The sequence below is a fragment of the Onychostoma macrolepis genome, chromosome 23 (assembly GCF_012432095.1).
Source record: "Onychostoma macrolepis isolate SWU-2019 chromosome 23, ASM1243209v1, whole genome shotgun sequence".
Lineage (NCBI taxonomy): Eukaryota > Metazoa > Chordata > Actinopteri > Cypriniformes > Cyprinidae > Onychostoma > Onychostoma macrolepis.
The window spans coordinates 5,667,603-5,811,781 of record NC_081177.1 but is presented as its reverse complement, the minus strand read 5'-3'; the positions used below and the strand labels follow the sequence as shown (position 1 = coordinate 5,811,781).

At 36.7% G+C, this 144,179-nt stretch overlaps 1 protein-coding gene across 1 annotated transcript; it reads left to right on the top strand.

Annotated features, from left to right (window-relative positions):
- Positions 1-39,276: 39,276 nt before the first annotated feature.
- Positions 39,277-95,367, top strand: LOC131531930 (teashirt homolog 2). The gene is made up of 2 exons (XM_058763120.1): positions 39,277-39,896; positions 92,202-95,367. The coding sequence occupies exons 1-2, from the start codon at positions 39,857-39,859 to the stop codon at positions 95,228-95,230; spliced, it is 3,069 nt and encodes a 1,022-aa protein (XP_058619103.1). The 5' UTR covers positions 39,277-39,856; the 3' UTR covers positions 95,231-95,367.
- Positions 95,368-144,179: the final 48,812 nt, after the last annotated feature.

Sequence of the window (144,179 nt, the reverse complement as noted above, 5' to 3'; positions counted from 1 at the left end):
CTCCACAATTAACGGCGTGCCACGCTGAACCACCCACTCCACTGAGGACCACTGGAAGTGACGGCTCACTGTGAAATATTCACACGTCTCTCCCCCACTCGCTCGTTCATATACCTGTGTGAAGATCTGGGGGTTACGCCACTTTGAGAAGTAAATCCATTCACTGAGTAAATGCGAGGATTTAAATAGAACTCGATTGTGACATTTTCTGAAGGAAATTTGAGAGGCGTTTGCTCGTGCAGTGATACAGTGTTGTGGGTGCTTGGCGTGCGGTTGCTAAGGTACTCTGAGTGGTTGCTAGAGTGTCGCTATGTGGTTGCTAGGGTGTGCTGAGTGGTTGTTTGGTTTCTAGGGTGTTCTAGGTCCACTTTTAGAGTGGTTGCTATTTGTGCTATTGCTATTTTTTTTCACCCATTCCCATATGGCAAAAAATAAACATAAAATATATTATATTATAGGACTATTATAGAAACAAGATGATGCATCTCAAGGAGTTTATCCCAAAGAATATATTTGTTGCAATATTATATTATATGATACAATTTTTTTATATTTTATATATTCTGAAGGATACAAAATGGCCAATTTTAAAACACAATAATATATTTCATATATAAATATTTAAAAAATGCTAATATAGATTAAATATTTACAAGAATATATTTGTTTTATTTACTTTTTATATATGTTTTATTCTAAATACTTTTAGATTTATTATTTACGTTTTAATTCATGGAAATATATTTTCTTAACAATAATACATTGTTTATATATTTCACAATACACAAATATCAGTCAAAATTTACTGATAATATGGATTTTAAGAGTATTTTTTGTCTTTTATTTTATATATTATATTATTTTATTTTATATACTTATTTTAAATATTTACAAGAATATATTTTTGTGTTTATTTACTTGCATTTTCTCATATATTTTGGACATGATTTTATAGATACATTTGAGTTATTTTTTATGTATGGATGTAAATATATTTTCTTGCCAATAATAATAATAAAAAATCATAAAATTAGTAATGTTTTCATATATTTCACAAATATAAAAAAACATGCCAAAAATATACTATATAGATTTTAAATATATTTAAAATAATATATATTTTCGTTTTTATCTACTTTTACTGCATTTCCCCATATTTTGGCCATGATATATTTTCAGTCTATATATATATATATATATATATATATATATATATATGGCATGTTCTCCTTCATTGTAAGTCTATGCAATTTTTAAAAAGTAATTTTAAAAAAGTAATAACACAACCATTCATTTGATTTGAGGTATGCAGCATGAGTTAGATGGCAAAGTTTAGTAAAGTTTAGCAGGCGCCCCTACAGAGTCAGTTATGGATTTTAAACCAAATCAAACTTACTAAGAAGAAGCCGTTGTGATAGAATTAATATTTGTATGTACAAAAAGTTGATTATTTTTTAAAAACTTCATAGGTTTCAGATGAATGAATTTTAAAGAACAGCGGGTTTCTTTATGAAAAAAATATAAGACAAAGGAAAAGAAAACAGAAGAAATTCATAAGAAGCTTGTGCTTTCTTGAGGGCCCTGTTTGCTTTAGCTTTGTCCTGTCACTGCAATAAGTCTTGAGGGGTGAGGAGCCCCGGAAGACATAAAACTTTTTGCAGCTTGTGTATTCTGTTTCATGAGCAGAACTTCAGAGAGCAAATGAGCTGCACATGTCTGACACGCTCATGTAAATTAGATAAGAACTTCAACCTTGCCCCAGCGCTATGCAAACTTCATTTGGTTTTATATATTAATCATAAACATTCAATATATGCAGTATTAATTGCCCTACATATTACGCAGCTGTCATTTAAGATGGCCTGAGCTCGACTCAGAGATCACATGAATCTGTGGTCTTAAATCAAAACCGGCAGGAGTCCTTGTTCGCTCATTGTTATGGCTAAAGCTGCATCTGGACTAGACAGAGCTGCTGAAAATGAGAGAGATGTGCAGTAAACTACTATGATGTACATTGCAGGTACTTTTGTCCAAACTTTTATCCTTTTATCCATATCAAGGTATATGTTTTATAATATGCATCTTGACTTAGGTGATGGTAAGAAAGTGCTTTACCAATTAAGCTACAAGAACTTGCTAAGGTGTTCCAAGTGGTTGTTAGTGGCTTACTATGCAGTTGCTATGATAAAATCTGGGATTTTATTTCACCCTTCCCCATATGACCAAAAAGAAGGGAAAAAAAGGCAAAAGAACCAAAAAGAAAACATATAGTTTTGGATATTACAAAAGTAATACAAATACAAAAGTAGATAAAACTGATCAAAAATATGTTGGGCTTTTTTGTAAAAATTATTTTAACAAATGTCTTTTTGTTTTTAATGCATGTATATGTATTTTCTTATATATTGTATATTGTAGTCTTTGGGATTTTTTTATACTTTCCTATATGATGACCAATTTGTTTTTATATAGATTTATAAATAAATTCACACACACACACACACACACACATATATATATATATATATATATATATATTAAACTGATCAAAAAAATGGCGATGTTTTTATATATTTTCATTCTAAATCGTTTTTAAAATGATTTTAACAAATATATAGTTATATATATATATATATATATATATATATATATATATATATTTATTTTTAATATTACCAAAAATTAGTCTAAAAAGATTAGATTAGGATCAAATGATTGGCCAAAAATATGTATGCAAATATATGAAGAAATATAATTAAAAAAACTAATCAATTATTTTAAATCAATTATATTTATGACCATGTTTTCAAATATATTTATGTTCTAAATATTTTAGAATTATTTTAATAATAGTAATATTTTAATAATTTTACAATTTGTATTATTGTATTTTTTTTAAATGCATGTATGTATATTTTATTTGCTGTTGAAGTGTATTTAGTAACATTTTAACGTTTAATACATACGATTAGGGATGCTTTATTTTTAAGTATATAGGCAATAGTTCCGCCTCTACATTACATTTTACCTCATTATATGAAACTTATAATGAACCAATTAAGTAAATCATGGCTGAAAATCTAAACATTAGCATGCAGTGATCTAAAAGTGTGTTTTACCTGAAAGGACAATATTTTTTATTGAGTAAATAATACATCTATATTAAATCTGAACTTGACCTCTCCGTGCCCTCAATTAAAAAAGCCCCTCCTCCTTTTTTTCATATTCAAATGATGGAATTACAAGCCCAGGACCGGATATAATTGTATTTTGTATGTGTTGACTAAACGCAGGTTCCGACGAGAAGAAAAAAGCTGGCTCCAACTATTTATTGCAGCAATGCTTTGTTCGTCTCCACCCCAAAAGGCTTCAAATCATCGGGGAGATTGTTAAGCTTCTGTGGAAATTACGGAAATGCGGGGGAAATGGACGAGCTGCGCTTCATAACAATTAATCAGGGACTGCTGATTAATAAAGTTCATTTTTTATTCTCGATGATTCAGGGTATTATCAAAAGGACACTGTCCTTGTCATTTTGATTAACACACCCATCCTCCTCCTGCGGTGGGACGCGGCGAAGGGAGACGCTCTCTTGTGCCCATAAAATAAATATTGAATGAGAATATTAACTCGTTAACCTTGACAACTATTTGTAATTTTCATAAGGGCTAAACTCGCAAATTCAGCACAAAAAAATAAAAAAATAAAATAAAACCTGCTGTGGGGGTTGAAGAAAAGCCTCGGCGAAGGGGGGCAATAACAACACACAACAAATTAGAGCGAATGAAGAATGCTACTGCATGAATCCTGTCATTTTTATGGGCTGCAATGATTAATTTGTTTGTTCAAATTCTCAATTAAGCCGGGAGGAGGAGAATTAGAAAGCCAGAGAGATGCAATGCGCCGTTGTCTCGCCTTTGCCTGCGGCATCAGGGGAGAAGCGGCGCTCGTATACCTGCGGTGCCTCCCGGTCGAGCCCCCGACTCGAACAGCACGCAAATCAATATCAATTCCCGGATTGTTTCAATAATGTTTAGTCACAGTATTCCTCAAGTCCTTTGTCACATAATTATGTAGACACCGGAACGGTGTTTCGCAGGCTGATGTGATTGAACGGCCCACATCATGTGTGTCTCTTAGCTTAGCAGTCACACAGAAGATGATGTATGGGGCTCTCTGCTTGTCCTCTCAGGGGCCCTGTGCTTTTATTGTGTGCCGGAGTGACAGATGTTTCTCAAATGACCATGTCCCTCATGCGCTTTGCACCTTACAAAACCCTGTCTTATGTGACATGAATGGAAACGCTCCCTTACTGCACACCACTATTATAGACTCCTGAAATCCTGAAAGGCGTTTGTCAGAGACTCAGAGAAGCATGCCTGTGGATGACCGATAGTGCCAGTTCGGGACGAAATAGTATGTTTTAGAAGCATGTACGGCAATCTGGAGAGAAATACAGACAGCTTGTTTTGGCATTCATGCATAAATGCACGAATGTAAATTCAACCTGAATTTACATCTTTTTACAACTTTTTGACATCTGTGTATACTTAAAAAGAAAATAAGCATGGTTTTACATTTTAGGAAGAAAGCGTGAGTGCTGCCTGCGAGTGCAAAACTCACTGCTACGCTATGGCGTTCTGGGTGGTTGCCAGGGTGTTGCTAGGGTGTTCTGGGCAGTTACTTGTGTTGCTATGTGTTTGCCAGGGTGTTGCTATGTGGTTACTAGGGTGATTTGGCTGATTTATTGCTTGTTCAAAACTCCCTGCTATGACAGGGTGTTTATTGGAGGTTGCCAAGGTGTTGCTAGGGTCTTCTGAGCAGTTGCTTGTGTTGCTGTGTGTTTGCCAGAGTGTTGTTATGTGGTTGCTAGGGAATTTATGCTGGTTTCTTGTGCAAAACTCCCTGCTATGCTAGGGTGTTTATTTGAGGTTGTCAAGGTGTTGCTAGGGTCTTCTGAGCAGTTGCTTGTGTTGCTGTGTGTTTGCCAGGGTGTTGCTATGTGGTTGCTAGGGTGTTTTGGCTGGTTTCTTGCTTGTGCAAATCTCCCTGCTATTATCTGGGTGCTGTGTTGTTGTCAGGAAGTTGCTGTGGGTGGTTCCTGGTGTTGCTATGTGGTTGCAGGGGCATTTGGGGTATTTTTAGTGTTGATGTATGGCTTCCAGGGTGTTGCTATGTGGTTGTTAGGGCATTCTGGGTGCTTACCAGGGTGTTCTGGGTTGTTGGTTGTGTTGCTGTATGGTTGCTAGGTTGTAGTGGATGGTTGCTAGTGTTGCTATGAAGTTAGTACTTGACGTATGATTCATGAAGCACAAACGGTGTGCTGAAGTTTGATACTTAGGATTAGGGACATAAAGTATAAATAACAGTAATAACCAATGTTGCCGTAATATTACCTATAATATACAATGCAAATGGTAAAGAATGGAAATTAATCTCAAAGGTTCGTATATTCTTTGCCCTTTAAAGAGTTGGCTGATTTTTCCAGTAAAACTGTAGTGCATTTAACAGATGAGTCACTTTAGTTAATGCTTTCCACTGGCTCCCCATGAACAAGGTGTCCTTTACAAGACCAGGACAACATTGACTGGAGCCTGTGCTTGTGCAGTGAAAATGCTTATTAGTCAAACAATCCCCATCGGAATAATGCCTCCGTCAGCCTACGGTAAAGGATAACCATGTCGGTGACAGTACAGCGCCCAGGTCCTGCTGGAGATCAGGTACGAGGAAGAAAGCACTTGAATCAAGTCAAGCTTGTGTTGGCATCCAGGTAGAAAGAAAATAAAGAACATCAGTCAAGCATCACTACTATTATTGCTCACATTTAGAGCTCCTTAGCCATTTAGACTTATTATTTTCATCTTGTGAATAATCAAATGGTCACAAAAATGGGATCAGTACATTTTAGGGGGCACTCAAACCAGAATATCATAATGAGATGAGGGCTGACTTGGTAAACAGTAAGCAACCACTCAGAACCATTCATATATTCTTCTAAAAATCTACTTTGGTGTTTCTGTACCAAATCTAGGCCTGATGATTTGGGTGTTCGGCATGGTTTCTACTGTTGCAAATAGGTTGCTAGGGCATTTTGGGTGGTTTATAGTGTTGCTGTGTAACTGCCGGGGTGTTGCTATGTGGTAAACAAAAGAAAATGTCAGCCAAGCATTGCAACTATTATTGCTCGTATTTAGGGTTACTTGGTCACTTGGAATGATAATTTTAATCTTGAAAACAATCAAAAGGCCATAAAAATGAAGTGCCTTTTAGGAGGAACTTAAGCCACATCTAGAAACCATAATATCATAATGACTTGAGGGTTGACTTGGTAAACAGTAAGCAACCACTCAGAACACCCTACAGTAGCAACACCTTAGCAATTCCCTGGTAACCACTCCCTCCTGCAACTACTCAAAACACCCTAGCAACTCCCTAACAATGCCCTTGTAACCACTCCTTCCTGTAATCACCCCTTCCTGCAACCACTCAGAACACCCTAGCAACACCCTGGTAACCACTCGCTCCTCCAACCACTCAGAACACCCAGCAACACCTTAGCAACCACCAAAAACACCATACAGTAGCAACACTCTGGTAATCACTTGCTCCTGCAACCACTCAGAACACCCTAGCAACACCTTAGCAACCACCAAAAACACCCTAGCAATAACCAGTCCCTCCTGGTAACTCCCTAGAATTTGCACAAGCCAGAACTATTCATATTTTCTTCTAAAAATGTAAAAATCTACTTTAAAAATGTAAAACGGACATTGGAAAGTTGTTACTGGTGTTCCTGTGTCAAATCTAGAGCTAATGGTTTTTTGTACAATAACAGGCAGCAGGCATGTCCTGAAATGAGAGAAGTATTTAAATACAGGAAGTGGTGCTCTTGTACCCAATTGCCTGAGCAGAATTCCAGCTGATTTTCCTAGGCCCATTCTGTTGTCTGGATGTGACTGATGGATGGTTAATGATAAAAACATTTCCATACCTGGCCTTCGTGGCCTTATTGTTCACACGAAACTGGAACATCCTGGCCTGTCTGCTGCAATCACACAGTCCGCAGCTGAGGAGCTCACTGTATCTGGCAGCTGCGCGCTGTGACATGTGGAAATATGGGCCACAAACTGTCAGTGAACCTTGCGGTAAATCTTATGCTTAATCATGCCATATGCCCCATTGTGCATGCCTAAGTAATATTTTGTTATGTTTAAGCTCAACACAAAAGACTGTATAATCTCATACATTTGTGTTTAACTGAATGGTATTTCTACATAATGTCTATTCATACATCTTTACATTTCGGAAAGACAGTGAAGCACTTTTATAGTACTAATGCTTTTAAGTACAACTTTATGTAGAAACATATGCATGTCTATGAATCCTCAATACTCAATAGAGTACTTAGAAACAATAGTCAGAGTCTCATTAATGATTAACAGATGGAGAAAATGTGTTAGAAAAAGATCTGATTCTTAAAGGCATTATTAAGTTCTTAAACTTATTAAGAAATGAAATCCAGGTGGGACTAATAAAAAGTGGTCGTGTCGCAGCATTTAATTATCATCAAAGCTAAACAAGCATAAAATATAAATGAAACACATTGTCAATGTTACGATGCAACTTTTAAAAAGTATTTTTTCAGTCAACATCTCACTTTTATATCATATATATATATATATATATATATATATATATTTTTTTTTTTTTTTTAATTATAGTTTTTAATTAAAATTATTTTTTTGTTTCTGTTTTATTAAAAATAATACTTTTGTTGCTTAAAAACCTTAACCGAAATAAAATATAATAAAAAAACCTTTTATATTTCAGCTAACCACAAAACTACAAAAAAACAAAACAAAAAAAACATAAGACTAAAATGAATTAGTGGCCAGTTTTAGAGTCGTGAAAATGTATTCTTGCTTAGTTTAACTTTTTCTTAATGCTAGGTTGTGTTGTTTGTATTTCAGTTAATGAAGATGTTTTCGTATAGTGTTAAGTCATATGATATCTTTGTGTTAACTATATGCTGATAATATTCACCTCTGCTAAAACACACTTTTTAAGTTCAACACGTGAAGTGCTGAGCTTTGGGAGAGAGCTAAAATATCACTGAAATTAAAATTTAAATTGAAATTGTCAAATACATTAACTGTATCAAATTTAATGGTGTCTCCTTTATAAATATTTTTTTTCCTCCCTTTGTTTAATTTTTTTAATTCAATATTCTATGATCAATTTGTGATTATTAGTACGTCTCTAAAGTTGTTTACATTTTAAACTGTCAAATATGTTGATTGACATTTGTACCTATCGATGTGAATCAAAATGCAAAAAAGTGTGCATGCTAGAACACAGTTTACATACGACTGCACTAATGAGACCATGTTAATTCATCTGCTCATCAATTAGCATATCTCGAGTTGCTTCAAAATGCAGATAACTTTGTAATCAATTAAAGTATTCAAAAATAGGTTGACGGTCAGGCTGTGAACGTTAGTCTTAACGCTGCTCTTTTCGCCGGCGCTTGAATGCCTTGCGGCTCCCGGATCCTGACAGCACAGAGCAGGGAAAGAGTTAACCAGCCGGGCGCTTAATTGCACGTGACATGTGTTGGAGTGTGACAGATGTGACAGATGATGGAGATGGGGACGAAGAGGGCGGAATCTGGCCCTCGGAGCCGCGTCTTCTCCTTCTGTTAGACCTCCAGAAGCGCTTCCCCGGTGAAGACCTGAAGGTAGTAAATAACAGCTCGCCTCTCCGGCCATTATTTAAGCATCTGCTGATGGAAGGAGAGCCCTCGTGCCTCACAGAGATCCTGTCAAAATCAGCCAGCCTCAAAACTCTTCAGCAGGCCCCAAACTGCATTGCGTCGACTTCATTACTCTAGATTGGGCTGACAGATTCAACATGACAGGAAATGTAACTTTACATTGGGAGAATAAAACCGTCCAAAAAAAAAAAAAATCTATCACACTGGTTCTCAACTGGTTTTGCTTCAGGATCCAGGTTTCACATTGGATATCAAATGACGGCTACCAAAATTGTTTATTGAATTTCAATGTTTTCATGATTTTGGTAAAACTTATATTAAAAGCAGGGTTTTAACTAAAACTAAAACTAAAACCATAATATAAAACAACACTTTTTTTATTTCAACATTATATTATATATTTTTTATTTCAACATTATTTTAGTTTAATTTAAGTTAAAGTGCTAAAATATAAAACTAAAATAAATAAAAATGAATAAATATTGCATTTAAAATAAAATTACAAATTACAATAAAATAAAAACGACAAAAACACAGCAAAATTATGAAACTTAAAATTAAAGTGAAAACAGAAAATATAAAAATAAAACCTAAATACTTCAGAATATTAACAAAACTAATATTGTATCACTGTAAAAAAAAATCTTGTAATTTCAACTGTAAAAGGCTAAAAATGCTACAGTAAAAACTTAAGTGGCTATTTAGTTTAACGTCAAGTACTAAAATATCTCAAATTTTATCTAAAAATTAATACAAAAATGCTGCTCTTTTCTGCTAACTCAACAGAAAAAAAAACAGTTTGATTTACTGGTTTAATTTCTTTTTTAAGATACAGTTTTAAACTGTAAAATTATTGGTTGTTTTGTAAATATGTTTTCATATTTGCTATATTTTTGCAGAATTATTGTGGCAACCACAGCTGCCTTTTCTTCTGTAAAACCGACAGGATTGTTTTTACAGTATACTAAAATAACTGATTTAAAGTAGGCTGTTGTTTTCTATTGTTTTTGATGACAGGAAGTCACATATCCTTGTATCCAAATGCATTTGCACCAAAATACAATTTTGAGTTTTATTGCACTTTCAATCTTTAATGTCAACAACAAAAGATATGGAAAATATATTTCTTTCCTTTAAAAAAAAAAAAGTCGATAAGCCTATTTATTTAGCTATCCAGCTACGCTCATGCGTTTAGTTGTTCGTTTTCCCTCCTCCTGTCCAATTTTTGGGTCACGACCCATCAGTTGAGAACCACAAGTCTATCATAATTCTGATAAATGAGTAGGTTTCCTTTCCCATGAAAGCCGAGCTCTTGTTTGTTTTGATGGGAGAGTACCTACTAAAGATTAACATTAAGTCAATAATTACCTCATTATTTTAGACTGGAAAAAAGTGCGATGCATGTGTGGAATCAATTTAAAACAATGGCAAAGCTATAAGTCGGGAGCACAAAGGTATATTTGTCTCATGGAACTGATTTACAGCCCTGTTGATAAAAATCAAACTTCCTGGAATGGTTTCAGATGTTTGGAGAGGCTTATGAGACAGCTGTCAAACAGATTAAAAAATGGCTGATTTAGCATTATCCGCCTTCACCAAAACACGACTGGGACAATATTAGTCTAGAAATAGCAACAATGTGTGTCTTTGAACGCAGTGTGCACTGCATCTATCCATTGTCAAAAAGATGAGTTATGAAACTCAGCTGCTCAAGGAAACAGCCAGGTGGGAAAAACAAAACTGTGATTGAAATTCTCTTGGGGGGCGTTAGCGTGATACATATTTGCTCTAGCATTCCTTTTGTTCTTAGGAATACCGCAGTTCAAATGCAATGACCGGTTGCATCAGTTCTAGTCAATGACTCGTTACACTTCCGCTTTTTTATATCCGTGCAATAAAACCATCTGTTCATATCACAGAAGACATGAGTAACACGTTCCAGATTTCAGACGGTGGGATTTTCCGTGCTTAGATGACTCGTTGGAATGAAATCTGAATCCTGTTTGTCTTCAGGCTGCAGTATTTTATTTAGACCTCTTGAAGAGCAGGGCTGTGGTCATTCACAATTGATCTGAGTGTGTTTTATAGAGCCTACGAAATCAAAATGGGAGGTTTGTGGCTTTTAGTGCATGTCTGTTGGCTTGAAGGTCATTGATAATATGACAGTGGAAAATTGTATATATATATATATATATATATATATATATATATATATATATTATAATTTTTAAATTTATAATTTTTTTTTTTTATTGCGCATTCCAAGTAATATCAATCAAACCGCAGTTAGGTTGTTTTGATTAAGTAATAATAACGTAAACAAATACAGGTAATTTACAAAATTAAAAACAAAGTTCATTGAAAGGATGTTTTTTTTTTTACATATTAAAAGTTTGTTTTATTGCAAAAGCACATAACTCCAACAGTCAGTTTTTTGGCAAAAACAGATAACTCCACATGTCATGTTTTAGAGTTAAAAAAACACTCATTTAATCTTTGTAATCTCCTCTGACAATGTAGATGCCTGACAAACGTTGTTGTTGTTGTGATCATAAACTGTATGGATGTGATTACATGCAATACATGGAGCTTTTCCCTCACCATTGTAACGCGCTGCTTTTGCAAGGTTCTGTGAAAACGTTTCAGCTTTTATTTTCCTTTACGTCCTGAAGAAGATATCACAGGTTCATCAAGTTCGTCGAAAGTCAGTTTTGACGAAACTCCTCTCAGCTAGCAAGTCTTTTCAAAGTGAAAGTAGCCTTGTCACCTGACCAGAATACAGCACGCCGATTCGCTAAAATGGACTTATCGGCTTCTGTTCAAAAACAACAAAGGCGCTTGTCGGCTTCTACAGTAAAACGTGAACTCGCGATGCCTTGAAAGTGGACAATACCGGCTTTTTTGACAAAATCAGTTTAGGGTTCAGATCGTGCTATATGTGGAGAATAATGCACGGCAATCTGCTCATTTTTTTTTTTTTTTTTTAAAGTGACCTTTACCGGTTTTTGCAAATGAACTCTTTTTATATATATATATATATATATATATATATATATACAGTGGTGTGAAAAAGTGTTGGCCCCCTTCCTGATTTTTACATTTTTTGCATATTTGTCACACTTAAAAGATTCAGATCATCAAACAAATTTTAATATTATACAAAGATAATGCAAGTAAATACAAAATGCAGTTTTTAAATGATGATTCCATTTATTAAGGGAAAAAAGCTGTCCAAACCTACCTGGCCCTACGTGAAAAATTAATTGCCCCCTCCTTTTAAATCATGAAAGAACTGTGATTAACCAAATTATTTTAGAAAGCTGAGTTAAATTTCACTAGCCAAACCCAGGCCTGATTACTGCCAGACCTGTTGAATCAAGAAATCACTTAAATAGGACCTGTCTAACAAAGTGAAGCATGTTTAAAGAGCAACACATCATTCTGCGATCTTAAGAAATTCATAAACAGATGAGAAACAAAATAGTTTACAGTCTGGAAAGGGTTATAAAGCCATTTCTAAGGCTTTGGGACTCCAGTGAACCACGGTCAGAGCCATTATCCACAAATGGAGAAAGCTTGTAACAGTGGTGAACCTTCCCAGGAGTGGCCGACCTACCAAAATTACTCCAAGAGCACAAAGACGACTCATCCAGGAGGTCATAAAATAACCCAGAACAACATCTAAAGAACTGCAGGCCTCACTTGCCTCAATTAAGGTCAGTGTTCATGATTCAACAATAAGAAAAAGACTGGACAAAAACAGCATCCATGGGAGAGTTCCAAGGCAAAAGATATTGCTGACCAAAAAGAACACAAAGGCTCGTCTCATATTTGGCAAAAAATATCTTGATTACCCCCAAGACTTTTGGGCAAATATTCTGTGGACTGATGCGACAAAACTTGAACTTTTTGGAAGGTGTGTGTCCCGTTACATCTGGCGTAAAACCAACAGTATTTCATAAAAAGAACATCATACCAACAGTCAAACATGGTGGTGGTAGTGTGATGGTCTGGGGCTGCTCTCTATCAGAAAATCCTGAAGGAGAATGTCCGGCCATCTGTTCGTGACCTCAAGCTCAAGCGCACTTGGGTTCTGCAGCAGGACAATGATCCAAAACACAGCAGCAAGTCCACCTCTGAATGGCTGAAGTAAAACAAAATGAAGACTTTGGAGTGGCCCTCCTGACCTGAATCCTATTGAGATGCTGTGGGATGACCTTAAAAAGGCGGTTCATGCTCGAAAACCCTCCAATGTAGCTGAATTACAACAATTCTGCAAAGAAGAGTGGGCCAAAATTCCTCCACAGCGCTGTAACAGACTCATTGCAAGTTATCGCAAACGCTTGATTGCAGTTGTTGCTGCTAAGGGTGGCCCAACCAGTTATTAGATTTAGGGGGCAAGCACTTTTTCACACAGGGCCATGTGGGTTTGGATTTTGTTTTCCCTTCATAATAAAAACTGCATGTTGTGTTTACTTGTGTTATCTTTGATTAATATTTAAATTTGTTTGATGATCTGAAACATTAAAGTGTGACAAACATGCAAAAAAAATTAAAAATCAGGAAGGGGGCCAACAGTTTTTCACACCACTGTATATATATATATATATATAGTTCCCCATAAATGTTAATTAAATTTTGTCAATTAAAGTATTACATTTTTTTTAAATGTTTAAAATCACTTTTATATCACTTCCCAAAATGTTTGATGTAAATAAGAATGTATTGATTATGTAATATTTCAAGTAGATACCAATGATATGAATGTTTATTTGTATAGACTGAAACTTTTTAAAAACAGCGATGAACAATTTGTGGTGCTGAATGACAATTGAAATCTGTTCTGTTGCTGTTTTAATTATACAATTTGCCACAAAACATTTGAAATTCTTACTGTTACTGTTGAATTTCTTTGAAAGTCTTCTTATTCCTGTCATTATAATTGCACTTCCTTTGGGGCTTGTTTGATTCAAATTCACACTCATTATATAAAAGGATGCCATTGCTGAATTGTTTCCAACCCTGTTACAGAACGAGCCAGGAAGCAAATTGAAGATGATAACTTGATATTTTTGCGTGATCCGGTAGGATTTATTTGTATACGGATACACCCTCACGGATCAATGTGGGGACAGATCGATAGGAAACGGAACTGATGGGCCTATCAATTAAAGCCCTCAATGTAAAACTGATCCAGAACTGTGTTTGGGGCTCAAAATCACCCTGCTTTGGCTTAAATACCCTAGGTTTTTTTCCTGCCAAGTTAATAAAAGGAGCTATGTCCCATCACTGCATATTTATGGGGAACATTTGCAGGGTACAGAGAGGGAGAATCAATTTCCCGCTCTCCCGTGATAATTTATGGCTTTTCTGAGGCTGCTCTAGCCGGGAAAATGACACGTCAGGTCTATCATATTTGGAGCAGCAGTAAACCTGCCAAAGTGTAATCTCTTCAAGGCTTCTGACCCTTCCAGCACCCCCTCCAACCAACCATCATTAATAAATGAGCCCTGGAATCGCTCCAGAATGTCAATATTATTATGACAGATTTTAATATTATTATGTCTGTCTTTAATAACACTTAATCTTCCAGTACATTGAGACATCCCGGCTGTCCAGGTGGAACTGGCTTTGGAACAACATATTGGGCAAAAAAATGGCTTTAGACAGAGTTATAGCTAAACAAAAGATACATCAACACTGATATATAACGTGCTGGAGGAGATACACTTTTTTTTTTTTTTTTTCTCCAGAAGAGTCAAGTAACACTTAAATGAACTTTTTCATGGGTAACTTTTTCAATTGCTTTTTCGTTTTCTTTTTATTGCGTGTTTAAAGTGTGCAAGCATTATATGATGTGCATCACAGTTCTAGACAGATTTTTGATTGACCATAAGAGTTTTCTTTCAGTCCACCTCTAGATTTACATTCGGAAAGTGAAAATAAAGTGTTGATTCAAAGCAGTGGTGGATTTAACATGTTATTTTCTATAATAATCAAGTCAATTTTATTTGTATTGCGCTTTTCGCAAAAAATCATGATGTTAATGGTTTTAATATCTTAATATCTGCATGCCTTATAGTCACATTTATTACACTATAGTTTATATTTTGCAAAGATATTAAAAAAATCAAGCAGTTGAGATGTGTTTGAAGGCCCATTTTTGTCACGGAATAAAAAAATTAAAGTAAATACGACATAAACAATTTTTTAATCTCACAATTCTGACTTTTTTCTGTCAATTGCAAGTTTATCTCATGAACTCAGATAAACTCAGAGTTGAGAGATGTAAACTCTGAATTATGGTAATCTCTCACAAATCAGAGTTTATTTTCCCAATTCTGATTTTTTTTATTTTTTTTCCCATGCAGAATTGTGACAAACAGTCCAAACTCAGATATTAACTCAGAATTGCAAGAAACAAATCTGAACTGAAATAATAAATCGGAATTGCAAGATAAAAAGACACAATTTTTGTTTTTTTATTCATGGCAAAAAAATAAAATAAAATAAAAAATATATATACAGTGGTGTGAAAAAGTGTTGGTCCCCTTCCTGATTTTTTTTTTTTTTTTTGCATGTTTGTCACACTTTAATGTTTCAGATCATCAAACAAATGTAAATATTAATCAAAGATAACACAAGTAAACACAACATGCAGTTTTTAAATGAAGTTTTTTATTATGAAGAGAAAACAAAATCCAAACCCACATGGCCCTGTGTAAAAAAGTGCTTGCCCCCTAAACCTAATAACTGGTTGGGCCACCCTTAGCAGCAACAACTGCAATCAAGCATTTGCAATAACTTGCAATGAGTCTTTCACACCGCTGTGGAGGAATTTTGGCCCACTCATCTTTGCAGAATTGTTTTAATTCAGCCACATTGGAGGGTTTTCGAGCATGAATGGACTGTTTAAGGTCATGCCACAGCATCTCAATTGGATTTAAGTTCAATTTGATTTGGCCACTCCAAAACCTTAATTTTGTTTTTCTTGAGACATTCAGAGGTGGACTTGCTGCTGTGTTTGGGATCATTGTCCTGCTGCATAACCCAAGTGCGCTTGAGCTTGAGGTCACAAACTGATGGCCGGACATTCTCCTTCAGGATTTTCTGATAGAGCGTAGAATTCATGGTTCCATCAATTATGGCAAGTCATCCAGGTTCCTGAAGCTGCAAAGCAGCCCCAGACCATCACACTACCACCACCATGTTTGACTGTTGGTATGATGTTCTTTTTATGAAATGCTGTGTTGGTTTTACGCCAGATGTAACGGGACACACACCTTCCAAAAAGTTCAACTTTTGTCGCATCAGTCCACAGAATATTTGCCCAGAAGTCTTGGGGATAATCAAGATATTTTTTGGCAAATGTGAGACGAGCCTTTGTGTTCTTTTTGGTCAGCAATATCTTTTGCCTTGGAACTCTCCCATGGATGCTGTTTTTGTCCAGTCTCTTTCTTATTGTTGAATCATGAACACTGACCTTAATTGAGGCAAGTGAGGCCTGCAGTTCTTTAGATGTTGTTCTGGGTTATTTTATGACCTCCTGGATGAGTCGTCTTTGTGCTCTTGGAGTAATTTTGGTAGGCCGGCCACTCCTGGGAAGGTTCACCACTGTTCCAAGTTTTCTTCATTTGTGGATAATGGCTCTGACCGTGGTTTGCTGGAGTCCCAAAGCCTTAGAAATGGCTTTATAACCCTTTCCAGACTGATACATGTAAACTATTTTGTTTCTCATCTGTTTATGAATTTCTTAAGATCGTGGAATGATGTGTTGCTCTTTAAACATGCTTTACTTTGTCAGACAGGTTCTATTTAAGTGATTTCTTGATTCAACAGGTCTGGCAGTAATCAGGCCTGGGTTTGGCTAGTGAAATTTAACTCAGCTTTCTAAAATAATGTAGTTAATCACAGTTCTTTCATGATTTAATAGGAGGGGGCAAGCACTTTTTCACACAGGGCCATGTGGGTTTGGATTTTGTTTTCCCTTCATAATAAAAAACTTCATTTAAAAACTGCATGTTGTGTTTACTTGTATTATCTTTGATTAATATTTAAATTTGTTTGATGATCTGAAACATTAAAGTGTGACAAACATGCAAAAAATTTAAAAATCAGGAAGGGGCCAACACTTTTCACACCACTGTATATATATATATATATATATATATATATATATATATATATATATATATATATATATGTAAAAACAGAATTGTAGCATATAAATTCGCAATTTTGTGAAAAAGGAATTGTGAGATATAAAATTAGAATTTTGAGTTGTAGACTCATAATTGTGAGGAAAAAGTCAAAATTCTTGTTTGTATATTGCAATTCTGAGTTTATATCTCATAATTCTTCATATTTGTTTGCAGAATTGTGAGAAATAAAGTCTGAACTGACATTGAAACTCAGAACTGCAAAAAAGGTTATAATCTTAAGATAAAAAGTAAATTATCTTTTAATTTTTTTATTCATGGCAGAAAAACAAATTGCGATGTAAAAACTCAAAATTCTGAGAAAAAAGTACAAATTGTGAGAGATAAACTCAGAATGGCAAGATACATACATAATTCAGACTTTTTTATTGCAAGATATAAACATCAAATATAAAAAAGTCAGAAGTGCGAGAAAAAAAGGAGGAGATATAAACTGTGAGATAAATTTATTATTGTGAGAAAGGAAGATTTGATTCCATAGACTTGCTATACAATATTGCTTTACATGAATCTACTGTATGCATGTGGGTATCAAGCTTATCAGATTTGTTATATTTTATATATCGCTGTAATGAGCATACTCACACACTTAGTTACAGTATAGTAATTGTAAGTTGGAGTTTTATAATAATGTCATGTCATTTGCTACTTTTTTTTTTTTGATACTTTTAAGGATTGACGCAATATTGTAACTTTTTCTTTCCTTAAAGAGTAACAATTAGTAACCAATTTAAAATGAGACGCACTATATTTTAATGCAGTACTTTTAAAAATAATGTTGTCAAACACTGAGAGCGACAGTCATCTTCAGAATCTGATACTTCCAACGCCTTAAAATCTGACCTTGGGATGTATTTTTATCATGCCAAAAACTGTCTCCCCCAGCAACATGAAATGTGTCCGTCCAGATGGTTTTGTGCAGCATCATCTTGCTAATTGCCTGTGATGCCATCAGAAAGATGTAGTCGACCTGACAGGCAGATGAAACGAGAAGAGAGCGAGACTGAGACATGATGGACCAAGAGAGCAGAGCGAGCAGTAAGAGCCAGAACAACAGCGGCTTTATCTTCTTAATCATTAGCTCAGATGGCATCATGATCATGTTGCTGTCACTCCTCATTCTTTCTTCCTTTTTTTTTTTTTTTTTTTTTTACGTGTTTTTTTGTTGTGACGACACCAACCTTTCACAAGGCAGCAAAGCAAGAACCAGTGTTGCAGTTCATTCATTTTTAGTGTATCTGTTAAGTATTATTAGGCCAGTTTCACACCACAAACGAAAGCATATTGAATGGTCACAGTACTGACATGGAAAGTTGCTTCACTGCAGAAGTGTCTTTACAGAACTTTCTGTAAGTGTGACTTTGCTACATTTTTAGGTTTGGGTTCCATTACAGGTTAATTAATTACCATTTGGATGTACAGTAAATGTGATTCCTCCTCATGTACATCTCATTTAATATTGATCAGGTAAATTAAATGCTCAGAGTCCTTTAAAGTCATTTATTTTGATTAAAAATGTTAAATTAAACAATTTTTTAAAACGTAATTTAATTAGAAAATTGTTGCTTTTTATTAATTTTTGTTAGATATTTTACAGTAACTTTGTATTTTTAAGTAGAACGTAAACAATTATTGCTCAGTCTTGGATTTACAACTATCAAAACTTATCATTTTATTATTTGTTTATAGTATTATTAATTTTTTTGTTAATATTTTGAATTAGTTTTTATTTTTATATTTAGTTTGCTTTTTAATTTTTAAGTTTTAGTCATTTTGTTATATCTATTTTGTCATTTTTATTAATTAATTTATTTTTATAAATATGCATAGTTTTCATTTAGTTTACCTTTAGGTATTTTAATATTTAAACTTAAAATGAATGAAAATGAGAAACATTGCCTTGGCAAACAGCTAAATGAAATGAAATGAATAGTTTAAGGGGTTTTTATGTTGTATTTGAAAAAAAAAATTTAATGGTTTTAGTTAATGATAACCCTGACAAACACTGATATTTGCTACACTGAAAAAAAGTAATGAATTTCACCAAAAATGCAAAGAATCGGCAATTAACATTAAATTAAACCTGAAATTAAACATTAAATTAAATATGATTGTATAAATATGACAGGAAGTCTGTTTCCGCCACTAAAAAAAAAAAAAAAAAAAAAGGTTATTGCGACTTTTTAATCTAACAATTCTGACTTTTTTCACAGAATTGTGAAGGGGGGAGGGGGTAGACTGATATGAATTCAGAATTGTGAGTTTATATCTCACAATTATGACTTTTTAACTCGCAATTGTGAATTTATCTCACGCAAAGTCAGAATTGTGAGAAAAAAAGTTTACATTTTTTATTCAGTAGCGGAAACGGGCTTCCATAGCATTTCCTTGTAAAATACACTCTAATAATCTTTTTATTTCTAACTTTGTAAAATCCTTTATTTAGTGTATGCAAATCTAATCAACCATTAGTCTGCCATCGCATCGTCAAGATCTCTCTCACCATCTTTACCAAACGGTTGAGTTGCTATAAAGAACGAGCTGTAACTCCCCGCAGATCCAGCAGTCGTTTAAGGTTAAGAGACACAAAATGGCACTGAGAACTGAGCTTCCTGGAAGGTTTGACGTGTGAAGAGACTCCTCGTCTCGTCTCTGCGGCTGAATTCAGCTGAAGACCCAACATATGACACAAGCGGCGGCGGCGGGCCGCGAGTGGCATGTGCTAAAGCGCATTATGGTTATTGCCGGAATAAAGGTCACATTGTTGCGTGTTATAAACGAGAGAGGACAGCTCCGGCAGTCATGCGGTGTCAAGTGTGAGTCGCAGCGAAGGAAAATCCCAGCAGATCTTTCAGGACATGCAGGACTTCTCTCATTCCCGCTGATTAGGACAAACTTCATCGTCAGACGTGCATCTCGCTACATCAGATAATGCTGGAGTGAAATGTGACACTGATGAACACGAATGCTTGTTTAATCAACACGACATCAAAACTGACCCGGTTTGCCGCCTTCATTTTATTCCAGAGAACTCAAAATGTCTTGTTGACTTTAAAAGATTTAGACTTTTGTCCATCCACAGACAGAAGTCCTCGTCTGACTGTTCGAATTACAAAGAAAGAGGAGTTTATATATAAACCCTGTTGAATTAATGTGGTTTCTACAGTATCTACAAAATCAAAGATTGTGACATTAAACAAGATGTTTCTGAAAAGCAGAAGGCAAAGGATAAGCAAAGGCAGTTTGAAACAACCTGCTTTGTTGGTCTTTGTGTAATGTCAAGGGTTAAGTATCTCAGTTATGTATAGCCTTAGTCATGATGAATAATCACCCTATAGATTGTAATTTCCTTTAGATGACATTTCGCAATGCATCAGTGTAACAAACAAATCAATTTCATGGTCACATAATGAATGGAAAATTAAGTTTCATTTGGTTTGTTAAAAAAAAACATTTACTTTGTCTGGGGGGAAAAGAAACAAATAATTCATTATTAATTATATGTAATAATAATATTAATATACAATATATTAATATAAATTAATGTTAATAAGAAAATAATAATACATATAATTTATAATGAATGATATTTATTATTTATTTATAAAGTTATTCATTATAATTATAATGTTTATAATAATAATACAAAGATTTTAATGTGTTTTAGATTTACAGACAGTAAACATTTATGGAGTATATATGTGTTTTGGAAACAGTAAGCTTTACTTGTACAGTTCAATTATATTATATTATTGTTTCAGAAACATTTGTTGTACAGTTAAAAAATAGATAATATTTTTGTGTTTGACACATTTTTGCCACTAGACCCAATATACGATTTTTATTTATTTATTTTGGACCGGGCAGATAGTTTTTAGTTAGCATTTTTTTTTTTTTTACATTTACATTTACATTTAGTCATTTAGCAGATGCTTTTATCCAAAGCGACTTACAAATGAATACTAGTACAAATATTTTTTAATAGTAGAATTAACGTATCTCAATAGATCAAGGAGCATGTGATCTAAAAAATCTGTGAAATTATATTAATAAGCACTGAAACGGGATTATAAATTGCAGGGCTGTAACAAAAAGCAAGGGCAGCTGAAATATGTTGCTTTGCCAGTCTTTTTTTGAGTGTCTCTATTAAGTAGTTTAGTAATTTTGAGTAATCATCTTAGCATATACATAGCAATTATTTTGTAGATTAAACTCTTCTCCACCTTATATATGAGTAAGTCCTGCTGTTGTGAGTGAATCAGTGAAACACGTGTATATGATATATATGAAATCCACGTAGAGGATAGACACGTACATATTAAAATATTGTATAAAATATTGATTCCTCCACATCTGAGAAAAGAAAATGTGAACTCCAAAGAAGGGCTTCAATGGCACATGGTAGTACCATAGTAGTTTTGGTGGTTGTATTGTTAGTGATTTGTTGTTGTTTTTATTTAGTAATGGCAGGAAGTATCATAGTTAAACTGTGCAGTCTGAAAGCATTTCTCTCTCATCAGACTCGCATCGATTACACAAACCATAAGAGTTCATCTAAACATATGTGACAGACATAAGGGTGTGTTTTTGTATGGAGAGGTGCATGTTATGAAGGCAAAACTGTGTTTAAAAAAAACTGTAACACCTGTATTGCTTATACTGGTTGTTAAGCATTGGAATAAGATTTTGTGCAATATGCATAACCAAATGCTGGAATAATGAGCCATCTGCATGTGTGGTCCCCTCCTCGGAGATGCCAAGAACAGCACCATCTGTGATACAGCTACCAGCTGTTTTCTTTCTTATTACATGTTTATTAAAAGCCAGAGTCGTCCTCCTAAAAAAGGAGGGAAAAGAGACTGTGAATATGGGTGGCAATCCACTCCATCACCTTTAAAAGGAAGTGGCTGTCAGACTTTTTCCAACTGCTGTTGAATGAATGTATGTGTGTCAAGCAATGGATTTTCCAATTGAAATATTGTGATTTATGCTATTAGAAGATTACAGGAATAGTTCACCCAGAAATTCAAACTCTCTTAAAAATGATGTAGATGAGTTTGTTTGTTCATCTGAACAGATTTGGAGAAATGTTGCATTACATCACTTGCTCACCAATAGATCCTCTGTAGTGAATGGGTGCCGTCAGAATGAGAGTCCAAACAGCTGATAAAAACAACAGTAATCCACACCACTCCAGTCAATCAGTTAACGCCAGTTAATCAATCAATTCCAGTGAAGTGGATAACTGCATGTTTGTAAGAAACAAATCCATAAAGGCGATTTAAGACTTCTGGCCAAATTATGAGTCTGCAATCCAAAATAATGCTTGCTCCAGTGAAAAAGTTCATCTCCCATTGTTCTCTCGCATCAAAATCCACCCACATATTTTGTTTAGAACTGTTCTGCACTGTTTTCGCTAGTGAATGGTGCTTGATCTGTGCATATTTCTCTCCTGATTCAGACCAGATTACTTTTTTCACTGGAGAAGTAATATTATGGATTGAGGACTTGTATTTTAGCCGAAAGCAGCGGTTTGAAGTTAAAAACGTCTTAATGATGGATTTGTTTCTTATAAACATGCAGTTTTCCGCTTCTCAAGACGTTAACTGATTGACTGGAGTGGTGTGGATTACTGTGATGTTTTTATCAGCTGTTTGGACTCTCATTCTGACGGCACCCATTGGTTAGCAAGTGATGTAATGCTACATTTCTCCAAATCTGATGAAGAAACAAACTCATCTACAACTTGGATGGCCTGAGGGTGAGTGCATTTTCAGCAAATTTTAGTTTTTAAGTGAACTATCCCTTTAAGGGGGGATAAAACAGAGTCAAAAACCAGATTGAGCAAGAGTGTTGTGACACATAACCGCAAAAATGGTTTTGTTAACTTTTTGAAAACTTAGTTGGAAAAATCATTAAGCGGATTCTTTGGCCTTTAACCTGATCGGAAACGTCCTTTTCTATGTCTAAGGATGACTGTTAGGCTCGTAAGGTTATTTTAAGTTATAAATTATAGCAGATATTACAGTCAACATGAAATGATGTTTACTTCTGTACTGTGACACATTTCAGAGGATATTCAGTTAGAAAAATATGTATTGGCTCATGAGAAGTGTCTATATGACAGGCGGTTGAAAATTAAGAGGGATTTATTATGTCAGTTGAAAGAGGCCAAGCACGTTACATTTCGATGAACATAAAGACAAACGTTTTTTTCTTTAGAATAACGTGCAGCAATGACTCATTTAAAACAATTAGTCAAATGTATTAATGAAGTAAATAGTGTCCGTTTTGTTCTCATGTTGACATTATCATTGTGGAGGCTGCTTTTAATTTAAAGCTGTAAAACTTTATATCAATATATATCAATGGTACAATGAGCTAAAATAAAAAAAATAAAAACAATAAATAAAAAAACTGATGATAAAAAAGATAAAAAAATTATATATTTTTATTTTTTATTTAATTTTATATATATATATTTTTATTTTTAAATTTTGTTTAAATTTTGGGCAATCTTTTTCCTGATATATTTGGCACAGAACAGTTGACTAATTTATTTTTCTTAATCATCATTAGTGGCATTAGCCATGTTGTTTTCACTGTTCTAGTCATTTAGCTCACATTTTCACCTTACAGTTTTCGTTTCCACTAACAAAAGCCTATGCAAGTTTTAATTTGACATTGTATTTTTTATTATTTTTTAAATGTATTTTTAATCAATTATTATTATGGTTATTATTATCTAATTATTTATTCATTTATTTATTACATTTTATAATTTTCTTTAAATTTCGCACAATTATTTCCCTTATATATTTGGCACAGAACAGTTGATTGTTTCTTCTTATTATCCTCATTAGCAGCATTAGTCATGTTGTCTTTCCATTCGTCAAGTTGTTTCACGTTCCCCCCCAACAAGAGTACCTTTAAGATGTTTTGCTTCCAGCCAAAGCGTAAAACTTTAATCGGCATGCAATCGAGTGAACACAAAGCGACCCTCTTTGCGCAGCGAGTGTTCTGAACACTCGCTGTCAGACCAGAACCCCTCTGATCTGGTTTGGCAGAACTGCAGACCACCCTCTGCAGCTGTCAACAAATTTCAAAAGCTCCGAGCTCGGACTCTGAAGTGGCACTGACACATTCCAGCTTTTGATGGACACAGTGGAGCAGTTCTGGAAACATCCATCAGCGTTCTCATCCGTACGCGGAAGCTGACAGGTCAGGTCTGGACAGACAGTGACAAACCTGGCTTGGACGCGCTGTCGCCGTGGACCACGGCCATCCCAGGGAGGAAGTGACAGGTCGGGCTTGGGCCTTACCTTTCTGCATGGGTCGACACTCAAATGTGTGTGTCCACCTTCCAATAAATACGCAAACAAGCATCTATCATTCTCAGATGATGAGCAGTCAGATGACAGGAGCAGAACCCTGGTCTGAATGTCGTCTGTTTTCAATCATTTGACACTTCACACTTAGTCTTGCTCGGCCCAGATCATATTCGATTTGTCAAAACATTGCAAGACGATGTCTTTATGAGATGGCAGTTCTGTTTTATTGCTTACAGTAGTTCTTTTGCAGTTTGAGTACTGCTTCTGTTGTTATGTTTTAAAGGGGTAGTTCATCCAAAAAAAATGAAAGTCAGTCATTATTTACTCGCCTTTGTTTAGTTTTGAACCTGCATGATTTCATTTCTTCTGAGAAGGCAGAATATTTATATTGTTATGTTTTTAAAAAGGGCGTGTGTAACAGGTTTGATATCAGTAATGCCAAACTGCATTGCTTCTCATGTATTGTAATTGTAAAAATTGTGTAAACTCACAAATACACAGAATTTAAATATGTAAAAGTGTGAATGAGATTTGACTGAGTTTTGTGGAATATTCTGCCGGTTTCTCACGCAAAGTTATCATGTCTCTAAAGAACATTTGGAATATAGCACACAAGTCACTTTACTTTTATGATAGTTTATGGAGCTTGTATTTTTGGAGCTCAGTAGCATCCGTTATCCAATTAATGGATAAAATCAAGTCTGCCTGTTTTCTCATCTGTTATCTTGTTTTTACATGACCACATTGCACAATTTTATTTTACCTTTTTTTTTTTTTTTTTTTTTTATGAATCATGTATTATACAGTATATACTACCATTCAGAAGTTTGGTGTTTTATAATTAATTAATTATTTTATTCAGCATGGATGTGTTAAATTGATCCAAAGTGACCTTAAAGACATTTACAATGATACAAAGATTCCTATTTCAAATAAATGCCATTCTTTTTCATTTTCTACTCATCAAAGTATCCGGAAAAATTAAATGTATCCAAAAAATATAAAGCAGCACAACTTTTTTTCAACACTGATTATTCCAATAATAATCAGAAATGTTTCTTGAGCAGCAAATCAGCATATTATGAATGATTTCTGAAGGATAATGTGACATTGAAGACTGGAGTAATGATGCTGAAAATTCAAATTTCTTCACAGAAATAAATAATATTTTAAAATACATTACAATAGAAAAAGTTATTTTAAATTGTAATAATATTTCATGATATTATTGTTTTTACTATACAATAAGACACATATATATGTGTGTATCTATATAATATAATATACGTTTCAGAATATGATGCCATTGATATGGTTGATGAAAAATGAAGAGAAAATTAAGAAAAAAAGTCTTAGACACTATCTGGATGTCAAACCTCGTTGGACATGTTTATAGTTAAAATGACTGACTTTACTAGTAGATATTCTGTGAACTTAAGGGGAAGCGACTTCTGCAAAAAAACCTCAAGACCAAATAATTCAAAAAGTGTGTGAAATGTAAAATGAAGCTCTAGCATGATTCGTTTGCTGATGATATTGTGTATGCATAGACATTTTAGTGTGCTTTAAGTGTCCAAATACTTTTGAGGTCACTGTTTTTTTGTACAATATGACTTTTGGGAAATCAGAAGGGTAATATGGAAAATATTCTTCCTTCAAACAGATTACTCAAAGATCACTCAGTCTTCCTCAAATGTGCTTCAGATGTGTGTCACTTCACACTATATCAAATTTTCCAGTTCTGTTTGCATAATGCCTGGTGTATGTCAGCCATAGACCGAGACGGTGTGTGTGTGTGTGTGTGTGACATGGACATTTATCTTCGGAGCAGCGCTAATACCTTAATGCCGACTACAGTCTGAACACAGCGGCGGTTGTGTCGGTGAACAGGCCGTCCGCGTGGCGCTCAGTATGTGTGCTTGTAGGAACAGCGTCGCGTGTGTCAGTCCTCCCGCGGAGCCGCGTTGCTTAAGCACCATACTTTGAAATCAAGCATGAATAATTAAGTCATTTCACAAGGCTGCTTTAACGATACATTACATGAGAGGAAATAGGTCAAGTGCTAGTGTTGGAAACACCGCCAGCATGGATCCTTATTGAGGTGAAAAAACGCCTTATGTTGGGTCGCAGTAACTACTTTGACTCAACCCCCCACTGGCAGGAAGTTAAATTATTATTATTAGCATTATTATCTCTCATAAGATAAACAATGATAAATGAGGCTATCCTGAAGCACTTTGTTTTGTTGCAGATCGTGTTTATCTTTTATCTACGGAGGCCTGTTTCCACTAAGGTAATTGAAAAGATTAGGTAAATAAAAAAAGGTAATTAAGACTTTTTGTCTCGCAAAAGACAGAATTGCTTGTTTATAAATCACAATTGTGAGATATAAACGTGCAGTTCTGAGAAGAAAAGTCTGAATTGTGAGATACAAATTTAGGACAGAAATGAGGAAAAAGTCAGAATTTTGAGTTTGTATATCACAATTCTGATGATTTTTCTTAGAATTATGAGTCAGATAAAAAGTTGCAGTTAACTTTTTTCATTTGTTTTTTCATTTTTTTTTTTTTTAATTCTGTGGTAAAAGTGAATGAATTCTATGCAAATTTTCTATGCATTATATTGGGTAAAGGTAAATTTTTTGATGATTACCCTAATTTTATCTGCATTTAAACAGTTACATATTCGGTGTGTCCATGTTTTGATGTTAAAACCGAAAGAAAAAAAAGAAAAAAAACCCCTCCAGTCTCATTATTTTTTGTTAATAATCCACATCCTATAACTATTTAAAAGCAGACAATCATAAAAATTTAAGGGCAATTTAAAAAAGGGTTATATTAGTGTTCACAATGCAAATCATTAAGCTGACAAAGTCAACTTTTTTTTTGTTTTTTTGTTAATATATTTTTAAATATAATTTATATTTGTGATACCTCAAGAATCATTTACTAGTAGCAATTATGAAAACAATTGTGTTGCTCCATATTTTTGTGGAAACTGATACATTTTTTTTTTTCCCCAGGAGTCTTCCACGAGTAAGTTCAAAAGAAAAAAACATTTATTAGAAATAGAAATCTTTCATAACATTATAAATGTATTTATTATTACAATTTAATGCTGAAAAAAGTAATAATTTCTCAAAAAATCTTACTGACCCTAAACATTTGAACTTGTGTATAGGTTTGGACACTATTAATTTTCTTTCTTTCTTTTTTTTCTTTTTTTTTTTTTTAATATTTATTCTTTCATTATTTATTTATTCTTTTATCTGATAAAGGTTCATCATGCATGTTTACATTATTAGCCATAAGGCATAAGCTCGTGCATTTAAAGGTACTAATTGTCTTTAGCTACAGTTTGTTTTGCTAAACCGAACATGTCATTTGGTCAGAATAGAGCAGATTCCAGCTTCACCCCCCACCATTCTGTTGATCTGTTTTTCTCTTCATCTCAAGGCAGGAAAATATGTGATTGTAGCCTCTGCTACTGGAAACACACGATTGTTCGCCTCAGCTAATTCAACATCCTGTGAAAACACACATCTTTACATACACAAACAATATGTTTGCATACGCACAGGAAAAGGTCACGTTCTCTGTTATGCAGCCTTGACAAACAGAGGCCTATTAGTTCATCAGGAGCAGTTATGGGTTTGAGTTTGATTTGTGCTGTTTTACCTCCCCTGCATTTCAGCTTAAAGGAACTCAAACATATCTATCTATCTATCTATCTATCTATCTATCTATCTATCTATCTATCTATCTATCTATCTATCTATCTATCTATCTATCTATCTATCTATCTATCTATCTATCTATCCATCCATCCATCCATCCATCCATCCATCGTTCTATCTATCTATCATTCTATCTATCTATCATTCTGTCATTCTATTTATTGTTTCTTCATGCTAACATTTTTATTGTTTCTTCATGCTAACATCGTTTTATCATTTAGCAGTTATTATGGGTTTGAGTTTGAGTTGTGCTGTTTTACCTCTCCTGCATTTCAGCAAATATTTGCTGCACTGGTCTTCTGCTTAAAGGAACTCAAACATTCTATCTATCTATCTATCTATCTATCTATCTATCTATCTATCTATCTATCTATCTATCTATCTATCTATCTATCTATCTATCTATCTATCGTTCTATTTATCATTTTATCATTCTGTTTTATCGTTCTGTCATTCTATTTATTGTTTATTCATGCTAACATTTTTTATCTATTGATCCATCTCTTTATCATACTGTTATAGGACCAGCCTCACCCAAGGCAGGTACACGTGGAGACATAACCAGGTTCTCAGGTGTTTAGCCGATAAGCTTGAGTGCAGGAGGGTATCCAGCAATTGTTTTCAGGTCTAACTCCTGCCAGCTTGCTTACATTATCGAACTTACAGTACCCTGGGAGGATGCTGTTGAGGAAGCTTTTGAGCGGAAGAAGCTACGATATTCCAACCTAGCATCTGAGGCAGAGAACAGAGGCTGGAAGATAAAGGTGCGCCCGGTGGAGGTGGGATGTAGGGGCTTTGTAGCTAAGTCAACATCAAAGACCCTTAGGGAGATTGGAGGCAGGGGACAGGCTCATAGATGAACAATCAAAGAGCTGGCCGACACTGCCGAGAGGACCAATCATTGGCTGTGGATGAAAAGGAGTGACACCAGGAATGCTAAGGCGAACAGCTAACCATGTGACACACACCCAGGCCTGATCAACCTGTGGTGGGCCTGCCTCTGCACAACTGATGATGTGTCCTGGTGGTAAAGCCTTATAGAAGCCATTTTTCTTCAAGAACTCACCAGGGAATCAGTATCAACACTAGGGACTGTAACACCTACTCCTTTTTATTGAATCTTGAATTCTGGAGCGATCCAGTGACCGCTGAGAAAGGGCAGCTGACAATCAGGGAAAGACCAGTCGACGGCCTGGAAAGACTGCTGACAGGAGGGAAGAGACCCCAACGGGGCTGGTATGAGTTAGCGACCCATACTGGCAGGATCCAGCGCTGGCTAGCGTTTCTGGACCCACCCATTATTGCTACAAAAACTTCAAGGAAGAAGATGCCCTTAGAGTCTGTGAGAGCAGGGGTGCAAGATGACTCATCAAGGACCAATCTTACGATAACAGACCATGGAATGGAACTAACAATGAATCGAACGAAGGGCACCGCAACTGATGGATCATCAGCACTGGGAGGACAAAAACTGCAGAGCTGTAGTTGTGGCTGGTCAAAATTAACATCAGTGAAAAATCCATCAAGGCAAAAAGAAATGCCTTAGCGAGCTCAGCAAGGGGTCTCGCATTGACCAATACTTCTTAAGAAGTAGGCCAAATCGAGTGAAGCCTGGAGGCAGGAAAACCCCACAGTCCTCAGGATATCAGCACCTCAGTTTAAACTCAACTTCGAATAGACCCTCCACCGGTCTCCAGCCCGAAGTCCAGCCAGCTACAGCCAGTAGCAGTTCTCAGCCTGCAGCCCAACCAGCCACAGCCAGCAGCAGTTTCCAGCCCAGAGCCCAGCCAGCCACACTCAATATCAGTCTCCAGCCTGGAGCCCAACCAGCTACATCCAACATTAGCCTCCAGCTTGGAGCCCAGCCAGTTACAGGCAATACCAGCCTCCAGTCCAGAACCCAGCCAGCCACACCCAGCAACAGTCTCCAACACAGAGCCAAGCTGGCTGCTGCCAGCAACAGAGAGGAAGATGGAAGGAAGGAAACCTCAGATTCTGTGGCCCAAATCCAATCAGAAGAGCGAGTGGGAGACCATCGACTCAGACCTTGTCCTCCTACAAGCCCAGAACAACAGAAGGGTCCTGTTGAAAGGAAACTGGAGAGCATGGGTGCCATCATTTACAGCTATGGGGCCAAGAGGTTCGGAGAGGCAGCAGAAAGGCCAGCTAATCCAGCCTAAGTCCAGGAGGCAGGGGAAATTGACAGGCTGGTGAAAGAAAGAAGACAATTGAGAAAGCAGTGGAGGAGGGCCACAGAGATGGAAAGAGTGGGACTTGATGATCTGGAGGCTGAAATAAAGCAGCAGTTGACAAAGCTCAGAGAAGAGCACCTCAGATGGAAATGCAAGAGGAAAGAACGGACAAGGACCAACTTCTACAGCAATCCTCACAGCTTTGTCAAAAGCCTTTTTGACAATAAGAAGAGTGGGAGCCTCAAAGTGCCTATAAAAGATCTGGAAGAGCCCCTGAGGAAGTCTTATTCTGATGACCGGAGGCATGAGTCAGTCACCATCCCGAACGATATGCCACCAATTCATGCACCTGAATACCAAATGGACACAAGGCCCCCCACATGGAGTGAGGTGGAGAAAGCCATAAAGCAGGCAAGATCGTTATCAGCTCCAGGGCCTAATGGTATCCAGTATAGGCTCTATAAGAACACCCCTGGAATCCTTAAATATCTCTGGAAGCTGATGAAGGTAGCATGGCAGAAGGGAGTGATACCGAAGGCATGGCAAAGAGCAGGAGGCATCCTGATACCCAAAGAGAAGAACTCTTCATCCATCAGCCAGTTTCGCCAGATCTGCCTTCTGAATGTAGAGGGGAAGATCTTCTTTAGGGTGTTGGCCCAAAGGCTCTCTACATTCCTGCGAAGAAACAACTTTATTGATACCTCAGTGCAGAGGGCGGGATCCAGGACTTCTCAGGATGACTGGAGCATGCCAATATCATCTGGCACCAGATTCAAACTGCCAAGAAAGAACAGAGCGACCTCCACGTGATTTTCTTAGACCTCGCCAATGCGTTCGGGTCGGTCCCTCACAAGGTCTTGTGGACGGCCTTCAACTACTTCGGTGTACCAAACCACATCACAGAATTAGTCAAGAACTATTTTCAGGATCTCCAGTTCTGTGTAACAGTAGAGAACAACACTACCGCCTGGCAGCATCTGGAAATAGGCAGGCTGCACCATTTCACTCCTTGCATTTGTCATGGCAATGGAGCTGATCATACATGTGTCTCGCTGGGTTGTGGGAGGTGAGAGAATTAAGAATGGTATGTGGCTTCCGCCAATTAGAGCATCAAGAGCCTCGGACGATGGTATAATGCAGACCTCAGAGACACCCATCTGCTGGAACAACTCTGGCAGGACACTGCTAACGGCCTCAGGCAGATTAACAACATGGAACTCCCAGGCTCTGGTGTTTCCAGTTCGGGTTGCTACCCAGACTCCTGTGGCAGTTGACCATGTACGAGGTCTCGCTAACTCATGCCAATCGACTGGAAAGGCTAGTGAACTCTCATGTAAGGAAGTGGCTTGGACTTCCAAAATGCCTCAGTAGTGTTGGACTTTACAGCAAAGGAGCCCTGTCACTCCCAATTTCTAGCCTGGTTGAAGAGCTCAAATGTGCCAAGGCGAGACTGGTCATGTCCCTCAATGACTCCAGAGACCCCGTAGTGGGAGGTGCCGCTCCTGCCCTAGCAAAAGGGAAGAAGTTGACCCCAGCCACATCTGTGCAACAGGCCAAATCTGCTCTTCGCCATCATGACATAATGGGTCACGTTCAACAAGGCTTCTACAACAGAACACGAACCATGGTGGTAGAGGAGGTGCGAAGACAGGAGGAGGCAGCTAGACGTTCCAGAGCAGTAGCACAAGCTAAACAGGGCAGCTGGATGGGCTGGGAGGATGGCGAACAGAGGAATTTCACATGGCGCGATCTCTGGACCATGGAATCCAACAGGCTGAGCTTCATTGTCTGAGCCACATACGATGTTCTGCCCTCTCCTACAAATTTACAAATTTATGGTTCGGAAAGGATCCATCTTGCCCCCTGTGTACAGCCCCATCAACTCTCAAGCACAACCAGGTTCTCAGGTGTTTAGGCGATAAGTTTGAGTGCAGGAGGGTATCCAGAAATGCCCAACCCCTCAACAACCAGGGTGCGCACCAACACCTACCATCATTTGTTTGAGAGGGGGACAAGCTCAGAATTCATCCATCAATACCTGATTTAGGCCCACTAAACATGGCCAGGGATTGGCAGATGAAAGTGGACTTGGATCAAAAGCTCACTTTCCCCTCAGAGATCGCAATGATCACTCTGAAACCAGACCTTGTTGTCTGGTCTAACTGGCCAGCTTGCTTACATTATTGAACTTACAGTACCCTGGGAGGATGCTGTTGAGGAAGCTTTTGAGCAGAAGAAGCTGTGATATTCCAACCTAGCAGCTGAGGCAGAGAACAGAGGCTGGAAGATAAAGGTCCACCCGGTGGAGGTGGGATGTAGGGGCTTTGTAGCTAAGTCAACATCAAAGACCCTTAGGGAGATTGGAGTCAGGGGACAGGCTCATAGACGGGCAATCAAAGAGCTGGCCGACACTGCCGAGAGGACCAGTCATTGGCTGTGGATGAAAAGGAGTGACACTAGCAGGACTGCTAAGGCGAACAGCTAACCATGTGACACACACCCAGGCCTGATCAAGCTGTGGTGGGCCTACCTCTGCAGAGGGTGTCTTGTGATAAATGGCCGAAACACCCCGTGATGCTGAGGTACACGACTGATGATGTGTCCTGGTGGTAAAGCCTTATAGCAGCCATTTTTCTTCAAGAACTCACCAGGGAATCAGTATCGGTGCAACACAAGGGACTGTAACACTAGTCCTTTTTATTGAATATTATCTTTCTATCCTCTATCATTCTATAATTCTGTTGTTTATCTAGATATTTTTAGATTGTTTTATCATGTTTATCATTCTATCTATCGTTCAATCTTTCTATCATTCTGTCATTCTATGCATCATTTTATCATTATGTTGTTTTGTCATTGTATCATTCTATCATTGTATTTATCGTTTTATCGTTTTATTGTTTTATCGTTCTATTGGTTCATCACTCTTTGTCAGACTGTTGTTTTATCATTATATCCTCGTTTTATCATTCTGTTTTTGTCATTCTATCTACCTTTCTATCTTTTTTCACGCTATTGTTTTATTGTTCAATCTATTGTTCTATGTATCATTTTATCATTCTGTTGTTTTATCATTCTATCATTCTGTCTTCTATTGTTCAATCATTCTGATGTTCTATCACTGTATCATTTTTATTTTATTGTTCTATCTACTGTATATCTATCTATCTATCTATCTATCTATCTATCTATCTATCTATCTATCTATCTATCTATCTATCTACTGTATATCTATATCTATCTATCTATCTATCTATCTATCTATCTATCTATCTATCTATCTATCTATCTATCTATCTGTCTGTCTGTCTATCTATCTATCTATCTATCTATCTATCTATCTATCTATCTATCTATCTATCTATCTATCTATCTATCTATCATCTATCTATCTGTCTGTCTGTCTGTCTGTCTATATATCATTCTATTGTTCAATCGATCTATCATTCGTTCTGTCGTTCGTTCATTCTATCAATATCGTTCTGTCTATTGTTGTATTATCTATCATTGTACTGTACTCTACATTTCATGAAATATTTGCTGCATTGTCCTTCTTTCATAAAAAACAATTCCTCAAGTTGAAAACCGCTTAAGGGAACCAAAATATAGAACGTGGCACAACATTTCTATCCTACATGTGTCAGCCGGGTGTTAATTATCTCGTACAAATATTGATCGCTCAGCTGAGATCCTCGATGAAAATATCAGGCAAAATATTCTGGTCTTGAAAGACTCGTCTTGAAAGGTTTCAAGCAGCACGGCAGCCTATTTAATTTCACTTGTGGTTCTTTTCCTCGTCTTTTAATTGGGTTATATGCATTAGATTTTCAAATTAAGCATCTGCTGTTAACAGTATGCATATGTTGTTGTTCTACTTTGAAAATTACAGCTCTCAAGACTTCAATCACCGCCTGTCCGTATCACATGAAATTTCAGCTTTGAATCAGAAGCAGGTTTGGAATCCCCAGGCCTTGACTCTTTCATCATGGGGAGTGCATTTTAATTAGCTCGCCTCGGCTCAGCGCAGAACTGACGATTTGCACCAGGGCTGCGGAACAAAACATTGAAAACCCCTACCATGCAAATTAACACTGTGTCGCATTCATTGGCAACAGTTGCAAATATTTTGCTATGTCAGTCAGCTTCAAACTAAAACTTACAAGGGCTTTTTTTTTGACTGCACAATTAAGTTTACGGCGTGTTATGAAGGCTTGTATACTGATATGACCGGAACTATCTGCAGTGTCAATGCTTTGAGATTTTAATGTGAAAATCTTAAATTTGATTGTTTGCATTAGTCTTTTATTATTGTATCATTCTGTCTTCTATCTATAATTCTATCATTCTGTTGTTATCTATCCATCCATCCATCCATCCATCCACTAGTCCTATATACCTTCAAGACTTTTTAAACCTATGCCTTAACAAATTTTCAGTTTCTTGTCAAATAAATAAATAAATAATACAGTTTTAGGAATTTCACTTTATTTGAATTTTACTTCCTAACATTCAAGTTCAAATAGCAGTTCTGCAACCTGTTTGGATCTTCAGTTCAAATTGAATTTGAATATGAAAGACATTCTGAATTCCAGTCTGAACCACACTAAACACACCTGTGGACTGTTAACTGATCTTAACGTCATATTGGCCTATAGGCATCGCACATGACAAAATACCCCTATATGTTACAGCTTATAAACCGTGTGCACTTTAGTGAATGGCACATAACGCTGGTCAAGAGATGGCTGGTGTATGTTGTAGGCAGCGTGCCAGCAGTACAATACATGCAGGTAGAGCTATAGTGCCGTGTGTGTGTGTGTGTTAGCGTTTAAACACAGAGGGTGTTAAAAACTGTCAGACAGGTATGGTCAGAGTGGAGTATCAACACTGATTGATCGGCGGAGTTCATGTCAAGTTCACAGGAGGTCTCTGCCATCAGCGCTCGGTGACTGGCATCCGCACATCAGCGTGGGGAGAGGGAGAAAAGCGGGCTAGAAAACAGGAGGATCGAGTAACGTCACCACATAACAGATTAACAAAGGCAGCATCATCTCTCTGTATGACAGCGGGATCATTTATCACACAGCAATGGTGGGAGGGGGCGTGTGCGCTGAGGTCATCTGTAGTCTGTGAGTAATGGCCACTCATTTGTTTATCGGTGACCTCAATAATCAGAGATGGTGAGAGGTCGGGACACAAATGGTGAGACACTGGAGAGCTTCAGAAAGGCGAACCATTCTGCTTCACCTTGTAGGACTACAGTTACGCTGTAATGAAGCTGTGCCGAACAATGTACCGTGCCGCTCATTGTGTGCCGCTCATTGTTGCTGTTACTATGACATCATAAAGGTTTTTCAGCTGAAAGATTTCAATGTTTCTATGGTTTCGGTTTAAATCAAATCGCTTGTCTGAGCTTGTGTCATTATACTGGATGAATTTGGGGAAATCGGACCACTTTTTGACATTGAGATGACTGATGAGATGGCATGAGATCATGCTACTATTCAGTTTTGATAAAATAAAGGCCCTTTCAAAAACCAAACACAAAAAAGAAGAAGAAAAAAAACCCCATTAAAAACGTGGTCACACTGTACATTACAGCGTTAATGATACTGTGTATTGCATAAGTATATACTGAGTAATAAAAATGAGCATGTATTTAATGTACTGTAGTGTAAAAACGTATTCAGTTGTGTTTTTTTCTTTGTGCTTCATTTTAATGTAACACCTAAATTTTAAAATTATTTATTTGTTTGTTTGCTGTTTTAAAAAAAGAAAACATCTCTGGAATGTACAGTACAGCCAAAAACTATATATATATATATATATATATATATATATATTATATATTATACAGTGCCCTCCACTAATATTGCAACCCTTGGTAAATATGAGCAAAGGCAGCTGTGAAAATAAATCTACTTTGTCGATCTTTTTGATCTTTCTTTAAAAAAAAATCACAAAACTTTTAACCTTTCATTGAAGTAAAACAATTGAAAGTGGGGAGAAAATCTCATGATGAAATAAATGTTTTTCTCCAATGCATGTTGGCCACAATTATTGGCACCCCTAGAAATTCTTATGAGTAAAATATTACTTAAGTATATTACATTCATATTTACATTTTTTTTTTTTTTTTTTTTTTAGCACACCAGAGTGACTAGGAGCATGAAATTGTCCAGTCATGACTTCCTGTTCCACAGGATTATAAATATGAGGAACACAAAGTCCAAATTCCCCTAATCATCCATCACAAGGAGTAAAACCAAAGAATATAGTTCTGATGTGCAGAACAAGATTGTTGAGCTTCACAAAATAGAAAGTGGCTGTAAGAAAAGAGTTAAAGCATTGAAAATCCCCATTTCCACCATCAGGGCAATAATTAAGAGGTTCTTATAAACTAAAGATGTTACAAATCTGCCTGGTAGATGACGTGTGTCTATATCATCCTAATGCACGCTGAAGAGGAGAGTTTGAGGGCCAAAGACTATCCAAGGATCACAGCTGGAGAATTGCAGAGATTAGCTGAATATTGTTGTCAGAAATCCTAAAATATATATATATATATATATATATATCAAACAGCCCCTACATCACCACATGTTGTTCGGGAGGGTTTCAAGGAAAATTCTCCTCACTCACCCAAAAACAAATTCCAGCATATTCAGTTGTCAGACACGACTGGAACATCAAATAGCACTGGCTTATATGGTCACATGAAACTAAAAAAAGAGATTTTTGGCAGCAAACCTACCAGACAGGTTTAGTACAAACAGGGATAAAAAAGTACCCCATGTCCACGGTTAAATATACTGCAGGATCTTTAATGCTGTGGGCCTGTTTTTCTGTCGGAAGTTCTGCTCATCTTGTTCAGATGTATGGCATCATGGATTCAATCAAATACCAACAGATCTAAACCTGTCTGCCTCTGTTAGAAATCTTATAATGGGCTTCTATCAGGACAATAATCCAAAACAAACATCAAAATCAACACAAAAATGTGTCACTGAGCATAAAATGAATCTTTTATCATGGCTGTCCCAGTCCTCTGACCTGAACCCTGTACAAAATGAGTGAGATGAACTGAAGAGAGGAAGCACCAACATGGAGCTGTGATTCTGAAGGATCTGGAGAGATCCTGGATGAAGGAATGGTCTCTGATCCCTTATCAGAAGTTCTCCAAACTCATCAGGCATTATAGGAGAAAACTAAGAGCTGTTATCTTGGGAAATGGACGTTGCAATAATTGGGTGCCAATAATTGTGGCCAACATGAACTAGAGAAAGCATTTATTTCACAATGAGATTTCCCTCCCACTTTCAATTGCTTTTACTTCAAGGATAGGTTAAAATTTTGTAAATTTTTGGAAAGAAAGATCAAAAGTATAAACAATGCAGATTTATTTTCACAGCCACCTTTGCTCATATTTACCAAGGGTGCCAATATTAGTGGAGGGCACTGTATGTATATATATATATATATATATATATATATATATACTGTATATACATATACATTTTATAATAAATACAATTTTTATATAATTTTATATAATCATTTAATAAATTATTATATAATTATATTTTATATAATAATATATTATTATAAAATATATAAATATATAATTATTTATACTTTTCTTTGCACTTCTCTTCAGTGTTACTTTTAGTTAGTTTGTTCATGTAAAGTGTAGCCGAAACTACATAACATAATATTAAAAATAATAATAATAATTTTATTTATTATTAAATTTTGTTAAAGTCCATATATATATATATATATATATATATATATATATATATATATATACACATTTATGGAATTTATCCATAATAATTAGCTGTGTAATATGAGCAACATGGACACTGTACTGTAAAATGTTACTAAAAATGTATACAGTTGTGAACACTATTTTATTCACCATTTTTTCCTTTGCATTTACACTATTTATTTATTTTTTGAAGCATTTCTGGGAAATATCGCCAAAAATGTATGTAATTATTTATAAACATAATAATTAGTTGCGTAATATGTGTAACAGACACTGCACTGTAAAATGTTAATGTAAAATTTATACAGTCGTGAACAGTATTTTATTCACATTTTTCCTTTGCTCTTCCTTTCAGTTTCAGTTTTTAAGTTTAATTTATTTGCTATTTTACTACATTAGTGTTTAGGTTACACATATAACACGCTAATGTAATTATTTACAATAGCAATGCCAATAATTATGCCTAATTTCTAGCAGCTACTGAACATAATTACATACTGCATACTGTTGTTCGCTAATTATCAGTACTTATACACTACACTATAACATTGTTTTCACACAACGACTACTTTTTGTATTTAATGTATTCAATTTTGGCTCTATGCCTTTATAAACATGTCTGGAAATACAACTGTGTATACTGTATACAACAGTTATACCTATTACATGTAGTTGCTATAGTAGGCCAATAATAATAATAATACATTTCTAGCAGCTACTGCACATTCATTGCTTACAAGTGGTTCATTATTTATCAGCATTTATAAACTATACTAAAACATTTTTCTATAATAGTTTTCACATAAGGACTTTTTGTATATTTACACTTGAATTCTTGGCTCAGTGCCTTTATAAACATGTCTAAACACATGTAGGTAATGCACATAATATAACATGTCATTGCTAATCGATTACAACAACAATAAAGCGTCATGTTTAACGGCTACTAAAAATAAGCTCTTTACACAACTTGGACCTTTATTTTCACAAGACGTCTTACCAGGTAGGCTATAACATTTTAAGTTTGGTTAAACTCTGCATTTTTTTTTTTTTTTTTATGCCTATGCAGAGTCCTGCTTGGGCATATAGACACGTTAATGTAAGTAATTACCACAGCAATGGCAATTATATCTCACTTCTGGCAGCTACTAAAAATAATTACACATCGCATGCACGTTCTTCATTATTACTCTGCACTGTGTCATTACACCGAAGCGTTCTTCGTTTCTCGCGCTCAGTTCCCAGCATCTCTGTAAACTCCAGCCTGAAGCGGCAGAGAGACAGTATGAGGCTGGTCTTGTGGGCTGTCTCATGTTTTCTCCGGCCTCTGTCTCTTTAATAAACTCGTGGTTATCTAGTGTAACAAATGTCTCGCTGCCATCATCAAGTCCAGAGGAGGAGGAGGAGGAGGAGTTTTTAATGTTCAGTTTGTTCTATGGATCGATGTTTGCTGCTGGCATCGCCGCTTGTGTGTGTGTGTGATATACACTATTTTTTTCTGCCCTTTTCCTACTACGTTTCATACGAGACCGGGAGTCTAAGCGATTGACAGCGTTCGTCCTTCTGGCTTGGGAAACAAAAAAAGAAAAGAAGAAGAAGAGACGGAAAGAAAAGCAAAGCAAAACAATCCGCCATAGATCTGTCTATCTAGGAAGGAGAGGTATATTAAAAAAAGAGACACCTGATTTCTGGACAGCGTTTCTGAAATACTGGATTGTACGGAACTGAAGTGCATTAGAGAGTCGCTATTGCGTGTGTATGGACTATATCAGAGCGCAATACAGAATTTCACCTGGGCTCAATTTCACTGTACGCGAACTAAAGAGAGTTGAACATGCCAAGGAGGAAACAGCAGGCACCCAAAAGGGCTGCGGGTAAGATTCAACCTGACACCTATCATTTCACATTTAACCCGACATGAATATTGCTATTCGTCCGCGTTTTAAGCTCGCGAGCGTACGGGTTTGTATCTGAATGAACCTCTTTTTTTATCTTGTGAAACAGTATGATGAAAGTGATAGCGCTGTCTTAGAAAGAGGATGTGTTTAATATCAGAGAACGGTGCTTCGAGACACTGCATGCGAAAGGATACGCTTCGGTTCCCGACAAAATCCGGCGAAAGTTTTTAAACTTTCAAGTCCAACGAACTATTTCACGTTTAAATGAACGTAAACAGGCTTGTTTAAAACGTAAACAACGCTCGTTTTACCTCATCAAATGAACGGCGTGCTTGAAAATAGCAACGTTTTAGCATCATAAACGGACCGAGTAGTGAACCTTGTGTAACCCCTGTAATGTTTGTTACACGCTGCGAAAAAAATCATGTTCTTAATCAATGTTTTTGACACGTTTTCCAGTAAAAAAAAAAAAGGATATTCTCTAAACAAGACCAGTTTACGTCATATGTCAGAGTGTCTCGTAAAACAAGTATTAAGTATGCCATTTTCAAGTAATTTGTCTCGTTTTAAAGATCTTCGTGTATATATGAGTATGTAAACGAAGTGAATTAGAGTTTAGGCAAGGCTCACTTCTTGGCCTATTTGTATTGTTAATTTACTGCTGTTGTCAATGGCTGCTATTCATATAATGAAGTAAAACGAACCATATTTTCATTTTAAACTGGTGTGATTATATTTATTTACACATTAAATAGTTTTTTGGAGTTTAAAAGTTCAATCTTTAGCCAGATTTTGTTGGGAACCGAAGCGTGGCGCGTTTCTGTAGCTAAATACACAGAGAGGAAATACGGAGTGATTTTGGATAGATGTGCTGCTTTGGATCCGAATATCGGTTGAACTTCCTATGAACCCATAATATCTCATAGACAAACGGACACACACACAAACGGGGTGAATGCACACACACATGCGCGGGGGCGCGCGCTCGAGAGCGCGAAATATGCCAGAATAAAACCGTTTGCATCGTTTATTTACGTTTCAGTAACATGATGAGGCGAGCTCTCTTATTTTGCCTTTAACTTGTTAACTGTATACCAGTGTTGTCAAAACACTTTTCTGTTTCATAGACTGCCTCAAAGCCTAGTGAACTAACTAGCCTACCTAGACAGCATTTTTGAGAGCATCACTTATATAATGACCGTGATTATGTCTAGACAATAATAATTAAGAAGTATCTTTAGATAAATTAATGAAATACACAAATGTTGCTTGCCTTAATTGTTTAACAGTGTTTGCAGTACAATTTCTATCACAGACTGTGTGCCAAATCCCAGTGATCTCCCTACTTAGCATGGGCATGTAGCATTCTGAATAATATTCATAAAGAACCTATGGTGTCTAAAAAATGCTGTCTAGGTAGGAAACTCGCTAGGTTTTGAAACACAGCCATAATCTTGTCATGCACAGCAACGCAACTGGCTGTTTACCAGAAGGCTTTTCAGTGAAACATTTTCTTTTTTCCTTTCCCCCTCGGGCTTTCACTTGGCATATGATTGATCACACGTCACGTTGGATTTATTGATAGATTAATTTCTAATAGATACATTTATCACCAGTTCTTTGTTAGCCTTCCCATGACCTCAGGTGGTGGCTGTTCGGATTATTAAAACGACTTTAGGACTAAAACGACATAACTTTGAGGATGCTCCCTTAAACAGTTAAGGTTTTTTTTATTTTTCTTTTTTTTTTCTGGCTTTCTGAAATTGTTTACCTTTAAAAATGTAGGGTTTGAATATTTTTGGAACAGAATGTGCATTTCAATCATTTGTTATTAATAATGCATTTTAAAATGTTCATTTAAATGTAAATATTTTGACCAAACTAGAAACCCATACGCCACAGTTTAAAGTGCCAATCTTTAATTTGATTGTGCTTTTCTAGACAAAGCCCATTGTTTTCTTTCGTTTAAGAGAAGTACGCTACAATTGCAAGGAGCCAAACTTTGCTTTGGAAAGCGCGTACAGCGGGTTATTGTTTTTGTGTACGTTGATGCCAGATGCTTCGGACTCTTTATGAGGTGGAAGGATGATCACTCTTTATAATAACAGTAGACAAACCCCACAGATGGTCATCACACTCTGCCAGCAATGGCGGATCTTAAAACCCCCTGAAGACGCTAAGTCCCTTCTTCCTCGTTTCTACTTTGTCTGTCACTTTCCCTCGCGCACACACATTTGTCGCTCCCCCTAAAAGCCCCTTTCCCTCTAACAAAGGCGGCGCAATTATTGGGTGAACTTTTGCGAAGATTCCTAAGCGATCCCTTTACACGCTCTGGGCCTGCTCGCCTGTAATCTGGTAAATGTGTCAGCCCTATGGAGAAATAAGCCTTCCAGAAGAGTTTCTTCATTGTTGAGGTAATTGTCTCCTCTTTGACAGGCACATTCATCAGTGGCTTAATGGTCAATCAAAAGTTGGCAGGCAGAGTGTTTTCATTCTTTCCTATCCACTACATTAGGAATACTTAATCAAAATGTCTCCCGGTAATGGCTATGAAGAGTTCATGACTGACTGATCTGTTGTCTGCGCAGATAGAAAATTAACAGCTCGGCGCAGGAGAGATGTGGGCCCGCAGATAAACAAATTGTGCATTAATATTTCATCTTCGAGACCTGGTATGTGCTATCAGCGGCAGAATATTCCAGGCCCGTGTTGTCATTTCTACCCCCCCCCCTTCTCCTGACCCCCCACCCCTCATACCCCCACCTATATTCTTGAAGGCTTTTTGCAGCTGTAACTCATTTCCCTTGATGACTTTACTGGGGTTACAGAGAGTGACGACAAATTGATTACCTGGCAGAGCAAGAATGGAGCGGCGAGAGAGACGCAAGCTGACAGTCATGTTATAATAATATGTTTAATGATGTGTGGAGGGGTGAACAAGGAGAGGGAGAGGTATTAAAATAAGACCAGAGAAGATGCAAGGAATGAGATCCCCCTTTTCCATTTTTCGTCTTTTTAAGATGTACTGGGTATAAAATGGCTTTCATTTCGTTATGCGGGCACGGTTATCCTTTTTTTTTTTTTTTGTTGAAATATGGCCATTTAGAGTAAAGACGCAACCCTGCGGTGTTGCACAGTTAATATTTGTTGTGTGACTTTAGTTAGCAGTCACTGGAAGGTCAGATGTATTGGATTTACAATATCAGAATCAGAATGCTAAGGATAATACTTTTTGCCATTATGAAATGAACTGATATGCTTTTCTCTCCAGTGTTATTTTAGTATAATTGATGTACTATTTATAATAAATATTTTGAATTAGATGTAATTTTTACATTTGAATTTGAAAGTTTTGGTAATTTTGGAAATTTTTATTTATTATTTTTTCAATTTTATTTATTTACTTTTTTAGTTTTAGTTAACGATAAGTAATGTTTTTTATTTGGCGCTTTCACAACAAAACAAAAAACAGGAAAAGTAATGAATAAAAATCAATAAATAAAAAAGACAAAAATTCTATAATGAGATATATGTGTTTATGTATTATTCGTGGTGTTTATATTGAACATTTGTGATTATTTCGCTGGAGATATTAAATTTAGCAGCATAATAATTAATGATGATATAATGTGCTTTCATTTGGCCATTAAACTTCCTCACATGGTCACAAGGTCACATGGTTAGACTAGTTTCGCAATTATCTGAGCATTGTTTCAATGATGATGATATAGTGTCTAATTTAAAAAAAACAAAAAACGGTAGCATTTCAGTTGGTAAGTTTGATTCATTTTTGTGAGTCAGTTCAATGAATCGATTCTTCGATTCACTCTGACTTCATTTATTGTTTGCGTCACTTAATAAAAAGCATTCATGAAAATCTCTGAATGGGTAGACAAATATCTTTCATTAGCATGTGTTTTTATATTGGTGCATATAAAAGAAAATGATTCTTAGTGCAGAAAACACTTGATTATTGATACCTAGACTTTTACGGTATGAATCAAGAATTTGGAATCTACTTGGCAACAGTGTTTGTTTAGTGGAAACGATGGTTCCTATGATTGAAAGAAATGACTCTTTTACGCCCTTTCAGAACAAATACTAGTCACCATATCGCCCAGCCCAGTCCAGTGCACAGAAATATGACCGTACGGGGGTTATTAGTGTGCAGCGCAGTGATATTTCTCACCGGATTATGTTTCTAATCAGTTTTTGAATAGCCCGTGCTTCAAACTGCTAGCCCAATTTGTTGTTAACAAGATAAATTGGAGTACAGACAAAGGCATTAAGTGTTGCACTGCCAATAAGTGAGTGACAGGGGCTTCTGGGAATTGGCTAGCTCAAAGTCCTCTTAAGTGGTTCGTTCTAGAAACATCAGCGGTTGCTGCTAGTCTAGTCCAGGCAGAGACGGTCCAGCGCCGAATTTGCTAATCATTTTCTTGTCATAGCATGTAAAGCGTTTGTTTGATAATATCATTAACCTCGCGAACAGCAGAAAGGAGTGTTCGAGGCCACGCCGCTAACATGTAGCCGTCTTTCCAGTATTTGCAATGTCTTTGTGTCCCGTATCACACTAATACCCCAGTGTTTGTTTATATGAGTGTAACAGTTAAACCACAGCAACGTTTATCCTGTCTCCGTGGTGGTGATGTCATGATGTTTCCGCCAGCATGCAGGTGGAGCTGGCAGTATCACTTTGTGAGGCTTTGCTCCGGGAGTCAGACAGGGCGGTGCTGCGTCTAGGTGAGAGAGGAGAAGCCTCCCGTGCCCCGGAGCGCTCGGCGCTCTACTCCGCTCCTTAAAAGAGGGAAAAAAAACCCGCATCCTGATTGGACACGAGCACCGCGTCGCCTCGTACCCCCGCTGCCGCAACCGCGCGTTCACCTTGCCTTCCCTCCGAGACCTGCGCCAGTTTCCAGGCAAATGACACAATTTGATACGCCAGCGGGACGATCGAGGAGGATAATGTTTTTACGTGATCATCTCGGCAAAAAGCCATTTCTATTGCTTTTTTCTTCATTAAACACAACAATGATGAGGTTACGGAGAGACTTTATTGCTCTCGGGCTAAAACTCATTACTCCTGCCAGACATCCGAGTATAAAAGAAATTACAAAATGGCATTTTGTATCCGCTCTCCGCAGATATAGCATGTCTGGGAGATTGAGGTCGAGGGGGAAAGGGAGAGTTGATCTGTGTCAATTTCTCGAGTGAAAGTCAGACAGGGGGGAAAAGGCCTAACGACAACACAAAACGCCTTTTGTGTGTGCCGTATTTGATTACCGGCAGGAATTTTGATGGTGTCGCAGTGTAGTTAAAACAGGATGCCGAACGCACCTGACTCTTTCGGGAAAGCGGTTCTTACTCCGCAAAGATTGTGAATGGACTTATTTCGGTAATTGTGGGCTCGCCATATGCTTCCAAAGTTGCTCAAAACAATCAGTGTGGGCTCATGTTACCGTGTCCAGATGGGTTTCAGACAGGGTGCTGCGTCCAGGCCGGGATCGGGTTTCACATCTCGCTGTCATATTTACCCCTCTCCTCCGTGATAGGATCCTGTTGATATGAACACAAAGCTTTATTCTGTTTTTAAAGAAGTTGTGATCACAAGGGAACCAGACAGACACAGTGTACCCATTACTTATTACACAAGATACTCATGTTTTCTCTTTTTTTTTTTGTCTGCAGAGACACATAAATATGACTGGTTTAAGGACAGATATATCGGCCGGGCCGATTATTAGACCTTTTTGAGAATACTGACCATACCTGCATGGATGAAAAAAACAGATGTGTTAGATATCTTTGTATTAGCTCCAAAATCTGTTTTTGGTCCATTTTAAATATATATATATATATATATATATATATATATATATTATTTTATTTATTTAATTAGTTATATAAATAAAATGATCTACTATTAATTAATTATTATTTTTTTTTAATTTATGGACTTTAGTAACAAATGCTGTACAAGGCCTATTGCTTATTTTTTTGACCTGTTTTTACAGTGATTTTTAATCAGCTGGTAAATGAAAATGTACAGTATTTTGGATCATATATTTTGAACTATGTATATATAGATATTTATTATTTATTTCTTAGTGGTCAATATGCAGGTTTCAGTATTGTGTATATACTACTAATAATTTTTATAAGAATAATATATTTTTCAAAATACAAATTTATTAAAAAAAAAAAAATCTAAATATAATATATAATATATATTTATTTTAGTCCTGAACTGATTTTATTAGAAAAAATAAATACTTCAAATATAGCCATTTAAACATAAATTGTTGTCATTGTTTTCTTGAAAATACTTGCAGATAATATAACACACAGACACGCTCCTCGCATTTGTTGATCTATGTACCGAGCCTGTCTAACCATGTTTGATTACGTTATTTTTCGTCTCGTGAGACGTGTCTGTAACTTGACCTCTTGTTGCTCGTGTTCCTGTGAGAATCCTTGTTTCTCCTCTGGCCTCCCTACAGTTCGTGAGAAGATGGGAAAAAACTGTACCTTAAAACAGACAGAAACTTCATTAATCTAAAAATTGTCCACTGTGTACCTGATTTGCTTCCAATCAAGTGCTTAATGAGTCTCAATTAAGATTTATTATGCAAATTAACCCCGGCCTGCTACAGTCTATGGGGCAGGAGCTATGACAATATTTTGCTAATGGCACAATCTGTACCAATTAGAAAGGAAAACTTTCACAAGATCAGGTTTAGTGTGGGGCCTGAGGGCCTACAGGAAAATAAAAAGTGTTTAACATCCTAAAATACATATTTTTATAATTTTCATTGAATTTTTTATATAACATATATTTTGATTTGTTTGTTTTTTTATCATAAAACCCTAACCTAGGCAGCACATCATTTATTAACCAAACATTTGCTGCAGATTTTTTAAGACTTTCATAGATGTATGTAATTGTTTTTTGCTAGATTTAATAGCCACAAATAACAGCCTTGCAAAATTATCTCTAATTGGATGTATTTTTCATATTTACCAACTATGTGTCATCTTATTTTTACAAGCACTATATCAAATTTTAATTTCACATTATTATTAAACCTTAGCCTTGACTAAGAGGCGTTTGAAAGGAATATTTAATTAAAGCATCTGTGGAAATCAAATTGATTAATGCACGCAATAAATGGATAGCTACAATACTCGCACAGATAAGAGCGCACCAGTTTGAAATCTTAAAGGCGTCCGTCTCCTCACTACTTCGCTGGCGAGTGTCCAAACAGCACCAAGTCATAAACCTCAGGCCTTTTTTTGTGTCTTCATTTAACATGGCCGCTGATGGCTTCCCGACAGCTTTATAGCTGACAAGTTTCATGGCACGTCATGCCGTGCAATTACACGGGAACTAATTTGATGAATCAACTCGATATTCCCGAGTCCTGGCTGGCCTTTCAGTCCATTTTCTACCTAGAGGTCAGCGGGAGCGTGCCGCTGTAATGACTGCTCGTACGAGTCGGGAAGTTTTTGTAGACAAAGATCAGGAGAGCGTGAGCTTGATACGATATGCAAACACAATTGTTATTCATACTTATGTTGGAGGACCATTTTAGAGTAGATCGTTTGCATATTTTTGCATGTTTTAGAGTATTTTAGAGTGAATCATTTACATATTTGTGCTCTTTAGTGAACATAACAAATAACAACAGTTAAGTGAATTTCTCCAAGCGCTAGGTGCTTGTTTCTCACTTTTTAATCACAGAAGGACAGAATTTTGTGTCCAAAGGCTGGTTAATTGTAGCCAGCCATTCAAACCGCCGTAGGCTTGTAACCTAGATAGCGCACCTTTTATTTATTTATTTTTTTGCCAAACAGATGTTTTAAGACTGTAAAACGTTGCTTTGATGCCCGAATAGCTCACATGTGTACATCCCAATGCCACGTATGACTGTTTTGCAAACTAATTCCAAATTGTAACGATGACGTCTCACATATTTTAGCGCTCTGATTGGAATCGCAAAGACGCCGGTTTTGATGGAGCGAGTCTGCCATAATAAAATGTCTTGTTTGTGTCCTTGTAGAGCTCTGAGTAGACGCCCGCACGAGCCGCGCCGTGCCGTTCTTCTGAAACTAACAGCTTAATTGAAACTCATTAAACAGCACTGACAGCTTAGGTGTCCTTGCAGGATATAGAATAATTCAGTTGTACTTACAACTTGATTAAGAGAACCGGATGAACATATTAATGGTTGGAGGCGTTGTGCTGGTACAGGATTTAACAATGCAGCAGTGTGTGGATTTTTTCTTCTTTTTTTTTTGGGCTGATGGTGAATGTTTAAACACAGTGTGCCATGGTAAAATATTAACGTTTTTTAAATTATACTACCATTCAAAATTTGGGGTTGGTACAAGTGTTTTTGAACAGAGGCTCTTATGCTCACCAAGGCTGCGTTTATTTGATGAAAATACAGTAAAAACTGTAAAATATTTTTAAAATTCAAAATAACTTTTCTATATGAATATAATTTAATATGTTATTTATTTCTGCGATAAAAAGCTGAATTTTCAGCATCATTACTCCAGTCTTCAGTGTCACATGATCCTTCAGAAATCATTCTAATATACTGATTGATAAGTTCAGTGTTGAAAACAGTTGTGTTGCTTAACATTTTTTAAATATTACTCAATATTTTAATATATTTTTATTTCGGATTCTTGAATAGGACGTTCAAGAGAACAGTGTTTATTTTACATAGAACAAAAATAATATAATCAGGGGTGCACATAAGTGGAATGCAGGTGCGCATGTGCGACCAAAATAAAAAATGCGCTGTGTAAATAAGTGTCATGCACATTACCATTTTAGATCGACAAACTGGAATACTGTATAAGATTTCTATTTGAACTGAAACCATAAATCTAGGATATCCAGTCCATTTTCAAAGCACAATACAAAACATTTCATGACATTTCATTCCCTGACGCTCTTCAATCGGAAGCACTAAACCCGGCAGCGCATATACTTACTTGCCGCCATCCTGCCAAAATAAAAGCTTGCTGATTGTAAGTTTGAAAATGCTGAAAATGAATATATATAAAAAAAAAAAAAAAAATATATATATATATATATATATATACACACATATACATATATATTAGCATTTTATTTTTAAGTTTACTATAAAATAATAGTTTTTTATTTAATACTACTGTATGTAATAATTTTATTACATTTTATCACAGTTTATTATTTTGTTTATTATTTAATTTAAAAAAATAAAAATAAAATAAAGTGCAATAATATTATCATCATTTTTTTATAGTTATATTTAATGGGTAACACTATGTGCAGTGTGAGGACCAAACCAAATCTCCAGGTGCTCTTATGAGAACCAGGCTGAAAAACTTATGTGTACCCCTGAATATAATTATTATATACAATATAAATTCTATAGCTGGTGAATGATATTTCACCACATATCCAGCAATTACAGCTGCACTTATAGAAAGAAGTGTCATCTATATTTTTTGGGAGCAACCAGCATAACCAGGTATGTGTGCAAATGCACAGGCCTTGTCGGTTAGATAATGACAAACGATTCAGTGACACAGTGACAAAAGATTCAATACTTGACATGAGCCTGAACAAAACACACATCCCGCATCGTCTCTGCTGGAAATGAACGGCAATAGGAATTTGCCAAGAACTGATGGCCCCTATAATGAGTGTATGACTAATATTGCAATTTAGCAAAAGAAAATAAATGTGAGCAAACCAGTGAAATTATGCAGCATTACACTCCGCTGTGAAGAAGAACTCTCTCCGCTAAAGATCCCAGCAAATGTAATTTCTCCTATTAATTGCCGTGCCCTCTTGAAACATTTTCCAACTTTGTGAAAGCCTCGATCATTTTCGCGAGGGTGAGAGGGATGAGTGTGATGGAGATCCTTTTATCTTATTTTACAAGACTTCAAGTCAAATAGAAAGTTGAACTTCATGTGATTAGAAACTTGCTGAGGCTCACAGTTCTTTAACTCTCCGCAGACATGTTAATCGACATTATTAACATTAACTTTTCTGCTGTGATTCACACCTTTTTTACATTTAAAGGAATAGTTCACTCAAAAAAATTTGAAATTCTTTTATTATTTATTCTCCCAAGTCTGTATTTTCTTTTTCAGTAGGTGACAAAATCGTCACACAGCACTTCTCCATGCAACGATATTTCAAGGCAACAATGTCTGTCAAGCTCTAAAAACTCAATAAAACAGTGTTTTTGGACTGTATTCTAAATCTTATAAAGCTTTATGATCGTTTTTTTGAGAGGAACAGACTGAAATACGTCATTTCATTTAATCAGTCTAGTCAAATGAACTACGTTTATGTAAGATTCTGGCAAAATGCTTCCATTAATGTCAATAGAACATTAAGTTAAAGTTATCTGGTCGTTAATAATGTTCTCAAAACGTTAGGACAAAAATGTTATTTATACATTGTTCATAGAACATGTAAAAAAAAAAAAAAAATCCAAAATGTTTTAGTTGGATGTTTGTCTAACATTTTTTAAATGTCTGAACGTTCAGAGAAAATTCTAAAATATATATATATTTTTTAAATTAAGTAAAAAAAAAAAAGTTTCAAAATGTTCGCAAACTGATAAAATGGAATGTTCATTTTTAGAACGTTTAAAAAACTGTACAATTTGAACGTTCAGAGAACTTTCTGAAATAAAGTTAAATAACTTAATAGGAACATTAGCAAAACATTCTTAGAACATATTTCTGTTAGCTGGTTCTGTGGCAAACTGACAATAGTAATAATAATTGATGGTCAATTATTATCAAATTCTCCGTTTATGTCCTATGAAAAACAATGATTTTGCACTGTATTCTAAGTCTTAAGATGCTTTACAATAACTTTGTGTGAGGCGCAGGCTGAAGTATGTCATTTAATTTCATCAATCTACTCATATGAATTAAGTTTATGGTGCTTTTATATCCTTGACAGACAGACAATAATAATAACAATAATTTATTTGTATCAAAAAGAGCTCCATAAAGATTCAGAATGTCTCCTTTAGTGTTCCATGAAAAAAAAAAGTCATGTGGGTTTGGAACAACATGAGGGTGAATTAATAACGATACAAACTTTGTTTTTGAGGTGAACTGTCCCTTTAAACCTTGCCTGTGTTTTAAAGTGTAAAAATTCCACTCGCGTCCTAAATGAATTCTAACACGGCACGCCAAATCCACCGTATTATTGACATTACGAGTACATTTCCCCTTTGGCATGACTGAATTATACACAAACAGCTAATATTAACATTCAGATTCTCCCATAAAACTTTACGTGGCGCCCGTTGACCAAACAGCAAATCAAATCCCCGCGCATCTGCTGGTATCTGTCAATACGCGCATTCCTGCAACATTTCGGCGGACACGACGCACCCCTCACCATTTTGTAAATCTGAAAGGGGGGATTTCCTCAAAGAAGGGATTTATAGCTTCATGCCGGCTTCACATGATTGATAGCACACAGTGGAGCCTTTGTACAGGAAGACGCATGCCTCACTGTGGGCCAACTGCATCTGTCTGAAACAAAACATGATGCCAGGCCTTCCTGAACGCTCTGTCTTGAGTCATGGTGAGAAGGTTCCAGTAACCTCCCTGTGGGTGTAGTGTGAAGTCACTCGCTGGATGTGAAAGTCGCTGCTATCGGGATGTGAATGGAGAAATGCAGATGAGCTGCTCAGACCTTTGACTGGTAGCTCTCATGGGGATCTGAACTCTGTTTCTTTTGATTCACTGAGATTTGACTCATGTTTTGACTCATGAGTGGTTTATACATCCTGTGATTTGCTTGTTTTTGTACCTGTGTGGAAATGTTGGTGTTTCTAGTTACTAGACTGTATGGGTGTAAAATGGTTCGGGAACTTGAGCATGAGTAGATGACTTGCTTTTTAAGTTCATACTTTCGTTTGGACTAAATATAATAATTTTATTTATCCTATTTTTGAGTCAACATCAAATGGGTCTTTTTTTTTTTTTAAACACCCTTTTCATAAACTGAAATTTGTAGTCTTGAAATGAAATAATTATTATTATTTTTATTGTTATTATTATACTGCTTTATTTTATTGTTTACTTTTTGTTATTTTGGAATAATGTGCACATGAATCATGCACAAAAAGCCAAAAAAAGGATTATGAAAAATTTAATATTTAATAATTATTATTATTCAATATTATATAATATTAATTTCATTATTTTTTATATTTTATTTTTAGTATTTATTTTTGTAATAATCATGCACAAAACAAAATATGAGGTGAATTATGATTTCATGTTGAAATTAGAAATTAAACTTAATTAGCAAATTAGCCTTAGTAAAAAAAAAAAAAAAAAGAAAAAAGAAGAAGCAATCTGGACATTAATTTTAAGTATTAATATATTTTTGCATTCATATTATGTAATCCCATGACATCTGACATCATGAAGGTTGAAAAAATATTAACCAATAATATTGTTCTATTTTTCTAAAATTTTTTCAAAACTAAAAGTTCCACCTTGCATTATTTCCACTTAATGTTCTATCTTTATTGGAAATATTTTGTATTAAGAAAGTGTTTTGAGTGCCATTTCACGTTGACTTTGAAATGTTTAAAAACTCCTTGAACCTTAATTTTCGCAGACATATTTTAGATGTTATTACTGGTAGCAGTAAATTTGAGGCTTTCAAGAGGTCAAAAAGGAACCCACTTCAACACGTAGCCGATCGAATCAGCATATAAATTACGAACGGATGCAGATCCATCTCTCCGCTCCACCCCGGAATCCCAGAATCCTTCCTTCAATGCGCTCATCTCCTTCCCCAGTGGTGTTTCACCTCTGTGTTTGGAGAGGTCTCACATCTGTCTCCCTGCCCTTCAGTCGGCTCGCTTGACTTTCCCCTCCGAGGCGCACTGTTTAAAGATGTGCAGCTGCCTCACCGAGAGCCAGGATGGCCACCGTGGAGGCCTGTAGTTAGTCCGTCAGTGGCTGGCTTTGCTTGAGTGGATCCATGTGCGGCTGAAGCTGGGAGGCTGAGGTCCTCGCTGGGATAAGCGCTTTAATACCTGCCATTACGCTGCCAGAGGGAGTCATTAGGAGCCAGCGGATCTTGTTGCAGATCACAGTCAAATGAACGCCGGCCCTCATTTTGGCCCGGACGACTCCCATCAGAGCTGCAATGAGACCCAGTGACCCTCGAGAGCCCGCCTCTGCTCTCCAAACGCACACTTTTGTTTTTTGTCGTCGCTTCTCTGTTACTGTAGGCGTGTAATTTGTTAGTCGTGATTTATGATTTGGGAATTTTTTTTTGTCGTGCATTTTGGAAATTTATTGGAGTGTCTGAATGGGAAGCTCAATAGTCTTTTGGTTGAAATTGCTCCCATTCGTCTTGATAGTGACACTTTAAGTTTGTTTTAATTTCTTCTTCAATGTCGGTTTCTCAGACTGGATTTTCACATTCGGAAAGTTTTGTAGCGTATTGAGTTGCAGTTGCTAGGGTTTTATCTATCTATCTATCTATCTATCTATCTATCTATCTATCTATCTATCTATCTATCTATCTATCTATCTATCTATTGTTCTATCGCTCTATCGCTGTCTATTGTTCTATCTATCGTTCCATCTATCGTTCCATCTATCGTTCCATCATTCTGTTGTTCTCTTGCTTTCACGTTAAATTGTTCTATATTTTATATCTATTTCATCACTATAGACACTTTGATTTTGTAGTTGAAAATTAGTTTTATAAATTTAATTTCTTTTAAATTCTCAGATTGAAAATATATGTTTTTAGATATTTAAGTTAGTACTTTAAATACTTAGCATTTACTTTTAATTCAGTTTTATTTTTTATTTTACTTAGGTTTTGGTTTTTGTTCTAATCATATTAATACGGATGATGAAAATCTGTGTCGTAACAGCAAAAGGGCTAAAACATGAATCTTGACACCTCCTTGACTTTGATATGGTGTCCGCAGGCCTTGTTGACTACGATCCTCCTGTCTCATTGGTCAACAGCACCCAGCAGGCGGGTGTAGAGGTCAGACGCCTCTAGATGTGTAACACCAGGCCCATCTGAACGCATTACTGTCCAGTACAGCATCAGTACTGCACATGTTATAGCCGAGAGCTCCTCTGTGATCGTGTGTGATTTTATTTTACATAGTCGGTGTAAATTTACTGCATTGTGTTTTTGCCTGCACGAGCGCCAGAAAATCGCAGAAATGTGGGCTATTTTAGAGAGGGACTTCCTGGTGATCGTACAGATACACACAACCGTGTGCCAACCTGCTAGCAGATGGCATGAGAATGACGTCGCCTTCGTGGTCTACTTATACTACATCCATTTCCTGTCTGAGGCTTGAAGCTGATGTATCCAGACCAGGGATCTGATTAATTGAGTTTTCAAAGAGTTTTTATAACGTTGCAGATGTTCACATGCACGTAACACATGTGAAGCACAAATAAATATTGTGCAAAACTACTCATTTAAAATAGACTAGTCTGTTGATAGTATTTTATACTATTAAATGTCTAAATATTTAAATAAACTTAAAAAAAGAACAATAAACAAATATGTACAATTAACAATTTATGTGTTTAGAAGAACAAAATATGTAACCAAATAAAGTGAAGAACAAAAATGTTTGCACTCATTTAGAGCTTTAATTTAGATATCCAGGAAGCTTATATATTTCTTTGTATCTTTCTTTCTTTGCAGCAATTTTTTAGTATTTTTAATAGATTAGTAGTTTGAGTACGAGTAATTAGTTAAATACTGATGCATATCCCTATAAAAATTATAAGAACATTACTATATTATAATATACTAATATTTTCACTATTAATATTTTGAATATATTTTATTATTTATATTGTCATTTTTATTAGCTTTTTATAGCTTTAATTTTTATTTTATTATTTCTATTTTTATTATTTTATTTTATTTAAGTTTGAGTAATTTTAGTACTTTAGAACTTGAATGTATATACTATATACTACTATACTATACAATTATTATTACCATTAATATTTTGAATATATTTTATTTTTAGATTTTCAGTTTTCACTTAAATTTTATTTTATTTTTTATGTAAGTAACTTTTCTTATGTCTTTTCATTTTTTATTTAATTTTATAGCTTTAATTTTGGTTTTATTTTATTTTATTTTTTATTATTTTACTTCACTTAAGATTTAGTAATTTTATTACTTGAACATATTTCAATTAGGTGCCAATGCAACATGTTTAATTTGGTTTTCAATGTTTTTAAGTGTACTATATTTTTTCAGCTTTATCTCAATTACCAAAACAATTTCATTTTTTATTTATTTCTAATTATATTATTAAAAATAAAATAATTTTTTTAAATTAATATAAAATATATATATAAAATTATGTAATTATATTAAAATATATTAGAATATTTATAAATATAGGTACATACATATTACATATATTTAAACATTATATATTTTATATATAAAAATAAATATGTTGTTTGATTAGTCAATGATTTTGAACCATCCATTATAAGTATCAGATTTTATGCAGCAATTAGCTGTACCTAGTGACTTTATTAAACACTAAATCATGCCGTTGAGCTCTGTATGTCTTTGATTCACTGCAGATTGTTCTCGGAGTGCTTGTGTAACGTTTGACCCTCCGCTGGCCTCCGTGGCCCTGTTTTGCAAAGGCCCATGGGAGCTTCCTGAAGCCCTGATTCAGGTCTCATTGCTTCCTGTCTATTTTGCGTGAGCTGATCAATCACAGAGACGAATGTGTCTGTCACCGCACACGTGGCCGCCGCCGCACCTGCTCGATACCCCCGCGCTGAAACACTGCCATCTTAGCGGCTCTTGACAGATGTTCCCCACTTCAAAACGTGTCTGCGCGTGTGCGCGTCTCCCGCTTGTGAGGGGGCAGTTAACCATACGCGTCTTCGAGAGGATAAGTTTGCGTATTTAATTGAATTAATTACATGATATTAATCAAATGAATAGCATATATGAAGATCTTCTCGCATCTGTCGCTCCACAGGCCTCATTTTTTGCGCGATTTCTTTATGCGTTCGCTCGTGTTTTCTCCTCACCGGCTGTATGTGGCTGGGGCGCAGGCATGAGGTAGCACACGGTGTCCAGATCCCTCCATCAGGGATCTCATCAGCCTCTGAATTTCCTTCCCCTCTCGCCTCAGGCCATCCATATTCATTTCCTGTACTGATTTAGGCCCAATGAAGAAAGAAAGCTGGCTTCTCTTTCTTCCCTCCACCGGTCCTCCCGCCTGCCGCCCTGCGTGACAACACACTGTAATTGCATTGGATTAGTATGATAGTGTACACAGCCTGGGTCAAATACCTATTTGAGAGATCACGGCGCTATAGCGTTCATGCAATTCTTTGTTTACTCGCTGTGCCTTCGTTCAAACTCGCGTGCAGTTTTTGGCTGTGAGACAAAATAAGAACATAAATTATGTTCGCTTTGTTGATTGAAACAAAGAAAAACATTGATTGTGTTATAAAAGCCACAGCAATAAAAGTGAATTGAATTGTTTGTTTACAGTATATCAAACTGTTCATGTATATTTCTAAACAAATGGTGCTGTAAAATGAGTTTGAGATTGACACAAAAATAAATTGTATCATAAATAGTACAAATTAAAATGTTTAATATTTACAAAAAGCAACAATGGCAAAAGTACAAACGAAAGCGAAATTTTGACTTAGCTAGTTAACCTTTCCAATTTTTTGTTACCTCATCACATTTATTGTGTAAAAAAACTGCATTTTCTAAATAAAAGTTGAAAATGGAATAAATGCATAAATAAAGGTTGATCGTGTTTATTGACACAAGAAAAGACATTACATTGTGTCATATTACGTAAAGCAGAACGACAAATGACAGCTAAATCAACATTATTAAATGTACACTCAAAAACTGGTTATGTCATATTATATTGATGATTGTACGATAAAAAGTTTTCAAAACAAATACAGTAAATGCATAAAAAATCTCAGTTTGTTTGACAAATAACTATGAAAAGCACAAGTACAAACGACAACTAAATGTTGACTTTATACATTTTTATTGTAGAATAAAAGCATAATTTTCTAAACATTGCTGCAAAATGGGCATAAATGCATAAATAAAGGTTAATTATGTGTATTGACACAAGAACAAAACATTGAATTGTATTATATTATGTTAACTTGCAATCATGAGTTAATGTTACAGCAACTGAACACATGTAAGATATGAATGCCATTTAGTCAACAAATATTGTTGTGAAATGGAGTAAATGCATAAAAAGAAAGCCTAGTTTAACACAAGAAGAAAAAAAAGAAATTGTGTATTGTGAAAAGCAAAATGTTAAATGTTGACTTGGCTAGTTAGCTTTATATAAAAGTATTTTTAAAGTTTTTTGTTTATGCCATCCAGATTTTTATTGTAGACTAGAAACATAGCTTTATAAACAAATAAATGCATAAATAAAGGTTGAATTTGTGTAACGACACAAGAAAAAGTATTAAATTGTTAATGTTAAACACTTAAATGTGTTGTTTATGATCAGAAGATTAAAAAATGAAGTAAATGCTTAAAAGTAAGCTCGATGTTATTCGATGTAAGCTCGAAAAAATTAATAAATAAATAAAGTATTAAAGCAAAAAAGCACAAACAAAAGCTAAATGTTTAAAAAACAGTTGTTGTTGATCAGAAGAAATCTATATGGTCTGTCCTAAAAGTTCAAATATTTTCATATTATGTAAAGCAGGAGTACAAAATACCAAGCTATTTGTTTACACAGCATCACACTGGCAATCGGTGGACAAAAAGTGTATATTTCTAACGTTTCTTTCAGTAGGTGGTTTAAAAAAAGGCGACGTACATGTCGGTAATGTAATGTGCTATTACTATGTAGATTTTTGTGACGGATCCGTCTTTGATGTGTGCTTTTCTGGTGTCTGTCATCTCAAACAAAGAGGTGATGAGCCGCGCCATTGTCGGACGGGATGATATCGTTACATTAGCCGCACACACGAGAATCAAACCCCATGATTACGCTGGTGGGTGTAGCTTTTTGTTCTTCCAGGGGGGAGGAAATTGACGGTAATAAAAAAGAAGTCAGATGACTTAACTCTGTAATTACTGGCCTGTTTTCGTGATCCTGTATTCTATTTAAAAGCTAAGTCTCAAATGGCTGCTACTTACCAGTTAAGATTAATCCCACCATTAAACCTTTGGCGTTCGGAGAATGCAGACTCTCTCGAAAAAGGTCTGCCGGTGAGATGTAGTAAGTGTGGATGTACATTAGACTCTGGCTCTGTAAATCTTTCGGCTGCATTCGACATCAAACGCATGCACGCACACACACACACACTCGGATAAAGTCACCTAAGGCTCAGATCATGAGTGCTAGGAATGTTCTACCGCCCACAGGCACATTGAACAGACAGATACTGCGGTTTGCAAACAGCCCACATTGATCATTATTCATGAAAGACAGTCATATGAAAGTTCTGCGTTATTTCTCTGTGTATAGAGACGGACGGCCCGCATAAAAGATGCAGTCAGACTCGCACACATGACCCTAAATGTCGCAGAACGGGCGCGTGTGTTTATGTGGGCGGATGGGTTTCACGCATGTGCGACTGTTTGTTTGTTTGCTTGCTGAAATTACAGCCTGACGCTTGTCTTTGAATACAAATGCGAACGTGTGCTAAGTGCGTATTTGTTTTTATGGGCATTTGAGTCCGTATGTTTACATGCTATAATGATTAAGTCCGTAATGAGGTGCGTTCGGTGCGCCGTTCGGCAGAATTCGGCGGGCCTGTGAGTAATTGACCCGTTTTGATAAACGCCTCTGAATGACACCGGCATAATTCACCCTAAAAGTTTGCACTGTCACCGGGATGAGCTAACTGTCTCGCGCAAATATATGGGTGCAATTTTCGAAATAGGTTTATGGCAATCCTTGGGAGAGGAGGGCGAGATAGTGATATTACTGACTTTATTACTCTAGCCGAACATCATTCGGCACCTTGCCCTCTTTGTACCTCCGTTTCTCTCTCTATCCCTGCTGTCAAGTAAGGCTAGGGCTTTGTAGTATCGGATAACCTGTTTTCTGGTCGTGGAGCTTGATGAATTGTGTTAAACGCAGGCCTCGGCAATAAGGGTCCGGCTGGCGGTTCGTATTTTTACATGCCCTGCTGACATTTTCACTGGCCCTGAGGCAGAAACGACAAGTTTAGATATTGTTTAGCAGCATATTTTTAAATTAGGTGTCAGGAGCAATATATATTTTTTATCAAACATTAAGATTTTTCTATTCAAGTGGAATTTACAACAGAACACTTGCACTTGTTATCATTAGTGAGCTATATGTTACTTAACATGAATGAAAAATACTTCTGAAGCATTAATTCATCTTACTTAATGTTAATTCCAACATTTATTAATACCAGTGTTATTTTATTATGATTGAGATACTACTATAGTTTTTTTTTTTATACTTATTGTTTTAATTGTAATTTTAAAGTTTTAGTAATTTTGTTGTGTATTTTACTCATTTTTATTTGTCATATTTTTATTTGTATATGTGACTATATAGTTTTTATTCAATGTAGTTATTTTAGCACATCTAGTTAAAATAAATGAAAATAAGAAATGTTGCCTTGGCAACTAGCTCCTAAATAACTAGCTAACTAGGGCCTTGTTTCACAGATGGGGCTTAGACTAAGCCAGGATTAGGCCATAGTTCAATTAGGATATTTAAGTAATTTTTATAAACGTGCCTTAGAAAACACATTACTGGTGTGCATCTTGAGACAAAACAGAGGCACTGATATATTTTACGATCAGTCAGTGCAAGTTTCTTAAACAGCTCAAACTTATATTTTAGTCTGGGACTAGGCTTAAGCCTTGTCTGTGAAACCGGGGGTAAATTTATTTTTTATTTCAGTTAAGGTTTATTTAATTTCATTTTTTAGTACCTTTTTTTTATGGTTTTAATTTTTGATTTTAGTTTTATATTTAACCATAATAAAAAAATAAAAAGTAAAAAAACATTGAAAGTCATATCTGTTAATATTATTTAATGGACACATCTAACATGAATAACAATAATTGCATTTTTATTAACTTTAACAAAGATTCATAAATACTGTAACAAATGCATGTCTTATGGTTAGTTAATTTAAAAAGACACATTTACAACAAATAAAAAAAAAAATTTTATTATCAAAATGTAAAATTAAATATTTTTAAATGGTTTTTAATTAGCAATAACTAATAAATTAAATTAATAAAACAATCAGTTAATATTAAATCAGATGTGGCATAAATGCATTGAATCACTAAGAAAAAATAAATTGCATTTACTATGTTAAATTTTTGACCGCTTTGTTGACTTTTGAGTTTATTCCTGTGCTGTATATATGGATGTTTTTGGTCATTTGCACTATGTCTCGTTGTTTTTTCAGTGTCTCACTCCATGAGCACTGCATTTTTTAAGACATCTGAGCAATTAAAACCTTTTTTAAGGCAAACAATTCTGACAGCCGGCCTGAACCTCACTCACACTGACCTCATCCGGCCATTTTTATTGTCGAGGCCTGTAAATGTTATTAGTCACATTAGGTGTGGCACAGTATTGCTGTTATATCATCTATTTTTAGTGTTGTTTTCACAAATTGCTACGTCTCTCTGGTATTTCCAGCAGAGATGCACTACATATTTTCATCAACTGTCATGACAGTCTAGGCTTTTGTTACATTAGGATAATTAGACATTTTCGGTATCAGTATCATTATCAGCTTTTTACGCAAATCAAGTGCAATTATGTTTTGTATTTGAACTTTGTTTTTGGGGTTGTCTGTCAGACCTGTCCTAGATCAGGTTGGCAACCCTTACACAAAAACATACTGGCCGGCCTATACGGCCGCGATATACAGGGTCTCTATAATGCGTGCCTTTAAATAGATGCGGACAAAAGAATCACTGTTGCAATGCCATCCAGCTCTGATCCCACAAAACCTTGGACCACTCCCTTCTTGGCTCCCAGTGAATACTTCCCTTTAGCGCCGTGATCGGCGTTGACTGAAAAAGTTCCTTATTCTGCACGGCTGAAGGCTTGTGGGCTGGGAATGGGCTCTGCTGACTGGCAGCAATCAATCATAAAGCAGGAATGGGCTAATGAAGAAGACCATAGTTTATTAAAGGGCTTGTGGGGAAGATATTACTGCAGGTCCCGGATTTAGCTGAGGATACACACACAGGCGGCTACTGTAAAGCTACAGAGGTGTTTACCCAACACTGCCGTCCATTATGTGACCCGCTCGTGAATATGACTCATTTATAAAGGCACATTCACCATGCGCCATAGAAAAAGGACATTAGTGGATAAATAGTGTCCGAGGTGACATTCACGCAGTGGTGAAATGCATTAGCCAACAGGTTTTAGGCTGCAAGATTAGCTTTGCAACGTTTGCCTGAATTACAGCTGGTTTGATTGATTTCCATTCGCTAAACCCGTGACAAGCATTGTCTACAATATAAACAGACCAGATTTATAGTTGTTGTAAGTGCAGGTGAAACAAAGCTCAAATGAATAATTAATTAAAAAAATTCATTATAATGTAATTTTAAATAGCATAAAAAAAAATAGCAAAAAAAATTCTTATCAGAAGCTTTGTTTATTTATTTATAATTTCATTTTTATTAATCAAGGATGCTTTAAACTGATCAAAAGTGACAGTAAAGACATTCATATTACAGATGAAAAAGCTCAAATGCTGTACGTCAATTAATAATAATAAAAAAAAACATTATGTTTTAAGAGTGTAAGAAAATTCATTAATATATAAAATAAATGAATACATAAATATATTTAAAATAATTATATATGTGTTTGTTATATACGAATTTATTTTATTTATGTTTTCTAGAAACTTTATTTTTGTTTTATAAAAATGTATAAAATACTTTTATTCATCAAGGATGATTTAAACTGACCAAAAGTGACAGTAAATATATTTACATTGTTACAGAATCACAGTCTACAAAAATATTAAGCAGCACTACTGTTTTCAGCATTAATAATAATAATCAGAAATGTTTCTTGAGCAGCAAATCAGCGTATTAGAATGATTTCTGGAGGATCATGTGACACTGAAGACTGGAGTAATGATCGCAGGAATAAATTACATTTTAAAATATATTCACATAGAAAGCAGTTATTTTAAATTGTAATAATATTTCACAATATTACTGTTTTTACTGTATTTTTTTTTCAAATAAATGCAGCCTTGGTGAGACATCTTTTAAAACATTTTAAAAAATCCCCAACTTTTGAATGAAAGTGTATGGATAATATATATTTACTAGATTTTAACTTCTCGAATTAAACATTTCATAACATCAGTGTCAATTTCAGACCCAAATACATACAAACTGAGATCGAGTATCTTCAAAAATCGGAAAATATTGTCACATAGCTAAAAAAAAGTTTACTGGCCAGCCCTGGCTTAACTAAAAGATAAACAAAAGTGGTCAGGAAATGACCCTGCGAGACGCAAAATCATATTTCAGGTTGAGTTAACAACAGTTCACTCATTAAATCACTGGGCTGGGTCAGATGATTCAGATCCATAATTCAGTGTGGGAGGAGGATGTTGACGGTTAACATTGAGCGCTTCTTGAGAAAGAAAGGTGAGATTCCTCAGACGAGGGGGCACACTGAGAGTTTAGAAGACAAATGAGCAGCGAGGGAGTGAAAAATGCAAAGCAGATGTTTTTTAGCCATTTTTTTAATGGCAGTGAAACATTACTGATGCCATTACTGAGCTCTTTTATGGCTTCTTTTAATCCTTCCTCCCGCCTGAGGAAAGGAACCCCTTGTGGTGCAAAGCAGCCTCTTTGCTTTAGAGCGACAATTTGAAGCCATTTCCAATTCATTTCCTAATCTGCCACGAGGCTTTGCAGGGCTTCCTTTGCAATTATTATTTCTCTGAGAGACAGAAAAAAGGCAGAAAAGTGGAAAGGCGCTCCTTCTTTCAGGTAAATTTATTGTAATCCTTCGGATGCGTATTTCTCAGAGTCATCGCTCGCCATGACGCAAATATGGCTCACTCACTCATTTCCTTTTTTATTTACAAAATTATAAACACAGACGCCGAGGCTCCCACACTCCCTCAGAAGAGCAGAGTTGCAACGAGAACTTTTCTTTGTAGTTACGTAGCATCCATCTGATCTGGGTTGTGAAAATAGTTTTTTTGCAATGACTATTCTTGTGATATAAAATTAAGCAACATCCTAAATGATTGTAGTCTGCGCTTTTATATATATATTTGTATATAGTATATATCAAATTAAAATATATAGTAAAATATATATTACTAATTAATAAAAAAATATATATGATTTTTAGGGATGTAACGATTAACCGCGAGCCGGTTGAAAATCGATTAATATATGTGACGATTCAAATCGGTTGAGATGCTAAAGAAATCGCGATTCGATTAGGGGAAGGAGTTTATATAACTGCATGTCTGAAGGGAACTTACTGTTTTAGAAAAGTTTAGATCCCTTACTTGGGATCAGTAAGATTTTTGTTTTTTCTTCTGCTCATCAAGGCTGTATTTATTCAATCAAAAATACAGAAGAAACAGTAATAATGTGAAATCTTATTGGAATTTCTAATATTGGTTTCCTATTTTAATATACTTAAAAATAGAATTTATTTCTGTGATGCAGCGCTGAATTTTCAGCATCATTACTCCAGTCTTCAGTGTCACATGATCCTTCAGAAATCATTCTAATATGCTGATTTATGATGAGTGTAGAAACTGTTGTGCTGCTTCATATTGTTTTTTGGAACATGATACTTTTTTCTTTGATTCTTTGATGAATTCAAAATTAAAAAGAGCAGCATTTGTTCAAAATAGAAATCTTTACTATGACGTTTTATTCATTTAACACATCCCTCCTGAACAAAAGTATTAATTTCTTAAAAAAAAAAAAAAAAGAAAAAAGAAAGATGTGCTGACCCCAAACTTTTGAATAAAATTGTATATTGTAACATGAAATTTCCTCTTTAAATAAATGCTGTTCTTTTTAACTTTTCATTAATCAGAAATTTCCAACATTGATTATAAATCGGCATATTAGAATGATTTCTGAAGGATCATGTGGCACTGAAGACTGGAGTAATGATGCTGAAAAATCAGCTTTGATCACAGGTATAAATTACATTTTCAAGTATATTAAAATAGAAAAGTTATTTTAAATTGCAATAATGTTTCACAAAATAAGTTTTTTTTTTCTGTATTTTTGATCAAACAGATACAGCCTTGATGAGTAGAAGAAACTTCTTTAAAAACACTTTTGAGAGGCAATATATATTATATACAGGTGCTGGTCATATAATTAGAATATCATCAAAAAGTTGATTTATTTCACTAATTCCATTCAAAAACTGAAACTTGTATATTATATTCATTCTTTACACACAGACTGATATATTTCAAATGTTTATTTCTTTTAATTTTGATGATTAGAGCTTACAGCTCATGAAAGTCAAAAATCAGTATCTCAAAATATTAGAATATTACTTAAGACCAATACAAAGAAAGGATTTTTAGAAATCTTGGCCAACTGAAAAGTATGAAAATGAAAAGTATGAGCATGTACAGCACTCAATACTTAGTTGGGGCTCCTTTTGCCTGAATTACTGCAGCAATGCGGCGTGGCATGGAGTCGATCAGTCTGTGGCACTGCTCAGGTGTTATGAGAGCCCAGGTTGCTCTGATAGTGGCCTTCAGCTCATCTGCATTGTTGGGTCTGGTGTCTCTCATCTTCCTCTTGACAATACCCCACAGATTCTCTATGGGGTTCAGGTCAGGCGAGTTTGCTGGCCAATCAAGCACAGTAACACTATGGTCATTGAACCAGCTTTTGGTACCTTTGGCAGTGTGGGCAGGTGCCAAGTCCTGCTGGAAAATGAAATCAGCATCTCCATAAAGCTTGTCAACAGAAGGAAGCATGAAGTGCTCTAAAATTTCCTGGTAGATGGCTGCGTTGACTGTGGACTTCAGAAAACACAGTGGACCAACACCAGCAGATGACATGGCAGCCCAAATCATCACAGACTGTGGAAACTTCACACTGGACTTCAAGCAACATGGATTCTGTGCCTCTCCACTCTTCCTCCAGACTCTGGGACCTTGATTTCCAAATGAAATGTAAAATTTACTTTCATCTGAAAAGAGGACTTTGGACCACTGAGCAACAGTCCAGTTCTTGTTCTCCACAGCCCAGGTAAGATGCTTCTGGCGTTGTCTCTGGTTCAGAAGTGGCTTGGTAGCCCTTTTCCTGAAGACGTCTGAGCGTGGTGACTCTTGATGCACTGACTCCAGCTTCAGTTCTCTCCTTGTGAAGCTCTCCCAAGTGTTTGAATCGGCTTTGCTTGACTGTATTCTCAAGTTTGCGGTCATCCCTGTTGCTTGTGCACCTTTTCCTACCCAAATTCTTCCTTCCAGTCAACTTTGCATTTAATATGCTTTGATACAGCACTCTGTAAACAGCCACACCTTTCAGTAATGACCTTCTGTGACTTACCCTCTTTGTGGAGGGTGTCAATGTTCGTCTTCTGGATCATTGCCATGTCAGCAGTCTTCCCCATTATTGTGGTTTCAAAGAACAAGAGATACCCAGAATTTATACTGTAGGGATGGTCATTTATTCAAACTCAAATGTAAATATTCTAATATTTTGAGATACTGATTTTTGACTTTCATGAGCTGTAAGCTCTAATCATCAAAATTAAAAGAAATAAACATTTGAAATATATCAGTCTGTGTGTAATGAATGAATATAATATACAAGTTTCACTTTTTTAATGAAATTAGTTAAATAAATCAACTTTTTGATGATATTTTAATTATATGACCAGCACCTGTATGTGTGTGTGTGTGTGTGTGTGTGTATGTATATATATATATATATATATATATATATGTGTGTGTGTGTGTGTGTGTGTGTGTGTGTGTGTATATATATATATATATATATATATATATATATATATATATATACACTGTATATATGTATAATAGATTTAGATATTTATAAATTATGTATAAAAAGTATCTGACAATATTCAGTATCTCCATTTAATTATATATAAAAAGTAAGATTTATACATATTTATTTACATTTAGATTATATAATTTAAATAATATATTTATAATATATTATATTAAATATATACTATAATATATAATAAAATTATATAAAATACGTGAGCATTCTCATTCAAACTCACGTATCAGGACTCGCTATAATATAAGGACTGCCCGAAGGCACAAGGCATAAAAGACGTTTGGGATTGTTTGCAGAACAGTCAAGCGCTGTGTGAGAAGTTTTCTGAGCACACATCTGAAGCGCACGCACACAGACAGCTGCGTCTACACGGTGCGCAAATACTAAATTAAGCTCTCTTCCGCTTTTTTGTGAATGGATGAATAAATACAGACAAAATTACATACAAATATTTTGCCAAATATCCTAGTAAACACAGTCAGTTATGTCTTAACGTAAACAGTTCATGTTATATATTGTGGTTGCATTTGTGACTATTTGCTATATAATATCATAATATCGATATATCGATCGATACAGTCCTGTATTGAATTGAATCGTAATCCTATCATATAATTTTTTGAGGTATCGGCAAATATCATATCGTTGGGTATGAGAAATGATATCGTATCGTGACGAACCATCCGATTTACACCCCTATTATATAAATAATAAATTAATAAAATATAAATAATATAATAATATAAGTATATTAACAATACTATTTAATCATATAAATTAATAAAAAAAATTAAAATTGTATAAATAATATAAATAGTTTATATAATATAAATAATATTTAATAATATAATTTACTAAATGATAAACAGATGCCGAGGCTCCCACGCTCCCCCAGTAGAGCAGAGTTAGCAACAGGAACTTTTCTTGGTAGTTTTGAGGCATCCATCTTTCAGCGGTTTGTGTCCAGATTTGTTGGACGGATCAGTGAATCACTGCGAGCATATGAAACACCCACGCCACTCCAATCCCAGCATCTGTCCAGAAACAATCGCACTTTCCCAAAGGAAACGAGAGATGCGTTTAAATAACGAGGGCTCCATACCGCCATTAAACGCTGATTGTAAAATGTGTTGCCAGGTGCTTCAGGAGTAGCAGATCAGCATGATGGGTAGCCGGCGGTGAGTTGTGTCTGCTGCCTGCATTAGACTCGTCCTATAAAGCTCACAGGAGCACTTCCAAGGGTCTGGGCTGGGGCCGAAAATGAGAAGGAGATGAACTGGAAGGCTCCATCTCTGCGTCCAGCGTGCAGTATATCACCATGATGGCAGCCGCATGGGCGTGTGTGCAAATGCGCCGCTCATAAATATCTCCGTCCCCCCCCCAATAGGGGCCACTCTGATGGTGAAGGCGAAGGGATGTCGCTGTCGGAGTGATTGAGTGCTCGCGGCACAGGCCCGGTGTGGGAGGCCCTCCGCTGAACGCTGGCCTGGGGCTCTGCTAGCACTGACGCACCGCACCGCATTGCTGTTTGTTTGTTTGTTAAAAAACTCAGGTTTCATCTCCATTAATTGTCCTTCCAAAAACCTTTATGCTGTAGAATAGCCGTGAAGTGTTGGGGTGGAGAACGCGTTTGCATATTCATGATGTTTTTGCAATGCTTCAGCTGGTGATAAACATTAAGCAACATCGTAAATTATTATGAACTGTTAACACAGTGAACCTTTGATTCACTTCATTTTTGTAAATCGATTCAAAAGTCATTTGCACATTATTTAAAAAATTATTTTTAAAAATTGCAAAAAAATTGAATAATTATAAAAATGCATTTGTTATATAGTAATGTTGGTAACACTTTACAATAAGGTTCATTAGTTAAACATTAGTTAATGTATTAACTAACATGAACTAACCATGAGCAATACATTTGTTACTGTATTTACTAATCTTCGCTAACGTTAGTTAATAAAAATACAGATGTTCATTGTTAGTTCATGTTAGCTCACAGTGCATTAACTAATGTTAACAAGATTTTAATAATGTATTAGTAAATGTTGAAATTAACATTAACAACGATTAATAAACGCTGTATAAGTGCAGTTTATTATTAGTTAATGTTAACTAATGTAGTTAACTAATGAACCTTATTGTAAAGTGTTACCGTAATGTTTTAGTGTATTGTAAATGTCCTATACATAATGTATTATCTTGTATTTTATCTTATATAGAAACCACATGCATGTATATATTTAAGAAAAATATGGTTATATATTAAATATATTTATATATAATATAAAAGATAATAATGTAAATATATATACATGTAAATATTTTCAAAATATATACTGTGTGTGTATTTATATATGCATAATAAATAAACACAGTACACATACATATATTATGTAAACAAAAACTTATTTTGGATGCGATTAATCGCGATTAATCACGATTAATCGTTTGATAGCACTAAATATCTATCTATCTATATATATATATATATATATATATATATATATATATATGTGTGTGTGTGTGTGTGTGTGTGTGTATAAAGAATCCTAATCTTAGTATATATCAACATAAATATGGAGAGATATATTGAATATTTCCAAAAGGCTGTCAGGCGTTATATAGCACTAGCTGTTTGATGTCTAGGAGACCAAACAGGAAGTTATTTTAAATGCATATTTAGAACAGTAAAGTATGTACTTATGGAAATGGAGTCAAATCATGTCATTATGTTTTAGACAGGTCATCTCTCTTCTTTTTTCATTTTCTTTCTCCCACATACACAGTCTCTATCCTTTCTCATACACAGACATTGTAGATAATAATACCAGTAATTAGCTTCAGTTGCTTTGTTATAATTGGGGGCAAGGGGGGTTATTCATTCATTGAGATTTTTCCCCCCGTAATTGCATACTTACACATCACTCAAGCCTTCGTACGCATTTCCTTCTTTAACATTCTTTACCGTTTATTTCACCAGCACTCGTGTTGTTTTTTTTTTTTGTTTGTTTTCGTTTTTTGAGTCACTGGAAGGTCCAACATCTGCTCGCAGGTCGACGGCGCTCTTGAAAACTGCTGTCTTTTTTCCTTTTTGGGTCCACGGCTGTCTCTTCCCTCATATGACCGAGCTTTGACACAGTCCAGGTCCGCCCTAGTTGGCAAAAGAACGAGCGATAGAGAAAGGGAGAGTTTATTTCCTGTTCTTGTGAATCATATATCAGTACAATTCCCCTCTGTGCTGTTTGGCAACGGCGGAATGACGGGTGTCATTTATCATACGGACTGAAAGAGGCTGTGGGAAAAGGGATTTGAATTCTTTCGGAGGTGTGTAGATTCTCCTTAGTGGAGGATCATTAAATGGAGGGGGTTTTTCAGCAGGGGGATATGAGTGACTCCTGGAGCTTTTTTCCCCGTGTGCTTAAGAACTGGCTGTGTCAATCCCTCACTGTCTTAAATTGAGGATTTAAAGCACTCTGGTGGGTTTGTGAGGTGCAGAAATGGGTAGAAATGCTTTTGGTGCGATTTGTATCTCCCAGCTACGTGCGAGTTTAGTAACAAGTCTGCAAATCATCTCTAATCTGTCGTCTGTGAATGCCAATTGGCGTTAATGCACTTTTATTTGTGCGTCTTGCTAAGGAAAGCATCGCTATTGCATACTCGGGGTTAGGGATTTGAACAAACCCCATACCATATGTAGAAAACCCAGGTGCGCAACTCATCCTCCATCTTTTCTGCTAGGCTTGTTTGAGCATTGCTTTTCTAAGAGATCAGACCTGCCATTTTTATCTGGCAAACATTAAAATGTGCAAAAAAAAACACACACAAAAAACAAAAACAAGCAAGAATATCATATCTTGGTGGGTGGGCTCTTTTGACTTATGAAACTCAGCAACCACCTAACAACCACTCTAGCAACGCATAGAAACATGCAAACAACCAGTCAGAACACTTTAGTGATTAGCAACGTCCTACACTAAAAAATTGGTGTAGTATTTACATTTCACAAATTTTCACTAAGAAAGTGCTCGTAAATTTTACAGGTAATTAAAAAAGAAAAAGTAACATCAAATTTAGCATGGAATTTTGAAGTAGAAAAACTGAAAGTTGAAACGCTTACTGCAGTAATCTTTGTTTTATTTATTACAATGTAGTATTTTGCCAAATTTTGTGTGAATTAAAACATTTGACGTAGAATCAATTTCCACTTAATTTGCAAATACATTTCTCAATTAATTACAAAGAAATGACAAGTTACACATTAAATTAAAAATATAATCTAATATTCTTTTTTTTTAATTTACAAATTCAAATATTTATTTGTTTTACAGCATAACATCATGTCATTAAATTTGTGTGGAGTAAATTTCACAAATAATTACAAAGAAATTACAAGTAACAAGAAAGTTTCAATTATAAAGACTAAAATAGTATTTTCCTATAAAAACTACACCAAAAATAAATAAATAAATAAATAATTTACAGCTTTGAAAATATATATTTTTACAGCAAAGTATCTTGGCATAAATTTTGAAAAAAAAAAAAAAGTTGCAGAAAAGCTCTCTTCAGAAAATGCTAGGAATTTTTTTTTTAAATTACAAAAATGAAAAAGAAACAGCACATAACATTGAATTAAACAAAATTTTAAAGTAGTACCGTTTTCTTGTAAAACCTACTGCACTAATCTGTTTTATTTACAGCACAGAAATATAATTTAATTAAGTTAATTAGAAAGAAAGAGCAAATAATAGTGAATTAAGCATGAAATTGTGAAGTAGAAAAGTCTAAAGTAGTATTTTCTTGTAAAACGTGCTCCAATATATATATATATATATATATATATATATATTTTTTTTTTTTTTTTTTACAGTGTGGCCCTGCACGACTCCATGTTTTCTCTATAAAATCTAGTTTAAGTCTTGTTATTTGTTAAAATACAATCTTTTATACAAATATAATCATCTTGGTACTGTCAGGTTTACAGTAAATAACACATTTTTGCTGTCTTCTAAGCTTTGCTATCAGTGGAAAAGCAGCATACGCTCTTAATCAAATACAGCGTTGCCAATCAAGCTCAGCACCTGTCATGAAGACTGCCGATTTTGACGTTTCATAAGCATTGATCACATAAAGTGATTGTTCAAAGACAAGGTTGTGATAGCTCACAGTGTTGTGCTTGTGTTTTTTTACCCACATGAGACAAAACACCACCTCTACCTCCCATTGTGGTGTACAAGTGTAAACCCAAGAGTCTCGTGATCGCACAAACAAATCACACCCAGCAGGGGTCTGGTTACCCTTGTCAGGCTTTCTTTCTCACCACCTCATTCATGTTTTGTGTTTGGGGGAGGGCAGACGGGGATCTGGCTTACCCAGAGTGTTTTTTTATTTGCTGAAATGATCAGGATTGGATGTAGGGATTGAATCAGGAAACCCCGATATCGCTCTCTCTCTCTCTCTCTCTCTCTCTCTCTCTCTCTGCATGCAGCTCCTAATTGTGGCTGGTATGCTGTCAGGTTCAGGGCGGCATACTGTACTCAGAATCAGAGGTTCCTCAGGGGTAAGTGGAAATATTAGACGGTCTCTGCAGCTTAGGAGGTCTCAGCTGGGCGTTACAGGAAGAAAGAGACATCAAGTGAGAATCAACCACCGGCGAGTGAAGCGTGTTCAGAAGGAAGTGTTGGAGAATGACGTCCTACTCAGATCCATTATAATGACTTCAAAATGAGATAAGAGCTTATCAAACATCAGGATATTCATAGATAGATAAATGAGAAATCATTTGTCATTGCATCCTATAAATAAAATACAAACTAATCAGTGTTGAGGAAACCATTTTGAAAGTGAATCCTGACAAGTTAGCTATTCAAAACAAAGTCATATACAGTATATATTATTGTATAATTATTATTTTGCATATTTAATTATTGTAGTATTTTATTTTATTTTATTTTGCACAACTATTAGTTGTTTGTTAGACAGCAAACAGCAGTGGATAGGCCACACAATTAAAAACAGGTGAGATTCTGAAAAATGCCGTTTAGTTAGTAGTGTTGTTCATTTTAGTTAGTTACTCGCCAGTGCTGAAACTAATGAATGTAATGTTGCCTAAACAGCTCATTAGATCTGTCCTTTGATTACTGCTGTTTACATACAGTATGCAGCATCTGTAAGTATCTCCCCATCAAAGAACCCACGCCAGAAAGCGTAACTAACCCACTTGAAGCCCTCGCTCTGTATCTCTTCAGATTTGGTGTGTACGTTGACATTGTTTTACCAACTCATCCAAATGTGTAATTGCAATTATAGTCCCTTGATGACTCCCCAAGGGGCGCATGATTGCAATTAGAAAGAGAAAATGTTAATTAATTAAGCTACTCAAAGAGAAGAGCAGGATTGGTTTAACTGTGGACGTCTGACCGGAGGACACCTTGGAGAATTAACTCCACTGTTTAGATGTAGATATCTCACAGCTGTTTTAGTCAAGAGTATGTACAGTATATGCATATATTGTTGATTCGTGACTTATGGACAGAATGCAAGATTTCAGTGCTGTTGCTAGGTAATACAAACCAATTAATGAGGTTTCATTTGAATACAATGACAAAATGTAGACGACAGCTATTTCATTGTTATGCCCTTTAGCATACTGAAAAGCTAAGGGCCTAAAACTTGTTTCTTCTGGACACAGCAGTTCATTGGGTTATTAGGCTGGGTCTCAGCAGAAACAGTCATCTAGATTGTGACCATTGTCTGTGATTGATGACCCAACCTTTAGTTGCTGAGCTGGTATGTTTGTTCCTGTGTAATTGTCTTCCAGATGGCTAGGCTAAGTGTTCGTTAACACGTTTATGGTGGCATTGTTAAAATTGATGGCTTGGATGCTCGGTTTTCAAAAGATGTAGTACACCAGACCATCGTCCAAACAGTTGAGACTATAACAAAAACACAGTGGACTGTCTTTTGTCTGAGCTGCAGCATTTTTTGTTTTTCCTCTCTTGATAGTCTCACGGGGATCCTGGGGCCTCGTTTATAAAACACACTTGATCCTGAATTCTATGAATGTGGTACCGCAAGGCTCACTACTAGGACCGTTGTTTTTCGCCCTGTACATGCCATCATAGATATCATTAAGAAACATGGAGTCATTTTCACTGTTACACAGACAATAAAGTGAAGTGAAGTGACAATACTCAGCTCTATATTTCTTTGAGGCACAATGACACATACCAATTAAATCGCATTTGTAGTGATATTTTTTTCCTTTGTATTTTTGTAGCCATTTTGTACATTAACTTGATTTTACAATTATTTGCCATTAATAAAAGTGGGATATATTTAGGATCATTTTTGCAGACATTGTATTCACATTCATATTAAGATCATTATATGCTAATCTAAACTCCCAGGTTTGCAGACTTTCTTAAAATCCCATAATGCATTATAATTCCACCATTTCAAACAAGTCATCTCTTTAAATTTTTTCTTGCAAAAGTCATGTTTTTGTAAACTTTGTTCCCATAAAGAGCCTTAAAGGTTTTGAAAGGTTTGAAAAATGTTAAGAAATGTGTTTTGTGGGCCTCTCACTGAACCCTCAGCCTGAGAGAATCTGAGAGATCGGAGGGGAAAATGGATATAGGTGGCAGTGCTAGTCATCAATCATGGTCCCTCAAGAGAAGGTGCAGCTAAAACTGGACTGAAGTGCTATCTGTCAGCTGCTGCGATACAGACGGTGCTGTGCAGCCTGGGCCCGTATCGCTCCACCATCAGCTCACAGCAGCATAAACTGCCATGTAAACACAGGCAGGTGCTAGCCTTGCGCGCAACCTACATACCCTTACAGAAGGTCATAATTGTACTGCTAGCTTTCATAGGGAGTATTTCACTTTTCACAACAGAAAAGCAGCTAAATAAAAAATAAAAACTGTAAACTCAACGTATTTGCTGAAAGAAATCCTCCTAAAACTTTTGAAAACGTACCATAGAAGAGGTAGCAAGAGAGCCAGTAGAAGAATACTGCTGTTGCACTAACTGTGATAAACACAAGGTTTCTCATAACTTTAGCATAGTATACTATAGAAATGAGGCTGGATGTAAATTACAATCTATAAAATCGAACTGGGCTTAATGTTTGTTGAAAGAAAATGTACCTATCGTAGCAAAGATGCTAGTAGCCAGAGAGCTGCTATGGCACTATGATAAACACAAGGTTCGTCATAACTTTAGCACCATATACTATAGAAAGGCACATAGTAAAAAAAAAAAATAAATAAAACTCAGCTGGGCACAATGTGTCCATAATGTTCACTAGCTGCTATAAACACAAGGTATCATAACTTTAGCATAGTAGAAGAGGCTAGATTACAGTTACAATTTATAAAATTGACATGGGCTTGATGTTTGTTGAAAGAAATCCTCCTAAAACTTTTGAAAAAATATCTATCGTAGCAATGAAGCTAGTAGGCAAAGAGCTGCTGTGGTGCTAGCTGGTTTGTCACAAGGTTTGTCATAACTTCTGCACAGTATACTAAAGAAAAGTGGCTAGATAAAAAATTAAAAGCCATAAACTCAGACTGCTGAGGACAGGACGGTCGGTTTACAAACTTCAGGGAAAATATATGCTGCCATTAGCTTTGTCTCACTGTTGAATAAAGCCACCAGGCGCTTCTCCCCTGATGTCAGGCAGCAGCTGTCGATAGCTCTCAAGATGGATAGCCATTCTGCATGCCTATTGATTCGGCACAGGCCACAGATATAAGTATCATTTGTCATTTCTGGAATGATATGGAGTCCTAGTTAAAACCCAGAGAGGGGATATGGCCGTGCCTGGAGGGGGGGGGAGGTAGAGGAGCAGGTTGTCGGACTCTTTTGATGAATGGCTCTACAGCTTTTTGGTTGTGTCTGGGAACGAAGGGGGCCATTTAAGCAGCTATTTGCTTTCACTGCATTCCAAGAACAACAAGACAGCAAGTCCAGAGGCCTGAGCCGCCACTGCTGCGAACAGGGTGGTCTGACCCAGTGTGCAGGGGAGAGGGTGGGATCTGCGCTGTAGCAAGTGCGTGGGTAGGCGAGGACCGAACAAGACTGCAGTCTCATTATGACTTCCTCTGCTAATCTGAGATTGATAAACCTCAGGGTTAAATTCAGGTTGAGTATACGTCAATTTGACACTCAAATCATTTTGACGTCGCAGCACTTTTACCTTTCAGAATGGTATTTACATTCCATATACATTAATTAATATTCCGCCGTCGTTAGTGGGCTCTGCCGAGAGGTCCGTGACAAACAAATAAAACAAATGTTTGCTCGTCAAACACAGAGCAGTTCCACAGAATCCCCCAGTGACTTTGCTTTGATTATGTTGTGCGTTTGGGAGGCCAGCCAACAGGAGAGCGGACTTCATTATTGTATGGATCATCTTTTAAGACCATTTAAGATCACAGGGCCCCGAGTCGAGTAAATACTCCAAGACAAAGAGACTCTCTCAAGTTTATTGAGTTTCTTGTTGCGTTCGCATCACAGTATGCAATTCCTCATGCGTTCATCTTTGTCGAGAATCAAGGACGCATTCTTTTTTTGATAGAATCAAATTCGAGTTATGTCACTGCAGGTTGCCGACAGCAGACGGATAGAAAGATGTGGCACTAAACCTGGAAACCTTCAAACAGAGGAATGACATGTAATTACTTCAGGTGTCCATCAAGCTATGTTTGAAAATGTCAGCATGGGATCCGACATGATAGATTTACAACTTCAGAATCCCACGAAAAATAATTACCAGATTGAATACCCAGACCCAGACTTTATGGTTGGTGCAACGCTTCCTCGTTTTTCTCTACCTCTCACTAGGCCCCAATAGTGTGTGTGCCACAGTATTGCGCCACAGGAGCACTATTGTTGTCGCAATTTCTTTTCGGAACCGCCAAAATGTCATCGTCCAGCTGGAGGGACATTTTTGTGTCTCTTAGTATGCTCACAACACACACACTTGCACAAATTCCCACAGAGCCACAGTGTAAGGTTACAGTCTCAGGCACGACTTGCACTAAGTGGCCAAGTCAGAAGGAGGTCTGGCCTCTGACGTAAGGCCCACGTCCATGTCTTTTGAAGCACTGACAGCTGAGGACAGTGACATAAGAAGCAGGAAAAGAAGCATCTGAGATATCAATGCCTCATTGTTCGGATCACGGTTTCACTGGTCGTCAAAGCCTGGCTGGACGTTTAGACTCACATCCAGCGATGATGAGTCAAAGCCATGGCAGTACCATCAAGTCCACCCTCAATAAAATCCTTAACAATGCAGTCATCCAAAGGAGGGATGCAAGTAAGTAGTCAGTGAGTAGCACAGCGACTCGCATTTTAAGTTTCCAATGGGGGTGATGCACCCCAAGGACGCAGAAAAATGCAAGGGTGTATAAAACTTTTTCAGGTTTCATTTTTGGTTGCATTACACACTTTTGATGTAGGCATCTGTTAATCAGTAAGAATTTCTGAGAAGTACAGTTGTGTTTTTGGATGTCTAAATCTTTCTATCATTGTATCTGTCCATCTATCCAAATGGCGCTCAACCCTGATTTCCACACACTCAAAACATGTTATGTATTCATATCTATCAAATGCTCTGCTTTGCTATATTACAGAAGTAAAATAATAAGGCAAATTCCTTGTGGGACTTGAACCAACAACCTTCTTTTCACTGGCCCTGAGTTTTAGCTGCTACGCCACACTCCCCACAGGGAGGTCATGTAGTGTGTTCGCTCAATGCAGCGACCGAACAGCATTTAGTTGGGTCCCAGGGTCTTGCACTTCACCTCTTTCCTGTCTCTGCAACCGTCTCCATCTTGTTCCTGGCTATGTATAACAGCAGAGTACCGTTTGCGCTTGGATCCCCTCGGAGAAGTAGTGCATGAATTGATCCCATCCTCCCTCTCTAATTCCTCTTTCCTCGAACGGAACAAACAGGCGGCGCGTGCGTGCCGCCCAGGACAGATGTTCGGGATTACTTTCACTTCGCTGCTTCATTGTATGCACTTTGGAGGATCCCAGCTGATGTGGAATGCTGCCTCCTCAGTTCGCCTGCCACCGCCGCTACAGGGCACATCTCTTCCCCAGCTTTACGTTTCTATCTCGCTCTCCTGTCTCGCTGTCTTTCTCTTTTCCTTTCTACTCCTGACATCCGTCACTTTATTGAAGAAAAGAGTCGCTTTGGAAGCGACCGCCCTCCAAAATTTGTTCGCCACATCCGTAAAGCTTGAAAACGGTCCAGCGTCTTTGTGCGGACGCCGCTTTTACTGCTTTTACAAAGGCGCTGCTACGAGCCGTGCCAGGATATTTGAATTTAGAGACGCAGTCCCAGTCAGACACCTGTACAGACGGCGTAGGGATGTAGAAAACACTCATAGTAGCTAGTCGGGAGGGAAAGCAGGTGTGTATTTGTGCGTGTTTCGTGAAGTGGAAAGCCATTGAGCAATGAGGCCCCTCGCTGAGAGGAGAGGAGGGGGAGTGACGTTATCTCCTCGCCAAGCGTCTATCTAATCTGGCCACTGCAAGCTACGGGCGGAAGTGGGAGCAAGACCGGGGACGGGGCCTCGACGCATCTTTAATTACCGCTGATATCACCGCGGAGAAGAGGGGGGACGAGTGAGCGAGAGAGAGTGGAGCTTGCGTTCACTTTTTAATTAAGGCTCGGTAGTGTAACTCGTCAATGTACATTATTGGAAGAATGAACGTCAATGCCATTGCTTTTTCGCCCCCTCCTTTATCTCTGTCAATGATTCAAAGACATGATTTATGGTCGCTCGCCGTCTTTCAGGATCATCCATCAAAGCACCGGGCTCCGCCGCCGCCCGCCCGTTGTAAATCATTCTGAAAGCCTGTCACTCATTTCCATTAACCGTTCCTCTGTCGCTCTGGTCCCCGCCTCCCTCACCTCCTCTCTCTCTCTCTCAGTATCTCCCTCTCTCTTTCTCCTCGTCTTCCTCCCCCTGCTGGTGCACAACCTTCAGTCACGCGGGGCTACGTGTTCCATATCGCCGCCTTCCCTTCCCCACTCTTTTCCCATAAATTAACCACTTTCAGACGTGCTGTGGAGGAAGGGGCCATGCCATTCCGTGCTACCAAGCAGAACCCCCCTCCCACTTCATTACTGGTTAAGACCCCTCAGCGGCCCGGAATCTCAAAAGGGCCGAGGGGTGGATGTGATCATTATGTAGACTGATAAGTAATTCACTTAGAAACTTAACACCAATAGCGCTGAAAGCAGGTCACTCTGAATTAGGTGTCGGAAAAAAAAGGAACTTTTGGAATAGGGATAATTCACAAAACTAATTAAAAAACAGGATATCAATGTATTTGTTCATATAAATAGATCTGTCACTTACATCTTAACCCATTTTAAGATGTAAATGACAGATATCTCTCTACCGGTACTGGCGTTACAGAGAGATTTAATGTCATCTGATTTTAGTAAATGGTTGTTGGTTTGACGTGCCAAGCAATGACAGCAGTGTCCACCTCCAACACTGTATGATTTATTTATAAAGGATCTTTTCACATAATTATTTATTTTATAAATCAGTTATTTTATTTTATACTCTCGCCCTCATATATATACTCATTATATCTTGCTTTTTTGTCTAAGATCAAGAGCACAAAAGGGTAGTCTGATAAATCATTTACTTTTTGTTTGGAAGAATTTACTCCGCGTCATTACAGCCATGAAGATTTAATTCTGTGGAACAAATAATTTGTTCCTCCGCCACTGATACATGATAGAAGCGTATTAGTCATTCAAAGCGGGAACTCGTTTATCCATCAAGTCAATATGAAACTTAAGGAAGTGACTCATGCTGCTTCATGGGCTATTCAAAGTTCATGCAGTAAGAACAGGGTTAGAATCTGTACTTTCTGTTGTGGTTTTTCCATCGCTTTCCAACTGAATTGTCTGTGCGGTTTGAAATCCCGCTGCCCTTAAACGGCAACTTTACTCCTTTGACAACGCATGCAGCAATGCTCTTTTATGAAGTGGAAAAAAGTTGACTCAAAAGAGGACTGTCAATCTCTCTCAGTAGCTGACACTGCTCTGCGGGGAGCTTTTGGCCTTTCAATTGAGTGGCTTCCTTTTTCATTCTAATCAACAACTCGATATCAACGCGACAAAATATCCACCAACAGCAGAAAAGTAGCATTGAGGGGGGAAACTTTTTAGGGAATGCCTTTGCCAACACTTCTCACAATTCGGGCAGCCATTGTCTGCGGCGCAGGCTGTCGCTGAGTGACAACGCTCTCCCAGCGCATCCCGAAGTCAGTGCTTTTCAAGCGAACGGCGGTCCCTAATCATTGCGCGGAGGACGTTTGACAACAACTCCCGACAAATTCGCCATTAAAATGAATAGTAACCGTGAACAGAGGGTCTGTTTTGGAAGCGTTTTCCTTTCTCCGTCTCTCCCTTTGGTGTTCGCTCCCCGCTGTGTTGCAGGTTTTGGCGTGAGAGTCGTCTTCCCTCGCTTTATTTGTGCCACCAAACAGCCTTTGGTCCCACAAGAAGCTGACAGCACCACGCTTCTGTTGCAAATACACTGGGAAGTCTCATTGTATTTAATGAAGGGAAAAACTGGCTATCTACTATTAATGAACTTGGAATATAAAAAATGCATCCTTTGCTGAAAACTGCACAAAACTGCTTGTATAAGGCAAAGTGGCGACTGGAGGGGGGCCAGAATCTAATGAAAGATCCATAGAATATCTGCTAGGGGAGGGAGGGTGCGTGAAAATGCAAATGATTTTAAAGGGATAGTTCACTCAAAAATGACATTTCTGCCATCATTTACTCACCCTTGTGCCATTTCAGTCCGCTATGATTTTTTTTCTTCCGAAGAACACAAATGGTGAGTTTTTGAAGAGTATCCTGGTCACTATTCTCCATATTTTCCAAAGAACACAAAAGGCGAGTTTTTGAAGAATATCCTGGTCGCTCTTTGCCATATAATGAAAGAAAATGGGAACTGGGAATTTTTTTTTTTTCGTCCATAACATTTAAAGTCAATAGGGTCCAATGCTGTTTCAGTAGCCCATAAAATCAATTAATATAGCATTTTTACCTTGTATTTATTGGTGATATTTTGATTAATCTGCATATAATGCATTATTAAGATTTGAATAGACAAAATTTTTAATTCATAACCCTATTTATTGAACATCTGGACCCCTCAACATTTCTCAAAATATATTCTTTTGTATTTTGTCCAGAAGACAATAAGTCGTACAAGTTTAGAATGACACGAGGGCACGTAAATGATGACAGAATTTTCATTATTCAATGAAAATCTTGTCCTCCGACGTAATTCTCAGCTTTAGATACATTGCATCAGGTTTGATGTCACTGAGATGAAACATGGACCATCTAATGACACCACATTTTATTTATTCTATTCATAAACTATTGTATGAGGTCATCCGATTTTGAATGTGATGCACAAGTTGTATGGATTTTTTTTATTATACTTTATAGTGTTTTTCTGACACATTAACTTGCATTATATGGAAAATGTATGGTTTGGTTATAACATGAGGGTGAGCAAATGAAAACATTCTCTTTTTCTTTCTCATCCAAAGTTTGTGATCTGTTAAACTTTACCCTTCATAAGAAGTGTGTGTGATTTAAATCTCTTGGCATTATACGAAACCTTCAACAGTTTTTGAAGGCGTATTCAGATCCTAATTTTAGCGTCGGCTCATTAAAAACAGTCTATAGATGTCAAAAGTCTCACACGGTGTCAAAAAGAGAGGGCTAGCTTTGTCTTTGGTGATGTGCGGTCACAAAAACAGGTCGCTATCATCACTTCTTTAAGTATTTGCATGTTCTCGAACTGGAAAAATCAATTAGAACCTCTGAATCCCATTACATTGTGAACTCCCTAAATAGACAGAGGAAATAGATAAAAAGAGGAGTTATGTGTTCTCTGATCCAATACCCCACTTCTTTGTCTTTGTAATCATCGGTACGTTCAGTCCTTTTTATATATGTCAGACAAGGTGACTGTGACAAAGGCCACACGAGGGCTTTGTTCATATGAAGCACAGAGGACGGGGGAACGTGTCCCAGCGGATCTGTTTCCACCAGTACGTCCCCTCTACTTTCATTTAGGACAGCGGCGAGCGCTTCAGTGGCGTTTCTCAGCTGCTTGAGAGGAAGCGAGGTGTCCCACGCTCTCTCACCTCAATGTGTCCTGTGACATTTGTTAATGCCACAAGTCACGACTCTCTTCTGCGTTTCAGTACATTTGGAATGTCTTATTACCATTATGCATGCATGGAAATTTAAAGGGATAGTTCACCCAAAAATTTTAATTCTGTCATCATTTACTCACCACCACGGTGTTCCAAGCCTGCATGAGTTTCTTTCTTCTTTTGAGCACGAAAAGAAGATATTTTAAAGAATGTTGGTAACCAAAGAGTTGTTGGTCACCATCGACTTACGTAGTAATTTTTTCGTCCATACATGGACCAACAACAGTTTCATGTCTAACAGGAAGCCACAGAAAATGAGTTCAGCTGTGGTTTAGTGGTTAATGCATGTGCCATGTGGATGTTAGAGTTTGAATCTAGTTTGTGATATTTTGAGCCGTGGTGCATATTCAGACTCATATTTGAATTTGGTTTTGGATCCAGTCGGTATGATGTCATGTCCTATCTCACGTTCCCTGTAAATAAAAGCAAACAAGAGGGGTTGAAACAAACTAAATTAAAGTTGGTTAGTAGTGTTATTTTAGAATTATTCAGATACTATTATAAATTTTATTAATATTATGAATTAGTGTTTTTTTTTTTTTTTGCTTAAAGTTTTACTAATTTTGTCGCGTTTTTGTTATTTCTTAGATTTTTAGTGGTATATATATTATATATATTAATTGGTTTATTTAGTTTCATTTTTAGTATTTAGTGAAGTTAAAATTTATTAACTCATGTGGGTGACGCAGATTCAAATCGGACTTGTGACCTTTTCCGATACCATTTCTTGATCTTCTACACATAATTTCCTGTATTCTCTTAAAATCCCTCACATTCTCTCTAAAATAAAATAGTCAGAAAGAAAAAAAGGTCAAAATTAGCAAAATTACCCATTTTTTAAATCAAGTGGAAAACACTTAACAAAATGTATTTCAGTCTTTGCATTCTGTCATTGTCATCTAAACTCTCCTGTTTCTTCTTTAGCTGACTTATTATTGACTGAACAAAAGAGTGCAGTATTTAGATGACAGGTCGTTTAAAAGTCTCTCTCTCTCTCTCTCCACCATGAAAACATTCCTGACTGACATTCAATCAGGAAATTTAAACCAAAGCCTGATGATCTTTCATTAGCAGCACCCTGCTTGCTTGGCTGCTCAGGTTCAGATGAGTGGGAGGGACGGAGGCCGTGGGGGCCGGCGGGGCCAGTGCTCCTCCATCAGGCCTCATCACACTATTATTGGAGCAGTGGAGGTGCCGGTGACAGCCGGTGATATTTATGACCTATATTTTTTAAAAAGTAAAATTTAAAAATAATAAATTTATTAACAATTTTCTATACATTTTATTTGTAACTTTCTGAAAATTAAAAAATTTTTTTAATTTGATTAAAATATATGTGAGCATTTTTAATCTTATATTCAAAATTGTATTCAAATGATTAAAATACTTTTTTTTTTTTTTATAATTACAAATATTTAATTACTCATTAAAGAATATTTGCTGAGTAAAGCATGAGATTCTTATTGCTAAATTGACATTATATATATATATATATATATATTATAATATTCATATCAAATAAATAAAATTGTTTTAATATAAATTTTGCTCCTCGGGTAGAAATATTGCATGTCAAGGAGATTTTAGTATTTTTTATTGAAAACAAATGTAAAATATTCTTATTAAGAACACTTTTTTCAGCCAAGAACTTTTTGTGCTTTTTCTAATTTACAGTAGAATTTTGAAGTAGTAGAGGAGGAGGAGTCCCAGTCTTTAGCCCCTCCCACTGCTCACTCTCTATATCTGCCATCATTAGCAAACTCTAAAAGCCTGACTTCCATCAGCGTCCGGTTCATGCATGAGGGCATAGTACAGCGTGATCTGGTTCACCGTGAGCGGAGAGGAAACAGGAGCTTGTGAGCTGCTGCTGCTGCAGAAGCAGAGTTTCTGTGTTTGAGGTAGAGCCGTCTCAAAGGAGCAGTTTGTTTACCAGCGAGAAGATCACCGATGTTTGTCAGTTTGTGGACCACAAATGTTCATGACACAAATGGTGAAGGATCAGTTCATAACAGATGAGACCTTAGTGACCATAAAGTGCTTTTGTAAACATTACTTTTAATCGTCAAAAGGAATCTTTAATCTTTTAACAATGTTCTCTTGGTTTTTCCTTTAATTTACCCAAACATGTTCTTTCAAAGAACGTCTTTTGATATACAGTATGACACAGCCGCTTCAAAAGCTTCGAATCAAGACCACAATTGCTGCAACTTTCCAGTCCTGAATTATATTTGATTATGTTATACCATTAAATATTTAATGCGTGGGTATATGAAAGCAAGGCATTTATCTGCATGAATTGCTCCTGTTTAGTCAAGGAAGTAATGTGCTTTAAGTAACATCTCTGTCATGCATACAAAAATTAACGCTAATCTCTCCGCCGCCTGGTTTCCAGCCAGAGCCCTGGAAGAGGTTTGTGGAGCAGTCAATGTGTCCCGGCAGGAAAACAACAAAACACTTTACTGCAATGCTTTAATATCGATTTTATTTATGTATCGCTAATATTATAGATTTAAATGTAAGTTATACTGTAATATCTAAGATTAAACTGTATTGAAATGTAAATGACACTAGTAACATAGGCAGAGGGAATAAAATGTAAATTAATATTTAATAATATTTTATCATAAACATTAAATAAGTATATTTACACATTTTATTTTATTTTATTTTTTTCAGATCTAGTGGATTTTTCACACACTTTGTCTTGATAATCACAGGTCTGCGTTGTTACTTTAAATATTTAATCGATCTTTGTAATCTGTTTCAGAGGCCAGACTGTTGATGATGAACATGTTTTTGTGCTTGATCCGTATCTGGTGTTTCTCACTTCTGGTCAGTGTAAATGTTGACGTGGAGAATGTTCACACTGCTCTCTGAGCGCCTGCAGCGATGCACTGGGAAAAGATTTAATTGGGCCTGTTAAGTATTAATTGACGTCACGTCAGCAGAGCCGTGCTTTGAACTGATTTACTAAATAGCCAAACTTCCGATGGCATGCTAATTATGGATTGTAATTAAGTTAAATGTCGAAATATATACATTATTTATTCATTTATTTTGATGCATTTAAATTTTAACCTTTTAAACTCTGATTATCAAGACAAAGAGTGACAAATCCACTATTTATTTGTCTATTTATTATGATCAGTAAAAAACCTTACCTGGCGTTACTGGCATCATTTAAATTTTTATATTGTTTAATCTTCTTGTTTTGGTTATGAAAAGCAAGACATTTATCTGCATGAATTATGTATATATTATATATACACTTAATGCATTTATTTATTTATTTATAAATAAAAAAAAATAGAAGTGGCAGAAATTTTGAGGAAAATGAATTTAAAATAGTAGCAGTGTTGTTACTGTTAATTCAAATTAAACAATAAAACATAGTTAATTGAAGTAAAGCAGAGATAAAATAAAATAAGTATTATGAAAACTTTAAGAAAAAAGACTAATAGAAATGTTGCCTTTATAGCTAACGAAAAAAAAAAAAAAAAACTCAGAATAAGTTGACCTATTAAAATTAGGTAAATAAAATTTAGGTGAAAATAAATAAAGCTAAACAGAAATATTAAAAAAAAAAAAAAAATTGACACAATCATTTAATACAATTGACTGAAGCTTAACAAAATTGACTAAAACTGTTAAACAGAAATATTTAAAAATGACAAAAACACTTAATAAAGTTAAAACTTAACAGAATGTACTTAAACTAAAACTGAAATTAAAATAAACTAAAAAAAAAAAAAATTACAAAAGCACTTAAAATTTACTGAAGCTTAACCAAATGTAATTAAACTAAAACTGAAATACAAACAAACTTAAACAGAAATATATATAAAAAAATGACAAAAGCACTTAAAATTTACTTAAGCTGAACAATATGTACTCAAACTGAAATAAAATTAAATGAAACAAAAATAAAAAATGACAAAAGGACTTAACTTAGCTTAAGCCAGGACTAGGCCTTAGTTAAATTAAGATATTTAAGCAACTTTTTCAAAAATGCCTTAGAAGAAAACATTACAGGTGTGCATCTTGACACAGAACAATGACGCTGACATATTTTAAGATATGTCAGAGCAAGATATTTTCAGTTGAGACAGTTGAGCTCAAACATGTATTTTAGTCTTGGACTAGATTAAGCCTTGTCTGTGAAACCGGGGGAATATGTAATAAAGCTTAACGCATTTACTTAAACTAAAACTGAAATTAAAAAAAATTAAGCTAAACAGAAATATAAAGAAACGACAAGCACTTAAACAAAATGACTGAAAATATCAAAAATAAAATATGAATAAGTAGCATAACTACTGTCTAGTAGAAAGAAAAAAAAACCTCTTCCGTCAACTTTGGCAGTCCTCGCAGGCGTTGACTGCGCGGTCTGAACAGTTACAGAACGTTGCTTTTGCATCTACCATATTTCCTGTGCTACACTGCAGACGTGTTGGGAGTGGCGGGCGCTGGTAAATGAGAATGTCTTGCTGTTGCATGCGATTTATCAAAGTCTCCGTGCGCCGCAGCTCGGCACGCCGCAAGACTCTTGAACTCTATTTAGGGCACAGTTAGGTAAACCCACAGTGATCCTGGCTGTCATAGCTCATGACAAAAATCAATAGCCAAACCAGTGTGTCCAACAAAGGCCTGCCTGTGAAGCAGTGACTGCAGTGGAGATTACAGCGCTCGCATGACCTGCTTCGTTAGCGCGCCTGCGTGTGTGCGTGTGTGTGAAGGCTTTTTATGTGGGACACGAAAATCTTGCCTTTTCTCTCTCTCGCTCGCTCTCCCATTCCGCCTCTCTCTTTTTTAAAGCGTGGCATAAATCCGGGAGATGAAAATGTCATGGAGCAGGTTCATTTTGCAAAGAGGTTTTGATTGCCATGCGCGTGTAATTGATTGTTCCAAGGACAGGGGGAAATCTAGAAATGTCATAACAGCCTCTGCTTAGGTCTCTCCTGCTGCTAGACAATCAATGAGAAGTAAAAAGAGCTATCGATCGGCGCGCGGCAAAAACTGTAGCCTGAGACGGCAAGGAGATCCGTGGCCAAAGTGGCACAGACCGCCAGACCTGTCAACAGCGCCTCAGAATTAGAGGGTCTCCTGCCACGCTGGCGTTACCTTTCGCATATTCGCGGAGGGCCGGAGATGTTGCAGCTGTTCGCCCTCCCGAACCGATCGATGATAGAAATGTTACCGCTACGGGGGTAAATGTTTGATGACGTGCTGATAGAAACATTAGCATTAGGGCAGGAGGCGGCGCGCATGGAAAACGAGAGCACGGCGGGAAAAGTTATTGCCTGAGTGTTGCGTTCGTTCCTTGAACTAATGCAAATCACACCCCTGACTGAACGCTGACTGACAGATTTACCCCCAACAGAACCTCACCCGTCTCGAAGGGGATGATTAGCCCGCCGCAGTGGCACGCTAAAAGGACACGTCCACCAAGCAAACCCCAACGCCTCGTAGAACGCGTTTTTAAGTGTTATTATTACTGTTCCCTCTGTATTAGTGGAGTTTCACAGCAATTTGTGTGGACGCTTCTAATTCTGTTGCTGCAGTGGTGACTGGCACCTTATAAAAATTATTGTTTATTGTTTTCACGCCATGTCATGTCCTTTCTAGCTTCTGCCATATTTGATTACAATCTTGTAATTGTGGCATGAGTTTGATTGGACATGTCCTCACAACATCAATGTCAAAATATAATCAAAACTATTTATTTTGCAATGCTAATTTAACTGTTACATTATATTATTATACTAATTTAAAAAAAATAAAAAATCTAATTGTGGCATGAGTTTGATTGGACTCAACATCAGAACATCAAAATATAAGCAAAACTATTTATTTTGCTATGCTATTAGTTGTAATTTTAATATATATATATATATATATATATATATATATATATTATTATTATTTTTTTTTCCTTTTAATAATTTAAAATATCTATTACATTTATTATATTATACTTGATCAGCTGTAATACAATGTAAATGAGTAATCAGTCATCGGAAGGAAGGAATAAAAAATTATTAATATGTATTTTTTAAATAAAAGATCTAGTCTAAAATCGAGATATTATAAAAACTACAATGTATATGACATCAGTAATTGGTTAAGAAGTATACAAAATAAAAATCAAATAAAGTATACACTTTTAAAGTTATATATATATATATATATATATATATATATATATATATATATATTATTATTATTATTATTATTTTTATTTTTTTATTTTTGAATTTATCTTGATAATCAAAGTTTGTCTTTTTATTTTAATTATATAAGATATATATAACATCACTTAGTAATACATTGAGAGGTGGACATATTTTTGCTTTGGTATTTTCACTTTGTTTGATCATTAATTTTTTTATTTTTTTTATTATTATTTGTTTTTATTTACTATTAATTAGCATATATATATATATATATATATATATATATATATATTTTTTTTTTTTTTTTTTACCAAAACAGACATGTGACCTGCTGCGGGGTCGTGACCTTCTAGTCTTGACAGGTTGTAGCTGTGGTGCTCATGTGGGTAATGCAGGTTTGCGTCTGGCTGGTGACCCCTGAAAACTTCCTGATACTTTTTACTACATCTATCAAAAAGCCAGAAAATGAAAAATAAGCCTAAACTTAATATATTCCAAATGAAATGTGCAAAAGTTACATCTTACTTGTGTCATTTCTATTTTTCTGTATTGGTTTTAAAAGCTGCTTCAATCAAGAGTTGAACACAGACGTCTGATGGATCCTCATTTTGAAGCACTGTATTAAATTACACACGCATATTACATTTCTCAATGCTTTTTTTGTAACGCTCAACTTTTTTGCTTCTTTTTTAATATCGCACTCTTTCAACTGTCTCCTAAAAAAAAGACCCATATAACTTCATTTTAGGTGCATGAAATTTCAAGCCAGCACATTTTTTTTTTTCACAAGTACATTAAAACGACGGTGCCAGAGGAAATGATACAGATTACACTCACTTTGATCCATCAAAGTGCAAAATCAGTAACTCATTACAGTTTTTGTAGGTTTAGAATATGGTTCATCAAAACGTCTGACACCATTGTGCAAAAAAAAAAAAAAAACTGGAAATACATCACTGTCTCTTTTACAATTAAAAAACGGTTTTGTTCCAGCCTTTGATCACACTTACAGTAATAAGAACTGACTCTTAAGAAAAAACCATAATAATAGCGCTACTGTATATATGAATCAGATGTGAAAAGCGCATTTAATGCTAGCGTTTCTCTTCGCTCTTCTGCAACCATTTGGCTGGGAATCAGGCAGCTCTTTGAAATCCAGCTGTCGCTGTCTTATGCCAGGAGTCTTTCCCAACGGATTAATGTTATAAACACTTAGTGGCTGATTTATGATGGACACCTTCGGTTTTTTGACCTCTGAATATCCCTGTCTGAAGATATAAATTTGTTGTGACACAGATTGGAGGGTTTACAGAAGTTTATGACATGCTAAATCTCTGCACAGGCGTGCCAGTGCCTTATTTTGTAAGCCTAGTTGGACCGACGACTGTTTTCATTGCTCTGATATAGCGCAGAAAGCCTAAAGACGGCGCACGGGCCTACGGCAAATGAGCCTGGCTTCTTTGAGAGGTTAAATGAACGAGGTGCCATGCACGCGCGATTACAAAAGGCATTCATGTATGCGCGGCTTAGACCAAATCAAAATAATGCATATTGAATATTACTGAAATTAATACAAATAGCCCACGTCAGGGATCAAATTAGGCTTTGGTTGTTCTATTGGCTCAGACATCAATAACAGAACAGGGGGGTGGGATTCGACTGCTGTTGGCCTGCTAGCGTTGCTGTGTCCTAGCAGTGGATTATGGGAAAGGCTGGTGTATCTCATGTCTGTGGGAGTGGTGTCCTTGTGTTTGATCTTGTACTCCGAAATCCTGCCGCTTGGCAGGGATCACAAGCTGGCTAACACGAGCTCCCTGTTACAAATGGGTAAGGAAGGGAAATGTAACCATTCATGAAGGGATTTCGGAGAGATCTGGGCCTGGAAGGTTAACATGTGGCTGTGGTTGTATTAATGTGTATCCCAGATGCTCAGACTATGGAGAAATTGGAGCCCAGGGAACAGTGACTGCAATAATGCCACCCACATCATTTTATGAAACGGGTGCCTTTTCCAGCTTGATAGGGTTTTTAAAGGAAATCAATTAATTGTTTTAGCAGACAAATACTATTCAAACTAAATTAATATATTTGAATGCTGAAGAAATTCATTTTATTCAGCAAGGATGTGTTAAATTGATCAAAAGTTGACAGTAAAGACAATGTTACAAAATATTTCTCTTTTTAATAAATGCTGTTGTTTTGAACTTTCTATTCATCAAAGAATCCTGAAAAATTAAATGCATCACGATTTACACAAAAATAGTAAGTAGACCAACTTTTGCATCATTGATAATAATAATAATAATTGTTTCCTGAGCAGCAAATCAGCATGTTAGAATGATTTCTGACTGTTTTACAGTTTAATTTGGCATTGCAGAAGAATTCAATTCTGATGTGTCTAGAAACTTAACAATTACACATTTTAAAATTCAGTATACAAAGTCAAATGGCACCTGTTTTGCAGAATGACCCAACCTTCTAGAATGAAAGAAAACTGCTTCATTTAATCGCCATACAAAAATAATTTGTTTAAAAGGCAACACTGTCTTAGTCAGGTAATTTTATGCATAGCAATAGAATGTCAATATACTGTAAAATTAGCAAGTATTTTGTTTAGATTTTCTTGAAGGGTAAGAACACGGTTGCCAGGCTGAGTGGCTCTAGCAGCATCTCCAAGTAATGAAACATGCATTAAATCATTTTAATTGCTCTGAATGAGACACTCCTCAGACCTGTCCTGATTTTATATTAAGTTGAAGAGTATTACATGTTCACTAAAATGCAGTGTGGTTGACTAATGCATTTTTCATTTAGCCGTCTATCTTTCATCCGCTGTCCAAATAGCAGTCGATTGATTCCTCCAGGTGTATGGTGTCATGGTTACATTGCTTGTTTAGATTGTAACTATCATAAAAATCTTATAAAACACAGAGATATGCAGAAATATGCCAGTCACTGAAGAAAAAAAAGAAATCACATTGCACCATGATGTATTTCGTTGTAACAGATCGAGGATTGTGCAATAGTGCACAGGAAGACAGGGTTAATTTCAGTCTCCATATTTTACATTTTTTGATCCCACACATCCTGTAAATCATCTAAAGCTCAGCAAATACTGGTGTCCGTCATGATGCCAGTCGACTGGTTGAGTGATTACAAACCGTCGAGACACCACAGAGAAACCATCCACACAATCCCACTCCTTTTATGTCAAAACTATATATACACATTGCAATACATAAAACATGATTCTCCTCTTGGAAACTGTTAGTGCATGAGCGCTTTTTGGGATGCAATCATCCGTCGGAGTCAGTCATTTGAGAAATCTTCATTTCGGAAGATCAAGGTCGTGGCACGTTGGGAAGCTTTTGTACGGGCACGGCGGGCCCCTTGTTGGAGGGACCCCATTCTTTGGGTTTGTTTGGAGAGGCTAAATCCCAGCTCCATCTTTATCCATTTGCTGACATCGGTTCACCTCCAGGCTTACTCCTGAGGCACCTTTGAAATATTGATAAAAAGTCTTATTTTCAGAATCCAAAGGCACAGGACATGGCGAGGGCTACACAGCGTAGCACTTTTAGCCCTCATATTTGAGAGTTGCTCTCATTGAGCATCACCAGCTCAGAAAAATATTAACCACATGAAAGGCAAGTGCCTGGCCCGGGCTGTTAGGTCCTATGTATATTTAACTGAGCACATCTGCGTGTAATAGCACTTGAAATTCAAAGTGCTAACCAAATATGTGTTCATAAAATATAGATGATCTTGATTTTTCTTAACCGTGGCGATTGATGTAATTGACGGCCTTGGATATATTTTATTAAGTGAATAATACAGTACGGTTTAAGAAGTGATGAAAGATTTAGGAAATGATTTTGAATTTAGCCAATAGTGGTTAATTTGTAGCCAGCAAATATTCAGCGGGGATCAGAAGGATGCCAGGTTGCATTTAACTATTTTTAGGTTAACTGCATTTATGCGATCTTATGATGTTTTTTGCCTCATTCTGAATGAGAATGATTGACAGTAAATAAAAACTTTCCAGACATCGTGAACCCACTTTTTAACCGTTTAATCTTCAAAAGTGAAATATATCTTCAGATCAAGTTTGTCGCATTTAGATTAGGTTTTGAGATGTGCAGGAATCAACTAGGCTCCCATCAAATAGTTTTACAACTAGACTATTGCGATAATGCTCATCACCTTTTACTCTGTGCCCTTACGGTTGGTGTAAAGTAAACAGATGAAACCTTCACAAAAACTAAGTCAGTGACTTATGAATCACACATACTGCCAAATTGCCCACTATTACAAGGAGAAGATTACAGGCACACAAGCTTCTGTGAGAAAGGATTACAATGCTACACTTGAAGAAGGATGACAGTATTTCAGGCACAATTTCTAATAATAAATGGCATCAACTTCATTTTTGTATTCTTCTATTTTTCCCTTAAACCTTTGATGCTCACACATATATTGTATATATGCCTAAAAGGCATTCAAATTTGTTTTGTTTGTACAGTTATAACTAGGGTTGTTTTTTTAATGCATTTATGTCTAATGATTTTCTCATGAAATATCAATATATGTGATTATTTGTGACTCATCTGATTAATCACTGTATCATGCAATTAATTCGATTACATTTAATTTGACAGCCCTAATGACGCTATTCTCTGTTTGTTCTGTTTTCAGCATACGAGCCAGATGATGATGTTGGTGTCCAAGAGTCGATCACAGGGGAGGAGGGCGAAAATGAAATGCAGGCTGAGGATGAGAATTCTGAGAGGCCCACTTCCAAGGACAAAGAAGACAAAGACATAGACAACAAAAGCAGCTACAGCTTCCAGAACTCTCCGGTCAGTGTCCTCTCCAACCAGGAGGTTGAGCTGGAATCCCGTCTGAGCGATGGCAGTGACAGACTGTCTGACTTTAAGACCTCACCACCAGGAAGTCAGAAGGACACAGAGAGCCAGGGCTCAAAACTGAAGGATGACATGCACAGTAGCCTGGAGAAAATGAGGGCTGCTTATGCCAACTTCCTTTCAGACTCCTACTGGTCAAAGATTGGACTAGATTTGAAGGTTGCTAACGCTGGCAGCAAAGCAAACTGTGACAGCACCAACGGGAGCACCAAGAGCGAGTTTGACTGGCACCAGGACGCACTTTCAAAAACCCTGCAGCAAACGCTGTCCCCGAAACCTGTGTCAAAGCCTAATCTATTCAGTTCCGTCCACCTGTACAGGCAAAGTAACAAAGCGTGCGGCGCAGTCTTTACGGGAGCCAGCCGTTTCCGCTGCAAAGACTGCAGTGCGGCATATGACACCCTGGTGGAGTTGACGGTACACATGAACAAGAGTGGGCACTACCAGGATGACAACCACAGCAGACAAAACATCGCCTCCACTTCATCATCCAAGAACCGAAAGAGGAACCTTCAAGACATGGAAGGCAAGGAAGATGCACAAAAGGTGCTGAAGTGCATGTTCTGTGGTCACTCTTTCGATTCTCTGCAAGACCTGAGTGTCCACATGATCAAAACGAAGCATTACCAGAAAGTGCCTTTGAAAGAACCAATTCCAGTAATCACTCCCAAATTAGTCCCACCAGCAAAGAAACGTGCATTTGAAGCCACAAGGCCTTGTTCGCCCGATTCCACCACAGGGGTTTCGGGTTACAGTGAGGCACAAAGGTCGTCCGGCCTCGCCAACGCTCCCAACAACCGCTACGGCTATCAGAACGGTGCTAGTTACACATGGCAGTTTGAGACATGCAAATCTCAGATCCTGAAGTGCATGGAGTGCGGAAGCTCCCACGATACGCTCCAGCAGCTCACCACTCACATGATGGTCACCGGCCACTTCATTAAAGTGACAAATTCGGCCTCCAAGAAAGGCAAACAGCTAGCCCTCGATCCTCTAGCTATAGAGAAAATGCAGACACTCGCTGAGCCAGCAGTGAACGAACTTGAAGGAGAAAAAGTTTCTCCGAAGAGCACAGCATCTGGTGACTCTGAGAGGGCTACTCCAAGGGATATGTCACCAGACAAAGCTGACAAGAATGGAGACAAGGAAGACAAACAAGATGAGGAGGACCGGAAGTCCACTGATGCCGGTTTCAAGTACCCGTACTTGCGAGAAGAAGACCTTGAGCAGGGGTCCAGTGGAGGCGGTGACATTCTCAAGTCTTTAGCAAACACGGTGGCTTCGGCAATCAATAAAGCTCAAACAGGGACCCCCAGCTGGAGTGCTTACCCCAGCATTCATGCGGCCTACCAGCTATCAGGGGTGATCAAGACTGCCTCCTTTTCCTCTTCTCCTCCCATCCAGCTCAAGCAGAATCTCAACCACAAGCACAGAGCCATCGCACCCAAGGGGAAGTTCTATCAGGGACTTCGCGGACTAGAAAGTTTCCTGGGACATCACAATTCGGACATCAAAAAGGAGAGGGGTAGCACATCTGACGGCAAAGAGAGCCAGAGCAGTAGGTTTGATCTGTTGGAGAATGATGACAGTGATTGTCAAGATGATTCCTCCTCCTCTTCAAAGCTGGATGCAGACTGTGTAAGTGAAGAGAATGACACAATCAAAGGGAAGTTGAGCCCAGCTTTCTCTGACAGAGGGAACCCGTCACCTAGCCCCCCTGCCAGCAACGGGCACAGCAATTCTTCAGAGCTTGTCAGCGACTCCCAGGAAGTCCTTAGCATAAACCCTCTAAGCGCACTACAGTCTGTCTTGAACAATCATTTGGGTAAAGCAAACAAGCCCAGGCCCGAAAGCATGCTCTCCCATCGTACACAATCCATCTTTTCAGAACTGAATAGAGGTTTAGAGAAACCAGTTTCAGCACTCTCAGCATCTGCTGCCGTCAGGCCCAGCAATAGCTTCATGTACACAAATGACGACCAGCCAATAGACTTAACAAAACACAAATACAACAAACCAAACGCTTCCCTCTTATTGCAGTCCTCCACTCCCGTGCCCCAGAAACATGCGCTGTCTGACATTGCTGACATGGTGAAGGTTCTTCCAAAAGCCACAACCCCAAAGCCCTCGATGCCAGCGAGAGTGCCTGCCATGAAGCTGGAGACCGACGTGCGCCGATTCGAAGACGTCTCCAGCGAAATGTACTCGGTTCACAAGCGTAAAGGCAGACAGTCCAACTGGAACCCCCAGCATCTGCTCATCCTTCAAGCCCAGTTTGCCTCCAGCCTTTTTCTGACTTCTGAGGGCAAGTATCTCCTCTCAGACCTCGGGCCTCAGGAGAGGATGCACATCTCCAAGTTCACCGGGCTTTCCATGACCACCATCAGCCACTGGCTCGCCAACGTCAAGTACCAGCTTAGGAAAACGGGAGGGACCAAGTTTTTGAAGAACATGGACACTGGTCATCCGGTCTTCTACTGCAATGACTGCGCATCGCAATTCAGAACGCCCTCTGCGTTTATATCCCACCTGGAGAACCACCTGGGTTTCCAAATCAAGGACATGAACAAATTACCCATAGAACATCCGACTAAAGTAACAGAGCCCGAACTTTCAAAGGCGCTCAATGTCCGGCCGACAGATTCGCAGATCACAGAGGAGGAATCTGACTCAAAGTTCAAATGCAAGCTTTGCAGTCGGACATTTGCCAGCAACCACGCGGTCAAACTTCACTTGAGTAAAACTCACAGTAAATCCCCCGAGAATCATTCACAGTTTGTGGAAATGGACAAAGAGTAGCTTTGTTGATTTTTACTACTTGTAGTTATCTTGTTGGTAAATAACTGTAATTGCTCTGCTTTTATAAAACACGGGTCAAATTGTCTACTTTGTTTTTTTTTTTGTTTTTTTTTTTCTCCATTTTTTTCCAAAATGTTTCAAGTAGCATTACGTAGAATGCTTAAACTTCAACTTCAGAGTCAACATTTCATCACATTGAGGACTAAATGGACACACTGGCTGGGTTAGAATGAAGTGTACTGTTAGAAAATAAATAATCATAAAAAGATTAAGAATACATTGACGTAAGTCTTTGCACCCTGTTCAAATGCACCACCAGTAATGAAATGTATTACTGCTTGAGACATAAATGCTGATGTTTGCATGCAATAGCTCTGGCTATGACTACTATTTATTTGTATGATATGGCAAGTTTTAACTGTATTACGTTTAACAACAAATTGATCGATGCATTAACTGTAATTTGCAGATCTGATCATGCACTTGTGTGAACACACAGGTGCTCAGACAGGTAGCCAGACACACATTAAAAACATTTACTGAAATGTACAGTATATTTGCTCTGTAAAATGTTTGTGTCGCAACGATAGAACAGAAAAGCACTTTAATAAAAGTTTAATCACGTTTAGGCGCAGATTCAGTGTGTGGGCTTACAGATTTGGACAGGTTTGACACGAGGAAGTCTCACATTAATGTATATTTAGCATCGCAGAAAAAAGTGTCTCATCAGAAAATGCTTAGTGAGACAAAAGAACACTGCACCTTTTATACCAATACAAATAAAGCATTAACATTTTCTAACTGTCTAAAAGTCTTCATTTCAAATCCATTATTATTGACTGGAACAAAGCAGAATCATTGTATTGATTTTTTTTTTTTCCAGTATGTTCCTTCTTTCTAGAAAATTGTTATGATTATATTTACCATGTAGGTAGGTGGGTTTTTAAAAAAAAAAGAAGTGAACACAATAAAACCAGGTAGCTTTTCACTAAAGGTTGAACTGTTCTCAGGACAATTTTTTAAATAAATGTCAGGTCGGGGCAGGTTGTCTCACGTGTTATAAATGTTATAAATTTACACCATTTTTTAAGTACAGTATGTACTATTTACATTTTTGTTCTTTCATGATTTTTTAAATAGTTTTATTATTAATAAAAGGCTGTTTAATGTCAGATTGCACCCCACAAAACAAACAGTGTTCTTGAACTATAATTCAGAATTATTCAGTTTTCATTGTTTTTGTAGCCAAGACTGCATAAATCGTGAAATATTCATTGGAGTAATAAATCAGACAACTAGCCCCGTTCTCACCTATAACATTTGACCCTGATGATGTCACTCGGCTATCTACGATTGCTTATGATACACCTCATCTTCTAAAACTATGAAAAATGATAATTACCCTCTGAACTTGCAACATTTTATGCGGTTTCCTTCCTTTTTTAAGCAATCAAGCCACCAATTACCACTCCCCATCGTATCTGTTTTATAACAGGAAAGTGACATTTGATAGTAAATGGGAGAAAGCACCTGGTGATTTGCGCATCCTGACACCGGCGTGCCCTCCATTGTTGGAAATGAGCAGGCAATCACGATAGCTCATCAGATGACTCCTAATGCAGTTAAAGTATTCCGCAATAATTCCTCCTTGCATTTATAATTACAGCCATAGAGCTCACACCTCAGTGCACAGATTAAAGCCATAAATTATTTAGCGCCTTGCCTCACCGATGGATTCCTGATTCCCTCCGTTGAGCCATTATGCTTCAGAATACCAACTTCCTTTAAATGGAAGCCTGAGGATGATTTAAGATAGGCTGAACAATATGACAAAACGAATGCAATATTCCGGTCATTTGTGTTTCTTAATTAAAATTGAGAGTGCGCCTCTGAAGTGTCTCGTCAAATGAAAGCGTGCCACGGCCGCGGTAACTCACAATTGAGTCATTTAGCCTTTGCGGTTAATGGCGAAATTTGAAACGACCCTGCCACTGGATGGGCACGTGTGATGGGGGAACATTTGAAATGGTTTTCGAGGTAGCCGCTCAATGTCAGAGATTCACATTAAGGGCCTGGATCCTTTTCGTCATTGTAATCAGGGGGAGGAAATTAGCTGTTTCTAATATTAATTCAGAACAATAATTCAAAGTCATTTGAGATTTATTGCCACATTAAAGGCGAGCTCCAATCGGATACACAATCAGGGGTTTAAACAACCCCGCAATTAATTAACTGTGTCTCTTATGTTTATACGGGATGGCAGTGGAAAAAAAAATAAAAGCAACACCGCATGCTAAAAGAACAATAGGATGAGAGTAAATGAGCAAGCGATTATGCTGATTATTACATTACTGTCCTGATAAATATTGCTGTGCAATTACCAAAGGCCTTTTTTAAGATCTGGGATGTGTTTCATTTCACTCCCCACTTCTCCATGATGTAAATCTGTATATGGCGAACATAAATTTGATCATTATTGATGACTTGCAGCAAGAAAACAACATTTCTGGTCCTGCACTGCATAAGTGAGTATTGCTACTAAACTAGACACACCCCTGGTTATCATCTTCCACATCGCTGAATGCTTTTGGACCCCTGCATTCTCTGTCATTTCAAAGTCTTAGTCATTTAGAAGGAAGATTTTTTGCAAAACACATCTACATAGACAGAGCTTCCCCCTGAATGCCTAATCCAGCAAATGTGCTTGTACCATCTTCTCCGGGCCCGTGTGGATCATCTTGTCAGACAGCCACTTGAGAAGTGTCAGTCCTCTGCCTAATTAAGTCACAGCGGTGGAAAAGGGCCGTGTGCATCCAGACACTGATTTTAAACCACACAGAAATAAAGCATTTTAAGCGCACTAACTGGACTGAAAATAAACTCAAATTTGTGGGCAAAAATGTCAGAGAGTCGTTAAGTGTCACATGTCAAATGAACAGCAAAATAATGGGGGACCCTGGAGTGAAATGTTCGGAAAATTACTTGTGTTGGAACATTTCCACAGTTTTCTACTCTAAGAGATGGGTTAAAACGCGAGCACGTCGTTTAACCTGGGACGCCAATTATTTATGAATTAGTTCGCAAATTTTTATCAAAATGCTATGTTTGCAGAGTATGGCAGAGAATGGCTCTGGATAATCTTATACATCAGATGTCCTTAAAATGTATTATTATTATTTTTAATTAAGTTTTAGCATACTTTGACATGGCATAAGACTGCAACTCAATGCTCCCAAATTTGATAAAAACAAATAGATAAGATTTTGCCACAATCTATATTGGTTTCTTCAGATATCATCTTGTTAGAGCATGCGCCAGCATTTAAATCACAGCACAAGCTGTAATGTCCGATTTGTGAATGTATGATTCTTTTGAACCCTCACTGAATCACGAGTCATATTTAGATGATGTTTGATTGGTAATGAACTGTTTTCGTAGACTGTGATGACGCAGTTCCATAGCAAATATTAACACTGTAAATCTGTTTTATATATATATATTTGGATTTAAGAAAATTCTATTGTTTCTTTTTTGCTTTCTAGTGCAAGTGGGAACACACTGATTGTCAATTTACCGACTGGTTATTCATATGACAACATTAATTAAAGATACATACAGTATTCACAAAAGAGTATTTAAGGAACATTTACATTCCGATGTTTAATTGTTTTGCAAAATAAATACATAGGTCAACATAACATAAAAAAGACATTCTTACAAAAAGTGATACATTTATAATTATCCTATAGTTACTGAAACTTTTTTATTATTAGCAGTTTCATTGTTCAAGTGTTTTTTTTTTTTTTTACATGCTGTTCCAGACCATGATTCTCATTACTGGAAAAAAAAATAAATAAATTCCTGACAATCACTGCATGCTCATAAATCCATACGGAAATGTGCGGTCACATCGTAACTTCCTCATAGACTTTACAGGCCTTCCAAAGCTGTTTACATGCAGCCGGTCTGTATCGGGACGGCAGGTTTGGGCAGGGCATATGGGCTGTGTTTTGAGGTTTGGGTCAGTGAACCCCGGCTATGTTTACAGGATGAGGGGGAAAGCTGAATCCTGATGGAGTCACAGCTAATTCATATCTCCATGAGTGACAGATAACCTGAGGGCTACCGGCCTGACAGCAGGACCCATTACATCCTCCTGGCTCGCGTGCTCACAGATGGCCTGCACGTGATCGCTGTAGTTGGCACACACACTCGCTCATGCACGCATTAGCTCAGATATACACATGCCAATAGACAAGATTGTCAAAATAGATTGAGATGTACCAACAACAGTAACCCGAGGCCTTTTGGGCTCCATTTAATGGAAACACATAACTGATGTTCCATTTTTCCACTGTCAGCATCAGGAACGCCGCTGAAAAAGGCAATTCATAACCAATAGATGCACGCTCACATTTATACAGCACTGGCATGCTTTATTCATGCACATATCACAGTCTGCATCAGTCTTACAACACATAAAGCTGCTGATATACTGTTTGAGAGTGTTCAGAGACAGTATAAAGAGGAGACAAATGAATGGGAGAAACTGCAGTGCTCAACATGGCAGTTTTTGGCACAGTCATCAGTCCATTCTCAATGTGCATGAATGTTAGCTGGCCCAACCTGACAGAAAGCCCAACCTGTTAATGTTTTAATTGTCTTTGAACTAAATTAATTACTGTCAAATAATTCAACAGTCATTCAAGAAATAATTAAAAAAAAAAAATTGTTTTAAGATTGATTTTTTTTTTTAAGATATTCATTTTGCCACAACATACCCACAACATGAAATTACTGAAGTTAAAATTGAAGTCGATTATATAATATATGAAAGTAATATGTTTGTTACAGATAGACAGACAGATAGAAAGAATACATAATCCTTACTTTCCTAAAATATTAAATGACAATAATAAATAATATTAATAAAACAAACACACACACATACAGTTGAGGTCAAAAGTTTACACCCCCTTTCAGAATCTGCAAAATGTTAATTATTTTACCAAAATAAGAGATATCATACAAAATGCATGTTATTATTGATTTAGTACTGACCTGAATAAGATATTACACATAAAAGATGTCTACATATAATCCACAAGAGAAAATAAAAAAAGACCCCGTTCAAAAGTTTACATCCCCTTGATTCTCAATACTGTGTTGTTACCTGAATGATGCACGGCTGTGTTTTTTGTTTAGTGATAGTTGTTCATGAGTCCTCATATGTATCACATTATCACAGTTTACCGTATTGGGGGGAAATTTTAGTACAGTTATGCAATTTTATTATTTATTTTATTTTATTTTTTTGTTGTATTTTAGTATGTTTTAGTAGTTGTTTTAGTATGTGATTTAAAATTCTGTAATGTGATGTGGTCGTTACCAAAGCATTATTGTCACTACCGAAACATGGGATGTTTTGTCAAAAATTAAGAATTATCAACTAAGATGTTATGATAGTCTTTGGTTCAATGTATATTCAAACTAATGAATCCTTAACTTTGAAATCAGTATGATCAACTTTTTGCCTTTTACAAGAAAAATTGGATTCAAAATGCAATAAATCTCATAAATTACACTAGAAATACTGTTAAAAATTTAATTGTTATTGATTTACCTCTGAAATTTTAATAAAATAACAAAAAGATACCTTTACAATGTAGATGTAAGCAAAATCTTAATAGGTCAATATAACCCTTCTAATTAAATGATTATTACTGTGTTTCGGTAGTGACAAATTTGGGGAGAGGACAAATATTCCAAACCTTTCTGAAAATACATGATGATAATTAACTGCACAATTACCGGTAATAGAAACGTGTATCTTGTATAATATACAATTTGCATACATACAATTCAAAGATGTTTCCAACTCTGACTTTGGACCAATTCTGTAGAATGGACCATATACATATACAGGTGCATCTCAATAAATTAGAATGTCGTGGAAAAGTTCATTTATTTCAGTAATTCAACTCAAATTGTGAAACTCATGTATTAAATAAATTCAATGCACACAGACTGAAGTAGTTTAAGTCTTTGGTTCTTTTAATTGTGATGATTTTGGCACACATTTAACAAAAACCCACCAATTCAACATCTCAACAAATTAGAATACTTCATAAGACCAATAAAAAAAAAAAAAACATTTTTAGTGAATTGTTGGCCTTCTGGAAAGTATGTTCATTTACTGTATATGTACTCAATACTTGGTAGGGGCTCCTTTTGCTTTAATTACTGCCTCAATTCGGCGTGGCATGGAGGTGATCAGTTTGTGGCACTGCTGAGGTGGTCTGGAAGCCCAGGTTTCTTTGACAGTGGCCTTCAGCTCATCTGCATTTTTTGGTCTAGTTTCTCATCTTCCTCTTGACAATACCCCATAGATTCTCTATGGGGTTCAGGTCTGGTGAGTTTGCTGACCAGTCAAGCACACCAACACCATGGTCATTTAACCAACTTTTGGTGCTTTTGGCAGTGTGGGCAGGTGCCAAATCCTGCTGGAAAATGAAATTAGCATCTTTAAAAAGCTGGTCAGCAGAAGGAAGCATGAAGTGCTCCAAAATGTCTTGGTAAACGGGTGCAGTGACTTTGGTTTTCAAAAAACACAATGGACAAACACCAGCAGATGACATTGCACCCCAAATCATCACAGACTGTGGAAACTTAACACTGGACTTCAAGCAACTTGGGCTATGAGCTTCTCCACCCTTCCTCCAGACTCTAGGACCTTGGTTTCCAAATGAAATACAAAACTTGCTCTCATCTGAAAAGAGGACTTTGGACCACTGGGCAACAGTCCAGTTCTTCTTCTCCTTAGCCCAGGTAAGACGCCTCTGACGTTGTCTGTGGTTCAGGAGTGGCTTAACAAGAGGAATACGACAACTGTAGCCACATTCCTTGACACGTCTGTGTGTGGTGGCTCTTGATGCTTTGACCTCAGCCTCAGTCCATTCCTTGTGAAGTTCACCCAAATCAATTTTGCTTGACAATCCTCATAAGGCTGTGGTTCTCTCGGGTTGGTTGTGCATCTTTTTCTTCCACACTTTTTCATTCCACTCAACTTTCTGTTAACATGCTTGGATACAGCACTCTGTGAACAGCCAGCTTCTTTGGCACTGAATGTTTGTGGCTTACCCTCCTTGTGAAGGGTGTCAATGATTGTCTTCTGGACAACTGTCAGATCAGCAGTCTTCCCCATGATTGTGTAGCCTAGTGAACCAAACTGAGAGACCATTTTGAAGGCTCAGGAAACCTTTGCAGGTGTTTTGAGTTGATTAGCTGATTGGCATGTCACCATATTCTAATTTGTTGAGATGTTGAATTGGTAGGTTTTTGTTAAATGTGAGCCAAAATCATCACAATTAAAAGAACCAAAGACTTAAACTGCTTCAGTCTGTGTGCATTGAATTTATTTAATACACGGGTTTCACAATTTGAGTTGAATTACTGAAATAAATGAACTTTTCCACGACATTATAATTTATTGAGATGCACCTGTAACAGGGAACAAGGAAAATTATTTTATATAGTTTTATATTGTTTCATTTTATGTGAGAGCGTATACATACGTATATATGGTATATGCATTTATTTATTTGATATATTTTGCCATATGGTATACCATAAAATACCCACCACATTAGGATGAATTTGAGTTGATTATATATCATTTTGAGTAACAGTCTTTAAAAGAAAGCTTAATATAATATACGTATAATATATGTGCATATGTTTTTGGGTAATGCAAAAAAATTCAAAATCATTTTCTTCTTATATATATATATATTTTTAATATAGCAACATACCGCAACACCTTAGCAACCACATAGCAACACCCTGGCAACCACCAAGAAGATCTTAGCGTCATTGTCTGGAGTTTTGCATGCACAAACACAGCATATTTTCTTTAAAAATGGACATTCTTGCAAAGTAGGCTTGCCAAAGTCTTTTGGAGATTTTGTCATTTCCCCCTTCAAGCCGACAGAAGCTGAAACTTGACTGGAAATAGTTGCTGGAGGCACTGGCAAGATGGCCGCTGACTGTTCTGACTCGCTTCAGGCTGGTATCTGCTCCTAACACAATTCACCGTACAATCGCCCTACAATGGCCAATCTGCCATGGCTGTGTTGGGATGGCACACGGGGCCGAGACTGCTGTCTGTGGCAATAGGCCATGTTCGGCACATTTCTGCTTTGCTAGCTAGCAACAGCTGGAGTGAGCAGTCGGACGGTCGTCAGGAATCAGCATGGCAGCCTTGATTGTGCTGACGCCGGCACAGGGCCTGGCCAGGAGATCAGTGCCCAATGAAAATGTGTGATTTGTTGCTTTTAGATTTGGGTGATGTCAGCTCCAATTTGAGGCGGCTCTCCGGCCCTCGGGCGAGTCGCTGGGACACGACCACATACTGATGAAGTGCTGGCAATCGGGACCCAGTTCTTTCATCCGGGCTGTAATGGAGGCCTAAACCGTTGCGCACTCTCTCATTCGGATGTGCTATTGGCATTCGCTCGCATTTGAAGAGAAAAATGAAAGGGTGCCATTGACCCCATACATCTCTAGGCAGTGTAGAAGTGGCTTGCGATGAGCAGCTTGATTATAGTTTTACACGCAGACGTTGTGAATACAAGAGGTCAGGAAAAAGGTCTAAATAATCACATGCATGTTAGTGAATCTTTCCAAATGTTCTGATTATAAGAGGTTTTGCTGGAGTTATTAGTAATGAATGTGAAATTGGCTGCGGTACAAAGAAGTGTAATGAGATGCTATCATCACTTTGATTTAAGACTGGCACGATGGGACGTCCGTCTTTATGCTGTCTGTTTTTTACCTTTCATGCACCTTTGTTCAAGAAGTAGTGTAAATCAGGAACTGGCTGACTAGGAATTCTGAGATAAATTTCAATTATATCTATTGTAAATTAAAGAGATGCGGTTAGACTAACCATGATTTGTTATAGAAATAAGTTTTGATGAAAATGCAGGGTTGGGTAAAATTTGTCATTCCAATTTGTTTTTTTGTTTTTTCACAGGATGTTAAATTGAAATGTGAACTGAAATTACAGGAAGAGAATATTATTGAATCAAGCAAGTTTAGAGACATAAATAATTAAAGTTTCGAGGCAAATAATTTGACTAACTACACGTATTTAATCCTACAATTACAATATACTTTTTCTGATTAGCCATTTCATTAAATACTGATAAAAATGAATAAACAACACAGCCATCAAAACTATTTTATTTTTGCTATACAGCACCACTAAATGACCATCACAATCGTAAGTTTATACCAAAAATAAAAATAAAAATCAATCCAATGTAATGATCCATGAAATTTCGAAGTTCAAAATAAAGTAAAATATCATAGTACCCCACGTGTGACATGTGAAAACAAAACAAAACCCCACCTATGTGAACATGATAATGTTTATTGCTAATTCATACTGAAAATAAAATTGAAATTAAATATTAAAGTTGATTTTTAATTATTGTAATTTAATTGTAATTTAAAACTACACTTACAACTCTTTGAAAATAATAACATTTTAACTCCTCAAATATGTTAAAAATATATGTATTTTTAATTTAAATAAAAAAATTACACTTACAGTTCTTTAAAGTTAATTACATTTTAACTCCTCAAATTCGATTTACAATTACGCATTCTGTTTGCCTCTTTCCTTATTTTAAATTCAGGAACCGAATTGGCATTTAAAGGCATTCTGAATAGCGAAGTGAACAGCGATGCTAGTAAAACAAGGTTTGCTACATCAGCCGGTTAATCATACAGCCACAAGACGTTGAGCAAACTGGTTTGGTCAAGCCTCTTTAAATTCACTACAGCAGCCATACAATTAAACTTTCATGTTACACATTGTTTCATATGGTGCATATTTATACAGAGATACTGTAATCTCTATTGATGGGTAACACATGAGCTGCTCAGAGACTTGAGTCTACAGTCTTTTTTTGGGGGGGGAGAGCGACACTCCATCTATCCTTGAAAGCACGTCTGTCTCTCCTCCGCGCTTCTCTCTATCGCTGACTGTGCAACACTTTATTTCAGCCGGCCTTTTGAAAAGGTGACTGGAAGTGAGTGACGCTTTGCTAAAACCTTTCAAACGTTCTCGTGCAGGTAAAAAGGAAAAGTAGACGCTGCTCAATCATTGAGCATGTCTTTCTGGGCCGACCCAGCCTCAAACACAGAAATGAAAGAGAATGAATATTTAAAGACAACCATTACAAGTTGAGCTTGCCACAAGGAAGACAGAGAAATGGAAAGGAAAAGAGGAAAATAGCGACTGCCCTGAAAATTATGACGCTGTCTGTTGGTCTGAGGTACACGGTATGATGGAGGGCTGTTCCAGATATTGCTGTTCGCCAAAGAGCTATTTAAAGTGCAAGAGTTCCTTTACCTGAAACTTTTATAAAGCGAGGTTTCAGATTGTCATCTCTGTCAGTTTTGTTTTTCAAACACGTCCTCTATAGTTAAAATGTTTTGAGAGGTTTTAGAAGTGCATCTGAAGCAAAGCATGAAATCAAAATGGGAGTTTTGTGGCTTTTAGTTCACGTCTGCTAGATTCGAGGGCATCCATATGCTAGTGCACTGCTGAAAGTTAACAAAATTAACTTGTAAGGCACAATCGCCTTACGAAACAAAGATATACGGAATATAGTTTTAGTTGTACATAGACCATAACGTTTAACACACAAGCCTGAAGATCGCTGAGAATGAACAAATGTAAAAGGACGAGCTCTTAGCATCACAACACAACAAAAACGGCATCAATTTGAAGCAATATTGTTTATTTTTAGATTTTTTGTTAAGTCAGTTTGACTGGTTGGGACAACATTTGGGGGACTTCTGTTGATCTAACATGGGTTTTTAATGTAGGGTCATTCTGTGTCAAATCTAGTTCGCTGCCTCAAAACTTTAGATTTTTTTCTGGAGAAAGACAAAACATAAGTAGTGATGAAAGCCAAAATATTAAATGGCATGAATGTATATTTACTGAGTAATCCACTATTTTGTAGACGAGGGTCAAAATGATAATTTTCATCTGAGATATGGAGTGAAATTACAGGAGGGTAAAAATGACTTCAGGAAGATGGAAGCATTATTATTTAATTTTCACACAGAGATCGGTAAGTCTATTGGTAAAATCTGTTGACTTTAGCAATCTTTGTTTCATTATATGCCAAGTGAAAGTTGAAAAATGGGGGGGGGGGACTTTTTAATCCAAATGTTGCATAGCTCAAGAAGTATTAAATATATATCCTTAATATCCTTTTTCAATTTTGGTTTTTAACAAGCTTTTCTTTGGTTATCTTCCTTTTTAGGGCCCTATATGGTTCATTACTAGAGATATTGGGATCTCAATATGGCTCCAAGAGTAAATTGTTCAATTCTACACATTTTCAGTTGTCAAAAACCAAATGTGGGTCATTTTGCATACAGCTGATTCCTACTATAGTCAAAGAAGAATATCTGAAGAACAACTAATATTGAAACTAGAAATGTATCTTGTTCCCCCCTATCAAAACAATTGCACAGAACGTACTTGTCTGTGTGTCATTAATTTACATTTTCCAAAGTTTGCATGCCTGTAACTCAAGTAATATTAAAGATACTCCAATATGATTTTAGATGAAAATTAAATCTTCATCGTCAAGGCTCTATATGATTTAGTCAAATAGATATAGGCATCTCAATGTGGCTCCATGTCCAAATTGTTGAATTTTACCCATTTTTAATGGTCGAAAACCAAGCGTGGGTCACTTTGCATACAGCTGATACTTACTAGGGGAATAAAAAAGGGGAATGTATGAAGAATAAGTATTGCTGAAACTAAAAAATGTAGCTTGTTTCTCTATCATGTCTATGCATCGAACATTCCTAGCCAAAAAATGTAAACTCTACATGTGTTTGCTTGAGACTAGAATCACTTGCTAATCTTATTTGTGTAGTTTATATCCAATCTTTTCTTCTCAGTGTCAATGTGACACCAATAAATTGTGCATGTGGCAGAAACACACAACCAGACGTTCATCTGCCTAGAAAAAGAATCAAAAAAGAAACATAAACAACTTTAACATAAAAGTTTTTTTTTTTTTTTTTTACTAAATAATTAATATACTGCAAGTGCTTTACCAAACACACAAGTTTCGCATTTCTGCCTTTAAATCCTCTGGAAAAATATCCCAGTTTGATTCTAGTAAACATGAGTTTTTTTGTTTTTTTTTTCATGACTGATCGTCATTTTCTGACATCTGCCACAAATGCTGTCGATGTTTACATGATAAAACGGAGTTTAGTTTAACTTTGACCTCACATTTCAGCTCATGTAGGAGGAAGAAAGAAAGATAGCTGATCGACATTGCTGTTTGTGATTATGAAGATCTCTTAGTTCACAGAAAAGAGCTGAGCTTTCATCTGTCACCCAAGTCAACATCTGCCGAGGTGTTAACATCACGTACATGTAAAAACAGCTTCTCCCACACATGTGGTCATATTAACTGACAATGATTCATTTAATCTCTGTTCATCCACACCCAGATACTGCAAACAGGACAGAAATGAGAGGAACAGTAAAGATTTCTGCAAATCTAAAACCGAGATTTGTCAACCCACAGATAAAATTGCAAAATGGAAATATAGCAGAAACCAAATCAGATGCAGGTACTTTTTATACTCGGTATGAGGAAAAAGCTCTCTCTTTATTGATTTATGTTACCTAAAAATGTTTTTGTATGGTTATATTAACATACTAGTCATTAAAACCACAAAAACATACTATTAAAACATTTTTTACATTTCATCAAAAATAATTTCTAAAAACATTAGAATATAAATGCATGAATTGAGACATACAATTGTCTTACAATAAGTCTTAAATTCTTCCAATTGTCTTACAAAAGGCGCATAGTATACATTGCATAAAAAATAATAATGATAAAATATATATATATATATATATATATATATATATATATATACATATGTATATGTATATGTAACTATAACTATATATGAACAAGGCTATATATGTATGTTTATTTAATGATTTTACCTACTTTTAAAAAATATGAACTCAAAAAAAAAAAACGATAATTATAATTGTATAATAAAATGAAAATAAAGCTAATAGTAAAAAAAATAAAACAATAATTGTATAATAAAATTATAATTACTGTACATTTATCTCCCATCTGGTTTGTATGCTGTTAAGAGGTTGTTAAATTTAGGCGCTCGAAAATGAAAAGTAAAACTACACAAATAATTATAATATAAAGGATTCATAAATACGTTTATATTTCTAAAGCTGTGCATGAGTAAACACATGGAATACATGTAAATATTACATACAAATACTACGAACATAGGTGGGTGTTATTGCATTTGAAAGGGTAATCAGCCAATCAGAGCAGCACCTCAACTTAAGTTTAAAGTAGGCAAAATAAACACTGCTTATGCCTGTGTCACTATTAGACAGTGCTACTTAAGAAAAAAAGTTAAATGAATGCGTTTTATTCATCCTATTTTTTTATTTATCTCATCCTATATCACCTCCTTAGAGAAAAGGGGTACTTATTTTTTGGCCTGGACACCTCAAGATTTCTGAAACCTCCTAATCGAATAGCAGCCACGTTACCATCGCAAGCTCGTTGACCCTTTTATGTTTCCTTCGAGTCAGTGTTGATCCAGAGAACACACAGTCATCAGGAAAATACAAAGTGAGGCAGAGAGAGAGAGAGAATGTTTTGTGTTTATTCAAGCAGGCAAATTTCAATGCACATTTGGCCCATTACAGCGCATCAACATCAGAGAGCAGCACGCTAAAGCGAGCGAGAAGCATACACTTATCATTATTTTATAACATGTCTAATGACAGATTGACAGAGGATTTGCAAATGTGAGCCGACGTCGATTTTGCCAAGTTCGGTTTCTGCCGCTGCCTGCGTGATGCAAGCATACTTACGTGGATAATTTGATTTTGCAGTGGCTTTATTAGTACATTTTTATAAAAAGAACCTCCACGCCCCGTCGGTGTGGTGAATCTAAGATGTTCTGATGTTTTGAAGCCATCAGACTATGAATAATAGGAATTATGACATTTAGGATGCTTAAAATGGTGTAAATGCTTCAAAACAATTTCATAAGGAGTCAGAATGTACTTGATAGTACGGGCAAGCTGTTCGCTTTGATCAGCTGCAAAATCATCACGCAAAAATAAACCTGACCGTGGTGCTAGTTTGTGACCCAAATGCCTTCAGATCCCCACGAATACCGTGCTGATCTCAGTTCTAGGATTGATGTATCTACAGACGCTTTAAGATACTCTGCGAATTTAAACTCTCTCCCTTTTCACCCACTTTCTGTCACGTAATTTTGATTCAGTACGCTGTAGCAGTAGCGCCCGCCTCGTGTGCACCCTACAGAGTCAATGTGCAAATGAGGTGCAGGATTCCTTTAATCATTGCTCTTTGCTCAGACTGAAGCAGATCAGGGTTCACAAGAAGAAAGGTTGTAATTAAGGTGGACATGTTAGATATTAGATTAACTGTATTAATATGGAAACACTTGAATTGAATAAACATGAAGCTCGAGATAAATTGCTTGCCAAATCTTCACACTCGCATGACAGCGAAGTAAGACTCACGCTAGCGAGTGAGGATGATGATGGAAATGGTTTTTAGAAGGCAGCCATAATGGTAATCATGATCGTGATAACCGTAACTGCACACATGATATGGTATTACCATGCCAATACCATTGTATGCTTTGATGTACTTGGCAAATACCATCGTATACAAATATGGTGATCATTTGGAGCTATGGTGTTACCATGTTTTTGGACATTGTACTCCAAGTACATGTGCTTTGATGTACTTGGAGTACAATGCAAATACCATGGTATATAAATATGGCAATCATTTAGAACTATGATATACAGTATATAACAATATACCACGGTATTACAGTATTTGAAATGGTATTACCATGTTTTCGGACAAGTTTCATGGTAATACCATTGTATGCTTTGATGTACTTGAAATACAATACAAATACCATGGTATATAAATATGGCAATCATTTAGAACTATGATATACAGTATATAACAATATACCACGGTATTACCGTTTCTGAACAAGTACCACGGTAATACCATGGTATGCTTTAATGTACTTGTACTGTACAAATATAGAAATATGGTAATAATTTTGATTTTAAAATCAAAGAAAAATAGCATTACTGTGTTGTTTGGATGAGTACCACGCCACTACCAGGGTATGCTTTTGTGCTTTTGAGAAAGTATTGTCATTATATATACGGTATATAACAAAGTACCATGCTATTACCATATTTTTGGACAGGTACCATGGCAAAACCAAGGTATGCTTTGAAGCACATGAAAGTGCCATGCAAATACCATGATATTATTTATGGTAATCATTTAGAGTTGTGATATATAGCAAAGTACCACATTACCAAGTTTTTAGACCAGTACCATAGTAAAACCATGCTTTGAAGCACCTGAAAGAACCTTGCAAATACCATAAATATGCTCATTTAGAGCCATGGATGAAGCAATGTACCATGGTCCCTGCTGAAAAAAACAATAGAACCCTGCTGAAAACACAATAGAAAATGTAATGGTTTTAATGGTTATAATGGGAATTGTATTGGTTTTAATGGAAACTATAATGGTGTCTACTGATATGCGATGGATTCTATTGGTGGGATGTTAAATCCTATTGGAAAAATGCCCAAAACACACTACAAAAAGGAATTTTGTAATGGTTTTACTGGAAAAAGGTAATGGTTTATAATGGTATTTTAATGGAAACCATTGGAATTTCTGTGATGGTTTCTATTGGGCTTCTATTGTTTTGTTTTTTTTAACAGTGGTATTACCGTATTTTTGGATAGGTACCATGGTAATACCATGGTATATTTTGAAGTGCCTGAAAGTACTATGCAAATATCATATGATTACTTTCAAAAAAGTACCATGATACTAGCATGGTTGTTTGGACATAAAATTATCATATTTGGACATACCATGGTATATTTTGAAGTACATTGGAGTACCGTGTAAATACTATGGTCACAATTATAATAATAATTAAAAAAACATGGTACTACCATGGTATTTTGGACATATCTTGGAAGGACCATGGAGTAAATAAAATAACAACCACGTTACATGGATATCATTAGTACCATGGCATAAAGTCACATTCACCCTTAAAATAATTGCAAACATATAGTAATGCTTTTTTGTTCTTGATATTGCTATTTGCTTATATTGCTATAATCTTTTATACATTCATGTAAACTGCTGTAATGTGCACTGATGAATTGTTCACAATAAAACCAGAAATGTGTGTACTAGGAAAGTAAATATGCTCAAATTTGATTTCATGTTGACTCTAGCTGTTAGCCAAAGAGTATGCAATTGTACAATAAGACACAGCAGAGCCTATCCTTTGAATATACAAGACACAGGAAGCATAAGTTAGTGTTTAAAACAGCAGTCGGCCCCGAGCTGACAGTGAAAAAAACAGTGGAATCAATAGAACACTCTGTTATCTATCTCTATATCAGCGTTTAAAGAGAAAGATTATATGTCAGGACTGGGTCTGACCAGACGGAGGCAGAGATACATCATTGTGAAGAGTCAGTGGTCTTTTGTGTGTAAATCATACGTCACATGGCCTCCGAGTTCATCCTCAGGCCACGGAATACATTAACAACAGACACAGACCTCCATATTTCTCCTCTGATTGGCTGTTTCCTGTAGATGTATGTAGATTATTGTACAGCACTGCATTTGCCTGATATTTATCGTGGTCAGATGTGCCATATCTTTTACACTGATTCTTTGTGTTGTTATACGTAGATCTCAAAATTATGGCTTCATTTTTGGAGGGAAAACAAAGCATTAATCTTCATGATGAACAGTCGGTCTGACATCACGGGGGTCAGTTCTTACATTAATGCTAAGGGAACAAAAATAGCCTAATCCACCACACTTTTCGGGTTAACACAAACACTAGCTACTATTTCACGCATTGTTGCACTCTAAAATGTGACAGAACAGAGTTCATAATGCAAACTTAGAACACATTTCAGCGCTTGGGTAAGTTTTCATTTCAGGTCAACTACAGTCAGTCAGGCAACAATGTGAAGAGAATGGTATATAAAGTTATAATATGTAACATATATTACCTTGTTTTTGGACAAGTACCATGGTAATACTATGGTCAGTGCTGGGTAGATTACTTACAAATTCTGATACTGATTCCGAATTGCATTACACAAAAACTGCAATTAGTAACGTAATCCATTACATTGCACATTTCAGGTAATCCGACTACTTTTGATTACTTCTGACCTAACTTGTTTATCACATTGACTTAAATAGGACAATCTTAAAAAAAAAAATTCAAAGAAAAAGAAAATATATTCCATTCTTTCCCATTAACAGCATGAACTGCATTAAACATTACGTCAAAGTTTAATGAAAAGCTAATAATTATGCTAATTAAATCATGAAAACGTAAAATTAAAATAAATACAACAACAAAATGAAATGCTATAACTGTTCACCTGCATGTCATGTGACCAATGTGAATAATATGTAATTATTTAATCAATAAAAAGTAACTGTAATCTGATTACAAGTATTTTAAAAGTAATATAATTACTTAATTTTTGGAATCTGATTACGTAATCCAGATTACATGTAATCGGTTACTACCCAGCACTGACTTCGGCTTTGAAGTATCTGAAAATACTATGCAAATACCATGGTGTACAAATATAGACAAGAAATGAAAAGTAGTACCTACAGTACGGTGTGATAACACAGACATTTGAAAGTATACTTTAAGTAAGTATCTACTTGTGTAGAGTATCAAAGAACCCTGAAAAAAAATTAATAATAATAAACTAGAAAAACTGTTTGCAACATTGATAATAATCAGAAATGTTTCTTGAGCAGCAAATCAGCATATTGGAATGATTTCTGAAGGATCGTGTGACACTGAAGACTGGAGTAATGATGCTGAAAATTCAGCTTTGACCTCAAAGGAATGAATTACATTTGAAAATATATTTAAATAGAACAGTTGTTTGAACTTGTAATAATATTCCACAATGCTAGCTAGGTTCAGCTAACTGTGGTTAGGAACAACATTCCTAACATTTAGCATTCCTAAGACTCATAACATAACAGCACCTTTTGCAAACTAAGTTATCTCTAGAATAATTTATCATTTATCACATGCTTTAGAAAAGACAACACATTGCTGCTTGGCACAAACAGAAAGAAATGTGATATTAAGATGCATGAACAAAGCAGATAAAAGACATCCAACACACTTAAACCAACGCAAAACAAGGAATTATATATTTTTAAATAAAGCGTTCCTTCTCAGAGATGCCATGAAGTGATATTACCAGCTTTCTGGATCTTTACACGAATAAGATTAACAGCCGGTGATCGTGCGGCGTTATGAACATCAGCTTAAATGTGGTGGGTGAGGAATGAACAAACACGCTCTCTTATTTGCTTCAGTGTGAACTCAGACAGTCATCTAAACCCTGAAAAAAGGCTGTGAAAGCCATAATTGGCAGGCTGCTCCCATTCCCAAGCATCTTCTATTAAATTTTAGAGTGCCAGGGAGCACTTTCATTTTGCTTTAATGAAGTTTTTAAAAGTTTGACTGATCTTCAGTGTAAGTCATCCAGAATGCCAGACCATTTGTGCTCGGTTCCCACTTTTTTTTCATTATCACTCTCTCTTATGACTCTCTTTCTCTGCATCTCTGCCATTTTATTATGAAGGATAGAGCCCCTCTTTCTTCACGGCCAGGGCCTCCATCATTTTGTCGGCTTTCTTTACAGAAAAATTGTATATGCACCTAAAACGCCTCTTTTAAAACGGTCAGCTGTAGATTAGGCTTTCTGGAAAAAACAAAAGAGGCTGGATTCATTAGAAATAGTTAGCTTGTTTGTTTTGGCCTGGCACCTGAGCCATATCGAGAGACCAGAATATCGCAGAGCCTTGATGGTGAACCCTTTGATTTGGCAGCCAACTACACAGAATATATGCTAATAATTCCCTAGTAATACCCTAGCAAACATCCAAAACAATAGGCTATATCAATATGCTAAGCTACTCGGAACACCTTAAAGTTGCTGCATAATTATCTTGACTGCACTAAAGCATAAAAAGTCTATACCATGTCTGCAGATATTTAGGAAACATACTTGCTTCTCCGAAAAACAACACTACAGCCAGTTATTTTGCTTTGAAATGAACATTCCTTGTCGGAATGTCTGTTTTTCTTTTGGTCTGTGTAACTCCGCCCACTGCCAATTTTCACACGCCGGGTTGACAGTTGGCGGAAAACTCTGCGTACTGTAACCATGGAAGCCAGCAAATGAACCTGGCCAGAAATCACAGATTCTACCCGACCTAAAAAGCCTTCATCTAAAAAAAAAAGTTTTGCTCAGGTAAGCGCCTCTCCCATTTTCTTAATACACAAATAAATTCATGTATAAAGTATAAAACAAAAAGCCTAGATGCTTGGCAACAGACACATTAAGGCTTGCTATTCCCGTGTTAATTGGACAGTGACGGAAAACACGTAAATTAGAGCAAAGAGACTTGTTCTTACCTTTATAGTCCGAAAAGTCCATTCAGGAATAACTTAATTGTACATGGCTTGACAGTACATAATACTAAAACGCGCGATGCCAGACGTTCACTGTTTGCAAATATGTAAATTAGTCAACCAAAGCTATTATAAATGTACAGTGTAAACAAGATAACCCAGGATTCAGCCTACCTCAGGGTTAACTATATATAAATATTCTAGATATTCTACAATGAATCTTTGCAGATACGCAGCTTCTTAAATGGTTTGTATACTAGATACATTAAATTATTTGCTGCAACCTGAATGTCAATGGCAAATATATGAAACAAATAGGCTAAATAAAAAAAAGACTAGGCTAATTACATTTAAAAAAAAAAAAGTCTGTTTTAACATCATCATTGAACTAACATTAAACAATAGTTTTACAGCATTTAATGCTAATTTCTGTATATACTAATACATTGCTGTATGAATTATTAAAGCAATGTTTTAATATTACTGTTATAATATATAAATACAATAAATGTTGTAAGATGTTGTTCATTGTTATGATACTGCCTGCATTAACAAAATGTTAATTGTAATTATTGTAAAGTGTTACTGCAGCGTCAAAGCAACTGAACATCATTCATTCTCAAAGAGAGCTGGCAGGTAATAAAAGCATCCAAGCTTAGAGTTCAACCTTGTGCAAACACGCATGTAGCACACTACCAATGGAAGTGCAGATAGTGAAGCTCAGCTGGATACAGCACTCAAGCAGAAACACATAATAGCAGGTTGGTCCATCACAATAGCTTAAATTTCATGTGCAGTAATTGAAATCAAGTCATTAAAAAATAACAGCATGTGTCACAAAAAAAATGTTAAGCTATTCCAAATAATGGAACTGTAGGATTAATGCACAGGAATTACAAGTCATATTATTGTAGGTGGTGTTATGGTTTGTAAATTCAGTCAAGTGTCCATAGACAATGTCCTCTTTGCAGTCAGGGTGGAAAAAACCCGAAGCATTTGAAGGCCTAAGGCTTCCACTAATACAAAAAGTCTAATCAGAGCAGCAATCCCTGATGTTAATGAAGGTGTCACACATTGCACAAAGAAAGTTGTGCCTGGCAATCTTCCATTTTTCGGCTGCCTACACCAGTGACATTTCATCTCACATTCAAAGAGCGCCTGGGCCCTTAATGAAATGCATAATTAACATATTCTAATTGTGCTGAGCTCGGTGATGGTTTTGACAGAGCTCACTTTCCATGTCTAATTCAATGCTAATTTAATCTGTTCTTTTCCCGGCGACATGACCTTTCTTGATTGAGTTTCACCGCAAAGAATTTTTTGATGGATTGATTTATCAACCTCTTGGAATGCAACAAAAGCATCACTTTGAGACAGAAGTGTGTGTGGGGGTCTTCAACTGGAAAAAACGCAAGTGAGAATGAAGACAAAATCAAGAAACAAAAGGAGGAAAAAAACTAAATTAAAAAGGAATAAACTCAAGCAACCTGAAAAATGTTTCTGATGATTTACTGTGCTATTAACCCCTGGTGCACAGATTCGCTCATCGTCATCCAGAGCCTTAATGGTGAATTTTCCCAACCATTTAATCTCACTTGCTGAGTGTCAGTAAACCAGTGAAGTTGCATTACCTTTTTTATGCAGACTACTGGGCAAAGTGAAGATGCTGGAGGGTCTTTTAGTATGCCATTGCATGAGATGACCCGTTGTCCCCTTTGACCATAAATATTTGTATGCATATTCCATAAATTTATTGTATGCATAAATGCATATTCCCTGTAATTTACCTGCGAAAAGTGTGTAAACCTCTAAAGACTCATTTCAGAGTTCTGTGGTGGCTAAAGTGGCTCACACATTGGTTGTACAATCATTGCAAAAATGAAATGTAGGTTTGATGGCTTAACTGGGCCATCTTCAAATGCTGCATTAAAGTGAGGAAAACGGCAGAAATTTTTTTATTTTTACAATAATATTATATATAACAGACATCATCACAAGTAAAGTTCTAAATTCTTTATTTTCTTATTTGAAAATGTGTTTTCCAATATACACTGTTTAAACTTTTAGAAATTCAAATGGAAACATAATTAATAGATAATACATTTTACAATTTCCGAATCCATAAATCATCTTAAGTTGTTGAATTTACACTCTAAGACAAACGAACAAACAAGACGATTAAATCATTCATCACAATTATTTGTATGCCAATTAATCACCAGCAAAAACATTGTGAGTGTGACAATCTTCGTAATAGCTGAAAACAATCAAATTAGCCAAATAATTAATAAAAACTCAAGAGATGTGAATAACGGGGGTTGAATTCTGCAGAACTTTCTGTTCAAGCAGATTCAGTGTGGATCTGTCCATGACCACTGCTGCGAAAGCAATGTTTTTACCCTGCAATTTGGCTGGATAATAAAAGCCTTCTATGGAGGCAACCACACTGGTTAAACATCACAATGCCAGTGGCCTTAAAAAGCATTTGGACACTTTTGTAACACTTTAATTGCCTGAATGCTATTGTATGAGATACAAAATATCAAATCAAGTGGTATGTGTTCAAATGCTGGAGCTGTTTTAGAACTTCACTTATCTGTGCCATTTTTGCAATATCTTTTAACCAACCGGTCCCAAGGTGATTTTTGGTGGATGTATAAAGTTCACACGGTTGTCACAGTACACTGATACTAAAAACTGGTACCCTTTCAAAAGGTGCTAATATGTATACTTTTGCTACTAATATGCAGAGGTGGACAGTATAAGTATTTTTACTCTGCTTTAAAAGTACTGTCTGTACTGTATCAGAGTGTTTTTCTTTAGAATCTAAAGCATAATATTGTACTTTTTACTGCACTGCGTTTCATATTAAATATAATTTAATACTTAATTACATTGGAAATCTATTACTTTCTTTCTTTTACTCGAGTAAAAGTAATTCAAAGATTTACTTGAGTACAAGAAAGTACTACATTTTTAATGTTCTTAAATATTAAAGGTAAAACAAACAACAACTTTGATTTATGAAATGAAATGCAGTAAAAAGTATGACATTATGCTTTGGAATGCAGTGAAGTAAAGTTTTCCAAAGAAAAACACATTCAAAGATAAACTACAGATACTTTTTTAAATTGACTTCACTACTGTCCGCCTCTGCTAATACGCACTTTTAAGATATCAGTATGCACTCTAGGGGTAAATATGATACAGAAGTGTACCTGTGTACAGTAACGATAGATAACTATGAACATGTTTCAGTATTGTTTCACAACCAGAAAGTATTTAAACAGTATATTGTTTCATGTTTTTTTTTGTTTTGTTTGTGAAATGCCTTAAGAAGGGTTTTGCCAAATTTCCTCAAAAGAAATCCCACTTTGTTTGATAATTTGTGGCATAATATATACAGTAATATGCAACAGTCAAACACATATTCATCAATTTTTAGGTGTGGATTAAGTGTCCATATATTTATTGGGGTCACTATATATAGTTTGAATATATTTTGTCATGATTTAAGGCCAAATCTTATGGGTTTAACAGTTCAGTGGCCCTCTTCCCCATCACCAAGCTGTTTAAGAGAGAAAAACACTACACCAAAGACATCACAACATCACCATTTCTCCATCTCAAAACAGGTCGGGTCTTTCTGTGTCACACCTTTATTTTGAAGAACTGCGAGTTCACTAAACTGCTCTCTGTTTGCCATTGGCACAGCGAACGGTGCGATTCCACCTCAGGATGGAGCTTTCAGCTCTCTCAGAGACCTGAGAGAAGCATACGACAGCTCATAATCCAGCAGCGCTACAGTAATTCCCTTCACCTGCCATTTTGCTTACCCCACATTTAGAGTAGAGTTAGCGCAGTGAGATGCTGGGGAACTGCGTTCAGACTGCAGCTGTCTATCTTCTGGAGAGACGAGGGATTATACATTCGCTCGTATACGCACATATACACACACACACACACACACACAACCGTAATTGCAACACTGCCGGGCCCGCCCTCATTTGCATCTTTGCCTTTCGTAGACTTTGATTGGCAGCTGTACATGAAATGCCACATCATTTGAAAGTATGTTGTGAGCTGGCACTAACGATCCCCATGGCTCCGGGGAGACCTGCCATATTGTAATTTGGTTATCAGGCATGAAGGAAATAATTCTAAGTGCCAGGATATGTGAGACAGAATAAATGCTTCAGTGCCACACGTTGCCCAGGGTGACAGTTTTTATTTAATGTACAAGAGGCTCCTGTTGCCGGCAGCATTTGGGTAGGGGATCAGCAGAAGCAGAATTTCTCAGTCTTTCCGCGGATTGGAATAGAGAGAGTGGAGGGAGGAGCAGGGGTGGGAATGTCGATCGCGGAAGAGCATAATTTTTTAAGGCAGGTGTCCGTCTCCGGAAATTCTGTACGCTGCAAAATCTGTAATTACCTCCTCAGTGGTTCCATAGGATGACAGAAGCGGGGGCCTCCCGTAGAGATGATGCTGAATTGCAGGACAGACTGGCAGAGAGCCGCGGAAGACTGTGGAAGATTGCCTCATGTGCTCTGGCGTCGAAAGAGACGAAGGGCGGTACTGATCGAGTCTTTCTCATAAGCCTTATTTGTTTTGATGCGCTGTTTTTGCATGGGGAGCCAGACCCCTTGAGATGGAGCTGTCACATTGCAAAGAGAGGCCCCTGACGCTGGCAGCAACCCCCAGGCAAAATGAAAACAAGTAAGTGGCATAGATGGAGGATGCCAGCTTGCCTTTTTTCCTGAACAGTCCAATGAGAGCGAAGCAGACCAAATTCACTATGCACCAGTAGTAATCGATGCTTGCTGATAAATGGTGACAAAAGTTTATGCAAAGTAATTAGGTGAATGGGCTACGACAGAAGGGAATAGAAAGGTGCACGCATCATTCCACAGGTAAAAACATAAACAAACGCATGCACCGATCAAAGGGTCTTTGGAAAAACGAGAATGGCAATCACGAATTCACATGGCGTCTTGGGTACGGCCAACCCCTGCCTCACACAATTAAGCTAATTATTAATGAATTCGAGGGTTAAGAGAGCAGCCCCTGCCAAGATCCTTCAAGTGAGCTGATTGAAAGGCGCGAAGCCTGACATTCCCCGGCCAAGCACGGATCGTTTGTCCGTGGGGATAGAAGCCGCTCAGTTCCAAATGCCATGTGTGGGGGACACACACAATGGGCTCTGTGCGCCGCTATTATCCCTGATGTCAGCAGCCTGTGCCCTCCTGCGTGAAGAGGTCTCCTTGTCTGCAACCATGCCACTCTGCAACACATCATTTGGTAGTCTGTCAATTTCCCCAACGTTATCGGACCGGGTGTAAAAATAGCAGACAGACCTGTCATCCAGAACCTCTACGCACCCTTTCCCTTCATCCACTGGAACCCGAGTGCCAGTCTGAGGGAATCCAGATGGGTGGCGTTTAAGGAACGCATGAAGGTCATGTGTTCATCTCACTCAAGTCTAGAGGCTGGAATACACTACACGACTTTTGCACAGATTACAATGTGGACGAGTCGAAGCTAGTTGACGAAAGTCAGAGGTTGAGATTTCACAGAAAAATCGCATTGTGTGTGATGGACACAGGCTCCAATTTATTTTAGCTTAAGACTATGAATCCATCCAGTCAGAGCATATCAAACATGTTTGATTTTTTGAGCAAAATTTTTAATGCACATCTAAGTCTTTTAAGCCAGTTTTAGCCATGTAACCGTTTACAAAATCAGCAAGCTTAAGATACCTAGTGATTTAAAATCTGTTACGATTTTGAAAAGTTATGTAGGGTATTCCAGCCTTAATGTGATCTGCAAATGCAGGCTCAGACAAAATCTGCAGAGGTAATGCATGCTCAAATGAGCCATTACTAACAGGTGCAGAAAATCAAGCGCACTGCCAAGTGTACTCCTTAAGCCTTATTGTGTGGAAGAACTTGATTTACCTGCACAAATTCCCAGTGAAGACCTTTGGTATGAACTGGATTAAGAACTGTGTGATATCTCTGACCTCTCTGATGCTGAATGGGAGCAAATCCCAGCAACTCCCATGCAAATCCAGTGTTCCTACATCTACCTTGCCAAAAGAGTTAAACCTATGATAACAGCAAAAAAGAGAACAGATTTTCTAGCAATGCCCATGGTTTCAAAATTAAACACTCAAGATGAACATGCAGGTGTGGTGTTCAGGTGTCCACATACTTTTTTGCCATCTTGAATGCATCTCTTTGTGTACAACCAGATGGGCGACACGATCTCAACCTAGTTGTGCGCATCAACACCACCTCTGCAATTTTATTCCATAAGCCAAACCCATTCCTCATTAGAGATCAAACCTTCCATTGCTTGAGGAGAAAGTGCAACCAAAGGCAAGGCATTGGCCCTTGATGGCCCTCGGTCCCAGAGACTGACTGGTTGACAGGGTGAGGAGAGCTGATTGATCTGATGACAGATCCTTCTGAACCTCAGCCTCCATTCTGCTCTCTGCGGCGATATCTGTGGAGATCATTGACATGCAGGGTTGATACCTGATCAAACAGGCCTCTGAACTGCCAAACACGGGGCATCATTAGCAGCGGCGGCCCGTCGCTGGGGAGATGTCGGCTGGACGATGGCCATGTGGTGTTGATGCCTGGGGAGACGTCTGGCGAAGTGGGTGGTCGGCGGGTTGAATTTTCACCTCGGGGTGTGTGTGAGGAAGGTCTGCTGTTAACTAGCAGCCAGCAAACTGGCCATCAGCTCTCATATGAAAGGGTGGAGGACCAAAAGCACACACACAACTAAATTCAGCTTCCACAACCAAACAATTTTAAGGTTTACCAAACAATTTTAAGGTTTACATTTAAAGTGTCATTAAAGCTCAAAATAGCTCCCCCAAATGATGTTTGCAGCAACAGGAAAGATAATTCAAAATTTAGAGTAATGAAACTCGCAAAATATGAGAGTTTTTGCTTAAAGCTTAATCTCTTTTCTATTCACAAACACAATTAAAATGGTAGGAGCAACAAAACCTCAAACACAGTCCAGGGGCGTATTGTAAATCTGCAGCACTGATTTTCAAAATAATGAAATATCCAAATGTTTGGATATTTTATTGCGGCCTCTTGCAGTGCATGACAGTATCTTTTACAAGTTCTCAGAGCAAGTCTTTGTTTTACCCTTGGCACTGCCAGACATGTGCGTTTCTGGAGATGGGAATGTTTCAAGCACTCAGATACGCCCGAGAGAATTAGATGGTAAACCATCAGTTTGAGGGGAGAAATAGACTTTGCCAGTGGTAGTTTTTGAGATGTGAGAGCTTGTTTACGTTGCCGTTTTAAGCGTAACTCTGGCTGACAAACGAAACCAGATGGAATCACTTATGATTATGTTACAATAATGTTTTGCCTTTGAATAAAAAGACTCCCTTTACCATAAATTATTGATTTTGAAAACCAGATACACTAGAAGGAGCAGCATCCTCTTCAAAAGTCAAAATGTAAACTTAGATGTACAACAAAATTAATCGCATATTGTGTTTTAATGTTTTGGAATGGAATTTTGATGCTTCTGTGTTCCACACTTCCTGGTTTCAGAAATCCAATGCGACTGCCACGCGTCTGGATTGTATTTCCTATTACCTTCATGAAACTACAATTAGAAGTGCACTGTCATAAGTTCTTACAACCTTAAAGGAACAGTTCAACCAAAAACTTTCATTATTTACTCACCCTTGTGGAGCAGACGAATCTCTTTTTAATGAAGCTTGGCCCCATAAGTCAAGCAAGCTTCAAAAACAGCCTAAAAATTTACTTAGAAACACCATAAAAGTGGCCTAAACGAACTGTGTGCTATATTCCAAGTTATCTGAAGCTCTCTCAATTGACAATGGCATTGTCATCATTTGACACTGGGTCAGTTTGAATATACCGAACAGAGAATACGTTTTGAGAGCAAATTACGACCTCAAGTTCAGTCCGTTTCTCCAACAAACCCATTATATGACTTCAGAAGATTTGGAATATCGCACCAAAAGGAGCATGTGACTGTGTGAATATTCTTCAAAAATTCTCCTTTTGTGTTCCACCCACAAGAATAATAGCCTGCTGTTTTAGAATAACACAAAGTTGAGTAAATGATGACAGAATTTTCATTTTCGAGTGAAATAACCTTTTTACAAATGCAATAAAGTGGTGCATGTGAACGCAACCCTCCTCATTTAAAACTTTTGAGAATGGAAAACACATGGCGCAGGTACCAAAAGTGCTGTAAGAAAGAACACAAAGTACAAAAGCAAGTACAGTCTCCAGAAGACAGTGACTGCCTTGGCTTCAGTCTTATCGTCTGTGATTTCGCGGACTTCAAACAATCACGCCGCGCTCTTGATGCAGGCGTGGCGGAGCGAATCTTCACATTTAGCTTTGACATCTTAGACAATTGGGAAGAGAAAGGCAACCTTCACAACTTTGAAGCGCACATGAAACTTAGATCAACTGTATTTTTAAAGGTGCGGCGGGGGGACTCGCCATCCTCAAACCAGGCCTAAATCAACATTTCAAAGTCTCCACTGAGCTCTTCACTTCTGAGTCGGATCACAGAGCTGTGGATTGGCAAGGCCTCATTTACATGGTTCTGAAACAGACGGCTACTTCATCCCACCGAGAGGAGGGGGGATTCTATCAAGTACACTTTATGAAGCCTAAAAATATAGCCATTTCTTCTGCAGAGAGAGGAAACGTTGAAAAATAACTACACTTCGAGATCAAAGGTGGGCATAATTGACATGTTACATCTGCGCAAATAGAGCAGAAGTGGGCAGACCGCTGAATGATAACCAATAGTCACACGGGACTGTAAGGGTGGGTGGAATCACGTATGAGTCATTTTATATCACAGTAACGGTACTTTTCATGATATAGTTATCTTTTCCTGGAAGTTTAAGAACAAAAATTAAAAAAATATGTGGTAATGCCTATTTATGGATAACCCAGTGAATTAGAAGCTTCATGAATGAAAGGTACTTCATCTTGTTTGAATTTGATGGACCACTGAATGTGCTCTTATAGTTATATTTTGATTTCACTGTGTCTAGACAGACAGCTTGTCACTAGGACAGTACCCTTAAAGAAACAGCTTTCTACCTTATTTACCCAAAGAGGTTCATAGTAGAACATATTTCTACATTAAGGTACTAAAATATGCACCTTTAAGGGGTAGATAAGGTACAAATTTCTCCTTTAAGGGTACTGTCCCAGTGATAAGCTGCTGTATCCATAAATGTACAATTTTTGCACATTATTTTCTGACAGTGGATACTACAATGGTGTTTAAATACCTCAGTTGAATATGACTTGCTCAGCTATAAAGCTTCATGTGCAATACAATATAACACAACTGATACACAAAAACAAACTTTTGGTGGCCTTCAAAATGTGTTAAAATTGAATTTTATAGATATTTCGTCATGGACATAAAAGAGTAAGAAAAGGTGCATTATAGCTCAAGCTGCGAGGTTCCTTTGCATAAAAATGTAAATATGTACAGCAGGTTATTGAGAGGTCCAATAATGTAGGCCTGAATAGAAGGTATTTAAACTAGTTTTGAGGATGGGACACTTGGCATTCGTTGAAGATCTCGCTGCGCTTTTAAGGCCGTGTTTACACTTTGTTTACACCTTTGGTGTTGTATGGCTATGTGAGCAGAAACGAAAGCTCTCCATATTATTTTCTGTTCTATCTTTTCGTGTTCATAAGTAAACTGCATGAGATTATTTCACAATATTAGATCTAAAGATCAGAAAAAGGCCATAGATACACCTGCCCATAGACCCTCCCCTCAACGAAATCAGTTTTTTTTTTTACAGGACCAAAAGGAAGCAAAGTTTCCTTTGTTTTTAGCCCAGTCTCTTCTTGGCTTGTATCGAAATCCTCCGACATGTTTCTTTACAAATCCTTGTTTTGTTTTGCTCTCTCCTCTGCGCTTCAGCGTTCATCAGTTCACCTACGTCCTACATCATCTGCTGGAACGTCACTCTCAGGCATATGACAGTTAGCGAAAGCTTTAGAATATGGTTCATAATTTTTTAATATATTTATATATTTTAAGTTTTAAATGGGGATATTTTCTTTTTTGGGTAAACTATGCCTTTAGGTGTAAAGAGCTGAGGTGATGAAAGGTTGCACGGAAGACCCTTATATGGTTTCGGCGTGTTTAATGCAAATTAACCTTGGACACACGGTCGCTCAATTCGAATACTCCAAATTCTTTAACATTAGAACGATGCGGTTGAGATAACTTCTCCTATGCATATAAATATGAACAATCTATGCAATTATTAGTCAATGAAACCCATTGTTCTCTTTGTTTGAGCACCTGGACCAGCCCAACACTTCAACACAGGCTCAACCAATCGCGTGAGTTTGGGGGAGGGACTATCTGACTAGATTGTGTTTGACACTCATTATTTTTGTATTTCCGTTTAACAGCATATAAATTACACAATCTACCTTTAAGTTAGTAACATCAGTTGCTTCTCACCACTCACACCGCCCCACAGGAAGCCGGCAGAGATCGTTTTGGATTTCCTTCCGAGCAGACATGTGGATTTATAGCCTGTAATGGGGAAAGCAAAAGGGGGAAAAGAAAGCGCAAAAGAGAGGAGAAAGTAAGTTTGAGTGACTCCTTGAACGAGCAGGATCTGTGGTCCTGTCAGCTGATTAGCCCTCTTGATTAGCATTTATAAGAGGCCCTGGTGCTCTATTATTTGCATTCCTATTTAGCCATGATTTTGTGGAGGGCGCTCCGTGATTAAACTTGTCACCGGTCCTGATTGACAGGGTCAAATCTTCACATTCCACTCGTCTGAAATGGAAGTGCGCGAGAAAGAGAAAAGGAGGGGGAAAAAAACGATTGTCAGCTATTCTTCGCACTCCTGACGAGCTTTGTGAAGGATCTCTTTCAACTTCTCTCATGCTTATCCCTTTCTTCCCCCCTCTCTTTTCTAACTCTATCACTTTTTCTCTCTGCGTCTCCTGTCATTTTAGATAGGTCAGGAATGTTTTAATTTTAGGGATAGATTTGGCCTGTCACGGAGGCGAGATGACATGTTACTCAGGAGATGAGACGTGAAGGGTGTAAAACAATAAAAAAAAATATATAAAGTGCGAAAAAAAAAAAAGAGAGAGAGAAAAGTGCTCACTTTATTAGACAGATTTAATTACTCTGAATAGGGATTAAAACAGGCCATTCAGTGAAGTGTGAAATTAACCCTTGATTACTGATGAATCTCTGAATGAAGGCTAAAACAACCATTTGGAGGGAAAAAAAGCGATACTCTTCAACAGTAATTGTTTTTTGGAAAGGAGATCGCATTTCCTTCGCATTACCATGCCTCTGGTGTGGCGGGCTGATGTCAGGTGACTACATTATTAACAGTGAAAATGCTAACAAAGACATGACATTATGTGAAATCCAGCGCTGCGCTTGCATCAGGGACCACTAACCTTTCGGAGAGACTGGACTGCCTCCCCAAGGAAGAGCGCTGGGTAAAAAACAACAATTAAAAATGCAGAAATGAGCCGAGTTGATGCAGTCTGTCCAATCTGATGAATATACGGCGGGCTGAATATTAGACGTGCTGTCTTAATGGGGCCGAACTGTTGTTGGTCTCCATTTCTGTCAAAATACCAAGAGCAGGAAAAGTCATAAATTACTGGAAAGTATTCACATTCGCTTTTGTGATGGCATAACATTTCATTTTGAAGAATTGTGATGACTTTTTTTTATAAAACATTTCTGATTGGTAGTATTTGTTATAATATATATAATAATTAAATAAATTAAAAAGTTAATGTGCAGAATCTGCCATGTTTATGCTAGTAGTGTTCATCACCCATTTTACTTCCAGGGTTCCTACCTATTTTCCATTTTAAAATTCCATACTTTTCCAGACTCAAATTTCCAAACCTCTCAGTAGACTTTTGGACTATATTTAGCATAAATGGTTAATAGAGCATTATTTTCAGCTTTATATTTGGTGTATAGTACAGTCATCTGTAAATATTTTTATTTTCTCAGGGTTTTTTTCATTTATTTTCTCGAAGTGACAACCTACAGAGTCCCTAAAATAAAATATAAAAATAATAATAAAATAATACAGACTTTTACATGCACACAAGAAACTTTTTTTGTACCCTCGAGAAACTATTCACATGCGCATCGAAATTTTTTTGCATGCTTATGCATTAAAATTTCTAGTTTTATATAACCTATTTCCGTTGTGCATCACTGTGAATAAAACAAGAGCATGGATGCACATGAATCAACAGAGACTGACTTGCTCAAAATTTGGCTTTTATTACCTCTACACTGTAAAAAATCAAAAGTTGAGAAAACTTAAAAGTTTAAGGCAACCAGCTTCAGCAGATTTTTGAGTTTTCCCAACTTCTTGTATTCAGTTTACAACAAAAAGTTGAGAAAACTCCAAAATAAGTTGAGAAAACTCAAAAATCTGCTGAAGCTGGTTGCCTTAAACTTTTAAGTTTTCTCAACTTTTGATTTTTTTTTACAGTATAATATCAAGGCATAATGTCTAATTTAACACATCCTCTGTGGCGGCGCAGAACCATGACACGAAATGGGCTGATGACAAAATTTGCCAAGTTCAAGGGTCTATAAAAAAAAGACTGGTACTGTAAAAAGTGTTTCAAATTTGGCTTTCATTAAGGCAGTATGCAATATTTCAAGGCCTTAGGTCTCTTTAACACATACTTTGTGGAGGCCAAGAAACCACACCGCGAAATGGGCTGATGCCACATCGTCATACGCAGTGTGCATTGTCCTATATGCTAAGTTTAATGGTTTCTCATGCACACATAAAAGTCTGTATATTTTTTATTTTGCAAAGGTCCTTGAGGCTATGTAATACGGTGCTAAGAATATTGTGAGAAGAAACCCAAAAGGCTTAAAACCTGCATTTTGCATAATCAAAAAGTGCATATTTGACAATCACTAAAGAATCACTAAACAGCTGCCATGAAATCTCACTTCTTGTACAATGAATTTATTTTCATTAAATTCTTAATTTTCTATTTTTAAAAAAAAATTAAACGGGAAAAGTCTGGAAACACAAATATTTTTCCAAACTCTGCTTTCTTTTTTCCATACTTTTCCAAACCAACCCTGTACTTCCATAATATAATAGAACAGAATAAAAATAAAGCTAGCATTAATAAGAAAAATGGAGGATAGGATGCTCAGAGAGGGCAAAAAAAGTGTTAGTCATTTTATCTCTCAGGTAATTCTAGCATAATTATTTAAAAAAAAAAAAAAAATGAAGAAGAAAATAAAAGGGTTTGATGACAACATCTGAAAAGGAAAGTCATTTCAGTGGTGGAGCGAATTGTTATTTTGATGAAATGTAACAAAACAAGCATCTTTTGATTTCAATTTTGATTTTTAAAAAGTCTCCTTTTCAAACATGACATTGTCTACTTAGCCTTTTAAAGATCTTTTACACATTTTTACACCACCTCATGATCTGATTCAGGCTATTTAAGCTATGATCATGTTTATCATCAAGACATACAAATACAGTTTGTCAGACATACCTGCAGGTGTCATATAGCGTAATCAGGGAGAAGATTCAGACAGCGAAGACACTAAGACAATTAAGACGCAGCACTGACATTCTGATTGTGATATACACCATTCAAGTACAAAATCCTGTAATAGGTGCCTCAGCAAGAGTGTGCGTGTGCTCATATAATTAGTAGTAATTAATGATGAAAAAGTGAGGACCCGTTTGTATTTCAAATTATCCCATTAGCTCTTGTCATACTCGTGTACACAAAACAGCTTGAGTTCAATTAGTTTTTTGTCACACAAAAGTGATTATAAGCAGCCAGTGCAACCTGATTCATGGGATACCTCCTGTCTAATCGCAGGCACTGATTTAGTAGAGCGTCGGTACTCAACCCGAGGAACGCCAGCTCCGTGGGACTTTTTGGCGGTATTGCGTTTCAAAGTCTCACTTTTCACCCAAAATAGTTTAATGCTCTTTTTTTTTTTTTTACCTGAGTTTTGTGAGCTATAAGTTTCATTACAAGTCACATGACTAACATGGCCTTATTGTGGCTATTAAACCATCAAATAGAATGAATAAAATGTCTCCTAATTTTAGGTGTCAACCAATTTTCAGTAACAAGGACATTTAGTTAGCAAAAAACACCTGTGCTAAATTTAAAAAATGTCAAAAATACTGGAAGCCCCTTACATCCCCTGAGGAAGAAAAAAAAATGAAAAAGGTAATTATGGTATAATATCTCATAAGTGTGTCTCTAATATTTCACAATTCTGCACAACCTTACAAGTCATAATGTGATTTTGCAATTATGAGAAATAAAGTCTCAATTATAAGAAATGAATAAAAAAAGTTTTTATAATCTATCTATCTGAAGTTACAGTCATTAGATATTGATATAATCAATGTTTTAAAAAGAAAAACTATATAAAACAAAAAATAAAACAGTAATTGCAACTGTTTATTCTAGAATTCCAACTTCTCTCTCAGAATTCCAAATTTACATCTTACAATTCCAGCGTTTTACATTTGACTTATCTTACAATTTGGACTTTTCTTCTCAGAATTATAGTTATCCCATAAGAACCCACGGTGACGTGGATGTCACAAACAATGGTGATTATCTGGAAAGGTCTTTTTAAAGCATTATCCCTCACTTTCAACTCAGGAAGTCCCTAAGTGACATATAAAGAACACCCAGGTTTAGTCATGTGACAATGTGTGCATTTTTTGTTGCCATGGCAACATTTCCAAAATGGTGGTATGTCTGGTTAGCACATGTTGCAGTGTCAGTAATTTTTAAAAATGCTTGTTTTTGTTAGTAAACCCATGCAACAATTCTAATGTTTTAATAACATATCCTAGATCACACTTAACCTGATTTTAATACATTTCTTGAAAAAACTGATATAAAACAAGTTACGAAGATATTGTGGTGACATACTGTGTGTGTCACATCGGGCTGTTAACATTATAACAGTAGGTGGAATTTTGATGTGACGTATTTGTCACATTAAGAAAAATGGTAATGAGCTGCTCAATTAATTTAGCTGATTCAGTTATTTTAGTGTTATGTATTTTCTGCTTCTCATTTCAAAGCATATTTTAACAAATCTACGTGCATATTTAACATGTTGACTTCCAGTGTGAGGTAGTTATTTATTTTTATACAGTCTGCACATTTTCAAGTTGTGAAAAAAAAAAAAAAGTCAAAAAATTAATTTCTGGTTAAACCATATACCTGAAAAGGTAGAATTTTGATATGTTGTGGAAAAGCAAAAAAACAAAAAAAAAAAAAAACAATAAAACTAGAAGTATTTTAGTTAGCAAAAAACTGATAAAATGTTTTTTTTTTTTCATTGAGAAATAAATGCCCAATGTAACATATGTAACATTACAGATCTTTCACAAGGAGGGGTTGTATTTCAAAAACAACTGCAGAAACATGTTATAAGTGGTCCATTTGGTCTGTTTTATATGCCCCATAATTTTCCTATAAGAAGAAATTGGTCCGCGTTCTAATGGGTTATAAACTTGCAATTGCGAGTTAACATCTATAGATGTAAAGAGAAAAGTATATAATATAATTGCAAGATAAAAAGTCAGAATTGATGATATATACAGTCAGAATTGCAAGACAAACACTCAGAATTGTGAGTTTATATCTTGCAATTCTGACTTTATATATTGCAATGTATTTTTCCTTGCATTTGCAAAGACATATTGCAAGACATAAAGTCAGAATTGTGATAAAGAGTAACATTTTAAATTTATTTTATTTCTTTATCCCATGGTGGATAATAGACACATACATACAGTATCTCACAATTGTAACTTCATAGCTCACATTTAGGCTTCCTTTTTTATTTATTTTTTTTTTTTAACTCTGAGATGGAAACAAAAAGATGTCAAAAAATCCAAAAAGGACAAAAAAAAAAAAAAAAAAAGCACAACAACAGTAAAATGAGTCCATATGACATGCATTTTATTGTCTATTGCAAACATTATTCTGAGAATAACCCAGAATATTCCTTCTCAGCATCTCAGCCAATTATCAAGAAGTTCACCATTTGAAACCGCCTTGACCGAAATGAATAATGAACAGTGACATTTTGAAGCATGCACTGCAGTCTTCACCAGCACATCTAGACTGATTTCACATGAAAACATATAAAGCACCTCCACTAAATCAGCATACGTCCTGCCAGCTTTGTTGGGAGGGCTGGTACTTAGAGGCTCTTTGCTTTGACCTTACTTGACCTTTTCATTGATCCTTCCATCTGTCTAATTCAGAAAACAGACATAATCAAAAGCTTTGAAAATCGATCAGATGTTGTAATGCACCCAAGATGGCTTGGCAATGAGCATATGGACAAGAAACTAAAACATGATCAAATCAATGGGTTTAACATATCAATACAAACCTCATATTCTAACAAGCCTGTCTGCCGTGGTCACGTGCACCGGTCTGAACGTTTAAATGGATCCTCTGCACATTTTGTATTTCTCCATGTGAGCTTGCACAGGGGCTGCTATTTCTAGGCTGAGTGAAACTTTAACAGATGTTGCTGTTAATTACTACAGGAGGGGGGAAATGCGATTTAAACACTTTTATTAATTAGTTCCAATGGAAGTGCGATGCCGGGGAGATGGAAGGGCTTGAGGGACAGTCAAGTACTGAGGTGTCAACAGTGCCAATGTCTGAGATCAAAATAACATGCTTCAAATGGAGCGCCATCTCAAGCTTCGAAAGAAACCGTGCTTGCCGGAAACACCATTTTAAGTGAGAAAAGTAATAACAACATGTTCTTAGTTCTGAGATATAAAAATACAGATGTTGTCATGTGGGTTCTAGAGTACAACTGCAGAGAATAAAAATAAAGACAGTGGGAATGGGAAAACAGATCATTTCCATTTGGATATTAAATACACACATACATTTAAATACATAAAATATTACATGCAATATGTGACCATGGAGCACAAAACCAGTCATAAAAGGTAATTTTTTTTTTATTTATTTCGATTTATACATCATCTGAAAGCTGAATATATAAGCTTTATATATTTGTATATTTGGCCGATATACTATTTGAATATCTGGAATCTGAGGGTGCAAAAAAAAAAATCTAAATATTGAGAAATTTGCCTTTAAAGTTGTCCAAATGAAGCTCTTAGCAATCCATATTACTAAACAAAAATTACGTTTTGACATATTTACGATAGGATAATTTACAAAATATCTTCATGGAACATGACCTTTACTTAATATCCTAATTTTTGGCATAAAAGAAAAATCAATAATTTTGACCCATACAATGTATTTTTGACTATTGCTACAAATATACCCCAGCGACTTAAGACTGGTTTTGTGGTCCAGGGTCACATTTGTAGTCATATTTTAATATAAATATATTATTTAAAAAAAAATTTTTTTTCAATTTTTATTTTGATGATAACAAAGATGGGAAAAGACATGATTTCCAATTAGATATTAAAATCAATGAAAACATTAATACAGTACAATAATAATAATAATAATATTTTACATTCACATTTTTTATTTACATAAAATATATTTACATTTCAAATAATATATATAAAGTAAATATTTGTAGTTCTATTTTAATAATATAGTTAATGTTTTTTTTTTTTTTTTTTAAGATGATAACCAAGATGGGAATAGATATGCTTTCTGATTACATATTAAAATCAATGAAAGTATTTATACAGTAAAATATATAAAAACAAAAATTGTATATATAATTTACATAAGCTATTTAAAATTTACAAAAAAGTGTTTCCATTTTAAAATACTATATATAGTCAAAATGAATTAAAAGATATAATCTTAAATAACAATAGATGCAATATTATATAGTAAATTTAAAAAGATTATTAGTAAATAATAATAAAATAGTATATTATATTATTATTATTATTATTATTATTATATAAATATATCTCAATTATCTGCTAATTGTAGGCTTGATGTTACAAATTCACAACAATTTTCATAAATGGTATTAACATTTTTAAAAATCATTTAAAGTGCCCCTATTATGGATTTTTGAAAATTACCTTTCATGCAGTGTGTAGCACAGCTCTAAGTGAATGAAAACATCCTGCAAAGTTTTAAATCTGAAAGTGCACCGTGTATAAAGTTATTGTCTCTCAAAAGAAAGAGTCGACTCTGAATCATTGAAACGAGTCGTTTTTAAAACCAATCCTAAGCCGTTTCATGTTGACGTCAACATGAAACATTAGCATATTGCCCGCCCACTTGTTGCCACTAGGTGCAGCTTTTGGAGCGTTAAAAATAGCTGTTTCCCTGGTAATGGCTGTACACAAAGCAGCACTGCACTCTGCTTTAAATGAAATCGACCAATCGGACCAATCACCGCAGATTAGCGTCACGCAAAGGAGGGGTTTGGAAAAATGAACCATTGAGCAAATTGTTTGGGAGTTGAGCAAATAAGGTAAAAATAAATGCATATTATAAGAAAATGAAAGTATTTTTTGACCTTGCATGCATACCAACCTGTTGTTGGGGACTCCCAAAACCAAAATATGAACCTTTCATAACCCATAATAGGGGCACTTTAAATATTCCAAATGTAATGTTTTACTTCAGTATACTGACTTCAATAACTAATCAGAAATCAGCTCTTTTCCCATCTTAGTTATCATTATCTGAAAAATCCATTATTAGCCACTTTATATCTCTACATAAAACTGCTATATAATTCTATAGCAGCTTTGAAAAACTGACATAAAGCTAGCCCTGCTTCAAGATTTCTTTCTCTCTCTCTCTCTCTCTCTCTGCACATAACCAGCTTTAACCCAGAAATTATGGACAGCCTGATGTGACTTTGACGGTGTTCCCCTGTACCGAGACACACTTGCCATTTTGAGTTCTTTGTCTGGCCAGCATGTACGACAAAACAGACACCGATAGAGAGCCGAACATCTCAGCCGGTCTGCGGAGCAGAACCGCGCACATATCGTGAAATATGTACGCTGTCCGTCCGTTAATACCCCCTCACACGTCTCACTCCCAAGACTGGATGGACAGGAGAGAAAAGGCCCAGCGGAAAAATAAAGTGCCATAATGAATCTAAAAAGCATGATTCACTCCCATCAGCTGCACTCAGGGAAGTGTCACGTTCTCCCAAGCTCCCTGACCGCTGACAGGCCTGTTGCGAAGAGAGAGGGGAGAGCAGGGGCAACGGTGACGGGACACGAGAGTATAAATCCTAATTACGTACCGTATCGCCCACTGCAAATGGCCGTCTTTTTCAAAGGCTACAGATCTGGATGTTTTTTTCCCTGTAACCTGCAAATTGCAAAACGTATTAAATCCCCACAGGAGAAACTTTATGTGTGCGCAAAACGCAAAAAAGAACTCAGGAAATGAGTGCATAAAGCGGGGGAAGAAAGAGCCAGCAACCTCTGCATTGGGCTTTGAAAGAAAGGTAACATAATCAATTAATCCTGGCAGTAATTGGGTGTTGGGAAAAAGGCAAAATGCAGTAATGAAAGTCATCCGTTGTGCTCGTCTTTCTCTCCCGGCCTGACGAACCCTCCCCCCCATCATCTGCGGGATCTCAGGTGCTTAGCCATGCAAATCTGTCTGACAGCTCAGTACATCTCTGTCTGCCTAATTGGACAGTATAGAGTTGTTTATGGATATTGAAGACATTTAAGGCTCAGTCGGGGGCTGCTCAAAAATCATTAGCCGTGGGCCTCTGATACTGGACTAAGTCTTCTCCCTCCGCCGATGTCAAACTCGGCCGTAAAAAATGTTTATCTTTGTCACCTGCACGGAAAGGGGCTCTGGAAACGTGCACAGTCTTAACGTGAGCGAACGTGCGATGCTTCAGTCGTGACAGCTCAGACAATGGTCTTCCAATTAGAGACGTACTGTGGAGTTAGCGATGCAGCGTAACGCGCCTCATCAAAATAATTTGCTCTAAAATCTTTTATTCCTTCTCTTTAATTTATTTATTTAGGTACCAGAGGACGGCTTAGTGTCTTCGAGCAGTTTGAGATCGTATCACAAGTCGTATTACTGTGTAGAAAGCATCTGGTTGTCCACCGTTTAACGGACTGAAGTAAACAACACAAGGACAAGATCTAGCTGAAATCACCAGCTCCAGCCTGATTAGTTAGTTTCTATGCAATTCTGGTTGTCAGAGTGCATTTTTTAACAATTTTTTTTTTCTTAGGCTGTTACAATGAAAACTTTAGCGCACAAACTAGTAGCTGCATTTTAAAACAGCTCAAATCAGCAATACAACATGGTAACAAAATTAGACTTAGCTCAAGTCATTCTACAATACTGTTTTATGATACAATACATGTTTACATTTGTGCTTTTTGCAAACTCTATTATGCAAAGTGACTTTTTATGTATATTTTATCAGTTTATGCATTCCCAAGAGATCAAAGCATGATGCTGACTTTGCTAGTGACATGCTGTACAGGAATGATATTTCAACATTTTTTAAAACATACACTATATTGCCAAAAGTATTGGGTCACCCCCTTCTAATGAACAGGTTTGACTACTTTAGTCATTTCCATGAGTATAAATCTTAATGTTTAAGCATATAATGATATTCTAGGGAATTGTGTGCTTCTAATTTTAACGCAACAGTTTGGACAGGACCCTTTTCTGTTCTAACATGACAATGCCTCTGTGTATAAGGCAAGGTTCAAAAAGAAATGATTGATTTAGTCAGTGTGGAAGAACTTGACTGGTCTGCAGAAAGCCAAGTCCTAATCCAAGCTGAATACCTCTGGTGTGACTTTAAATGCAGATCTTGAGCCAAAAACTCTTTACCAAACACCAATGACTTGTACATATGGGTACAGTCATTTTAGACACTTCCAAAACTGTTGCAACAGAGATGGAAATACAATTTTTAAATACATGAATTATGTTTCCATCTTTGTTGCCACAGTTACGTTTGTCCATATAGTGTACGTACAAGTCATTGGTGTTTGGTAAAGAGTTTTTGGCTCAAGATCTGCATTTAAAGTCACACCAGAGGTGTTCAGTTTGGATTAGGACTTGGCTTTCTGCAGACCAGTCAAGTTCTTCCACACCGACTAAATCAATCATTTCTTTTTGAACCTTGCCTTATACACAGAGGCATTGTCATGTTAGAACAGAAAAGGGTCCTGTCCAAACTCTTGCTGTAAAATTAGAAGCACACAATTCCCTAGAATATCATTATATGCTTAAACATTAAGATTTGTACTCATGGAAATTACTAAAGTAGTCAAACCTGTTCAGTAGAAGGGGGTGAATTTCAAATCTGCTATCAAACCTGACAACAAATGTAGCATTTAGTTAGCCGTTTAGCTCAAATAATTTCAAAACACTGTTTTTAACACTTCAAATCAGCAATACAATTTGGCAACAAATGTAGTATTCATTTAGCGTCTTAGCAAAAAGCCTGTTAAAATGCTAAAATACTGCATTTTAATCACCAATAAAATTTGGCAAGCAGCATTCTTTGACCTTCTTGGCTCCAATCATGCTAAAATACTGTGTTTGAACATTTCAGATTTGTAAAAAATCTGGTGAACAAAAGTAGCATTCATTTAGCTTCTTGGCTCAAATCATGCTAAAATACTGTATTTTTGATATTTCAGATTTGTAAAAAAAAAAAAAATCTGGTATTAAAAGTAGCATTCATTTATCTTTTTTTGCTCAAATAATATTCAAATACTGTATCTTTAACATTTCAATCTGCAAAAACATGGTAAACAAAAGTACCAAAAGTAGCAATAAAAGTAGAATTCATACAGCTTAGCTCAAATCATGCTAAAATAATGTATTTTTAATATTTCAGATTTGTAAAAGATCTGTTCATTTAGCTTTCTTGTCTCAAATAATGCTAAAACACTGTATATTTAACATATTTCAATCTGCAAAAACATGGTCAACAAAAGTACCATTCATTTAGCTTCTTAGCTCAAATCAGCAATAAAATCTGCCAATAAAAGTAGAATTCATATAGATTCTTAGGTCAGATAATGCTCAAATTCTGTATCTCAACATTTCAAATCAGCAATACAATTTGGCAACAAATGTAGTATTCATTTAGCGTCCTAACAATAAAGTAAAAGCCTGTTGCAAATACTAAAATTTTAACATTTCAAATCAGCAATAAAACCTGGCAACAATAGCTTTCTAGTACAAATCATGCTAAAATAATTTATTATTGACATTTCAAATCAGCAATAAAATTAACAAAAGCAGCAGTTATTTATATTATTCTGAGCGCAAATTGTAATACCTTGCTGTATTCAGTAAGCTAAGATAATGCGCATGGCATGGAGTAATGTGGAGTAAACAAACTGAAACTACATTCCTACAGCCTGCCTTAAACGCTACATAAAAAGGCAGTACTTGATTGTTCTTGGTAATGTAGACTTCCTCACCAATAGTGAAAAGCCTGACAATGGAAGACTAGCAACAACACAGCTCACACTCTCCTACATTCAACACACCTATTCCACAAATAGAACAATGCGTGAAAATAAACAAAGATCTGTATTAAGTAAAGGGTTTATTATTGTGTAAATCGATGCCTTCATAATGAGAGTTTGCTTGCCAACGACCCAATAAGTTCGCCATAATGGCGCGCACCCAGTAGACTTAAAGATATTGGTGAAGTCAAGAAAGAGAGGTTCGCTTTCCTTTTCCCCGCCTCTCTCTCTCTTTGTAGCTATAAAGCAAAGGCCCAATCAAAGGCAAACTCAGTTTCTATTATCTGTTCTCACCAACACCCCCCCTCCAGCCCTCCTTCACCAGTGCCCCATTACAGAAATGTTTCTTCCCATCAAAGCCTTTACTTATCACTTCACCGGTGACATTGAACTTCCCGTGCCCCGGCCGCCGAGACACATCTCTGAACCCTCGCAATCACTCTTCATCCCCAGTAACAATTTAGTAATGAAGTATTGATTTCCAGATTCCCTTCTTATGGATGATATTAGATTTGGTTTGATAAACTGTGTCGGGGGCCCCTAATCTGCTCCGTCCCTTTCCCCGCTGTCTGTAAAACAAAGTGCCACTAGAGGGATAATGACCAGGGAACATCGATGAACTCATTTCATCAATTTGTAACACTTGACAATGAAAAAGGGCCACCGTTTTTCACACACCAATGTCAAAGTTTATTGCTCAGGGTAGGGTCTTATTGGAAGCCCGACATCTTGGTTCTAATTTATGGGCCCCTGTGTGCTGGTTACTTTGAAAGGAAATGTTTGGATACGGCTGGGATATTAGTGTTGCACCTGGCCTGGCTGGTTTTTACACAGCCACCGGGGATCTATGCATCATGTCTGCAAATGCAACAACAACTTGCAGCCGCCGAAGCTATCTGGCCATTAGGAGGGGAAAGTAAGGGGGTCTATGGCATGCATAAGTCATGAGATGATGCTACGTCTTGGTCAGACGGACTCCTGAAGGGATGAAAATAATTCACCGACTGGAGCGAGCAACAAAGGCCCCAGCTCTTTTCACAACCTACAGAAGGTGGACTCAGCTAAAGAGTCCTGTGTTTACATTGCTAATATAATTCAAGATACTGATGAGTTAATGCAACCTAAACATTTCTAAAGCTCAGCGCTCCAGTCGAGGCCTCTGATCGCATTTCGATAAATCTTTTTTGCTTTGCATTTGAACCTTTTTGCATTGAACATTACAAAGTCGAATCTCTACAAATCGCTTGCTAGATACATGCATTTTCTACCACTAAGCAAAGAGTATCCCTCTAACTTCCAGCCAGTCTGCCGTGAGATAATGTTGTATCCTGCCCCGGCTGATGGACAGCTGAATCTCTTTAGCCTTTGTTCTTTATTTACAACAGTCAGACTGCTCTGCACGCTGGCCCGATTTCACAGGTGAATGCACGCTATTCTCTGGGAAAAACAATTGAGGTACGGCAAGAGGATATAAACCAAGAAAAAGACCAAGTCTCTCTGAGGCGGAAATAGATGATATCTTTCTCGAACACCACAGAGCACCTCTCAAATCACCTTTCTCCCTTTAGTCAGTAAAACAAGCTCATTTATTCTCCTTTTCCATCCTCTCATGCAAACTGTTACTAGCTCTAAAAGGCACTACATGGCGGAGAAGCAAGAATGAGTGTTTTCTTTGTCTTCTTCAAATGTGTTTGTTAAAGGCCCATCCCTCGGAGCACCAGAGGCCCTTTTACTGCAACTCGGGCATCATGGGCTCTGCTCTCAGTAATCACATTGCCTCTTCCCCCCCCCGAGATCTACGTGCATAGTGCTTATCAACTAGATTACCGCCAGGTGAAGATGAATAACCCAATTTGCGGCTCCTCATTTCGGTGGGTGTAGTATTCAGTGTCAGCACACATTAGCGGATAAAGGGTATTGCTTTGCCAGATGGGTGTGGCTGAATTGCCTTTAAGATTGAGACGTACATGCACTTGGGCAGATGAGATGTGTCCAGAAGCACAGCTTGGACCATGAGTTTTAGTAAACTTCAGGTTCCGCTCACTGCTGACCATAAAACATTTGCAAAGAATGAAAGCTTACTGAATAGACCAGCATGGACTTTAGAGGAGGGGGGGATGCCAAACTGATGTACAGTCTGGTCATTAAGTTGTACTTGGTGTATACTTTGGTGTTTCATTGTTAACAGCCAACCAAACATTGAAAATATGTCTAGAACAATGGTTCCCAACCACCTTCCTGGAGGCCTTGCCAACACTGCACATTTAGCATGTCTACTTAATTAAACACACTTGATTTAGGTCATCAGCTCATTAGTAGAAACTCCAAGACCCGAGGTGGGTGTGTCAGAAAAAGGAGACAGGCTTTGGGGGTCCAGGAACATGGCTGGGAACCACTGGTCTAGGAAACATAGGTTGTGAAGATTACATGTACCCTTGGACAGTACAACCTATTGAACGAACTGTACATCTATCCTTCACTGTTTCATTTCCATAAAATTAAATTTGCAGTCTTCTGACTAAAGGCCGGGACACAGCAAACCAACGTCGGCGAGCATCTGTCGGGCTAGTTTTGTTGTTGTTGTTGTGTTCTAGACGTTTGCTGTCGTCAGGCTCAAAATAGTCAGCAGGCGCTGCTTTGTTTACATTTTGTATATCAGCGTACATCCTTGTTTTGGTTTCTCCATCTGAATGATGAATTGACTAGACTATTGATACCTGCTGATATAGAGAGTCAACTCTTTACATGCAGACGCAGAACACAGTTGGTTGCAGTCTGTGCAGTGTGTTCAAGCACAGTTTTTTGGTCCAGACGCAGCCTTCAGCTTTTCTCGCCGCTAGTTCTTTGAAGTCGGCTTGGTGTGTCTCAGCCTTAAGGTCCAGAGCACATTTTGAAAACTGGAGTCCTCAAAAGGGATAGTTCACCCAAAAATGAAAATTATATCATTAATTACTCACCCTCCTGCTGCTCCAAACCCGTAATACCTTCGTTACTCAAATTAAGATATTTTTGATGAAATCCGAGAGCTTTCTGACCCTGCATAGACAGCAACGCAACTGATATGTTCAAGGCCCAGAATGGTAGTAAAGACATCGTTTTGCTGGTGAACAGCTTGGAGATACTGGTCAACCAGATGAACCCGGACTTAGCATGCAAAAGCTTGGACCTGCATTGAAAGTCATGTTTGTTTAAACCATGACTATTTCACCGGTCGTGGAAGGCCATTGTCCTGAAGCATTTAGCTCCAACCCTAATCCAGTATATTCAAACAAGCAAATTAAAGATTACTTGAATAGTCAGGCATGTTGGATAAGAGTTGGAACTAAATACTGCAGGATAGTGGCCTTTGAGAAGCAGAGTTGCATAGCCCTGGTCTTCTCAGCAGGGTAGGCATACACAGTTCATATCTACATAGCTAAGCGTCTTTCATTTTTGAATGAAATGAATACCAGTGACACATAGAACCAGTCTGAGTTTTGATGGGTCCCAAGAGGTGTTTTTCCCCAGGCCTCGCACTTGAACGCTAGTGCCTGAGAGGGGCGACTACACTTCATATTACAGCCGGTAATGCATCGCAGCGTTATGGATGGGCCCACTGTCCACTGCCTCTCAGTGCAAGGGAGGTCAGCATCTCGCAAACGAGTGCCACGCTGCCCTCTAAGGTGATTACTGATAAAGAATGACATGCTGAAGGGAGACGCAGGGGAAATATACGCCAGAGTCCAATCACCTCTCCTGCCTCCATACATTCTCTCATCGGGAAAGCCTGTATAAATAAAGCGGGAACGAATACTCACCTCTCCTTATGAGACACTTCATCTCCTGAAGAGGACAGAAGGTCGAGTCATCAAAAATGCAGGAGGCTTTTGGTGGAGTACCCACATGTTCTCTCTGATATTGTGATGAGGTCTCGAATATTTTCAAACATGCTGCATTTGCTCTGTAAGATACTCCATGTCATAGTGAAATGGTCTGTGACATGAACACTGTAAAAGCCATGTGGGAACCCTATAAGTTTAACACATTTGTTTCTGATTGCATTATCATGCACAAGCATGGCTATCACACAACACACATGCAAGAAACAGTATATTTACTGTCATTGTTCCAAAAATGGTAACCTTAGGGGTACAACAGCTTGTCACTGGCGACGTATCCTTAAAAGGACAACTTTGTACCTTACCTATCCCTAAAATGTACTTTAGAGTTTACTATGTTGCCTAAAGATACTACTATGAAGATTTTAGGAGTAAATAAGGTGCAAAGTTGTCACTGCTCCAGTGACAAGCTGTTGTACCACTAAAAGTACAATATTTCCAGAGTTTTCTGAAAGTGTTGGAGTTTTGTCCTAACCGTTTCCATGATGTCACACTGGGTAGCTCCGCCCACAGTGAAACCTCATTGGTCCTGCGCTACATAGATCTACAGGTAAATGTAAAACACAAAATATGATTTTATTGCTTTGCACAGTATTTTTGCTTTCAATGTGGACAAATTGCTTACGGTTATATGCTGATTTGCTGTTGTTGTTCTCAATTACCACAGACCTCGGTTTCTGAGAAAGGACAGAATACATGTTAACCTTTGTTTGATAATAAAATATCTGACCTCACACACTTTTTAACATATGATACTTGAACATTGTTTAAACGTGTTAGCATGTTAGTGCATAAAAACACAAAATTGTCTTTCGACTAGCATGGCTAGCTAAAATAGTAGACTTTGAATAAAATCACAAGCTTTGCATTTCTGCTTTTTAAACCAATGTGAAGTCCATTACCATAGTTCTCTGTCACAAATACTATCCATAGACAATTAGCTGTCCATTAAACTAATTAATGTGCATTCAATTAACCAGAATTCTCCTAATAAGAAGATTAGATCTTCAACTCAAATCCAAGGATGTGTTTTCATATCCACACACAAAGAAGTAGACTGTCAGCGAAGGAGAGAAGAGAGTCCATACTGTTTGAGCCTCTGTGTGTGCACACATACACTTGAAATATTAGGTTGTTAGCAAGCACCATTACGAAGTGAGAAAGGGAGGCGAACAGAGAGCCATTCTTTCACGAGGAGGTGCCATGTCCCAACCATCACACTCCCGGCACATGAGGGCTCCAATGGCACCTGAGGGGGAATCTCATGGCTGTCATCCCAGAAAGCCTCCTGCAACTGATGCAGGCCTGCCATCTGCTCTCCATATGAGATAAAAATGAGGAATTGTCTTCGAAAAGCCATCTTTCTCTCTTCTTCAACTCACCAACTGAAAAATTGTTGTTATTGCTACGATATTCTGGAAACAAAAACAGGAAGCCACACCATTAGTAGCTGGTTGACTAACAAAGTGGGTAATTACCTTAAATGCTAACAGAGCTGCTGGGACATTCCTGTTATGCAGTACACTTAAAAAAAAAATAAAAAAAATGAATAAGCTTGTGTTGCAATTTAAGTAAGTAGTTCTATCAAAGTGAGATTTGAAATATACTCTGATTGAACTTTATTTACACGAAAATAAATCGGATTGAATCTAACTATAGAAATAAACACCTAAAGTTAACATTTCCTCATTGAAGGAATGAGATTAGCTTACATGGATATATCAACTTCAAGTTTAAAAATATATTTTGAAATGTATTAACTATCTTAGCAAGTTCTGCAATTTTATCAAAAAGGATGGGACATTTTTGAACTACATGAAAAAAAAAAAATGAAAAAAAAACAATGCATCAAAGAATGAAACAAATCCATTGCTTAAACTGACTATTGTTTCTGCTGTTGTTTTCCCTCCAAAATGAGTCCACTTCCTGGAGGATGATGTCATTAATAAACAGCCTTTTGTTTTTTAAAGGGACATTACACAAAAATAATGGGATAAAACTTGTGAAAAACATGAAACGCACTTGATTTCCAATTACAACAGTATTTCTTAATAAACTCTCAGTTTTCAAATTTTAAAAATAAACATGACAGATATAGCAACATCTAGCCTACAATAACAGTAGTCAAATTATTTAAAATTAATCCTCGTATTTACCTAATTGTGATATTGTGAGGGGAAAAATGCATTCTCTCTTTAAAAATTGTTTAATATTTCTCAAATGCTAAAAATGAAACTAAAAAGGCCCTGCACAGCAGGAATGACAATACTATATTTAAGCAGATATAAATGTAATCAAACATACATTTAATACAGGCATGTTCCTCCTGTAAGTAACCTCCCTATGCCTTTTGTTTTGTCACTCTGCGCAAATTATCCCGGCTCCCACAGAGCCTACGAGAAATAGCATTATTTTATGACAACAGGAGGAGAAAAACAGTAGAAAAAAGGAGAGAGAAAAAGGGAGATGGGCAAAAAAAGGGTCCTTCAGGGAACATGGTGTAAATGAACTTCCAGGAATGACACAGGCGAGCAATGAGGCGTGGATAGAAAATATACGCTGCACATCATCGGATAGAGATGCCAGTGGAAATGGCTTCATTGAAGTGTCAGCCCTCATCCATCAATCAATCATCCGCAAGAAACAATAACGGCCGCGGCGATGGTGCGGCTTTTATGGGGCTTACTCATGGGTATCGGCAACAGCACTTAAGGGTGGCTCTGACACAGGAGGAAAAAGCGAGGTTAGGGGTATGCAGACGCATTTCACATGCAGGTAGAGCGCAGGAGGCAGAAAAAGAGAGTGAGAG

Excerpts from the sequence above, each read along its gene's own strand:
- LOC131531930 (XM_058763120.1), top strand. The coding sequence starts at position 39,857 with ATGCCAAGGAGGAAACAGCAGGCACCCAAAAGGGCTGCGG. Across the intron at positions 39,897-92,201 it reads GGCACCCAAAAGGGCTGCGG|CATACGAGCCAGATGATGAT; the intron begins GTAAGATTCAAC and ends TTCTGTTTTCAG.